At 41.4% G+C, this 144,179-nt stretch overlaps 3 protein-coding genes across 5 annotated transcripts; 2 read left to right on the forward strand and 1 right to left on the reverse strand.

The window, feature by feature from the left end:
• Positions 1-13,017: 13,017 nt before the first annotated feature.
• FBXO9 (F-box protein 9) lies at positions 13,018-50,014 on the reverse strand. 2 transcript variants are annotated; one of them, XM_039222947.1, is made up of 13 exons: positions 49,810-50,014; positions 45,836-45,919; positions 35,113-35,268; positions 32,631-32,688; positions 31,151-31,250; positions 28,711-28,841; positions 27,823-27,937; positions 26,352-26,470; positions 26,046-26,136; positions 24,895-24,990; positions 24,474-24,567; positions 22,677-22,828; positions 13,018-13,625 (listed from the first exon to the last, which is right to left on the reverse strand). In XM_039222947.1, the coding sequence occupies exons 1-13, from the start codon at positions 49,810-49,812 to the stop codon at positions 13,517-13,519; spliced, it is 1,308 nt and encodes a 435-aa protein (XP_039078878.1). In that variant the 5' UTR covers positions 49,813-50,014; the 3' UTR covers positions 13,018-13,516. The 2 variants fall into 2 exon arrangements, with proteins under 2 accessions (XP_039078878.1, XP_039078879.1); XM_039222948.1 differs by lacking the exon at positions 45,836-45,919.
• A 3,519-nt stretch (positions 50,015-53,533) lies between these two features.
• On the forward strand, positions 53,534-110,512 carry CILK1 (ciliogenesis associated kinase 1). 2 transcript variants are annotated; one of them, XM_039222955.1, is made up of 14 exons: positions 53,534-53,744; positions 74,941-75,213; positions 78,597-78,651; positions 83,789-83,910; positions 84,911-84,990; positions 94,384-94,516; positions 96,107-96,278; positions 98,297-98,464; positions 100,640-100,957; positions 102,653-102,843; positions 102,959-103,107; positions 105,057-105,185; positions 107,385-107,507; positions 108,710-110,512. In XM_039222955.1, exons 2-14 carry the CDS (start codon positions 75,113-75,115, stop codon positions 108,862-108,864), a joined length of 1,896 nt encoding a protein of 631 aa, XP_039078886.1. In that variant the 5' UTR covers positions 53,534-53,744; positions 74,941-75,112; the 3' UTR covers positions 108,865-110,512. The 2 variants fall into 2 exon arrangements, with proteins under 2 accessions (XP_039078886.1, XP_039078887.1); XM_039222956.1 differs by lacking the exons at positions 53,534-53,744; positions 78,597-78,651 and having other exon boundaries at positions 75,135-75,213.
• A 10,630-nt stretch (positions 110,513-121,142) lies between these two features.
• Positions 121,143-136,606, forward strand: GSTA4 (glutathione S-transferase alpha 4). The gene is made up of 7 exons (XM_039222954.1): positions 121,143-121,224; positions 122,175-122,284; positions 126,535-126,586; positions 128,169-128,301; positions 129,148-129,289; positions 132,041-132,172; positions 135,997-136,606. Exons 2-7 carry the CDS (start codon positions 122,198-122,200, stop codon positions 136,117-136,119), a joined length of 669 nt encoding a protein of 222 aa, XP_039078885.1. The 5' UTR covers positions 121,143-121,224; positions 122,175-122,197; the 3' UTR covers positions 136,120-136,606.
• The last annotated feature ends 7,573 nt before the right edge of the window (positions 136,607-144,179 follow it).

A 144,179-nucleotide genomic window follows, 5' to 3' on the forward strand; every position in this document is an offset into this window, starting at 1 on the left:
AATGTTTTCTCAGGCAGATCCTCTGCCCATTGTCTAATTGGATTATTTGGTTTTTCTGGTTTTGAGTTGTAGAAGTTCTTATATATTGGATATGAATCCCTTATCAGATATATCATTTCCAAATCTCTTCTCACATCCTGTAGGCTGCCTTTTTGTTTTGTTGATGGATCCCTTTGCTGTGCAAAAGCTTTTTAGTTTGATATAGTTCCATCAGTTTATTTTTGCTTTTCATCCCCTTCCTGAGAAGACATATTTAGAAAAATGTTGGTAAGGCTGATGTCAAAAAAATTATTGCCTGTTTCTTCTAGGATTTTTATGGTTTCATGTCTCACATTTACATCTTTAATTCAGGTTGAGTTTATCTGTGTGTGTGGTGTGAGAAAGTTGTCCACTTTCATTCTTTTGCATGTGGCTGTCCAGCTGTCCCAGCACCATTTATTGAAAAGACTATCTTTTCCCCCATTGTGTATTCTTGCCTCCTTCGTCAGAGACTGATTGAATATAAAAGCATGGGTTTATTTCTGGGCTCTTTATTCTGGCGCACTAGTCTATGTGTCTGCTTTTGTGCCAATACAATATTGGTTTGATTATTACAGCTTTATAGTAGATCTTGAAATCCGGGGTTGTGATACATCTTTGTTCTTCTTTTCAAGATTGCCTTGGCTCTTTGGAGTCTTTTGTGGTTCCATACAAATTTTACGGTTATTGGGGCACGTGGTGGCTCAGTCGGTTAAGCGTCCGATTTTGGCTCAGGTCATGATCACATGGTTCATGGGTTCGAGCCCCACGTCGGACTCTGTGCTGACAGCTCAGAGCCTGGAGCCTGTTTCAGATTCTGTATCTCCCTCTCTCTCTGACCCTCCCCTGCTCACACTGTCTCTCTTTCTTTCTCTGTCTCTCAGAAATAAATAAAATGTTTTAAAATTTTTTTTAAAAATTAGGGTTATTTGCTCCAGTTCTGTGAAAAATGCTGTTGGTATTTTTATAGGAATTGCATTGAATCTATAGATTGCTTTGGGTAGTATGAACATTTTGACAATATTCTTCTAATCCATGAGGATGGGATATCTTTCCATTTGTGTCATCTTCAATTTCTTTCATCAGTGCTTTAGCTTTACAGTTTTCAGAGGACAGGTCTTTACCTGTAATTTTTACCAACATTTATTATGTTGAGATGTGTTGCCTCTAAACCCACTTGGTTGAAAGTTTTTATTGTAAACAGATGTTGAATTTTGTCAAGTGCTTTTTCTGCATCCATTGAGCTGATCATATGGTTTTCATCTATGGTTTTATTGATGAAATATATCACATTGATTTGTGAATATTGAACCATCTTTGCATCCCCGAAATAAATCCCACTTGATCATGGTGAAAGATCCTTTTAATGTATTATTGAATGTGGTTTGCTAATATTTTGCTGAGGATTTTTGCATCTATGTTCATCGGGGATATTGGTTTGTAATTTTCTATTTTTTTAGTGTCTTTGGTTTTGGTTCTAGGGTAATGCTGGCCTCGTAGAATGCATTTGGAAGCTTTCCTTTCTTCTGTTTTTAAAATTTTGAGGGGACTAGATGTTAACTCTTCCTTAAATGTTTGGTAGAATTCACTTGTGGATCCGTTTGTTTGGATCCTGGACAAAAATCCTGGACTTTGGTTTGTTTGGAGCTTTTTGATAACCAATTCAATTTCATTACTGGTAACCAGCCTGTTTAGTTTTTCTGTTTCTTCCTGATTCAGTTTTGAAAGATTGTATGTTTCTAGGAATTTATCCATTTCTTCTAGGTTGTCCAATTTGTTGGCATACAATTTTTCATAGTAGTGTCATAATCCTTTGTATTTCTGTGGTGTCAGTTTTACCTTCCCTCTTTTGTTTCTGAATTTCTTTTTTTGTGTCCTCTCCTTTTTTTTTCCCTTGATGAATCTGGCTAAAGGGTTTTCAATTTTGTTTCTTTTGAAAGAGCCAGCTCTTGGTTTCATTGATATTTTCTATTGTTTGTTTGTTCGTTTTTTAATTTTTTTTTTAATTTTTAATGCTTTATTTATTTCTGAGAGAGAGAGAGACAGCGTGAGCAGGGGAGGCTCAGAGAGAGAGGGAGACACAGAATCTGAAACAGGCTCCCGGCTCTGAGCTAGCTGTCAGCACAGAGCCCCATGCAGGGCTCGAACCCACAAATCGTGGGATCATGATGACCTGAGCCAAAGTCGGACGACTAACCGACTGAGCCACCCAGGTGCCCCATTTGTTTTTTAATTTTAAAGAGAGGGCACACGTAAGCAGGGAAGAGGGGCAGAGAGGGAAAGAGAGAGAATCTTAAGTAGACTCCCCACACAGCACCAAGTCCAATGCAGGGCTCAATCCCATGACCCTGGGATCATGACCTGAGCCGAAATCAAGAGTCAGAGGTTCAACCAACTGAGCCACCCACGTGCCCCTCTGTTATTTGGGGTTTGTTTTTTTTTCTGTTTTTTGTGTTTTTTTTTCTGCTCTCTATTTATGTACTTCTGCTCTTCCTTCCACTAAACTTGAGTTTTGCTTGTTCTCCCTTTTCTAGTTCCTTTGGGTATGAGGTTAGATTATTTGAGATTTTTCTTGTTTCTTTTTGTTTAAAAAATTTTTTAATGTTTATTTTTGAGAGAGAGAGTGCAAGTGGGGGAGGGGAGCAGAGAGAGGGGGAGACATAGAATCTCTGTTAGCTGTTAGCTCAGAGCCTGATGCAGGGCTTGAAACCACAAACTGTGAGATCATACCTGAGCCAAAGTCAGATACTTAACCAACTTCACCACCCAGGAGCCCCAGATTTTTCTTGTTTCTTGAGGTAAGCCTGTATCACTATAAATTTTCCCCTTATAACTGCTTTAACAAAGATTTTAAACAGTTGTGTTTTCATTTTTCACTGGGTATTTTTTAAATTTCCTCTTTGATCTTTTCATTGACTATTGACTATTTAGCAGCATGTTGTTTAGTCTCCATGTATTTGCGCCTTTTTTTAAAAAAAGTGTTTTAAAGACAGTCTCTTTAGCAAATGGTGCTGGAAAAACTGGACAGCAACATGCAGAAGAATGAAACTGGACCACTTTCTTACACCATAAACAAAAATAAACTCAAAATGGATGAAGGACCTAAATGTGAGACAGGAAACTATCAAAACCCTAGAGGAGAAAGCAGGCAACAATCTCTTTGACCTCACCCGCAGCAATTTCTTACTTGACACATCTCAAAAGGCAAAGGAATTAAAAGCAAAAATGAACTATTGGGACCTCATCTAGATAAAAAGCTTCTGCACGGCAAAGGGAACAATTAACAAAACCAAAAGGCAACTGAAAGAATGGAAAAGATTTTTGCAAATGACTTATCAGATAAAGGACTAGTGTCCAACATCTATAAAGAACTTACCAAACTCCACACCCAAAAAACAAACAATCCAGTAAAAAAATGGACAGAAGACATGAAAAGATACATTTCTAAAGAAGACATCCAGATGGCTAACAGACACATGAAAAGATGGTCAACATCATGCATCATCAGGTAAATATAAATCAAAACCACACTGAGATACTACTTCACACCAGTCACACTGGCTAAAATGAGCAAATCAGGAAACAACAGATGCTGGCGAGGATGTGGAGAAATGGGAACCCTCTTGCACTGTTGGTGGGAATGCAAACTGGTGCAGTCACTCTGGAAAAAGTGTGGAGATTCCTCAAAAAATTAAAAATAGAACTACCCTATGACCCAGAAATAGCACTACTAGGAATTTACCCAAGGATAGAGGAGCGCTGATTCATAGGGGCACATGTACCCTAAAGTTTATAGCAGCACTTTCAACAATAGCCGAAATGAGGAAAGAGCCTGAATGCGTATCAACGGACGAATGGATCAAGAAGATGTGGTTTATCTATACAATGGAATACTACTTGGCAATGAGAAAGAATGAAATCTAGCCATTTGCATCAAAGTGGGTGGAACTGGAAGGTATTATGCTGAGTGAAATAAGTCAGAAAAGGACAGATAATCATATGTTTTGAGAAACTTAATAGAAGACCATGGGGGAAGAGAAGGGGGAAAAATAGTTACAAACAGAGAGGAAGGGAAGCAAACCACAAGAAACTTAAATACAGAGAACAAACTGACAGTGGATGGGGGGTTGGGGGAGAGGGGAAAATGGGTGATGGGCATTGAGGAGGGCACTTGTTGGGATGAGCCCTGGCTGTTGTATGTAAGCCAATTTGACAATAAATTATATTAAAAAATAAAAAATAAAGATTATTTAAAAAATTTTAAACGTTTATTTTTGAGACAGAGACAGAGCATGAGCGGGGGAGGGGCACAGAGAGAGGGATACAGAATCTGAAGCAGGCTCTGAGCTGACAGCACAGAGCCCAACATGGGGCTCAAACCCACAAACCATGATATCATGACCTGAGCCAAAGTTGGACTCTTAACCAATTGAGACACCCAGGCACCCCTCTGCTTGTGCTTTTTAATTTTTTTTCTTGTGATTCATTTCTTGTAATTCATTATGCTATATGAAAAGATGTATATGAGGGGCTGTGTCTGCTGTCAGCATGAAGCCTGCTTCAGAGCCTCTGTCCTCTCTCTGCCCCTCCCCCACTTGTGTGCACATATCCCTCTCAAACATAAATATTAAACAAATTTTTAAAGATGCATACAATTTCAATCTTTTTAAACTTATTTAATTAAAAAAATTTATTTTAGAGAGCACATGAGTGTGGAAGAGGGGCTGGGGGAGGGGGTGGTGAGGAGAGAGAGAGAGACAGAGAGACAGAATGAATCCTAAGCAGAGTCCACACTCAGCACAGAGGTTAACACAGCTTAACTCTATTCACTACCCTGGGTTCATGACCTGAGCCAAAATCAAGATCCAGATGTTCAACAGTCTTAGCCACCCAAGCACTTCAGTATACTGAAATTTAGTAAAACTTGTTTTGTGACCCAATATAGGACCTTTCCTGGAGAATGGTCCATGTGCACTTGAAAAGAACGTGTATTCTATTGGTATTGGATGGAATGTTCTGTGTACATCTCTGTTAAGGCCTTTGGGTCTAATGTGTCATTCAAAGACCTGTTTCCTTTTTGATTTTCTGCTGGATGATCTATCCATTGAAGTAAGTGGAGTGTTAAAGCCCCCTACTTTTATTGTAGTACTGTCAGTTTCTCCCTTTATTTCTGTTAATATTTCCATTATGTATTTAGGTGCTCTAATGTGGGGTGCACAATTTTTATATCTTCTTGTTGGAAGATCCCTTTATCATTATGTAATAATGCCCTTCTTTGTCTCTTGTTACATACAAAGTAAATTTGTCTCATCTAAGTATTGCTACATTAATTCCTGCCTCCCCATCCACTTCTATTTATATATTACATCCTTTTCCATGCTTTCACTTTCAGTCTATATGTGTCTTTAGATCTGAAGTGAATCTTTTGCAGGCAACATATAGATCAGTCTTTTTTTTTTTTTTCAATGTTTTATTTCTGAGAGAGAGAGAGAGACAGCATTAGCAGGGAGGGTGAGAGAGAGAGGGAGGCACAGAATCTGAAACAGGCTCCAGGCTCTGAGCTAGCTGTCAGCACAGAGCCCGATGCGGGGCTCGAACCCACGAACAGCGAGATCGTGACCCGAGCTGAAGTCAGACGCTCAACCCACTGAGCCACTCAGGTGCCCCTCTTTTTTTTTTTTTTTTAGCCATTTAGTCGCCCTGTTTCTTTTGACTGGAGCATTTAATCCTTTTACATGTAATTTTTGATAAGTATGAACTTACTGCCATTTTGTTCATTATTATTATATTTTTTTCAGGTACTTTCTTTTCCTTTCTTCTCTTGCTCTTTCCTTGTGATTTGATGGCTTTCTTTAGTGTTATGCTTGGAGACCTTTCTCTTTTTGTATCTATGATATGGTTTGATTCATGGTTACCATTTCATTCATATATAATGTCTCACGTGTACATCAATTTATATTGTTAATGGTCACTTAAATTCAAGCACATTCTAAATTTTTATTTGTGTACCCCTTAACTGAATTTTGCATAAATAACTGATTTTACTACTTTTTGTTTTAAACTCCATACTGACTTTATAAGTGATTTTATCTATTACTTTTACTGTATGCTTTATTTAATTTATTTTTTTTATAATGTTTTATTTATTTCTAGGAGAGAGAGAGAGACAGCGTGAGCAGGGGAGGGTCAGAGAGAGAGGGAGTCGCAGACTGAAACAGGCTCCAGGCTCTGAGCTGGCAGTCAGCACAGAGCCCGACGCGGGGCTCGAACCCACGAACCGCGAGATCATGACCTAAGCGAAAGTCGGACGCTTAACCGACTAAGCCACCCAGGCGCCCCTACTTTTACTGTATGCTTTAACAGTGATTTTTTTTTCTTTCATCATTTTTTTTTTTCTAGTTATAGCCTTTTCTTTCCAGTCAAAGGATTCCCTTGAATGTTTCTTGTCAGGATGTTTTAGTGATGATGTATTCTTTTAACTTTTGTTTGAGAAGTTCTTTCTTTCCCCTTTTATTCTAAGTGATGACCTGCTAGACAAGAGTATTCTCAGTTACAGGTTTTGGGGTTTTTTCCCCCCACACTTTTTCTTTCAGCACTTTGAATATATCCTTCTATTCCCTTCTGACCTGCAAAGTTTCTGCTGAAAACGAGCTGATAGCCTTATGGGGTTTCTCTTGTATGTAATTTATTTTTCTTGCTGCTTTTGAAATTCTCTATCATTACTTTTTGCCATTTTAATTATTATGTGTCTTGGTGTGGACCTCCTGGGTTCATCTTTTTTTTTTTTTTTTTTATTGTTTATTTTTGACAGAGCAGAGCACAAGCAAGGGAGGGGCAGAGAGATGGGGAGACAGAGGATCAGAAGTGGTGCACTGGGAGCACAGAGCCTGATGTGAGCCCATGAGCCGCGGAATCATGACCTGAGCCAAAGCTGGACATTGAACTGACTGGCCCACCCAGGCACCCCTCCCGGGTTCATCTTGTAAGGGGCTCTCTGTGTTTCCTGGACCTGGAGGTCTGTTTCCTGATCCAGATTAGGTAAGTTTTCAGTAATTACTTTTTCAAGTAAATTTTCTGTCACCTTCTCTCTTCTACTTCTGGGATCCCTATAATGCAAATGTTACTAAATTTGATGATGATGTTGAATTCCCTTAATCTATTCTCATTTTCAATTTAAGTAAAAAAATTTTTTTTTCTGTTTAGCTTGGTTGCTCTCCTTTACCATCTTCCAGTTGGTATCCAGAACTGATATGTTCTTCTGCACTCTCTAATCTGCTGTCAGTTCCCTCTGGTGTAATTTTTATGTTGGTTATTGAATTCTTCATCTCTGGTTCTTTTTTTATGCTTTTCATCTTTTTGTTTTAGTTCTTACTGAGCTTATCTGCTTTTTTTCTCAAGTCTAGTGAGTATCTTCATGACTTTTACTTTGAATTTTTTTATCAGGCATATTGCTTATGTTTCATTTAGCTCTTTTGCTGTGATTTTCTACTCTTCTTTCAGACATTCCTCTGTCTCCCCATTTTATCTTCGTCTCTGTGTCCATGGATTAGGAAGGTCAGCTGTGTCACCTGGTCTTCAAAGTAGTGGCCTTGGGTAGAAGATGTCGTGTGGGTCCTGGAGCACAGTGTCCCCAGTCACCAGAACCAGGTGCTCCAGGGTGTGCCTTGTGGGGGCTGCGTGCCCTGTGCTGTGGCGGCTGAGCGGTGTCTGCCTTCTCCTAGTCAGCAAAATGATCCACTTTGCTGTGGGCACGCGGCACAGGTTTGGTTCTTGCACTGCTGAGGGGCCTAATACCAGTTTGGGACTCACAGGTGATGGGATCAGCAGTCAGACTAGGCGTCCGCATTCAGCCTTTCTGCTGGAGCTGCGGACCCTCAGAAAGCGGGTCTTTCTCCCTGTGGTCCAGAGGCGCTCATTCATGGGCAGGGCCAGACTAAATGTCTGCAGTTGATCTTTCTGCTGCAGTGATGGGTGCCCCAAGCAGCAGGGCTTTTGCCTTGCACAGCCAGCTAAAAGGCTCTGCTTCCGGAACTGTGCGCACACCGGCGTAGGGGGTTCTCTCTCCCTCTCCCCGTGGCGAGAGTCGCCTTGGAGTGCTGCCAGTCCCTGCCAGAGCTGTTTCAGGGGGCACCTGCTGAGGCAAGAGGGTTCGGTAATGCAAGGTTTGCAGGGAAACTCAGGGGAGGCACACAGGGGTCTAGCAAGGTAGGTGGAGAGTTAGTGCTGGTTCCCACCAGTGTCTGACTATCTAGTCGAGGGGAGGGAGAACCCCCAACAGCCCCAAGCTTGTCCTGCACTAAGGTGTGAGATGGGAGGTGTGGAGGACATGCAAGAGGGAGAGGAGCTGTCTCCACAGTTAGTTCTTAAGCCAGGTTCCCTAGAAGGACATCTGAGGAGTTCAAGCAGGCTATAAAATGGAATTCCTACAAAATGTTTTTTTTTTTAATAGTTTATTGTCAAGTTGGTTTCCATATAACACCCAGTGCTCATCCCCACAAGTGCCCTCCTCCATGCCCATCTCCCCCCGCCCCCCCCGACCATGTGTCCTCAGGTTGTTCTCAGCATTCAAGAGTCTCTCATGGTTTGCCTCTCTCCCTCTCCCCCACTACTTCCCCACTTCTTCTCCCTGATAGTCCTCTGTTAAGTTCCTCCTAATCCTCCTATACGTGCAAACATTTGGTATCTGTCCTTCTCTGCCTGACTTACTTCGTTCACCATAACACCTTCAATTTCCATCCATGTTGCTACACATGGACAGATGTCATTCTTTCTCATTGCCATGTAGTATTCCATGGTATAGATAAACCACATCTTCTTGATCCATTCATCCGTTGATGGACACTTAGGCTCTTTCCATGATTTGGCTATTGTTAAGAGTGCTGCTATGAACATTGGGGTACATGGGCCCCTAAGCATCAGCACTCCTGTATCCCTCGGGTAAATTCCTAGCAGTGCTATTGCTGGGTCACAGGGGAGTTCTATTGTTAAACTTTTGAGCAATCTCCACACTGTATTCCAGAGGGGCTGCACCAGTTTGCATTCCCACCAACAGTGTAGGAGGGTGCCCGTTTCTCCACATCCTCGCCAGCATCAAGTCCTCTGATTTGCTTATTTTGGCCACTCTGACTGGTGTGAGGTGATATCTCAGTGTGGTTTTGATTTGTATTTCCCTGATGAGGAGGGATGCTGAGCATCATTTCATGTGTCTGTTGGCCATCTGGATGTCCTCTTTGGAGAAGTGTCTGTTCAGATCTTCTACCAATTTCTTCACTGGATTATTTGTTTTTCGGGTGTGGAGTTTAGTGAGTTCCTTGTAGATTTTGGATACTAGCCCTTTATCTGATATGTCATTTGCAACTATCTTTTCCCATTCCGTTGGCTGCCTATTAGTTTTATGGATTGTTTTCTTTGCCGTGCAGAAGCTTTCTATCTTGATGAGATCCCAGTAGTTCCTTTTGGCTCTTGATTCCCTTGCCTTTGGGGATGTGTCAAGTAAGAAATTGCTGCGGTTGAGGTCAAGGAGGTTGTTTCCTGCTTTCTCCTCTAGGGTTTTGATGGTTTCCTGTCTCATATTCAGGTCCATTATCCATTTTGAGTTTATTTTTGTGTATGGTGTGAGACAGTGATCTAGTTTCATTCTTCTGCATGTTGCTATCCAGTTCTCCCAGCACCATCTGTTAAAGAGGCTGTCTTTTTTTTCCATTGGATACTTTTTCCTGCTTTGTCAAAGATTAGTTGACTGTACATTTTTGGGTCCAATTCTGAGTTCTCTATTCTATTCCATTGGTCTATGTGTCTGTTTTTGTGCCAATACCATACTGTCTTGATGATGACAGCTTTGTAGTAGAGGCTAAAGTCTGGGATGGTGATGCCTCCCATTTTGGTTTTCTTCTTCAATATGACTTTGGCTATTCGGGGTCTTTTGTGGTTCCATACAAATTTGAGGATAGTTTGCTCTAGGTTTGAGAAGAATGCTGCTGCAATTTTGATTGGGATTGCATTGAATGTGTAGATTGCTTTGGGTAGTAATGACATTTTAGCTGTATTTATTCTTCCAATATCCATGAACATGGAATGTTTTTCCATTTGTGTCTTGTTCAATTTCCTTCATAAGTTTTCTATAGTTTTCATCATACAGATCTCATATCTTCGGTTAGGTTTATTCCTAGGTATTTTATGGTTTTTTGTGCAATTGTGAATGGGATCAGTTTCTTGATTTCTCTTTCTGTTGCTTCATTGTTGGCGTATAAAAATGCAGCTGATTTCTGTACATTGATTTTGTATCCTGTAACTGCTGAATTCATGGATCAGTTCTAGTAGGCTTCTGGTGGACTCTGTCAGGTTTTCTATGTAGAGTATCATATCGTCTGCGAAAAGCGAAAGTTTGACTTCTTCTTTGCCAATTCTGATGCCTTTTATTTCCTTTTGTTATCTGATGGCTGATGCTAGGACTTCCAGCACCATAGTGAAACAACAGTGGTGAAAGTGGACATCCCTGTCATATTCCTGATCTCAGGGGGAAAGCTCTCAGTTTTTCCCCATTGAGGATGATGTTAGCTGAGGGCTTCTCATAGATGGCTTTTATGATGTTTCAGTAAGTTCCTTCTATCCCGACTTTCTCGAGGGACTTTATTAAGAAGAGATGCTGTATTTTGTCACATGCTTTTTCTGCATCTATCGACAGGATCATATGGTTTTTATCTTTTCTTTTGTTGATGTGATGGATCACATTGATTGATTTGCTAATACTGAACCAGCCCTGTAACCCAGGAATCAATCCCACTTGATCTTGGTGGATACTCTTTTTATGTGCTGTTGCATTGAACTTGCAAGTATCTTGTTGAGAATTTTTGCATCCGTATTCATCAAGGATATTGGCCTCTAGTTCTCTTTTTTTGCTGATCTCTGTCTGGCTTGGGAATCAGAGTGATGCTGGCTTCATAAAATGAGTCTGGAAGTTTTCCTTCGATTTCTTTTTTTGCAATAGCTTGAGAAGAATGGGTATTAATTCTGTTTTAAATGTCTGGTAGAATTCCCCAGGGAAGCCATCTGGCCCAGGGCTCTCATTTGTTGGGAGATTTTTGATAACTGATTTGATTTCTTCACTAGTTATGGGTCTATTCAGATTTTCTATCTCTTCCCGTGTGAATTTTGGTAATGAGTGTGTGTTTAAGAATTTGACCATTTCTTATAAGTTGTCCAATTTGTTGGCATATAATTTTTCATATATTCCCTGATAATTGCTTGTATTTCTGAGGGGTTGGTTGTAATCAGTCCATTTTCATTCATGATTTTGTGTATTTGGGTGCTCTCTCTTTTCTTTTTGAAAAGCCTGACTACAGATTTGTCAATTTTATTTTTTCAAGAAACCAACTCTTGGTTTCATTGATCTGTTCAACTGTTTCTTTGGTTTCTAATATTGTTTATTTCTGCCCCTATTTTTATTATTTCTCCTCTCCTACTGAGTTTGGGGTGCTCTTGTTGCTCTCCCTCTAGTTCCTTTAGGTGCACTGTTAGATTTTGCACTTGCGCTTTTTCTAATTTCTTGTCTGTAAAATGTTTTGATTGTTTAGGAATTAGTGTACCTGATGCTTTGTCAGCTTTCCATAGTAGCTATTGGTCTGTCAAAATAGAGCAAAGGAAGGACATTCCTGAAGTTAAAAGGATCTGTGGCAGGATTTGCAGAGAATAGGGGAGAAAAAGGTTACACAGCAAAAATTCCTCCTGGTTAGCTTTCTTTGGGTGTTAAGATTGCTTTTTGATTCTCTGTATATATGTATTTTTTAGAGAGAGCGAGCACAGGAGCAGGGGGGAGGGGCAGAGGGAGATAATCATAAGCAGGCTCCAAACTCAGTACAGAGCCTGACATGGGGCTGATTCCTACAACCTGGAGATTGTGACCTGACCCCAAATCACGAGTTGAACGCTCAGCTGAGTCACCCAGGCACCCCATTATTTGTATATTCTAATATTCTCACAATTTTATTGTATATTGTTTTTGTATTAAAAACCTGTACAGAAAATTTAAAAAAATACTATTTTCTGGTTCAAGGTAAATATGTAAAATTGCTTAAGTGGTCAACACAGGGAGGCTTTGAACTTGGTATCCACTGGCTACATGCAGCAGGCCTTCTAATCCAGGCATGGGTGGCAAAACAGAATCTTCGATTCCCACTCTCCTTAGGAATCGATTTTTCTAGCTCTATTTGACTACATCCCAATCAGATGTCCTTTTAACCTGCATGTCAAAACCACTAGTCACATCATAAAGAGCTGCCTTCTCTTCGGCATTTTGCTGCTTTTTCTCTTTTCTACCTTGAGAAAAACATCATTTCTCAGATTATTAGAAAAAGCCAACTTAAGCAGCAGTCTCTTTGCACACACACATTGGATGCTTCGTTTTCATCTTTAACATTTTTAACATAACATTTCCACGCCAAATTGCAGGAACTTGAGGAGCACCTCTTACCGTCAACGTGAACTTGCAAGCAACCGTGGCTGCAGATGCTGATTTCTGAAAAGACGGGAGATTTCACCCCTAGCTGTGCTTGAATGGCCAACAAGAAAGCTTTATCTTCCTGTTTACTGTGGGCGGCCTAACAGGAATTGTACTGGACTCGAGGCAAGCTGCATCACACACAAACTGAGACCACACAGCAATGGCACTGTCACCAGGGAGGTAACACAGCACACTCAGTGGCTGGCTCTCTTCTCGCTTTAATTCGGGATGAAGTTGCGCCTGGGTTGACATGACCATCTGCTGTTCTTTTAGGAACAGAGATGCCCGGTTGAGTTTGTTGAAGGGATCCAGGCCAGAGTTCAGTCTTTCTCACTTACTGTCACTCATCTGTAAGATGCCTGGATGAGGCTGGAGTATAGAAAGTGACAGTCTGTGGCCACAGACGAGAGCACAGATTAAGGAGGCAGATTTCTAGACCTTGCTGGCTACCCTGGGGCTATTTGTTATTCTGACATTTAAAAAAAGGCAATCCAAATACATTTTCTTCAAAGAAAGGTTTATTATGTTTATTGGTCAAACAGTTTCAAACAAATCCAGAACAAGTTTTCACATTTTGAGGCTTTAGTGCAAAGAGACTATGTCATGCGTGAAAGAGATGCTGGTCCAGTGGAACCCTCCCCTGATGCACTTAGTACTGGGATGATCAGGCGGAAGGAGACTTCTGAGCCAGAGTTCTGCTCAGAAATCCTCTTGACAAAGGACAGGATTTAAAGCTCATTTTAAGGTTTTGTACAACATAAATGTGTTTAAACAACTTGTAATCTCAACTTCTTAATTTCAAAACAAAATACCCCAAGTATCAACTATCCCTTTAAATAAAAAAAATAATCAATTTATACTCTTCTTAAAAGAACTCTAACAATGTAAAATAAGTTCCAATTCCATATATATACACATATGTACATTTATAACTTAGGTGCTCTTTTGCTTTATAGACTTTGATTCATGCAACAGTGACGGAGGACTGGACGCGAGGCCCTACAGAGGCCTCTCCGAGAAAGCAGTGTAGCTCCTCACTCTGGCGAAGAACAAGGGGGTGTACATCTTGTCAATCTCAAAAGCAGTGACTGCGGTCTCACCAGTTGATCTGCAAGAAAGCACAAAATGACCAGTTACAAGGAAGTTTCAACTATTTACTTACATTTTAGTCTTTTTTTTTTTTGGTAACTTTTTTTAATTTTTTTTTACAAATAGTTTATTGTCAAATTAGTTTCCACATATTTTTAGTCGTTTTTTTTAGTTCATCTCAGTAAATTCTAAATGTTAGAGTCACGATAAGAGAGAACCACAGGCCCAAAATGGTGTCACTTAGACCGAGTTCCCAAATGAGGGCCTAATACATGAGTGAGATGCAATTTCATCAGTCAGGAATTTTCTGACGGGCACCCATGCGTCTGCCGCACGGGCCCTCTCCGTCCCAGAGGAAGAGGAGGTAATCTGCATGGGAAGACCCCTGCTCTGTCCCTCGAATGCCGGGAACAATCCTTCTCCTTTGCTGTAACCGGCTTGTTCCTACCCTCCTATAAAAACCTCCCATTTTGTGCAACTCCTCCAGCCTTCCCTCTACTTGTTAGATGGAATGCTGCGCAACTCGTAACTTATTTAATAAAGCCAATTAAATATTTAAAATTTACTTGGTTGAATTTTTGTCATTTAACACATTTGGTGGCAGCAACAGGATCCCAAGTGAATTTCCGGCAGCATTTGGAGACCATGAGAAACAGGTGTTGTACCTGTGACCCTTTGCTTTCACTGCCTTTCTCACCATTTTCAGGGCTGTGGGTAAGTTCCTCTTGGTTCTGAGTTTTTTCCTGTTGACATTTAAGCGCCCCATCTAGCTGGTTTTCCTTTATAAGGCAGGTCAGCTTGAGGTGGCAGAAGGGTCTGCCTAGCCTTGCAGATCACAGTTCCCTGGTAGAAAAGCAAGGTTCCTCAGGAACTGGTGGTGGTGTGCACAGGGCCTTCTTACAGGCCAGAACACTGAGGTGCATGTTTGTCAGGGCTGTACTGTGCAGAAAGGCTATCACCAGTGGGGGTCTTGGAGGCCAAAAAGCCCCAAGAACTGGTGGCTATGAGTGGAGCACTTAAAGGCCGTTAGAGTGCTGACCACCTCAAGACGACTCCTGGGATAGAAGCTGGTCATGGAACAGCTTAGATAGGCACTATGCGACCTGCCAACCTCAAGAAACCTTCCAGGCACTGACGTACACTGTAAAACACACAATTCCCAACCCCGTGGTGCATCCATTTTAGGTGTTAGTTCAACTTGGGAGAAACCCAAAGTCTTATTAGCTACTGGGATCCTTAAGTTCTAATGAGTCAGGCTCACCATGTTCCAGAATACCTGCTTATTCGATGTCTCAGAACTCTAGTCCCAGAAGTTTTAGATGTCTAGCAAGAAAGACAAAATCCTCCTAAGCTTGTTTTGTGTCTGAGGAGCTTGGCTTAGTAACCATCAGGTCGGGTGCCCCAAAAGGCAGTTGAACAGAAATGTGGGTTAACTCTGGGGCTAGGGTCCTACCAAACGGCTGCCAGCCCTCTAGAGGAACCACAACCTAGAAACACTATGGCCAGTATGGGGAACATTCCAAATAGATAAGATCATTTAAGGAGTACACTTGGAAGCAAGGGTTTCCAAATTAAACAGGATGGGAGACCCGTTTAATCTGGCATGCAGAGGCTTTCAAAGGGTTTCAAAATTCCAAAATAGTTTCATTGTAAGATTTTATCACAATAAGTTAATGAAAAATTAAACACAGAAAAAGGTAGCTATCTAAAACAAGACTTAGAAGACCGACATGACTTCTACTATTTCCCCTCTATCCTCCTTGGGGGACTCATTCTAGTCTGAATTTTTTTTTTTTCCCCACTGTGAAAAGACTAATAAAACCATAAACAAAATTCTGCCAAGTTAATGGCCCTACAGGCTCCCTGTTATCTCTCTTCAACATCTACCTTCAAAGGAGGGCCCTCATATGAGCCCCTCCCAGAGTCGATGAAGCTGAGGGATTTTTCTGATAAGCTGCTGTCATTCCTTACAGTCAAGGGGAAAATGGCAGATACAGATCTTGCCAAAGGGATTCTGGAAAAACTGGCAGAAGCCAGCAAAAGGGGAAAATTCTTACTGGAATCTGCTCTTCCAAATCTGTCTGCCCAATTAAATAGGAAGTAAAATCCCATTGTCCCTTCCCTTCTAGATCCAGACCCACTGGTTATTGATCCCTTCTCTCCCACAGACAACTACTGCCCCCTTGCTACTCTTGTTTTGTGTAACTGGGCTTGGTTTTCTGCCTGCCTGGAGCATACAGGTTGTTGGTTCTCTCTTTTGGCCGTGACTGTGAGTGGTTCTAGATTTGGCAAAGCTGATATTCCGACTCCTTTTGGTGATCCATCTTATACCCAAGGGGGGCTATTCAATACTGACAAATATACTTAGAATTTTGTACCCTGTAACTTTGTACAGGCGCCCCTCCTCGTATCTTTTAAATCTAAATGTTCAATGTTCTACCTGGTGTTCTCCAGAACTCTTTGGTCCATCTCATTAAAATGCCAATTTAACAGAGATCATTCTTACCAAGAAAAAAATAAAACAGGTCATTTGGAATTTGACTTACCAAGAACAAATACAAAACTTAAGTGTCTTATCCAAAGATGGATATTAAAAAACAAACAATACCAAACTAGCCAGGTGACCTTAACGTATTCATCATCTACCAGAAAAAAAAACTCACATTCAACTTTCAATAACTAATAAGTTCTCTACTGATTTCATGGCAGAAATTTCAAAACCAGCTATACGTCTGAGTCTGTCTGTCCACGTGTATCTACACATGTATTACGTTACTTTCTACCTCTGCATGGTGTTGCTAAAATGAATTTGTAAAAGAACTCTATGTAGTTGGTTTGAAGGCAAGTGCCTGTAAAAATAGGTAGTCTGAAACTCAGGAAAAAACCCAAATGTTTAAATTCACATGTGCTGGGAAAATATTTGATATAAAATCTAGACTATGGTTGATGGCTTAATTAAACATGTTTTTAGTTATCAACGTTAAATATAAAACTTATTCTACCGGAGTTTACTAGCCATCTAAGTTCACGTTCTTTCTTATAAGATGTGGCCACACAAAATAGGATAGTGGGTGACTTTGTCTAATGTTTAATAAAGTTCTTGTAGGTAATCTAAACATAATTCAGGATATTTCAAAAATAAAGGTAAGGAAGACAAACTTATAAATGAGCTCTTCAGCAATATTTTCCCTATGTTTTTTTTTTTTTTTTGGATACTCTAAAGCCTTAAAGATTTACGAAGGTTAAAATGACTTACAATCATTAAATATGTAGATCATTTCTAAATAAGAGAAAATTCTAAAACATTAGTAAATGTAGGTTTATCTACTTTTGGCTTCTTATTGCAGAGAAGCTAAAAGATATTTAAACATGCTAATCTTACACTGAAAAATTTAAGAAAGGGGCGCCTGGGTGGCTCAGTCAGTTGAGTGTCTGACTTGGGCTCAGGTCATAATCTCATGGTTCATGGGTTCAAGCCCCACATTTGGCTCTGTGCTTACAGCTCAGAGCCTGGAGCCTGCTTTGGATTTTGTGTCTCCTCTCTCTGCCCCTGCTATGTCTCTCTCTCTCTCTCAAAAATAAAAACATTAAAAAAAAGAGGTTGTAAAAGGTCTGTGGAAAGAATTTTTGAAAGGGAATTTTAATATGTGGTCAAGCTGGTTAAGATTAAAACTTATTTTAAAAAATGAATTTTAGGGGCACCTGGGTGGCACAGTTGGTTGAGCATGTAACTCCTGATTTCGGCTCAGGTCATGATCCCAGAGTCGTGGGATCAAGCCCCCTGTCGGGCTCCACTCTGAGTGTGAAACCTGCATGGGACACTCTCCCCCTCACTGCCCCTCTCCTCTGTGTGCATGCTCTCTCCCTTAAATAAATAATAAGTTTTAATATCAAAGTAAGATGGTATAAAATCAGAATTTGGCTTTTTGTTAAAAAAGTTTTCTTGGAGTTTGGTCTACTTTTGATAATATTAAAAAGGTAAAGACATTTTTGCAATTTAAGTCTCATAATGATTTATAATTCTATTTAGGCAAGTGCTTTAAAACCCTTTTTAAAATTTTTTGAAAAACTTCCAAAGGACCTGTTAAACTATTGAGGCTTACTCAATATGTAAATTACATGGAAAGCATTGTCAAATGCATTAACACTAAGCCTTCTCTTATGTTTGTAAAATTGTGGCACATGTGGATAAAAGTCCACTCTGCTTCCATAAAAATGGCCCCTCATCACCAGACTCCTGCAATCCTGATGTCCTTGTGATATGGCAGCAGCCTGCTTCTAAACTGGAGAAACAGATGAGTAAGCGATGACTGCAAATGAAACAAATGCTTGTGGTTATGCGAAACCCAAGACGGCCTGACTCTTCCTGGCAAATACCCCCCCCCTCCTTTTCTAAGTTTACTTATTTATTTTGAGAGAGAGAGAGAGAGAGAGCACAAGCAGGAGAGGAGCAGAGAGGAGGAGAGACAGAATCCCAAGCAGGCTCTGTGCTGTCAGCACAGAATCTGATGCAGGGCTCAAACCCTGCATCATGACGTGAGCCAAGATCAAAATCGGACACTTAACTGATTGTACCACCCAGGCACTCTGCAAATCCCATTTTTTAGTTGTTGCATTCCTTTACCCACCACAGTACATTTAAAAAGACTCAAATTATAAACAGACAGTGATAGACTGTTTCTGTAACTTTATAAAGGTTTACCAGCAATGTCTGGCCTGACTGGTCACCACCACTCCCCTTCTAAAAACTATTTTTGTTCCCAGAGGCCTTTAACCTCCACCCTCTGGACTCTTTGAATACTAGCAGCTGGACTTCATTTACCTGCCACTTAATATGGGTTATCAATATGTTCTTGTTATTATATGTGTGTGCTTTCTAGATGGGTCATGTGTGCTGTAAGACAGATGCCCTCACAGGAAGAAAAAAAAAAAACCTTAAAAAAAAATGTGTTTCCCATTTGGGGTATACCTTCTACTTCAAGTTCAGTGATCAAAGCAGCCATTTCACTGGACTAATCGTATAAGCCTTAATGGAAAACTTACAAACTTCTTGGAATTCTATCAGCACACAACCTTCTGAGCCCTTGTCGTCTCATGCTCATATGACCAGCTACTCTAAGTCTCTAATGTCTTATGCTCAAGTCTATCATCAAAATGCTCCAGAAGCTTCTGGATCCCAATTCAGAGAGACCTGTTGATCTACAGTTTAGAGCCCGATGACTATATAAACACCGGAGGAAAACCACCTTTGAGCCCCACTGGAAGAGGACCTTAGCAGGTGCTTCTGACCCTACTACAAAACTAACAAGTATTAAGCCTTGGGTACAGTTCAGGCAGTCAGAGAAGTCTCCACCTGACATCTGGTCCCATACAGATGCTAGAGACCTCTGTATCAAATTGATGAGGAAGAGAAGTAGCTGACATCAAGGTAGTCTCCTTCCTTCCCAGATGATAGATCAATACCTCATATGCTAATTAAACATAAACCTTTTTCTCCTCTTTGCCCTTCTTTCACTCTGGCATTGGCCTGGAAAGATAACACCCTTATCTGCATCTCCCAGGCCAATGCTAAGAAGATGGGGTATACAACCTCTCAAATTTATCTAAATTTACATTGTTGAATTAAATAAGACCTCTGAGGAGACATTCATGATTGAGATTCACTCCTTTTCACAGATCTCTATTTCCTTGATTAGGGATAAATATAAATAAGGCTGTGATCAAGAACTCCGCAATTGTCAAAAGTATTGCAAAATCTGCTGCTAAAGCAATAGCACAATGGAGATCCTTAGACTCTCTAGCCCAAGTTGTCCTTGATTATCTTTTAGCTGAACACCTTGTGTTGTGGCCAACACCACCTGCTGTGCCTGGATTAAAAACACTTATGGCGAAGTTAAAACTCAATTATATAAGATCGCTGAGCAAGCCACTGGGCTTAAAAAGATGACTCCTTCAGCAGGGTCTTTGACTTACTTGATTGGTTTGGGTCTTGGGGCCCATGGCTCTAAAGTATACTCCCATTATTGGGCATTATCCTTATAGTAATAATCCCTGTGGTGCATTATCTTCTCTCAAAACCTTTGAATCTATTATGTTCACAACTGCTAAACACCAAGCAAATGATCTCCTAAGACTGAAATGTGAACCTCAATCTGTGACCAATAACCACCACAGAGATTAAGGAAAAGCATCAGGAGCTATAGGTACCACACAAAAAAAACCTACAAAGGCTGCAAGAAGTACAAAATGGTAATTGTTAGTGCTAATGCCTTAAATTTTGATCACATCTCTCAGTAAAGTGGAGAGTCTGATCAAAAGGGGGAACTGTTGGGGCACCTGGGTGGCTCAGTCGGTTAAAGCCTCTGACTTCGGCTCAGGCCATGATCTCACAGTTTGTGGTTCAAGCCCGTCGGGCTCTGTGCTGACAGCTAGCTCAGAGCCTGGAGCCAGCTTCAGATTCTGTATCTCCCTTTCTCTCTCTGACCCTCCTCTGCTCACGTTGTCTCTCTCTCAGAAATAAATAAAACATTAAAAATTTTTTTTTTTAAAAAGAGCGGGGGAACTGTTAAGAAAACCACAGATTCAAAGTGGCATCATCAGAATGAGCTCCCAAATTGGGACTTAATACATAATTTAACTGCAGTTTCAACCTCCCCCAGAAATGTAGTCTTAACTGGTCAGTCAGGAATTATCTGATGGCACCCACGAGTCTGCCACATGGGCCCTCTGCAACCCCCAGAGGAAGATGAGGTAGTCTGCATAAGACTCCTGCTTTTCCCTTTAAGGGAGAGCGTCTTTGCCTGAAACAATCCTTTTCTTAACAATCTTCTTGCTCGGCTCTTCTATAAAACCTTCCATTTTGTACAACTCCTCAGAGTTCCCCATTCACGAATCTTTTAATAAAGCCAATTAAATCTTTAAAATGTACTTGGTTGAATTTTGTTATTTAATAGGCATATTATAAAGAATTGACAAATTTAGAAAAGTACAAAGAAAAATCATTCATAGTTCTATCACCTAGACATAGCTTATGAATTACAGTTGACCCTTAAACAATGCAGGGTTAAGGGCACCTACCTCCCACACAGTCCAAAGTCTGCATTTGAGTGTCCCAAAACAGAACTAATAATGACCTACTATTGACTGGAAACCTTACCAGTTACAGTCGATTAATACATATTATGTATGTTACATGTACTATATATTGTAATCTTACAATAAAGCAAGCTAGAAAAAAGGCCAAGTTATTAAGAAAATTGTAAGAAAAATACATTTATAGTACTCTATCAAAAAAAATCCACATAAGTGGATTCATGCAGCTCAAACCCGTGCTGTTTGAGGGTCAACTGTACTTCCTTCCAAGTACCTTAACCTGTCTATTGAGCTTTTCTATTGAGATCATACTGTTAGTAATCCTGTTACGTGTGGACATACGGATTTCCTCACATCAAAAAATACTCTTCAGAAGCCATTTTTAGTTCCTGCGTAGTATTTCACTGTCTGTCTATATCACAATTTACTTAATCCCTTTTTGTTGGAGATTTAGGTTTCTACTGTTTGTTAATTAAAAAATAATACGATATTTTTGATTGTCCTTTGAACAGACTCCTAAGAATAGAAATTCTAAGTTAAAGACTGTAGACATTTCAAGGATCTTGTTAAAAAGTAATTTAGAAAGAATTATAACCCTATAACAGAATTTAATCACTTAATATTTGCATGATCAACAGCATGATCACAGTTGGGAGGGAGGCAAAGCAGATGATAAGTTAAACTACCAGAGCCTTTTATTTGTCCCCAAAAAGGGAGAAATAAACAAAGGCAGAGAATTCAAATGACTTTGTAAGGAAATCAATGTTATCATTAGCAGTTACAAATGACACCTATTATAATGTCTTTTTTTCTCCTAAAACGTGATGCTATTTGTTTGGTTTTATTCTGAGTTTGGTATCTTTCTTTGAAAAGAAAAAAAAAATTCCACCGCACAATTTACTCAGAGAAGCAAAAGAGGAGTTATAGGACTGGTAGGTAAGAATGAAAAGAAAGAAAAATGCTTTCTCAGTTCTCAGGACTCTTCAAATGAGAGGGGGGAAAGTTCCTTGTAAGGTGGAAACAGGACGCAGAAAGTTTTCAACCCTGTGGTCAAGGCTATGAGGTAGGTTAATAGGAGGTGACCTCAAAATTAGTCTCTGAGAATTTTGGATTCAATTTTGCAATGGAGAGCCCTCGATCACACACCAATATTCTTTCAAACCTAGCAACAGTGAGCCTCAACATCTACACAAATTCTGTTTCTCTTATTTCTGCTCATGAACTATTTCACACAGGTAATCCTAATATGAGGAGGTTTAAATTAGGAACCACCTGCTAGACCTGGCTTTGGAATAGGATCTTCTTAGAAGACTTACTCTTCTACCTACAATTTTATTAAAATGAGTGTATAATCCCTGAGAATAAACAAACTGGAAATAAGTAAAAATTTGGTAAGACTGAAACCCAGGGGAAGAAAACAGATCTGGTGTTTTCAAAGTGCCTTGAGTAAGTCAACAAACAAGTAATGCACGGACAACTTTGTGGTGACTGAGTACCATTCTGCTCGCAGAGCGCGGCTTTCACTTTCAAAGTGGTGGCACCCATTCCCACTCCCAGGGGCACTGGGAAGTGCTCTGCCCCCTGGTCCACTCTCAGTTCATCTCACTTTGGCCATTTTCTTGGTCTGCGGTTGTTTTTGTTTGTTTGTTTGTTTTTTGAGTGCCTGACAGAATAACACTGACATAGAAAAGACTGTCATTGGCCTGGACTCTCTCCCTGGGCAGGTGACCCCCACCCAGAAAACAAGAGAACATGACCAACTTGAACCTCGCAGCACTGACTACCGCACCGAGAGCTCTCTAAGTAAGCACAGCAGACTTGGGCGGCATCTACAGTAGCACAGAACACTCTGTACTGTAATGCCGTTTTAGAATATAATGTCCACTCTGGAGGAAGTTAAAAGCTATGTGAGGGTTTTCTAAGCCTGACATAAGTACACATTTATTGTAACTGTAGTATTTGTATCACATTCACCTACTTGTAGGTAATGTGACAAGAATGATGTATCCAGATGAGTTTGTTGAACCTCTGCTGGCCACTGGAACACAGCTGTAGTCCCACATGAAAACTCTGATCGGCTTCTTGTACGGGGACACGACGGAAGTATCTGTATTTATAGTCAAGTGGTTTCTGTAAAAGAAAAAGTGTGTGAGCCATAATGAACCCTCACTTCACTGATACACAGAAACATCCTAGGAATCCTTATGCAAGAGTGATGCTAAAAGTCACATGGTCTCTGCACACAGCAGAGGTGTCCTGGGTATCAAGTAAGAACATGTATGAGTGCTCTGACAAACATTAAAGCACTCTAAAATAGGGTTTTCTCCCCATCATCGTCTCTGTTAATCGTCACAGTAACCACAGGTCTTAAATATGATTGTACATTGTTAGTTAATGGCTACAAGAATGAAGACCTAGGGAGACCAAACAAGTTAATCAAAATTACACAGCAATTGCAGAGTTGGAAATGAAAACTGTTATCTTCTACATGTAAGCCCAGTACTTCCTTCTACTGAAAACACAGCAATGTTTAAGGAGGCAAAGTGATGAGCTCGTGAAAGATATAGAAAAAGCATGGAGTAGAACTTAACTTTTGTGGTTATAGTTAAGAGAGTCAATGAATAGATGTGGACAAGGTTCACTAGAATCACACTTTAGCAAATACCATTGCTAATGACACAAGAATGCCAACACTATATATGGTTTCACTATATTATATTCTGAAGAGAAAACTGGAACTCAATGTAGGACTTCCTAAACTCTTTAATTCGGTAAAACCTAAATAACAAGGGCCTCACATTCTGACCTCAGGAAGCTCACAGCCAACATCACAGCCAGCACAGCCACCTCTGCCCCTCAGACTGTCCCAGATTTCTGGAGGCTCTGAGGCAGGCAGAGAAGCCAGCAACAGATGGCCACAGGGTGAAAGGACTCTGATGAAACCCTGCCCTAACTATCTCAACACATGATGCCAAGGAAGAGAGGAGGATCTGATGGGAGGAAAACATTCAAAAACTACACTAATTATAAAAGCATTAGGGAAGTCTTTATTCCAACAACATCACAACTGACTACTCAGGTGTACGGGTATACATTTTTAAAACCAGAACTGAAAAACACATATGGAGAAAAGTTGTGAAAAAAATTAGTTCCTCAATGTATTAGAGTTAATAGTAACCTGGAATGTAAAAATGCAATAATCACATTTGTTTGGCATTTTTTTCCTTATGTAAACACAGGAAGAAGGCTCAGGTCATCTTACAATTCAGGAGTTTGAGCACCGCATCAGGTTGACAGTGAGGAGCCTGCTTGGGATGCTCCTCTCCTTCTCTCTCTGTTCCTCCCCTGCTCACATGGTCTCCCAAATAAATAAACTTAAAAAATTGAAATTCTCTGTACGAGTATCCTTGAGAAAGAATTACCTGTGTGAAGTAACTTAGGAGGAAATCCCTTATGATTCAAAATGAGAACACAGCTAAAAACATATTCAGGTATGATTTTACTATTTATTTCATAGGATATTTTGGCTTTACATTTTCATATGTAAAAAACCTGGACCCGGAAAGGAAATTTAGAGAATAAGTGGATTCACAATTCAAACTACCCCACATTTTAGACCTTCCAGCTCTCTTCAGAAGGATGCTATAAGTCAACATACTTTTTGTGAAATGTATAAATTATACGACACTATTTTCTTATCCTTTCTAATCAAGAATGCTTGAATAAGTAGGGTACTGAATGGAAAAGAACTGCCAATTCCACCCTGCATACTCACTTCTTCTTTTTTCTTAGTTATCACAGCAAATACTTTGGTCTGATTGTCTGTATCTTGTGACAAGCGATAATGACCCAGTAGAATTGCATCAGTTCTAAAAATGAAAAAATATAATTTAAATCCATTAATCAGTTATTATATGTATTTAAATAACCTAGGAGGTAATAGGTTACAATAGAAGTTACTCAACTTGCCCAAGAAGAATTAGCCAGGATGTGAGTAAACCAAATCTGGTAAGGCTCCAGAGACCTACTGAAGTGTCCTCTCTAGAGACAGGCCCAGGAATTGGTATTGTTCACAAAGGCTTTGCAGAGTGCTGTTTTAATCATCCAGTACTAACTTAAGGAAGCACTGGATAACATTAACCCGCAGGTATCTATAGAAAATGTGGGCTGCATAGAGAACTACAGAAAAATACTACCTGGTATTCCTAGTTTTTAAACGAGGAACAATGGACTGAGGCTCCTCAGGGGTTGTCAACATCATCATGTGGCCATCAGGGAAGAACCTTATGTACCTGTGTAAAAAGAAAAAGAACACCAAAAAACACCACACACACACAAAGTATAAAACACGTCCTTGTTTTCTAACACCTAAACCTGTTCCCTGCTGTGAAATCAAAACAGAAATACCATGGGCCAAAAAACTGGCAAAACATTATTAAAACAAACATGACTGACAACCTGTGAGGCCAGCACAATAGATGTGAAGGCATTTTATTATCTTTCTTAGAGGGAACTGCTGAACTTAAATTTACTCCTGAATAAAAATAAATACTCTTCTATTAAAGCACGGTTCCTAAAGCATACTAATTAATGTCAAAAGTGAGCTCTAATGTCTACTTTTTTTTTTTTTTAATTTGTTTATTTTTAAGAAAGTGTGAGCAGGACAGGGGCAAAGAGAGGGGAGAAGAGGATCAAAAGCAGGCTCTGCACTCCCAGCACAGAGCCGGGTATGGGGCTTAAACTCATGAACCATGAGATCATGACCTGAGCTGAAGTCGGATGCAACTGACTGAGCCACTCCCCATGTCTACTTATTTCTCAATGACAGTTAACATGTGATGGATAGTAAGGCTGAATAATAGCACAAGCTATCTGAAAAGGCAAATAAGTGAGTACATCAAAAGCAAAAAAACAAGGAAGAGCTCTAAAACATAAAACGATTCTGGGGTACCTGGGTGGCTTAGTCAGTTAAGTGTCTGACTCAGTTTCAGCTCAGGTCATGATGGCGTGGTTTCAGGTGCAGAGGCTGCTTGGGATTCTCTCTCTCCCTCTCTCTTCCTCCCTCCCTTACTCATAGTCTCTGTCTCTCTCAAAATAAATAAATAAACTCAAAAAAAATGAAAAACTCCCAACATAAAACGATTCTTAGATTTAGAGGCTAGGGGGAATTAAATCATTTGTATTAACCTATTAGTTGAGTGCAGGTCCTGTTATAATACTGGATAAAAATGCTGAAGGTCATTCTTTAGATAAATACAAAAGCCACAGAGAACATCTGCCCAATAACTCATGAACTGATACTTGGAGAGAGAGAATTTTTCACTCACTCAGTTTACTACAGTTGTACCTGTAATATTCCACTTGGTGCCAGGCTCTATAGAAACCATCAAGAGACTGCTCCCCTTGACGAATATATGTTGTTTTACTGATATACACTCCTATAAAAAACAAAGTTGTTTTTTTTTTAAGTAGGAATGTAAAAAAATTTTTACAGTTATAAGCATGTAACATGTTTCTAGTTTTGATTTTATTGTGGTTTCCTTTAAATATGATCAGAGTATTTACGGCTGTTACAGAAAAGGAAAACTATGTATTTATCAAAATCAGCATGACAGACCACTATTTCTTTTGCATTCTAAAGAGTTCAACTTACCATCAAATCGGACACGGGGCCTTTCTAAAAACATCTCTCTCCAGGATGTGTATGGAACAAGTTTAACACAGCTTCTGCCCCAAACTTTCAAGCAGGCCAAACGCCATATTTCAGGGTCTCTAGGTAATAAAACATAACATCAATTTATAAAAAAGACTAAGTCCCCCTAGGTAGATACAAGAAATATCTCTGCTACTAGCAATCATCTTCTATTCAGCAAGAATTTGTTGAGCTCCTACAAGGCACTGTCCAGGTTCGGGAGATAGACTGACAGACAAGGCAAATGTCTTGCTCTTTTAATGATAGAAAGCAAACAAAACTAAGAAAATAGAAACGTTTCAGGTAGTGTGCCCAGTTTAAGAACAAACTAAACAGGGTAAACAGACAAGTACTGTGGTGGGGAAACAGAGACCATTTCAAATATAGTGTCCGGGAAAGCACCCTGGGCAGAAGCCATAGCAAGTTCAAGGCCCTGAGGTGGGAGGGTGACTGGTGCACTCAACGAGGACCACAAAGTTGCAGCAAACTAAGCATGGTTAACAGATTACATGATTAGAGAGGCAGTTAGGGCCAAGGGAGGTAGTGGCTTGCAGGCTGCTTAGGTGAGATGGATGCCACTGAAGAATTCTGAGTATGACTTAATACTTTTATAGTTTTGTTTATTTTTTCAATTTATTTTAAGAGAGAGAAAGCACAGGCAGGGGGCAGAGAGAGGGGGGAGAGAATCCCAAGCAGGCTCCACACTGTCAACGCAGAGCCTGATGTGTTGAAATCACAAACCATGAGACAGAGCCCCACATTCATTGTAGAGTGAAGCCTGCTTGGGATTCTCTCTCTCCCTGTCTGCCACTCCCCTGCCTCAAAATTAATAAGCATTAAAAAAAAAAAAAAGTATAGAATAACATTTAATGGGCCAAAAGAAAGTTCTAGCGCAATCTAAGTTTAAATCATTACTTTAAAAAAATTTTTTTAATGTTTTTATTTTTGAGAGAGAGAGAATCCAAAGCCAGCTCCAGACTCTGAGGTGTGAGCACAGAGCCTGACACAGAGCTCGAACCTGTGAACTACAAGATCATGACCTGAGCCAATGTCAGATGCTCAACCAACTGAGCCACCCAGGCGCCCCTAAATCATTACTACTTAATGGGCTTACATTATTGTGAAAATGACTTGAGTTTATTTTTCTAGCACAGTTTTTTTCCCCAAATCAGTGAGGTTAGCATGGAAACTGCCCTGTGGAAGTGATGTGTGGGACGACATCTGTTCTATGTAATATTCTATACCCTGGAAACCTAGTGCCTTCTACCTTTAAATGCTAAGTGGTTTGAGAAAATCACATGAATACAACTTAGGCAAAACTGTTCATTCTAAGTTTTCACCCAGAATATCTATCAAGTCTTTTATCAAAACTGGCAAAGACCACAATTTTTTTTTCACCACCACCCGAGTTGTTTTAAAACAGGTGAAGTACCTGGCACAGATATAGAATCCTCTGCACACCTGCGACAACTGCTCTAATGATCTGAGGTCCAAGTCACTAGACACCACCCATCGGAAGATGTACATCAGGACCTCCATTGGCAGCACTGCAAAAGAAAACCATCCGATCAGCAATTCTCCTGGGTTATTTTACCATCTCATTCTCGGTGCAGGTAGCTTCCTGTACTCCCACACACTTGTGACTCACACTCTGAGTATTGCTGAGAGCTGTGCACATGTGTATTTATCTAAAAGTAATAATTGTTTCTAACATCAAGACACAAATCTTTGTTTTTTTTCAGTACAGGGCAGATCAGAAGCCACTTTTATCAAGCACCTTTTACGTCAAAGGATGATTTTACCACCAAAATATATTACGATAAATGTGTTAGAAAAATAGTCTGAGATGTGTGTGTGTGTGTGTGTGTGTGTGTGTGTGTGTGTGTAAAATCCATATTCCATTTGCTAACACTAAAAACTTATTTTCATCTCCTTGAATGTTTTCAAGTGTCCTCCTCTGGAAAATCCCACAACTAACTTTTAATGTATGAAAAGAAAAACATTCATTTTTGAACATGCGCATATCTCAGGCTAATATGCCTGGTGACACCAGTATTCCTCATTTTCTTGGGCTGCTTCAACACCCTCTTAGATCTTCACTGAATTGAGGAGTGCCTCCTTGAACTGCACTAGAAACTGCTTTCTTCTTCAGATTTTGCAGAGCTTATTAGTACATGCAAACAGTAATCGTAACTAGCTCTCCCAACATACCCTGACCTAAAGCAATTACCTGGCAAGTTATCTGACCTTGTAAGTTTGGAAACCTTCAATCTCCCGTGAAAGTGTGTCTCGCCGAGTTCTAACAACCGTGAACTCATACCTGATATGTGAGTCTGATTGCTCTCCAGCTCAGGCTGGCACAGTTTGAGCACAGACTCCTGAAACATGAGCTGCTGCTGGAAGCAGGACAAGAGGTCTGCCATCTTGCTGTCGTCATCATTATCTTCCATGCTGAAAACGGAGGGAGGTGAATAAACTAAGTGCCTCAGGCCAGAACACAGAGCTCAGAAACTGATTTTTCATAGTACTTTTAAAATCTGCTTCAGAAAAACTCTTCTAAAAGCAAGCTATCTTAACTACTTTTTTGATTTAAGTTTATTCTGCCTTGCAAAGGAGTACCATACCAAGTCTTTTGAAGAAAAAAGTTTCAGTAATTTTCATTCTCACCCAAGAAGAACTAGAATTTGGAGGGGGGTGTTGCGCGAGGGTGGCTAAGTCAGTTAAGCATCTGACTCGGTTTCGGCTCAGGTCATGATCTCACAGTTTTGCGAGTTTGAGCCCCACATCAGGCTCCTTGCTGACAGTGCAAAGCCTGCCTGGGATTCTCTGTCTCCCTCTCTATCTCTCTGTCCCTCCCCAACTCGCACTATCTCGATCTCTCAAAATAAATAAATAAGCTTAAAAAAAAAAAAAAGAACTAGAATTTTGGATACAATTACTGACATTTAATTAGTCCATTTTATTGTAGAGATTTCTTGAATTAGTGAAAAAGATCATTTCAAATGATTAAAAAAACTTGTGTAAATATATCCACACTAATATGACTATAATCCATTCTAACTGGGTAAAAATCAAATATACAGATGTCATCTGTGGTACTTACTTACCGAGGGTTTTCTAACAGATGTGCCTTATCACCCTACCTTAAGAGAGGAAAATATGTAATTTAAAAAATCTTAGCAGGGTCCACAAATCATCTACCAATATAAAAAAATGTGCATTTTAGAGTTCTAAAAACAAACAAAAAAACCTCTAGCTTTCCATTTTTGCTGAAATGAACCTTAAAAGTGATCAGACTTAAAAAAAAGGCCTAGAGGAAGGTGAAGTCAGAAGACCAGGAAGGGTTTATTATAACACAACAAAGGCACCTGCGGCTGACGGCTGACGCTAGACGGACTCAAGGGCTGCTCTACTGACATTTCAGGGAAGGCAAGAAACCAAAACAAAGCCTGGAAAGAGACTTTCAGGGATTACTAGATCTGATAAGAAAGAAAAAAGAAAAAGAAAAAGAAAAAGAAAAAGAAAACTATCTTTAAAGAAACTTCACTGCATATGGGCATGCAGAAAAGGATGGGAGAAAAAAGAAATGCTTTCATGTTTTAAGGCAACCTTTCTTAACAGCACCTGCATCTATTCATAAAACTGGCTAACAGCTGGGTCTAAATGACCACCTGAGTTTAAAGAAGGTTTAAAAAAATCCAAAGGATTCTTTTTGAATATAAACTACCTTGTACGGTTAAATCTCACTTTGTGAACAATACTATTGGCCTCAAAGTTCAAACACACAATTAAGACCAACTTCATTTGGATGTTTTTAATATCCAAAGCTTGTGTGTTAATACTATAAGCAGTTAAAAAAACAGAGTCAATAAGTATGATATCCATAAGGGGAACTTATTTCATGACAGAATATCATAATAATAATCATAACCCAAACACTATTTTCCTATGTATTGCTCATCTTAAACCTGACATTCTCTTGTGGGTTCAGACTGTCCCCCTTCTCATTTCAGCAAATTAAGCTTTTAGAGATGGATTAAGTCAAAAACAATTTTATAGAACCGCTTGCAAATAGCTTCAAAAGTACTGCTTTAAAAATATATTCTTTTCATCTCTTTATGTTCATAAAACTATCAATGCTAGTTTATGACTTTCCTGCAAGTGACATCTGTCCAAAGAAACAGTTTCTTTCCTGTACCTGTGCTTTTAAACAAATGTTAATTTGTAGTCTTAATGTCCTCCTAGACACCTTGAAAGAATAATAAAGTCCTGTTATAATTCAGCGTTTTCTTAATAAAATGAAAAACCTTTTTTAAAAAAATGTGTAGCTTCAAGCATATAAAAAGGAGAAAGACTAGTTTGATGAAAGCCCATGTACCCATCACCCAATTTCAACCATTATTAACATTTTGTCAACTTTGGCCTAATTACCTTTTAATAGGTTTGGCTTTTTAAAAGAGGTTTCAGAAAGTTGAAATGTGTCTTTTAATTTACTTTCAATAATCACTGCTTGTATTAAAAAAAAAACTCATTACCTTCTCTTTGTTATATCTGTTTAAAATGTGCATTTCTATATTTTAATTTTAATATTTCCCTAGCTAAAAAAAACTTCTACAACTGTATGAACCAGTCTTTATACTAAAGACAACATAATTTAACAGAATTACCACCACCTTCTTATCATGTTAAGAGTCAACAGGGCAAAGACGCTTAACTTTAACAAACTCTATGTATTACTGTCTATCGAATTATATACGCACTAGCTGTTTCCAACGCCATCACCATCTGGAGACCGGGTATAAGTAATCTTGAACTCTATATCAGGTACAAGTTGCATAGCCCTACGATAAAACTTGATGGCTAAAAGAAGAAATAAAGCTAAATTAGCTATGACCGCACATTTTTGTCATTTCCTTTGATTACCTGTAACTGTGGTTTAATTGGGTAACTTTCTTTACAAACAGCCAAATAAATTCCTTTTTTCTGTATGCAATAGCAGTTCAGTGAACAAACTTATTTCCAAACCTCACTACTCAGAAATAACCTTTCCTTTTCTAAAACTAACACATTACAGACGCTTAAGGACACTGTATTTCACTCTTTGCTTTTAGCCCTTCCCACCTTTTCCCCTTAGCCTCTTATGTATTGTTAGAAGTGATCTTAAGTGGCTGTCTTCCCTCGAGCTTCTAAAAAGCAACTGCTGTAGCCCCAAGAAAAACACTTTTAAGCAACCTTTTCTAAGATGCAGAGTTGAGGATAATCAAATGCTTCCTACTAGGTAGAATAAAGAGGGATTTTTGAATTGAACCTTCAAATCCAACTTCCTTTAATCCAGCTGCCTTTTATTTAGCTAAATAACCTTTAAAACCTATTTTCTTATGAAGTTTCCAGCCAGGCAGTTTAGAGCTATAATATTTAGTAATCTCTCCCACAAAGCTACACCAACAGAACTTGAGACTGCAAAAGCCAACCAGCTCTTTTCCCCTTAGATGGAGTCTATTCAATTCAATGTATTCTGCTGTGTTCTATCATTCTGGGTGAATTACTATACACTAAGTGGATATGGGACTCTCACAAACTAATGAAGCCTGTAGAGGGCTTTCACCATTTTGGCTCTTTTACTATCTCAGTAAAAATATCGCTAGAAGAAATGTGCAAATAAGATGCAGTAATCCTGAGAATGCTATTTTTGGGGCATTTTCAAATGATTCAAGCACAACCATTTTTCCCACACGCCAATTATCAGCTTTACTATCACAAAATGGGAGCCTTACACGCCTAATATGGTAAAATGCATCACTTTGTTTATTTATGCAATTCTAATGCGTTAATAAAAGAGACAATAAAAGCTGAAAGGTATTCTTTTGTGTAAATGTAAATTAGCAGATATGTGTATGTTCCTGAAACTATCCTTTATATTCCCCTCCTCTGAAGTCCTTTTCACCCATGAAATACCTTGTTTTTAAATGAGAAACAATTATTTTAAGACTTTAATAATGAAGAATTAATAAAGACTAAAACCTAAATATAGACCAATATGATGATGTTTCACAGTAATACTTTCTGGAAACAAGTTACACAGAAATACAATTTTTAGTTTTGATTTGTTAAAAAATAATTTCAAATATAAGGAGATTGATGTTTATATGCCAAATATATTCTAGATAAAAAAGGAACTGGTCAATAAGAGCTGTTATTCAGAAATGTCATGACCACATGATCCTGGGCCCTGAGTTTTACCTTCATAGAGAGCTCCGTTCTGTTCTTCTTCTACTGCCTTAAGGAAGAGTTCTCGAGCCTATAAAAACAGTGAAATGCAATTTTTGAAAGTCTGTATTAAAAATGAGTATGTATGGCAGAAGTGCAGTCTTTCCAAGAAACAGTGCCAGAACAATTGGACATCCACAAAGTACTAAATTGTGACTTAAACCTCACATCTTACATAAGAACTCAAAAATGAATTCATTGTAGACTTAAATGTAAAATACAAAACTTTTAACTTTTATGAAAAAAAAATCTTGGAGACTTATAGCTGGGCAGAGAGTTATCTTATACTCAATTCTCAAAGCACAATCCATGAAAGGAAAGGCTGATCTCATCAAAATTAAAGACTTTTGCTTTGTGACATACCCTGAGAATGAAAATACAAGCTACAAGCTGAGAGAAAGTATTTAAAAGCCACTTATTAAAAAAGGACTATATTTAGAATGCATAAAGAACTCTCAGAACTCAACAGTCAAAACATAAGCAATCCAATTAGAAAAGACAACATATTGTACAGAGAGGATATAAATGTGGCAAACAGCATATGAAAAGGTATTCAACATCATTAGCCATCAGGGAAATACAAATTAAGATCACAGTGAGGTATCCCTACACATCTATCAGCATAGGTAGAACTAAAAAGTAATGACAACACCAAGGGCCGACAAGGATGTGGAGACACTGGGCCACTTGTACATTGCTGGAGGGAACATAAAATGGAGCATACACCCTGGAAAACAACTGGGCAGTTTCTTTTAACCAAACAGGCACTTACCATACAACCCAGCAATTGCACTGTTAGGCCAGAGAAATGAAAACGTACATTCATGCAGAAACCTGAATATGAATATTCATAGCTGCTCTGTTAACAGCCCAAAACTATAAACAACCCAAATGTCCTTCAACCGATAAAAAAACAAACTGGGGTATGCCCATACCATGCAATACTACGGAGCAAAAGAAGGGAACTACTGTTACACACAAAATTGGATAGATCTCAGGGGAATTATGCTGGGCGAAATAAGTCCATCTTAGAAGGTTATACTAGATGATTCCACTTATATAATATTTTTTGAGTATCAAAATGATAGAAATGGAGAGGAGTGATTGCCAGGGGTTCCGAATGGTCAGGGGGTGGGGGACGGGAGGGTAGAACTATAAAGGTGTTAAAAGAGAGCTCTGCGGTGCCAACAAAGTTTTTTTTGTTTTTGTTTTTGTTTTTTTTTTAATGTTTTATTTCTAGGAGAGAGAGAGAGAGAGAGAGAGACAGCGTGAGCAGGAGAGAGGCAGAGAGAGAGGGAGGCACAGACTGAAACAGGCTCCAGGCTCTGAGCTGGCAGTCAGCACAGAGCCCGACGCAGGGCTTGAACCCACGAACCGCGAGATCATGACCTAAGCGNAGACTGAAACAGGCTCCAGGCTCTGAGCTGGCAGTCAGCACAGAGCCCGACGCAGGGCTTGAACCCACGAACCGCGAGATCATGACCTAAGCGAAGTCGGACGCTTAACTGACTAAGCCACCCAGGCGCCCCACAGAGCCAACAGTTTTTTATCTTGACCATGGTGGTGGTTACAGGAAGCTACACATGTAATAAAACTGCACAGAACTATTTATATACATACACACAAGAAAGTGCTTATAAATCTGGGAGGTCTGAATAAGCTCTGTGCATTGTACCTACGTCTATTTCCTAGTTTTTGATACTATGCTGTAGCTATGTAAGATGTTACTACGGAAGTGGAAAGGGTGAAGGGTACACAGGATTTCCCTATACCTATGTTTTTGTAATTATTTCAAAAGAAAAATTAAAACAAAATGAATACAGAAGTTTTTAATTATCATGGTAATTCCAATTATTTAATGACACATTGCTTGTTAAAAAAAATTGGGGGAAAGATGGCTCTATGGAATAGGAAAAATGGTAAGTGTGCTGTGCCTAGTTCACATTAGTACTAAAAAGCGGTGAACAATTAGACAGCATTAGAAATTTTTTCAGTGTGAGCACTTTCAAAATTTTCCAGAGTAAGGAAACAATTAATGAATCATTATAAATTTGTTCAACTCAAATTGTAACAAAATACTGCATTAAGACCTTTGCAAAGGTATTAATGTCTGAACAAGTTTTTTCTTCCTTAGTGCTTCTGCTAATAAATTCAGAGGCATCAATCTTTTAGAGACTAATGGATCTCAGGGATCTAAATTGCCAAGAAGGTCCATGAAGAAGAGTACCTCCAGGAAGAAGCCCATGAGTGGTGGTATCATTCAAAGTACGTAGAAGCAGAAGTGAAGGATAGACATGCTGGTACACTTTCACACATGAGGAAAAACTGTTTTATAAGTTATGTGCTTATTTCACCAGAACACAACTATAACGATCACTTACTACTCAAGACCACGAAAATTCTCATGTGCAACTGGAAAAAAAAGTTACTTTGTCACAATGTCCATAATACTTAACTTTTCTTCCTTTGCCAGTTCTTGCTTTCCTTTGGTGTCTGCTTTCAGTAAAGAGCCTTTTGCCGCTGTTCTACAAGGCCGAGTTTCTAAACTGCTAGAGCCGACACCTGGAGCAAGTTCAAACATCCACTGAGCTCGAAACATCTGGAGTTGTGCCTAAGGAAGAAAAGGACTTTAGGGTTCATCAAGAAGAGCAGCTCAGCTCTGAATAATTCATCAACAGGTCCAACATCAATTTCCATATAAGTAATAAAAGACTAGAAAGCAGGGTCTTTTAAATTACTAATATCCATTCAACACATTATCTTCTAAAATAATGTTCTGCTTAAATCTTTAAAGAAATTAGGAAGAGTCGCCTAAGTTTGTCTATGTAGGAAAAATCTAATGGTGTTGGAAAACCAAATTCTGTTTTGAGCTGAAAATAGAGACCATCACCAAGGGCTTAACTTATAAGCTTTCAAACATTTGCTTACCTGGAATACATCATCTACTAGAAGAAGTGCTGTTAAAAATTCTATAGTTGTGCCCCAAACCTTCCTTTTAATAGCCATTTTTTTAAAGAGAAACCATTTTCTCTTATCTATGTAATGGCAATTTTTACATACAGCAAAGAGTAAAGTTGGGGGGCCTGGGTGGCTCAGTTGGTTAAGGATCTGACTGGCTCAGGTCATGATCTCGCAGTCGGTGGGTTCGAACCCGCAACGGGCTCTGTGCTGACAGCTGGCTCAGAGCCTGGAGCCTGTTTCAAATTCTGTATGTCCCTCTCTCTCTGACCCTCCCTTGCTCATGCTCTCTCTCTCTCTCTCTCAGAAATAAAAATAAAAAAAAAAAAGAGTGAAGTTCCCATGTGTGGTGGACTGTGCTGTGCTCAGTCCAGATCCCTTCAGGAATCAAGGCACCGATAACCCCAACTGCTGGGACCAATACAGAAACAGTCCCCAACTGTCGGCCCTTTCAGGTACTGCCTCAGCAAGATCACGCCCCTTCCTAGGCAATCCCCACCCAATAACTATCAGCGGCTGCTGAAAGGCTCTGGTCCTCCACACTGAGAACTCCTGCAGAACTGGCTAAGGCCAATTCTTTCCTCCCTCTCTCCCTTTGGTAGGTGTTGATCCTAAAAGCACTCCCTAGCAAACCTCCCTCCCTCATTGTATTCTCCACCTTAAAGTCTGCTCTCTGGGAACCCAAAGGGAAATGTTCCTCCTCCCAAAGAAGGCCATTATCAATAGGACTGTGTATATTATTCCTAGATTTTTGTTGAAGAGGCATATAAAAAAATACATGTTTTAAAAAGAATTTTTCTTGCCATTCTGTACAGTGGTTTGGTTCCCACCCTCCTAGCTCTAACACAAAACACATCTGTAGTAGCACTGAACATCTGTTAGAGGGTACATTTCAAATAAGGTATTACAAAGGTTATAAATTCAGTAAGATACATTTATCTAATTATAATGAGCATTTTTCTATTTCAATGCACAGGATTTACCCCCATCAAGTGACTGTATTTCACTGTATGAACTCACCTTTACTTAACACAAGTGATGGATATTTAGGGCTGTATTCCTTTTCTTCATGTGACTGCTATAAAATACATTTTGTATAAAAAACATTTTGTACACATTCTGTACATGTGTATTTACTCAGATTCCTCATTATTTCCTTAAGATTAATTTTCTGGAGTGTTTTTCATTTTGTTCCATCTTGCTAGTCTGCCCCCCCAAATCTGTAGCAGTTTATACATCATGTGCACTGGTTAAGTGTTCTCCAAGACTGAACAATGGGCATTGTTCACCAATCTGATTATTTTAAGAAAAAAAACAGTGTAGATCCAATTTGTATTTTAAAAACAGTGAGATCAATAATCTCAAGTATTTGATAACCATTTATATTATTTTTCCATTAGCTGTCCATTCAGATCTATCTTGTGTCCCTCTTACTAATTTATAACGATATTCCATATACTGAGAGTGGGTATCAATCATCTGCCTATATGTGGTAAACAGTTTTTCTAGCTGATCATTTCTCTTGATTTATGATGTCTCTTCTACATACAGGTTTTAACTTTTAGGTGGTCAAATCTGTCAATCTTTTTAAGGTAACAGGTTGAGTTATGCCTTTTATTTTGTTCTGTTTGTATTTTTAAGTAGGACATGGACCCCAACGCAGCGCTTGAACTCACAACCTTGAGATCAAAACCTGAGCTGAGATCAAGAATCAGACACTTAACTGAGCCACCCAGGTGCTCTAAGTTATACCTTGTCTTGAACATTTTAAACTCATAAATCAAACTACATAACAGCAAGACTGTCATTTTCAATGTGAGCACTCAGAATTTTCAAGAAGGAAAAAATGCATTATGTATTTATATTATACATTTTGTTCAATGCAAAATATTATAAAATGCTGCATTAAGATCTTTGAAAAGGTGTTAACATTTGAACAAGTTTTCCTCTTTTGGGTTTCTGTTAATAAACTGAGAGGCCAAGTGAATCTTGGCCAGGGTCCATAATTTACCATAAATTACCAACAAGAGTTCCATGAAGATAGTGTACTTGTAGGAAAGAAGCCCATGACAAGTGGGGGTATCATCCAAAGTACCTAGAAGCAGTACTGAGGGATGGATAAACTGGCTCTGCTGTTTGTGGAGGATGGTGAGAGGGAGGATCCCGAGCTCCGCTCCTCCAATGGACATAACGAGAGAAGTATATCTACTACAATTAATTCTGACAATGACCTGAAGACGCAGATCTTCCATAGCTAGTTGTAGAGAGACAGCCACATTGAAAAGGGTAGGAAGAACAGAGACACAGTTGGAAACCACATCCCCAGGGTAATTAACCTCTAACGGGAGGGATATCACAAGCACAGAGGAGCAAGGGGATCACCCCACAGGAGGCACTCCCAGCCCTGGGAAAGTAAGTCCTCATAACATCTGGCTTTAAAATTCCTGAGGCCTAACTCCAGGAGAACTAGAGAGGTACTAGAGGAGTCTCCACCCTTAAAGGGCCAGCACACTAAAAACCCCACTGACAAACAGCACAGAAGCAGCACATTGAAAGCGCATGGGGTATACACGAAGGTATTTATTTATTTATTTATTAAATATTTTTTATTTATTTCTAGGAGAGAGAGAGAGACAGCGTGAGCAGGGGAGGGTCAGAGAGAGAGGGAGACACAGACTCTGAAACAGGCTCCAGGCTCTGAGCTGGCAGTCAGCACAGAGCCCGACGCGGGGCTTGAACCCACGAACCGTGAGATCATGACCTAAGCGAAAGTCGGACGCTTAACCGACTAAGCCACCCAGGTGCCCCTACACGAAGGTATTTATTAATTACTTCTAGGACATGGCCAAAAGGGCAGGTACCTGCAGGAAAGTTCTGGAACAAAAGTGCTACTGGGTGCCATTTTTACACTTGACCTTAGCCAAAAGGCAGAGAAGCAATAGTGGGTGCCATTTTTCAAAAATTTTTTTCATGTTTTATTTATTTTTGAGAGAGAGATAGCAAGTGGGAGAAGGGCAGAGAGAGAGGAGAGACAGGGAGACACAGAATTGGAAGGAGGCTCCAGGCTCCGAGCTGTCAGCACAGAGCCCGATGCAGGGTTCAAACTCACAAGCTGTGAGATCACGACCTGAGCCAAAGTCAGACACTTAACCAACTGAGCCACCCAGGCATTCCGGGTGCCATTTTTCTTCCCTCCCCCAGCCTGGATAGCCTGAGGCACGCAGGAGCAAATTCTAACACTATTCATCTCCCTTTCTAACACTTGTGCATGCAGCTGCATTTCCCTATAGACTTTCCACCTTGTAGGCGCCCATCCAAAACAGCACCTTCCCTGCTAAGCCAGCAGGCAGCCCTGGGCAGGACCAGCACCCCTCCAAAGTGACTCCTATTGTGGGGATGTAGGGGGATAACCCCATACAACGACACATCAGTTCCTGCAGCCAGCCTCTTAGCTGGCTGTGCAGGGAGAAGCCCTGCCCTTTGGTGTGCCTGCAGCCATTGGTTAACTGCAGACAGCCAATGTGACGACTGACTACACCAACCATAAAGTTTATGGCAGCTACAGCTGAGCATCTAACAGCACCAAAAGCAAAACCTGCCCAGTGTACGTGCAGCAAGCTGCAGCAGCAGATTACTGAAACCAGCTGGACCAGGAACAGTCCAAACTACCAGCATGCCCTTATCAATCACAGCTCAGCCACAACAGGAGGGCACACACAGCCCACAGAGGACACTCATGGACTGCCTGGTTCTGGTGACCAGGGGATTGAGCTACAAGGGCATCTCAGGACCTCTTCCACATAAGGCTACTACTTTTTGTTTTTTTAATATTTATTTTTGAGAGAGAGCTCACGCACAAGCAGGGGAGGGGCAGAGAGACAAGAGAGTCAGAAGCAGCCTCTGAGCGGTCAAAGCAGAGCCCGACACAGGGTTTGAACCCACGAGTTGTGAGATCATGACCTCAGTCAAAGTCTGACGCTCAACCAACTGAGCCACTTAGGTGCCCAAGGCCACTAATTTCAAGAGTAGGACACGTAGCCGACCTAATACAGAGAAACACAGAGGCAAAATGAGGAGACAGGAAAAATGTTCCAAATGAAAGAACAAGACAAAAATCACCAAAAAGAGAGCTAAATGAAACCAGGATAAGCAATATGCCTAGGAAAGAGTTCAAAGTAATGGTCATAAAGATACTCAACAGGGGCACAGGGTGGCTCAGTCAATTAAGTGTCAGACTTCAACTCAGGTCATGATCTCATGGTTTGTGAGTTCAAGCCTGGAGTCAGACTCTGTGCTGACAGTGGAGCCTAGAGCTTGGTTCAGATTTGGACTCTCTCTCTCTCTCTGCCCCTCCCCCATTCATGCACTGTCTGTCTCTTTTTCTAATATAAATACTTAGAAACTAAATAAAGATATTCAACAGACTTATGAGTGGATGAACTCAGGGAGAACTTCAACCAAGAGATAGAAAATATAAAAAAGAATGAATCAGGGGTGCCTGGATGGCTCAGCTGGTTAACCGTCCAACTTCAGCTCAGAACATGATCTCTTGGTTCATGGATTTGAGCCCAACATTGGACTCTCTGCGGTTAGTGCAGAACCTATTACAGATCCTCTGTCCTCCTCCCTCTCTGCCCCTCCCCTGCTTGCCTTCTGTCTCTCAAAAATAAATATTAAAAAAAAAAAGAACCAATCAGAGCTGAAGAACTCTAACTGAAATGCAAAATACATTAGAGGAATCAACAGCAGATCAGAGGACACAGAAAAATGGGTCAATGATGTAAAAGACAGGATAATGGAAAGCAACCAAGTTGAACAGGAAAAAAGAAAAAAATAATAAAAAATGAGAATAGGTTAAGGGATCTTTGCAACATCATAAAGTGTTAACAGTATTTGCATTACTGGGATCCCAGACAGAAGAGAGAGAGAGAGAGAGAGAGAGAGGAACAGAAAACTTACTTGAAGAATAATAGCTGAAAACTTCCCAAATCTGGAATGGGAAACAGCCATCTAGGTGCAGGAAACACATAGAACCCCAAAAAGATGAACCCAAGGAGGTCCACAAAAAGACACATATTAACAATGGCAAAAAGTAACGACAGAGAATCTTAAAAATATCTAAAGAAAACAATTACATACAAGAGAAACTCCCATAAGGTTATCAGCTGATTTTTCAACAGAAACTTTGCAGGCTAGAAGGGAGTGGCAGGCTATATTCAAAGTGCTGAAAGCAGGCAGGGGCGCGTGGGTGGCTCAGTCAATTAAGCCTCCAGCTCTTGATTTTGGCTCAGGTCATGATCTTGTGATCGTGAGACTGAGTCCCACATCAGGCTCTGCACTGGGTGCATCCCTCTGAATTAGTATTTTGTATTCTTTCGTTAAAATGCAATTACTGGATCATAGGATAGTTCTATTCCTAATTTTTTGAGGAACCTCCATACTGTTTTCCACATTGGCTATACCAGTTTGCATTTCCACCAAAAGTGCAGGAGGATTCCTGTTTCTTCACAAGTTAATGGCCATTTGATTTTGAACCCATTTCTCTGGAGCATGGAATGCTGGGGTTTGGTATAAGCAAGTTAAGTAGTAGGTGTCCACTCAGTGCTCTTCCCTGTTTGTTAGTCTGCCTCACTCTTCTTCACAACTGGGGCTCCTTCCCCACTGCAGCAGCTGCCATCTGTTTATCTCCCAAGCTGTGTCTCTAACATTTCCTACTTTCTTTCATGTAGCTTCTTCTTTACTTTTAGTTGTGGAGTTTGTTCTGCCAAACTTTGGCTCAATTTCTGGAATATTTAGGATGATTTGATAGTTATCTAGTTGTATTTGTGGGATGAAGTGATCCTAGCTAGGGCCCTCCCACTGCCATCTTCCAGACTGTGAAGTGAGTCTTTCAAAGGCAGCAAATAGGTGGGTCTTCTATCCATTCAGCACCCTGTCTTTAATGAGAGCATTTCATACATTTACATTTAAAGTCCTTGTTAGGTATATTCTTATTGCCATTTTGTTCATTGTTTTGGAATTTTTGTACTTTTTCTTTTTCCTTGCTCTCTTTTGTGATTGATGGCTTTCTTTAATGTTATGTTTGGATTCCTTCCTATTCACCCAATACAGGAGAACTTAAATACATGAAGCAAATATTAACAAAGAAAAAATGAATAGTAACACAATAGTAGGGGACAAGAACATCTCATTTACATCAATGGACAAATCATCCAGACAGAAAATCAATAAGGAAACCAATAAAAATCAATCAACACACTAGACCAGACAGACGTAACAGATATATACAGAACATTCAACCAAAATCAACTGAATACCCATTTTCAAGTGTAAATGAAACATTCTCCAAGACAGATCACATGTTAGGCCACAAAACAAGTCTCAATTTTAAAAGCTTTAGATGGTTACCAGAGGGGCAGTGGGTGAGAGGATGGGTCAAACAGGTGATGGGGATTAAGGAATGCACTTGCTGTAATGAGCACTGGGTAATGTATAGCATTGAATCGCTACTGCACACCTGAAAACTATTACTGTATATTAGAATTAAAATAAAAAAAATAGTAAGTTTGAAATCATGTCAAACACCTTCTCTGACCACAACACTATGAAACTAGAAATCCATTAAAAGAAAAACACTGGGGGGGGGCGCCTGGGTGGCTTAGTCGGTTAAGCGTCCGACTTTCGCTTAGGTCATGATCTCACGGTTCGTGGGTTCGAGCCCCGCGTCGGGCTCTGTGCTGACTGCCAGCTCAGAGCCTGGAGCCTGTTTCAGAGTCTGTGACTCCCTCTCTCTCTGACCCTCCCCCTGCTCATGCTGTCTCTCTCTCTCTCCTAGAAATAAATAAAACATTTAAAAAAAAAAAAAGAAAAACACTGGGCAAACTACAAACACACAAAGGGGCTAAATAACACCCTACTAAATAATCAATAAATCAACCAAGAAATCAAAGAGGAAATAAAAAAATACATGAAGACATATGAAAATGGAAAATACAATGGTCCAAATTCTTTGGGATGCAGTGAAAGTAGTTCTAAGAAGAAAATTCACAGTGATACAAGCTTACCTCATGAAACAAGAAAAATCTCAAATAAACAATCTAACCTTACACGTAAAGGAACCAGAAGAACAACATAGCCCAAAGCTAATACAAAGGAGGATATAATAAAGAGCAGACATAAATGAAATACAGACTTAAAAAACAACAGAAATGATCAAAGAAACCAAGAGCTGGTCCTTTGGAGGGGGGGGGAGACAGTGCGCGTGAAAGGGACAAATATTTAGCCAGGCCCAACAAGACAAAAAGAGGAGTCAAGTAAGTAAATTCAGAGATGAAGGAGATATAACTGACACCATAGAAATACAAAGAATTCCAAGACAATATTTGAAAAGGTATATGCCAACAAATGGACAGCCTAAAAAAATGGATAAATTCCTAGAAACGTATAATCCTCCAAAACTGAATTAAGAAGAAATAGAAAATTTGAACAGATCAAATATCTTAACCAAACTGATGTGGTAATAAAAAAATTCCCAACAAACAAAAGTCCAGGATTAGATGGCTTCACAGGTGAGTTCTATCAAACATTTAAAGAAGAGTTAATACCTTAATATTAACTTTGAGTCTTCTCAAACCATTTCAGAAAACAAAAAGAAGGAAAACTTCCAAATTTATTCTACAAGGCCAGCATTATCCTGATACCAAAACCAGACAAAGACACTATCTCTGATGACCACAGATGTACAAATCCTTAACAAAATATTAGCAAACTGAATTCAGCAATACATTAAAAGGCTCATTCACTACAATCAAGTGAAATTTAGTCCAGGGATGCAAGGGTGGTTCAATATTTGCCGATTAATCAATGTGAAACTTTACCCTAACAAGAGGAAGTATAAAAACCCTATGATCATCTCAACAGATGCAGAAAAACTATTTGACTAAATTCAACATCCATTCATGATAAAAACTCAACAAAGTGGCTTTAGAAGGAACATACTTCAACATAATAAAGGTCATATATGACAAACCACAGCTAATATCATACTCAATGGTGAAAAACTGAAAGATTTTCCTTTAAGATCAGGAACAGCACAAGGACACCCACTCACCACTTTTACTCAACATAGTACTGGAAGTACTAGCGGCAGCAATGAGACAAGAAATAAAAGGCATCCAGACTAGTAAGGCAGTAAAACTGTCACTATTTCCAGAGATATATAGAAAATCCTAAAGACTCCACAAAAAACTTTTTTGAATAAATGAATTCAGTAAAATTTCAGAACACAAAATGATTATACAGAAATCTGCCACATATCTGTACACTGAGAACAAAGTAGCAGAAAGTGAAATTAAGAAAATATTCCCATTTACAATTGGGAAATCTGGCCATGTGTAGCAACATGGATGGAACTTGAGGGAGTTCTGCTGAGCGAAATAAGTCAGGCAGAGAAGGACAAATACCATATGTTTGCACGTATAGGAGGATTAGGAGGAACTTAACGGAGGACCATGGGGGTGAAGAAGGGGGTAAATAGTGGGGGAGAGGGAGAGAGGCAAACCATGAGAGACTCTTGAATGCTGAGAACAAACTGAGGACTGATGGATGCGGGGTGGAGGGGGGAGATGGGCATGGAGGAGGGCACTTATGGGGATGAGCACTGGGTGTTATATGGAAACTAACTTGACAATAAACTATTTGTAAAAAGAAAAAGAAGTTATCATAACTCTGAATTTCAAGATATACTACAAAGTTACAGTAATCAAAACAGTATGGTACTGGGACAAAAATAGACACTCACATCAATAGAACAGAGAGCCCAGAAATGAACCCACACTTATATGGTCAATTATCTACAAGAAAGGAGGCAAGAATACACAATGGGGAAAAGACAGTCTCTGTAATAAATGGTACCAGGAAAACTGGACAGCTACATGCAAAAGAATGAAAGTGGACCACTTTCCTACACCACACACTAAAATAAACATGGATTAAAGACCTAAATGTAAGACCTGAAACCATAACACTCCCAGAAGAAAACATAGAGAGTAATCTCTTGGACACTGGTCTTATGGATATGTCTCCTCAGGCAAGGGCAACAAAAGCAAAAATAAACTACTGGACTACATCAAAATAAAAACCTTTGTGCAAAAAAGGAAATCATCAACAAACCAAAAAGGCAATCTGCTGAATGGGAGAAGACATTTGCAAATGATAATCCAAAATATATAAAGAATTTCTACAATACTAGTAATAATCCTATGAAAAAATGGTCAGAGGACCTGAATAGACATTTTTCTTAGACAACAGCCAAGAGACTCATGAAAAGATGTTTGACCTCACTGATCATCAGGGAAATGCAAATCAAAAACACAATGAGATACTGCCTTCCCCTTGTCAAAATGGGTAGAATCAAAAAGTCAAAAAATAGATAAGATATATATATATGTCTATGTTTACTGCAGCATTATTTGCAATAGCCAAGAAAGGGAAGTAATCTAAGTGTCTATTGATAGATAAATGGATAAAGAAGATGTAGGGTAGGGGTGTGTCTACATACATACACAATGGAATATTACTCAAAAGTAAAAAAGAATGAGATCTTGCTATTTTTGACAACATGAATGGACCTAGGGAGTATACTGCTAAAAGAAATCAGAGAAAGACAAACACCATATGGTTTCACTTATATGTAGGCTCTAAAAACAAAACAAAGACAAGCAAACAAAAAACAGAAACAGATTCATAAATACAGGAAAGAAACTGGTGGTTGGCAGAGGGGACATGGGACAATGGGTGAAATGGGGATTTAATCCAAACTTCCAGGGGTGCCTGGCTGGCTTTGTTGGTAGAGCATGAGACTCTTGATCTCGGGGTTGTACGTTCGAGCCCCACACTGGGTATGGGGATTACTTAAAAACAAAATCTTAAAAAAAGAAAAATTAGAAGTACAAACTTCCCGTTAAAAAATAAATGAGATACAGAGATGAAAAGTACAGCATAGGGAATATAGCCAATAATACTGTAACAACATATGGTGACAAATGATTAAAAAAAAATCTGTAACACAGCTTTAATTTGCATATTCTGTAAACCAGTATGAAGGTACAGTTAAATTCAATGCAAATAAAAACCGATATATCTTCATAAATACGATCAATTTTTGTTCTTATATAGAAAGTAATGGAATAAGAATTAAATATACACTTGAAGAAACATGCCTGCAGATCTGTTTCAGCAGGGCTTTCATTTTCATCTTCTCCTGCTCTGACAGTGTCAGAATGACAATCTTCCTCAGCTTCTGCCTGAGGGGGAAAAATACAAAATAATCATCAGGAATATGCAAACATCAGTTTCCTTTTGTAATCCACATCTCCTTGAGCTACATTGCCCAGTGAAATATTTAGTTGCTTCTCTCTAATCTCCTTCACAGTTAAGTTTAATGATTCCAGTTGAATAAATTCCATACTTTCTTAACAATGCAGAATAAACAATTTTAATGGACTAATTTATTAAAATTAGTTAAAAGGTTTTGGTAGGTGGTTTAAAATGGCTCTGTTTAAAATGGCTCTGCTTCAGAAAGTAACATTTAGTTGTAGCACAGAGTTCAGCAAATAGTTTTCATTTCATCCATCACTTACAAGCCCATTTTTAGGGGCACCTGGGTGGCTCAGTTGGTTAAGCATCTGACTTCAACTCAAGTCATGATCTCGTGAATTCGAGTCCTGCATCCGGCTCTGTGCTAACAGCTCAGAGCTTGGTGCCTGCTTCGGATTCTATGTCTCCCTCTCTCTCTGCCCACTCACACTCTTGGTCTGTCTCTGCCTCTCTCTCTCTCTCTCAAAAACAAATAAATGTTTAAAAAAATTTTTTTTAAAAAGACCATTTTTAGTCCACATGTAGATGCCCTTCCTTTTACACCACTGCCATGTTAATTGATGAATATGACTTTTGTCTATTATTTTAAATGTCCTGGGAAAGTTCATTAATCAAAGACATATAATAGCAAATGTTTCTGTAAAGAAGCCTGTTTTGTCTCATAAACCCAGATTTATATATACTGGATTGATTTACAGTGGAATAAAAGTGGGCTGGAATTACTGTGCAATGGTTTGGGGTTTATTAGAGGTCTCAGGTCAGTTTCCTTGCATTTTATCCTTTTATTCTCAATATACGTTTGCTAAATTAAACTGAATCCTACTTTCCAGTGAAAATGAAATGCTAGCTCAGTTCAGTCTGTTAGCTAACAGACTTAATAGCAAATGGGGCTTGCTCAACACTTCTTGCGTTCAGTCCTACAATGTGGTAATAGGGGAAATGACCTGAGGGTTAGAAATTAGAATAACACCTCCTTGATTTCACTTGTTTCAAAGATGTAAGCTTTATAATTATAAATTTTTACTGTAATTTGTTTCTAGGACAAAAACACTTATATTAACATAAATTTTTGAACTTGGCAACCAAACAGACTTATACTACTTTACAGCATTAACATAAATAAGCCTCATTTCATATCTTATCTCTGGCAACCAGACTCAGAGCAGAGGTAACTTTAAGACTTGAACTAGGTAGTATATGGTAAGGTGCTAGACATATTGCAAAGGATAAATTAATGAAGAAATCAATGAAAGAGGCCAAGATTCTTAAGTAATTTCCAGGAAACTGAAAAACGGAAGCATTAATGTATTATCAAAGTTATTTTTTGGTCTCTTTAAGCTGGGTGTTTTCCTATTAACAGGAAAACACATAATGAAGGACTCTGAAAATTTTTTTGAATGTTTAAAATTTATTTTTACTTATTTTTAAAATTTGAGAGACACAGAGACCGTGTGAGTGGGGGAGAGACAGAGAGGGAGAGAGAAAGGATCCTAAGCAGGCTCTGTGCTGTCAGCACAGAGTCCAATGTAGGGCTCGAACTCCAGAAACTGTGAGATCATGATCTGAGCCAAACTTAGAGTCAGACACTTAACCGACTGAGCTACCCAGGCACCCCAGGACTTTGAATTTATAGATCCCATTGAGGAGGGTCTTTCTATCCTTAAATTAGAGGCTGCTTTATTATTGTAAACACTCCGTGCAGCTAATGGGAGGGGACCTAAGCTCCCTACAACATCCTCTTAGTAACTCAGCCTTTTAACTCTGGCCTAGCAGTCATACTGAAGTGACTTCATTCAAGAGCTCCCCCTGCTCTCTCCAGCTCCATGGTCTTGTACATGCTGCTTGCTCTCTTCATCTGGCATGACCTCTTCCTCACTCGGCTACTTCTCATCCTTCAAGGTTCAGTTCAGGGATCATTCCAGTAAGTCTGATCCTTTGAATTGCCTTTGTTTCCCTACAACACTTGTGCTTGTATCACAGCACTTAACATTTCTATTGATATTATTTTTGTCTCTTTGCTAGAGTCGGTACATTTGGAACAAGGATCGGTCATATTTGTAACTTCAGAAGGCCAAATACACTGCTTAAGTCATAGTAAAGCAGGTCCAGGCTTCACCTTTCACATCTGTAAAGACAGGGTGTTTGATTTGATAACTTCTGAGGTCCTTTTTCATATGTGACATTTTATGATTAAAAGTTTACAATAGGGGCGCCTAGGTGGCTCAGTCGGTTAGGCGTCGGACTTCAGCTCAGGTCATGATCTCACGGTTGGTGAGTTTCAGCCCTGAGTCAGGCTCTGTGCTGATAGTGCAGAGCCTGGAGCCTGCTTCAGATTGTGTCTCCCTCTCTTTCTGCCCTTACCCCACTCATGCTCTGTTTCTCTCTCTCTCCCACAAAAAGTAAATAAACATTAAAAAAAATTTTTTTTAAAGTTTACCATAAATCACCTTATAGGTTTGGTTATACTGGAGATCTAATATTGTGCTGGGGTCTAGCACCAATAGGTGCTAAAAAATTTGCTTGAATTAACAGATAAAAAATGTCAGGTGGGGACATATGGAGAATATCTCAAAAATGAGGAAAATAAATGGGAAATCTGTAATACAGAAAACATCTTCTCCTCTGAGTTCCTGTGTTGTTCTTGAATTCAAGTCCTTTATTACTTTGATTTTGGCAGTATGAGGACTATGAAATTTGGGGTTTTACTACATTTCGGCAACTCAAATACCACTTGAAATAAGTAGGTCCCCAGCTGTCACCCAGAGATTTTCGCTTTAATTTTCCTAATTGAGTCTGCCCTAAACATCACCCTTCACTTGAGCAGTTTATGTCTTCATCTTTTTACTCCCGTTTTACACGTGAGATTAATGAAATATAAAAGGTTAAGTGCATACTCCTGGTCGGTCAGAGAACTACTTCTGAAAGCTTAAGGACATAATCAATTACTGCTTTTTTATCCTCCTGGTTAATAAAATAAAGTCAGCCATCCATTTATTTAATAAAATATCTGAGTGTCAGCTCATTGGCTTGGGATCACCGCACACTTGATTCATTCCATCTTAGCCAGAGTTTCTCAGATGGAAAATGTACTCAAAGCCAAAGAAAGGCAGCGCAGGGCAGAAACTACACCATCCAGCATGCAACAGTCCCATGGAATTTGCGTCGTCAATTTCTGGAGCTTAAGTCACTCGCTCCATTTGGACCACACTGACGCTGCTCAGGCCCTCACCGCTACGAAGTGAGACAATCTCTGTGATCCCGACACCGCCAGGACAGCCTGCCAACATCCTACCCCTTGGCACTTGATGCGTCACGGGGCAGGTGCGTCCTAAACCCAGGACTCCTTAAAGGACCCGAACGGCTTCTCCGTGGGTACTGCTTTCCCGAGGGGGTAATAACAATCAACAAGTGTCTCCATTTGCCAAGGTTCCCCCAACTCAATTACAGATGCTGCAACGGCTCACCCCAACCTATCCTCACTGCTTTTGATAAAATCCCTTGAGGGAGGCAAGACGGGCTCAATATCCACAGGGAACCAACAGGAGGCATTCTTTTCTGCTGTCCTGCAAACCCGCTCTTTCTCACACCGGATCCCGGCTGCCGGGGTTCAAGCAGGAAGGAACCCCAGGGAGCGGTCAGGGCTGGCACCCACTCCACTCTCTCTCAGGCCAAAGGCCCTACAGCGGGTGGCGGCCGAGCAGCTCCCAGTCCCCCCGGTCTCCACTTCCCGCTCTCTCGGGGCTCCTCCCAGGCCTCGCCCCTCCTTCATTCCGCACTCCCACCTCGCAGCGTCCCTCTGAGCCCCCTCCCGGGTTACCATGCTGGCGGGGCGGCCGGCCGCGCTAGGGGCTCTCCGCGCCCCCTCTGCACCGCTCCCCCGAGGAGGTGTGCTGGGTGTCCGGGTGTCTACTCCTGCCCTTCTGCTGCAGCGGGGCTTAGCAGAGTTCTCGGTCGGAGAAGCGCACCAGGCAGCGGCAGTAACTGCGGGCCCGGCGTACGGCAGCCATCTTCGCGGGGCAGGGGGCCAGATCCGGGCGCGCTAGAGCGACGGCCGGGAACTCGCGGAGCGGAGGGACGCCCGCTGCCAGCGGAGGCCGAGGACAGAGCGAGCACCAGCGCGTCGACGCCGCTGGAAACCCCGGACGCCGCGACGGGGCTGCCCACTCTACTGCGGAAACCTGTGGGGACGCACCGGGCATGCGCAGTGTCGCTGCTGCTTGCGTGCGTCTCACGGCTGCCCGGCCTCGAGAGCGCTCCCTAGTGGGGGGGTCGGAGGTGTGGGCCTACTGTGTGTGTGAGGTCACGTTGGTAGTGAGATCACCAGTTTGCCAACCCCAAATTCAACCTACGTATTCGTCTCAGTGACCACTTATGCAAACTTGAACAAGCATTACCTCAAAAATGTTTACAACTCTAATTTAGGAGACCCTAAGGTAAACATCACTTCAGGAGCATCGAAGTGGGTGCTCATAAAAGTCGCTATGCGCTTTTCGGGGCCTCTGGTTAGAGTCCGGTGCCAGGATTGCAGGGAAACGGTGAAACCTCACTACAGTCACAGGCTTTTACTAAACTTTTTGAAAGCACGTACCTGGAAGTTCAGGAAAAGATCAGCTTAGTGTAGAAGCAGGGCGAAAGAAAGCCACGGCAAGGCATGTCTTACTACAGATCCCATCATGCAAGAGGGGGAAAGACGACGAACCTCCTAAAGCCCTGAAAACCGAGTCCTGCCTCTACAGAGCCCGGGATGTACTCTGGGATTTGTAGTCCGCTGTTCCGCGTAGAGCGCCGGAACTTACCGGCAGTACTAGCCCCACCTCTTAAAGCCCAAACACCTGACTTTGTTTCCTCACAAGACACTCATTTATCTGGAGATTTATTATTTTGCCGCACTTTACATTGTTTTAAATACGGAAGTTTGCATGCTGTGTAGAAACCTGCAGTCTTACAGTCTCTTAGCTTCATTTGGGAAATAGCTGCAGTTTCTACCAGTTAGATAACTAACAGTTACCAGGTTTCCAAGACGCTAGTTCGATGAACCCAGAGTTTAAAGCTCTTACCCATTATTTTATTCTGAAGATCTTAGACATACAGTACATCTTTGGCAGAAAAATAGAGGCAATAAAAGGGGATGGTGGTGGCAGAATGGTGAGCTACAATAAGGAAGCCCAACTGCTATCTTTTAATATTAGGATTCCCCATCCTTTGGACGGGAATATTTTTATTTCCACTCTAAGCTACCTAGAAAAAGTACCTTCATGTTTAACAAAGGCCAAAAATTTTAATAGTTTTTCATTTTTAAAGGAAACTTAAGTCTTTCAACAATGACTTTCTTCCCAATGACTTCTTTAAAATTGATTTTGCAATTTAAATAGGAGGGAAGGGGGATCAGATGTAAGGATTTATAATAGAAGAAAGTGATATATGTGACTCATGAATGCAAAAGATTAGTTTCTATGGAAACCAACTTAACAATAAACTATTAAAAAATAAACATTAAAAAATTTTTAAAAAGATTAGTTTCACAAATGAAGAATGAGGTACTGAATGAAATGTTTTCAGAACTAGTCTATTTCATGAAACATGTTAAACGCTAATTAAGATCGCTTGTCATTTTTTTTTTAATGTTTTATTTATTTCTAGGGGAGAGAGAGAGAGAGAGAGAGACAGCGTGAGCAGGGGAGGGTCAGAAAGAGAGGGAGATACAGATTCTGAAATAGGCTCCAGGCTCTGAGCTGGCTGTCAGCACAGAGCCCGACGCGGGGCTCGAACCCACGAACCGTGAGATCATGACCCAAGCGAAAGTCAGACGCTTAACCGACTAAGCCACCCAGGCGCCCCAGATCGCTTGTCATTTAATTCAGATGATTTCTATTCTAGCTAATAAACAATAAAGCTTAATAAAATATAGTATTTGTAATGATAAATTAAGCATCTATTTTGTTAATATGCTGTTGTTTGTTACAAAATTTTCTATTTTAGATTAGTATCCACTGTATCCATTAGATCTCAGATTAATATTATCTCATCATATTATACTTACAGGGTTGTAATTTTCCTGACCTAAACCATTTACTAGCTCAGTGGGTCCTTGTTAGAGGTAGACCAAGACCATCCCTCTGTTCGATGGGTAGACTTGCTTGGACAACTGAGTTTGACTAAAACTGGTAATTTCAGATATTTTAAGAACCATTTGTCATGGGAGCAGTATGTAATTTGTTAGACTACCCCTCTTGTCTCCCTATCTTTTCATTGATAAGGACTTTCAATTTTCATTTGCCATATGGTTTGGTGTTATATAGGTAAACACAAAGATAGATAAATGTTACACATTTTCCAAGTGGCCAGATGATCCTTTCCCATTTGGGATAGGAAGTCTTATATCCTGTGGGTTTCTTCAATAGGAGGAAGAAGCGTAAGGGATTCAGGTCTTTGTTATAGATTCTATTAGGAAATAAAAATAATGCTTTGAGTTCTTAGAATTCAAACTTAAAAGAGAAAATTGATATGGTGATGAGTTGGAGAATTTAAACTGAAAGATCCACAATGTGTAAATGGGTTATTGTTTTATTGATTAAAATTGTGTTCTTAGGGCAGTATTGTTCCCTGGACCAGCAGCATCAGCAGCAGGATTCGGGGGATGAGGCACAGCAATCTGTTTACACAAGCCTGCCAGGTGATTCTGATGCCTCCAACTAACGTTGTTCCCTCCAGCATTCAACTAGTTCTGAAAAAATGTGAAGCTTGGGGCAATTATGTAACTTTAAATTGGGGAGGGGGAGGGGAAGGCTTGAAGCTGTTTCTGTTTTCAAGTCTCTTCAGAGCCAGCCTTTATATGGATGATTTAAGGTCTACAATATAATTTGACACAAGTGACTGTGCTTAACACACAAGTGTGTTAGATTACATACAGCTAGTTACACGCAGAGGACAATTGTTGTAAAGATCTTATCCAGTCTGTTTCCCACCTGGATAACAATCCAGTCTTTCAAAGTAAAGTTGCTAACAATATAAAAACTCTTCGAGTTCAAATGAATGCTAACAAGCAATCCGTTGCGTTTTCATTTTAAAAGATCTTTTATTGCAGTAAAGTATAACACAATCTGCCATCTTAACCATTTTGAAGCGTATATTTCAGTGGCATTGATTTCATTGACAATGTTGTGCATCTCCGGTTACGTTTTTTAAAACCGGGCAAACGTTTTCATCACGATTACCTGTAATGAAGTCTTCTCAGAACCATTGAGATGGTGTCCACGGCCTCCATTTCTAAATCTTGATACCTGATGCACAGACGTGCAACAAAGACGTGCGTGTGGAGCTGGAGGGCGCACGGGTGGTCAGCGGGCCTCAGGGATCCCTGGGCTCGGTCAGCCCTGGCGGGGAGCTCGGCGCCGCACCTCGGCGCCCCCGGGCTGCCTGGACGCGACGGTGCAGGGACGCGCAGGGCCACCAAGGGGAGCTGCAGGGTAACTTTTCCCAGGGAAAGCGGCCGGTCGTCCCCGCTAGAAGCCTCCCTGCCTTTTGTTTGTTTTCCAGCCGGAGGCTGGTGAGAGGCCGGGTTCCTGCAGCTCCACCATGCGCCGCGCGGCCCGTGCGACTCGCCGGACCTCTCGGGCGTCCCTGTACGGACCGCTCGGCCTGTCCTAGCAGGGATCGCCCCCACCCCCAGTTCCCGAGCGGGCTGCTGCGCCCCGGTCGCCGAGAAGCTGCGCTCACCGCAGGGGCGGGCCCCCGCCTGTGTTCGCGGCGCCAGTAAGTGGGGCCAGGGATTTAGGGGCTTCTGCTGGGCGACCTGTCACTGGGGATGAAGGACTGGAGCTGCGGAGGGACCCCTGCGGCGGGGCCTCCGCGAGGGGCTGGAAGGAAAGGGAGAGGCTAATGGGCTGTAGTTTCTTTCCGCGGTCATGTGCTTCTCTCCCTCTTGGCTTGGGAACTCCGGGTTGCTCGAGTCTGGAAGATGTTGATGGGTGTTTACATTTCGGTGTTAAAGAGGGGAAAGACCCTTGCCCGATTTTAAGCCTCTGTAGTAGGATGTGGGGGACTTGCTCTTGGAATTTTCCTGACTAGGCCTGTGGCTGTCCCACAAGGAGGTCTGAGCAGGAATCTTCGCACATTTATGTGCAACCATTTTTCACTGGGTTTCTTTCTGCTCTGATTTCTTCTTACTAACCTGAGTAGATGTTAGGAGAAGGATGTTGAAGGGTTTTCGAGAGCAACCGTTTCTTTGGTAATGTACCTTTGAGAGTCTGACTTTGACACTAACATTGAGGGCTTTTGCTTTTACATATAAAAGTAGTTGAAGGCATCATTCTGCAAAGAAGAGTATTCATTTCTACTTATAAAGTAGAGATCTGCTTTTGCTAAAGCCGGGCCAGGCTGAGAGAATACTACCTTGAATTTTGCATGCAAGTCTGTGTTCTCCAAGGTATTGGGACTTGTGTTTTTTGTCTTGAGGTTTTTTTTTTTTTTCTTTTTTTGGCTTAGAGCAAGCACTCTTTGTAGCGGTAGAAGTTTGATAGCTACAGTTTGCATTTTGCATTTTGCATTTTCCAGTGAGTAGGCTTTCAGGATGTGCCCCAATAGTGAATTGTACTATTGCTGAATGTAAAATTAAAATGAGCTTGAAATTTGTGTAGTCAACATGTAAATTATTAAGAAGAATTTGTGTCTCAACCATATGCAATCTGTACTAGGAGTTAATATATGAGTAAATATGCATATCTGAAATAGTTTCTGGACAAAGCGCTGTGATTTGGTAAAGAATCTTTAAGGCCTTCCTATCTGTTTGAGGGCCAGTAATTGTAAAATACTAGGAAGTGAGTATAGAAATGAAAGCATTGCTGGGATCCTCTATTTAAAATGATATCCTGGGGGTCATTGGTGGCTCAGTCGGTTAAGCTTCTGACTTTGGCTCAGGTCATGATCTCACAGTTCGTGAGTTGGAGCCAGGCGTCGGACTCTGTGCTGACAGCAAGCTCAGAGCCTGGAGCCTGTTTCTGTATCTCCCTCTCTCTCTGACCCTCTCCTGCTCACACTGTCTCTGTCTCAGAAATAAATAAAATACTAAAAAATATTTAAAAATAAAATAAAATGATATCCTGTACCACTGCCCCCTCCCTAAGATATAGCTCCCTACAGTGACCCTGCCCACTTTCTGTTTCCCCCTGTCCACTTTGCCTTGCCCCTTCTCCGGAGTCAGGTGTGGGCAGCCACATTTCTTAATAAGATCAGTTTCATTTTAGATGATGAGGGGATGTGTTGGAGGGTTGATGGAGCCTGTCTGAGGAGGCAGAGGTCTGTGCTCCTTGCCAAGGGAACTCGGCATTTAGTCACAGAAAAGCCTGTTTTTGTCACTGAAGTTTCTTACCTACAGATGGGTCTTTGGGGGTCTTGTTGACCGTTCAACATCATCAAAGCTCTTCTTATACTTTCATGGTTTGCTTTATTCTTAGCGCTTTTTGAGGTTCCCTGTAAAGGTGGAAATTATGTCAATCCTGAACCTTTGGAATTATCCTTAACTATCTTTTCCTTCATTTCCTTCAACCTCTGTATTAATGAGTCACCAAGACCTTTGAAATGTGAATTATTCAGATCCCTCCCTCCATATTCTTATCCAGAACCTCACCCTTCCTGTCCTGCAGACTGGAGCAGCCTCTTAGCTGGCCATCCAAGCCTGGCTCTTAATAAGTCCTCAGTAAATGTTTGCGGAATAAACCGATGACTGAATGAATGAGATGCTCCCCTTTCTGGTCTCTTCAGCATTTGCTCTCTGTTTAATTTTTTTCAACTATCACTTCGACCCTCTCCTTGCCTTGCAACCTGCAGGTACTCTCCATTCGCTATCTCAAATAATTGCCTGATTTTTCAAGGCCTTCATAATCAGGCCTCACCCCTCCTATCTAAATCCTATTTTCAGTTCAGTGTAGATCCTTGTGCTTTATACAGTTTGGTCATGCTGTCCTGCTAAGGGGGTCGGGCTCATTCCCACTGCAGTGTCCGGTTCACACTGCTGTCCTAGAAACTCCCGCCCTCCTCCCCATTCTCCTGTGCCAATCCTCTGAGAAGGAGCTCAAGCCCTCCTTCTTCCCTAATGTCTTCTCTAGCTTCCCATTCCTCTTCTCTTTCTTTAAAGTCTTAAGATTCTCATTTGTTAATTCTTTATTATATCGGCTGTATTGGTCTCTAATTGGTTTAGGTTATTTTAAGCCTCTTTAGGGCAGAAGCCGTAGTTTATGCATGGTGACGTGGTGTCCCGGGCTTTGGAGTCAGGCAGAATTGAGGTCAGGGCCTGACTCCACTTATTACTCACGTGGCCTTGTGGGATACTCCTAGCATTGGAGAGGGGAAATGCCTTCCCCAGCATGGGGTGGTGCGAAAATGCCCTACCGGGCCTCTCCAGTGCCTGCCAGACACCTTACTAAAGTCTGACCATCCCTCGCAGTGACTCAAAGGGACCTGAACATGTAGCACATGTTTGGTAGGTATTTGTTGAGTGGCTTGTAGTAGACTGCAAGTCATGGTTCAGCCTGGAGGCCCAGAGGACGGGGCGACCATTCAGTGATTCCTCTGTGAGTGTTATCCTGCCCTTACTTAACATGGCTTGAGCTGAGGTTATTCCTGGCTGCAGCTCTGCTTCTGGGATCTGTTGCTGTTTTTCCATCTGAACCTTGCCAGGAACACTACTGCCTTCTCATTTGTTTTTTTTTTTTTTTTTCTCATGGCGTCTCTTGCAGAAAGCGCCTCCATTTCATTTTGCAGGACCTTGCGGAGTTGGAGTGTACCTAGCCCTTCTTTTTTTTCCTGCATGTGGGGTATGTGTGAGTGTCTGTATTTACGGCAGGACTCTTTGCCTGGTGCTTTCTTGGCAGAATTCTGGGTACAGTGACCCTTCTGTGGATGTTGACCCATTAGCCTGTGAGTAGAGTCTCACTGAACTGTAAATTCTCTCATTGGCAGTCTTTGCCAACCACGGCATCCTGAGAGGAGCCCTACGAGTAGAGAATTAGAAGGAGCTCCGATGTGGTTGATGTGGTTGGCTGAGAGTGTGCGCAGAGGTGTGCGCGGGATGACTTAACACACACATGTTGTTTGGGGGTTACAGTGCAGCCGTATCCTAGGTTGTGACTGTGCTCACCCTGAAACAGTTCTTTCTTATCAATACACAGGTGTTCTAGAAAGTTACCTTATAAAAACAGTTTGATAAAGCAAAGCATTTTGTGGGGTAGATGGCATTCAAATGCTGCGTCTTAATGGCAGCAAGAAATCAGAAATGTAGTTACTTGCAGCCAGAGAAATAAAAGAAGAAACACAGGTCCTCTCAAGATGGTAAGGAAAGTTGATGTGGGCATTCACTCTCAATCCCTCTGCTCCTGGTGAGGTGATGCGTAATGCAGGGAAAATACTGCTATTCAACTGATCCTAGGGAAGTACTCAATCCAAGCAGAAAGCTTCCATTCCTGATTTCCTTGCAAGGAAACTGAAGTGTCCTTGCACAGTGAGTAAGTGCCTGGCTCGCTTTGAAAGTCCGAAGCTTCATAGAAAGAGTGCTTGTGGTCGGGCTCGCCTGTGCAGGTGGAATCAAACCCTATGTGTGTTAACTCATGAAGTTGTCTCAGAGTTTGAGGAAAGCACATCTTTGGGGGAGCCTGCCTCGTTTTTTTTTTAGAATAAGTGGTTCAGGATTAACAATACATTTATATGCTTTCTACAAAAGAGGAAATGGGGCGTATTTGATATATATGCTTAATGGACTCTTAAAACACTTCTTATATTCACACATGAAGAAGTGTGCTAGTCTGGGCCACCTGTGTGGCTCAGTCAGCTGAGCATCTGACTCGATTTTGGCTCGGGTCATGGTCCCCATGGTTGTAGGATCAAGCCCTGTATCGGACTCTGTGCTGAGCATGGAGCCTGCTTTAGATTCTCTCTCTTTCCTTTTGCCCTGTCCCCTGCTCTCTCTCTCTCTCTCTAAAATAGAGGTGAAAAAAAAGTTAAAAAAAAAAGTATGCTACTCTAAAGATAACAAAGATTCTGTTCGTAGTAATTGGGTCTCTAGATCTCATCAGTAAAGTGAGAGTATTACATGATCATTAAGGTCCCTTATAGGAGAAAGTAATTCTGTAGTCGAAAGTTTCCTCAATCTTAAACTGTGTCCATGTTGAACTTAGGTCCTATTGATCTTAGCATTCAATCTATACTAATTAGTATTGGGCTATGTATTACCTTACTTGAAATTTTTCCTGAATTTTAAGTTTGTCGTCTTAGCTCAATTTTTTAAAGTGGAAGGACCAGGACAGGACCTCATATTTCCTTGGGTATATTTTCCCCCATGCCTGGGGCTTTGAGTAGCCACTTGATAAATGTGCAGTATAGCCAAGCACTTGTGAGAGCCCCATATATCTGAGAAAAGAGCAATGTGAGTCATATTTTACCTTGCTGTGGGTGTAATATGACCTGTGAGGAAGTGCTGATAACATGTGACTGCCCTCAGGGTTACTATGAAAGATAATGGCCCAGAGCCAAAAGATAAGTAGTATGGTGTAATGTCCAACTACTATTTGACAATATTGTGAAAGTTACTCTCTACATGAAATTATAGTTCCCAGAAGGTAATAATTAGTGATTTGGGCCTCTTGGACACTACCTTTACTCTGAAAGTCAATTTATTAAAGATTGATATAACGCAGGCAAAACTGAGAAAATAAAGATACATATTTCTATGTGTTAGCTGTTAAAAAGCAAACGTTTTCTTAAATTTGTGTAAAAATTTTTAGGAAGATTCATAATTTCTGTGCCCTGGCCCCCATGTAATTGTCCAATTTGGCAAAGAAGGGGGCCACGAGGGGATGGGACAGCCATGGACATGGGGTTGGTGATACAGGAAAATCACCAATAGTCACAATTACCCTTTATAGACCCATAATGTGCTCATTCGTTAATTTATTCATTCAACAAATGTTTTTTGTGAGCAGCTATTTGTGCCAGCTGTCTGCCAGGTACACGTCTGGGTGCTGGGCATGGAGTTATGAACATAATAAAACTTCTGCCCTCAAAGCGCAGGATGAACACAATTTGTGTGCTACGCTGTAACCCAAGGGTACACAAGGCTTATGGAGAGGGTGTTTAAAATGTTTGTTTAGGGGCGCCTGGGTGGCTTAGTCGGTTAAGAGTCTGACTTTCGCTTAGGTCATGATCTCGCAGTTCGTGGGTTCGGGCCCCGCGTCGGGCTCTGTTCTGACTGCCAGCTTAGAGCCTGGAGCCTGTTTCAGTCTGTGACTCCCTCTCTCTCTGACCCTCCCCTGCTCACGCTGTCTCTCTCTCTCTCTCCTAGAAATAAATAAAACATTAAAAAAAATAAAATAAAATGTTTGTTTACGCACAGACTTCCTCTGTTTTGGGGGTAGACAAGCTGTGCCTTGCAGGCATATTCTGCCTGCTGCCTGTTTTTTTTTAAAATAAACTTTGCTGGAACACAGCCCATTCATCTACGTATTGTCTGTGACCGCTTTGGTGCTTCCTCAGCAGAGTTGAGTAGTTGTGACAGCGACATAGCCCTCAATGCCTGTATGTTCACCAGCGCTTCACAGAAAATGTTTGCTGACCCCTGCTCTATTTTATTTTTATATTAAGCCTCTACCTCTTCATCTGTGTTATTGATTGGTTTGTTGTGGATGACAGCATAGTCTCTTCCATTGAGTGAGATCAGCTCCTGAGTTAAAGATGCTGTCATATCTGCACAATACATGAGATACATGACTTTTCTCGTTCACTCCCCCCCTCTACTCCTCGCTTATACTTCAGTCCTGAGGTGGCAATCAGGCAGGCAGCTGGGGCCCGACTGTCACCACCCTCAACGGTCTTCTTGATTAAGTTTGGGGGACCATCCCCCAGCTCATCCACAGTTTCACACGAGTCAGGGCAAAGTGATTCTTCCTTCAGCTCTTCAACGTTTCCCTCTTCCTGCAGTTCTTCACAGTCCGCATGAGCCACACATGATGACGCGTCCCAATTTGGAAATAATCTACAAGTGACTGAAGGCTTTTTTTCAGTTCAGGGCAGGGGCGCCCTTTGGAACCGTAGGAGGAGCAGTGGGAAGCCGTGGATCCTTCTCATGGTTTTAAGGACCCTGGTGCATGAGGAGTTTTTGGCTCAGAAGTGGGGTTAGGGGGAGAGGGAGAGGCATGGAGCAGTTTCTGGGGAATAGCAGAGACACACCAGGTATCTGATTTCCGTCTCCCCTCACTCCAGTTGGTGCAGTAGCCGAAAGCATCCTTAATGCACTCCTTTGTCCAGGTAAAGGCAAGGCAGATCCCACGTGGGTAAAGAAGTTTCTTTTGGCCTTCTGGCCGCTATCCCCAAATGCAGGAAAAAGCACTACTCCAAGAGGCAAAGTACTTAGAAGACATTTTTGCTAATATGAATATGAGCGGAAAGATTAGGCCCCAGAAAGAAAAATATAAACACAAATGTACTATTTTTAGTACCCTTTTCAAGTTAAGTTAACAACATTAACTCTTGTAAAGTTATGACACGTTTGAATATGAATATGATGTGTAATTACCTGCGGGATGAGGTAAAATGGAATTCTGAAGTGCCATGAAAAGGGCCATTTAGTGATTTTGCACATAATTCAGTTTTCCTACGAGGATAGATAAGTTTCAGCATAAAACGGTTAAGGCTGAGGGAGAAAAGCTGCTCAGAGGGTCTGAATTTAACATGGCTGGTAAACCGCAACTGCCAGGCAAGGCCGAGTTTGCGTACAGTTTTCTGTCTTCTTTCTTAAAAAATAATAATAATAGTAAGTGTGACCTCAATTCAGTGACTTTCAAAGTTTAGGAATAGAGAATGGACTACCATCGTCCCTGCACCTACCCCGTTTTCCAGGCTGTGAATGAGCAGGGTACGTGGTATGAGCTGCTGGCCACAAGCAGATGTTGCTTGCCTCCGCTGAGGATTGAAGCCGGAGGGAGGGAGTTGGGGCGGATCACAGGAAGGTTTTCCCCAATGTCACCTAACCAGAGAAACCGTAACATTTGTCTCAGAGATTTGCTGGAACTCTGAAAGCAAAATAAGGCTGCATTTCTGTGTTAGTGGAGCACAGCGTTTCCCAAAGGCCAAAGGCCTGATCTGACAACACTGAGGGGGACTTTCTGTGAGTCTCTGAGAAACAGTAATTCCAGTATTGTGGTGGGAAGGCCCTGCCTTAGCCTTTCCGTGGTATTTACAATTCTTCCATTTCAGAATTTCACATTTCTGGTCAGGTCAGTTTGATTATCATTACTTTGCCCATGAAGAAATAGCACTATGTGTGGAGCTACTTACCAAGGGTGGTACAGGAAATAAGTGGCAAAACTAAAATTAAATTTTTGACCATTCAGACAATGAGTACCTACTGTGTGCAAGTGGACTGTGAGGTGTGAGGCCACAGAGATGAAGGAGGCGTGGTGAGTGTCCCTGCTGATGCAGCGGTCAGGCTTGCATGTCATGGACCCCCGAGAGACGCTAGCAGTGAGGTGGGGACAGGATGCTGTGGTAGCTGGGAGAGAGCTTTTAACTGTGTCTATTGTTACAGGCTGGGACAGGAGGCTCTTGAGGTGATGTTTGAGCTGGACTGAGAGGGAAGGAAAGGAGTAGATTCTGATTTGGGGGACCTGGCTGAGTCCGTAGCGCACTGTCCTCTAAAAGAGATGTCTGTCATGTAGCATACAGAGTCCCTCTGGTCTACTACCTTCCCTTTGCCAGCTTTTCTGCAGGTGACTTTTAAAAATTTATTTATTTCTGAGAGAGAGAGAGAGAAAGACCATGAGTGGGGTAGAGGTAAGGAGAGCAGGGGAGACAGAGGATCTGAAGCAGGCTCTGTGCTGATTGATAGCAGAGAGCCTGATGCAGGCTCTCCCAAAGCAGGGCTTAAACTCATGAGTGGTGAGATCAGAACTTAAGCCAATGTTGGACCTTCAACCGACTGAGCCACCCAGGTGCCCCGTTCCATTTTTCTTCTTAGACAAAAACTAACGTGACAAAGAGAGTCACAGAGTCACCGATCATTAGAGTGGGAAATCACCCCACTTCCTCATGAGTCCAACATACCGATTTCAAAGAAAGTAGACCCAAGGACCAAGGGCTCCTCCAAGTCACAGGGGTTGGTACCTGTGACCCTACCCATGTGATCTGGATGACGTGGAGCAAACCCTAACGGAGAGCAGTAAGTGATCAAACTGCTGTCTTACAAATGATGTGTATTTTATACACCATTCTCTCTGTATCCTCTTTTCCTTTACTATGTATTCTGTAAAGGAAAACCAAGAAATTGGACTTAGAAAATATTGGGCCTGCATCAAACAGCATTATAGGAAAAAGACTTCTGTTTAGTGTTCATTAAAAAAAATGGGTGTGTCAAGGGCATCTCAGCATTAGCCAGAATAATGGTTTGGGACAGTGTACAATATGTGACATAGTCACAGAAAAATCATTGTTTGAATTAGAAAGAGCATTTGGTTGGAAACAAATGATCCCAACAACAGTGACTTCGACCAAGTCGAAGCCTGGGTGGGTGGTCGGAGTTTCCTATCCCAGGTGGGACCCATGATAAAGGCAAAGTCTGACTCCTGATACCCAGGTTTAAAAACCCAGGGAGGGACTGCCTGGCTGGCTTAGTGGAGCATCTGACTGTTGATCTTGGGGTCCTGAGTTCAAGTCCCATGTTTGCTGTAAAGGTTGTATACATATATATACATCAAAAAATAATAATAAATAAAAACCTTTTCTTAAAAAAAAAACAAAAAAACGCAGACCTCAAGGAGAAGGTGATTATTCTGCAGGACCGGTGAAGACATTCAAACATCACTACATCATTTGCTATTTAAAAAGAGTCAACAAGGGGCGCCTGGGTGGCTTAGTCGGTTAAGCGTCCGACTTTCGCTTGGGTCATGATCTCACGGTTCGTGGGTTCAAGCCCCGCATCGGGCTCTGTGCTGACTGCCAGCTCAGAGCCTGGAGCCTGTTTCAGTCTGTGACTCCCTCTCTCTCTGACCCTCCCCTGCTCACGCTGTCTCTCTCTCCTAGAAATAAATAAAAAATGTTAAAAAAAATTAAAAAAAAATGTTTTAAAAAGAGTCAACAAGCCTGTGAGCTCAGAGTGTACTTGACGATGCATTTGAGTTGAAGCTGGGACCCAGTCCCTCTTTGTCTGCATTCGCTTTGCCTCCATTGTAGAAAGTTGGTGCTGGGGAGGCCCCTGCTGGGTTCGCTGATGTTTGATTGCAGAATGAGGCCACCAAGAGCATGACTACATCACTGGTTTCCATATTTGGACTTTGAGCCACAAAGTACTTCTAATTTCTCCCATTCTCAGATCCTCAAAAGATTTCATGACCTTTGGATCTTTTGCAACCTTTCTTTTGAGTTTGGTACAGTCAGCCTGGGTTCCTATCTTAGTTCTATCACTTACTTGTTACATAACCTTGGACAAGTCACTTATGTCTCAGTTTCCTGATGTAGAAAATTGGGAGGAGAGAGGATGACGGTAACAGTACTATGGACAAGTTGCTTGTGCCCCAGTTTCCTTATCTGTAAAATAGGGATAATAATAATAGTGTCTCTGGACAGAGTTGTGAGATTTGAATGGATTAATATATACAAAGCACTTATAATAGTACTATACACATGTTAAGTATTTAAATTATTATTGTTACTACCCTTTTGGCTTAATTGATATAGTAAGAGGCTAACTGTGGCTTAGTTATAGTGAGTGTTTTATCCAAGTTAATTTTTGGAGTGCGGACAGTATTTAGAGCACTGCTCATCAGCAGGTTAGCGGATTCCCAAGTTGAAGGATGGGCAGCTGCATACCTTTCACTACTCGGGCAGTCTACCAGGAGCTGTGAATTCAAATACTGTCAGAGGCAGAGGAAGAAATGTAGAAGACTCAGGAAAGCTGGGTATGTGCTTGTTAAACAGGAAAGGAATTGCTCTTCTCTATTGCTCTTCTCTTATTTAAAAAAAAAAAAAAACACATTTTTTTCTTCTCCAGTTTTTTTTCAAACATGTGAGGGGGTTCTTAGGCTGTCTCTTTTGATAGAGGTACAGGAACAGAGAAATGGTTTTCTTCCAGCAACCGAGTGGTATGAAGGTACAAAAATAAATGACAACTAAAAATACTGGCAACCTATGTGGCATCCATTTTAGGGACAACAGGCAGGATGGGGACTGTGATGAGCATGGGGACCCTTGTCCAGTCTAAAAGGATGGTGACATTTCTCTAGCTTCTTATTACCATGGAAGGCTAAGGATCCCGTGTTATTGGCTCTTCAGTTTTTCCAGAAAAGCCCCAAATCTCATTTTTATATTAGATTCCTATTTTTATTTTTATTTTTTTAATGTTTATTTATTTTGAGAGAGAGAGAAGGAGTGCTTGCATGTGAGTGGGGGAAGGGCAGAGAGTGAGGGAGAGAGAATCCCAAGCAGGCTCCAACCACAGCATGGAACTCCACGTGGGGCTCAATGTCAGGACCCTGGGATCCAAGACCTGAGCCAAAATCAAGGGTCAGACGCTTAACCAAGTGAGCCACCCAGGTTCCCAAAGAGTTCCTATTTTTATCTTTATTTTTAACATTTATTTATTTATTTTGAGAGAGACAGAGAGAAGCACAGGATAGGGGCAGAGAGAGGGGGAGAGAGAATCCCAAGCAGGGTCTTCACCGTCAGCACTGGGCCTGACTCAGAGCTCAAACCCGAGCTCAAGATCATGTCCTGAGCCAAAATCAAGAATCGGAAGCTTAACCAACTGAGTGACCCAGGGGCCCCCCATTTTTAAATGTAGACTCAAAGCATACCTCTGAATTAGCTCTCAGGCTGCTAGTTTGCAACCGCTCATCCACACTTTTTAATCTCCATATACTAATGTCATATATTCAGGGATTTCAGTCAGAATTGTCAAGTCCTGTCCACCATGCACAATTAAAGAGAAATCCTCTCTATATTTCAAAAATGAACTTATTGTGTAAGTAAGCACCGACTTCTTATTCCATTCCTAAAACACTCAACTTTGAATGGAATGAAAAACACTGCTCCATAATTCAGATGACTGTCTGAAAGGCTTGGAGACTTCTGTTTGAGAGTAGTAGGCTAATTAAGATCCCCCAAAGATACCAGGTCTGTGAATGTTACCTTCTATGGCAAAATAGACTATTTAAATAGATTAAATTAAGGAATTTGAGGTGAGGTGGGTACCCTCAATGATCTGGGTAGGCCTAAATGCAAATACAAGTTCTTAGAGAAGCAGAGGGATCCAGATGAGAAGGCAGTGTGACCACAGGGGTAGAGACTGAAGTGATGCAGCCACAGTCAGGGAAGGCCAGCGACCACCGGAAGCTGGAAGAGACCAGGAAGGAATTTCCCCTAGAGCTTCTGCAGGAAGTGTCTATTCCTTGATCTTATCCTACTGAGAAGCCCAGTACTGGTTTCAGACTCTGACCTCCAGAACCGTAAGAGAATAAATTTCTGTTGCTTTAAGCCACCAGGGTACTATTATAGTAGTTTGTTACTGCAGTCGTGGGAAACTAACATGGTTAATAAAGAAGAGGTTTTATATTTTTTAAAGATTATTTTTTGTCAGCATATGGGTAAAGGGCATGTCCTCAACAAGAGAAACTGGCCATTATTTAGAGATCAGTCACCCAAAGCCTTAAGATTCCCTCTCTGTGGTTCACAAAGTGACTTCTTACTTGTGCGTCCTTACCTACAGCATCCTGTTGTCTCTATTCCTTTTGGGAGCCTACCCTAACTGCCGTGTTTCCTGCTCACTGTGTATGCTCCACCTCCCTAGTTAGATGGGAAGGCCTACATGCAAGATCCTCCTCCCAGAGCTCTTTGGATCTTATGTCTCAGAACTGAGCATAGTGCCTTTGCATAATTTTTCACATGTGTGGTATTTTGTTGATACTTTAACTTTTTGAGCATATTTCAGATATTCCTGTAATCCTGAAAGAAACATTTGTATACTTTTTCTTAAGTGTATTTATTTATTTTGAGGTGGAGACAGAGAGAGAATCCTAAGCAGGCACCATGCTGCCAGCACAGATCCCAGTGCGGGGCTTGATCCACAAACTGTGAGATCATGACCTGAGCTAAAATCAGGAGTTGTCCAGACACTTAACCAACTGAGCCACCCAGAGGCCCCAATATGGGTATACTTATAGAAAATACATATTTCACATATTTCTATATTGTGCAACATAAATGTGCATAAACCTTACAACCATGGAAAAGACGATACTTTGCCTTTTTACCAAGTTGTAAAAAATTGTAAAATTTTTACCAATTGTAAAGAGCTCAAAAGGAGAAACTTCTTCTGTACTGAGGTCTCAATGGAATGACTTACAGACACAGTGTTGTGGAGAGGAGCAGACATGATGGGCTTGAGAGGAACCAGAATGCTACGACCATGATTTGTTTTTATACTGAGCTGAGTCAACTTTAGTTAGCTACAGCTAAAAACATAAGAGTAGTGCGTAGTGACTTTTGTTCTAAATGAGCATTCCAAAACACTCAGTTAATAAAATACACTAAAGTACCAAACTTTTTATTTCACATATGCATTTTACACATTTGATATCTGTCTTCTATTTGTCACTTAATTTTTGTCAAGGACTGACTCTGTAGATGTAGCTGTCTCTCAAGCATCAATGAGGAGTGTACAGTACAAATCGTCATTAGGGTGCTGAAATTTCCTTCCTGGTAAGACTCAGACTGAGAGTTCTAGGATTTCCTTGGTTGCCTTTCACTTAAGCTCTTGTTCTATGCGGTAAGTTTCACTATTGGTAACATCCAGAGTGGATCCCACGTGGGCGTCAGAACAGTCTTGTCTGTTGGGCCCTGATCAGAGGATTTACAGAATCTAGGTTTAGGTGCCACCTATAGAGAATATTTATCTGGGGACACTATCTGCCTAACGTGGAGGGACCTTCAAGGTCCAAGAGAAGTTGGGTTTGGATAAATCCTGGGGAGAAGAATCCCAGTCCCAGCTGGCTAGTTGTCCAGGCAACCCTGAGTGACACCCAGACCATTTTTGGACACTCATGCTTGTTTCACCACAAGCTTTGTAGTTATTTGTTCTTTGATAATGGAAGCAGATCATGGTCGATGGAAAATGAACCTTAGGCTAGCAGAGAAGCCTGCTTCTAACTTGTCTCCAGCTATATTCCTCTTTTGGTCTTCAAAACCATGCTAGCTACAGAAGTTCGAACTGTTGATTGATTGATCTACCACCTTCTGTATAGATAGAATTTTGTATTTGGTCCCTTAAGTCAGAGTAGCCTTAGTCTGCTATATCCAGAATGCTTCTGCCTGTACTCGATAGACTATCTAACATTGGCTTCAGCGACAAAGACCTTTAATTAGGTCATATAACAAGAACTCTAAAGCTCATATTTTCAGAGATCATATCATCATGGACTCAGCCTCCTCTTTTTATCCATTCTCAGCAGATAGGATTCACATCTTTAGAGCTGATTTCTCATAGTCACTAGAAGGCTGTCTCAGCCCTAAATATTACAGTTTTATGCAGCCATGTTCAAGGCAGAAACATAGGCCAACCTCTTTGTCAATTGTCTTTATCTATCCTTCTCAGAAGCCTTTCTCTTTCCCTTACCAGCTCACTTTCCTTTCCATCTTCTAAGTGGGAGCCATAGTTCCATTCCTAAACATATTTTGGTGGGAAGTGGAATGGCTTGGCTTGGCTTAGACTGATCGGAGTTCATGCCCTGGGGCTGTGGTAGGTGGCTGCCATCCCTGATTATGTTGGATCCTGAATAAAATCAGGGTTTTGTAAATGAAGCATGAAGGGGAACATTGCTATTGGGTAGATCAGCAATGGCATCTGCTGCCTCTCCCTTGTTTTTTCTACTGCATTGTCCATTGCCCTGTTGTTTTTCCAGAACAGCACTGGGGTTTTGTTCGGTTTCAGATTATGACATGAGTCATCATATTTGGGCCACCACAAAAATAGTGAACAACTGAAAATACTGATCTCAAATATATTTAACCACTTCCTGCTGGGGTGTGCTCAGAATTAACTTTGGGTTGACTGATGCTTCTTGTGTAATGCTAATTTGAATAATACCACTGGCTTTTTTTAGTATGGGAAATAATCCACTAGAGTAGGGACTAGAAGGCCAAGAGAGTGGTCATTGTTCTGTTCTGTGGATTCAGATATAGTGTAACTAATCCTTCTCTCTCATAACCCTTTGTACACTTGAAACAATGATAATGGCTTCCTAACTCTCTTTCACTTCAAGTATTCTTTCTTCACCTACTCTTCTTGTGTGCTTATTTAGGCCTTTTATTGTGTTCTTCAATATCTCTCGAAGTTTGTCATCCAAAGTTGAAATGGCCAGAGTTCTGCAATGCACCAACCTTGTCTGAATGTTGTGCTCCTAATAAGATCTCCAATAATGCATTGTCTTTGGAAAAAATAAAATAAGCACCCTTAGGACTACTTGTAGCTATCTATGGAGGATCTCCAGTGAGAGGTTTTGTACTTACGTCAAATTCAACACCTTAGAAAATAGGCCCATTATTTCTGCACCTTGTCTAAGTAACACATAAACACACATTCCCTATTCCAAACCTGTGTCTCCTGTATCTGAGATTCATCCAGGCCAGGAGCTTCATTCAGGCCTTCAACAGGTATCACCTGGACTATTGCAGCCCCTCCAAACTAGTCTACCTCTAGTGTCTCTATCCTAACATCTGTTTGTTCTCCAGGGGGATCTTCCTCTAATCATTTCTCTGCTTAAAAGCCCTGGAGAGCTCCCCCCTGCAGGGTAAAGACCAAATTCCTGCCTGACAAATATACCCCATCTCCCCTGGGCACTATCCTGAGTTTCTAGGCATTTCCCGCCATTTCCTTTACTGCCCTCTGTGGTCTTAATGTACTAGCCTTGTACTTCACAGCCTAGCTGCACATTAGAATCACCTGGAGAGCTTTCCTAACTACTGAAACTCATTCCCCACTCTTGACCTCATTCCTTAGAGGTGGGGCCTGGGCATCAGTATTTGTTAAAAGGTGATCCTAATGTTCAGCCAGGAATGGAACGAACCACTAGGCATTGGCCCTCTTGTGAGCACACCAAGGTCCTGTACCACCAACATTTCACACAGTTTCTTCCATTGTTCTCTCCCTTTTCTGTATAACAAAACATTGCTCATTCTTCAATACCTCAATACTATCTCTTCCCTGAAGGGTCATCAGATCTCTCCCTCCACCCAGGAGTTGGTTGCTGTCTCTACCATATTCTCGTAGTACTTTCTACATTTTCTTGATCGTGTCTGTTGTTATTTCAGGAAGAACCCTTATCTTATTCATAATGTGCCCCTAAAGCCTTGCATAATGCTTAGCATCTTAGTAAAGGTTCAGTAAAATTGTACACTGTCAACCTGACGTGAGTGCCTGAAGAGACACTAGTTTGATCCATTGTACAGTCATTTATGTAATTACCTGAAATAGTGTAGGATTAAAAAGTAGCTATCATGGCATGGTGAGAGTCAAATTTTGCTACAGTGATTGAATTTTGTTCTGTGATAATATGACAAACTGTAACAAAGAGAAGTTGTTAGGGTGACTGTGTTAAATGAGTGACTCTGTCTTGACTTCACTAAAGTTCTTAATTCTTTCACAAACAGCTTTCTCAATGATAATCTAGGAAGCACTACCCCAATCATATGATTTAATTGGATAGGAAATAGTAGGACATTAACTATCAAAGAAAGGCTTCTGTGATTAATAATTTATAGATATGAATCAGTAGCATAATGCCATTGCAAAAAAAAAAAAAGTGGGGGAGAGCCCACGTGGTTCTGGAACATACATCATTATTAAGATTGGTCACCACAACTCATCAGGGGGATGGAGAAATGTGTGAGGATTCAGAGATGAATGCCAAAGATAATTAAAGGAGTGGAAAAAGGTCCTATGAGGAAAGGTTGCATAATTAAAGCACGAGAAGGCTGAGACACACATTGGATTACTAATTTCATGTCCATACACATTTTTGTGAGATAGTTTCTTTATATCTGCAAAAAAACAAAGCATGAAGAAATTAGCTTAAATTAGAACAGGCAAGTTTTAGTTGGACATTAAGAAAAAAATTCTATTTAATGGAATTACAAAATACAAATCTCAAACTCAAGTTATTCTCAAGCTTAAAAAAAAGTAATTAACTTCCCACTGCCTCTAACACAAAGTCTCTTTTTTCTTTCTTTCTTTTTTTTAATAGAACATATGATTTATTAGCTGATATGTGACAAATCAAGGCACCAGTGATTTTTAGGAAGATGACATACAACAATGGTTTAGGAATTTTTATTTGTTGGAAGTGAAATTATGAATGATATAGAAATCATATATGTCATCAAAAATAGATGGAGATAAATATGAAAAAGGGTAAATATGAAAAAGATAATATGAAAAGATATGAAAAAATATGAAAAGATAATATGAAAAATATGAAAAGATAATATGAAAAAGATAAATATGAAAAATAAATGCAAAGTCAAAAATTGCCTATGTTGTGGTTTAAGTACAGAAAGATATGTGTTATGTTGAGACACAGCATGGTGTATGATAGTGTTCTACTAGTAGATTTTATTGAATAAATCTACATTTGTATGTTTTAAGCTGAAATAAAATGATTCCCTTCCTCTACCATTTTGAAGAGCACTTTTAAACTCCTAACGTAGAATAATTTCAAACATACAGGAGGAAACTTGCAAGAATTGTACAAAGAATACCCATATGCCTTTATCCAGATTTACCTATTATTCACATTTTGCCCCATTTGTTCCCTCTCTCTACACTCACAGTCTTCCCCCCTCACACAAACAATACATTTGTTCTACCCAGTTGAGAAGAAGTGGCCTACATCGTGGTCCTTTACTTATAAATCCTTCAGGGTGTACTTTCTCTAACTAACACTATGTTCTTCTAGAGCCACAGGACAGGCATCAAGTTCAGGAAATGTAATACAGATGCAATACTTTTACCTGCTCTGTCATCTATATTCCAATCTTTTCCATGGTCTAATGACGTCCTTTGTAGTGCTTCCTCCTCCTTTAGTACAGGATCCAGTCGAAGCCTATGTTTTTCAAAAGGGCATCTGAGACCCTCCACAAATAAAACTCTGGGGTTCTCTCTCTCTAGTTCCAAGCTCCCCACTGTCCACTCCCTCCCAGGTTGAAGCCCATGTACCTTTGTTTCTGCTCCTTGGACTGCTAGAATGTAGTACCTAACAAAACACCTACTTTTCTTGTTTTTTTTTCAAGCTCCATCTTTTATGAAGACTTTGCTTATGCCCTCCTTAGCCCCGACTGAATTGACCTAGCTGGAAACCAAGGGCAGGCTTTCTCTTTAAACTCTCCCATGTCCTGTACCTCAAACCTAAGTGTTTTCAAAATACCTTAGTGCATATTCATGAGTACATATCTGGGCCCACCCACCACCCTCATCCCCTGCCATGAGACTAGGATCTTTGAAAAAAGGAATGATATTGTATATTCTTTGTAAGCCAGGCTTTAACATAGGGTCTGTCATACAGGAGGTGCTTTATAAATATTTATCAATCAGCAGTGGAATACATCACTGTAAAGAGCTGCTGCAGGAAGTTGCAGGGAGTTTGATCCTTCAGCGCTTCAAGATGAAGGAAAATGCCCCTTTAACCAGCAGCCTTAAAATGGCTTTAAGGGGAAGGGGAATGAGTGTGCGGTGGGGGAAGCTTAATCTCAGAAAGCTCTCCAGTTATATGAGAGAGTGTGGTGAAATCAGACATAACCTTTACATTTAAAGCTTCCTGATGTCTCGCACAACCTTCACAAGACCATAGACTGGTTTTTTTTTCACCCATCCCTTCATCCACCTCCCCTCTGGCAACCACAGATTGTTCTCTATATTTAAGGGTCTGTTTTTTGTTTGTCTCTTTTTGTTTTGTTTTGTTTCTTAAACTCCACATATGATTGAAATCATATGATACTTGTCTTTCCCTAACTTACTTATTTCAGTTAACATGCTCTCTAGGTCCATCTATGTTGTTGCCAATGGCAAGATTCATTCTTTTTTGTGGCTGAGTACTATTCCTGTGTGTGTGTGTGTGTGTGTGTGTGTGTGTGTGTGTGTGTCTATCCATCACTCTATCAATGGACATTTGAGTTGCTTCCATATCTTGGCTATTCTAAACAATGCTGCAGTAAACATAGGGGTGCGTGTATGTTTTTGAATTAGTGTTTTCATTTTCTTTGGGTAAATACCCGGTAGTGCAGTTACTGGATCAATGGTAATTCTAGTTTTAATTTTTTGAGGAACTCCACGCCACAGTGACGGCACCAGTTTGTATCCTCACTAATAATGCACAGGGGTTCCTTTTCCTCCACATCCTCACTAACACTTGTTGTTTCTTTAGTTTAGCCATTCTGACAGGTGTGAGGTGATATCTTGTTGTGGTTTTGATTTATAGTTCCCTGATGAGTGATATTAAGGATCTTTTCATATGTCTGTTGGCCATCTGTAGGTCTTCTTTGGAAAAATGCCTATTCAGGTCCTTTGCCCAATTTTAATTGGATTATTTGTTTCTTTGGTGTTAAGTTGTATCAGTTCTTTACGTATTTTACAGATACATCATTTGCAAATATCTCCTCCCATTCAGTAGGTTATTACTGGATTTATTTAAGATTTTATTTTATTTTAAAAAAATATTAAGGTAATCTCTACTCCCAATGTAGGGCTCAAACTCAATCCTGAGATCAAGTGTCACATGCTCTACCAGCTGAGTCACCCAGATGCCCCTGGATTTATTTTTTAATTCTGAACTAATTTTAGATTTTCAGAAGAGTTGCAAAAAATAGTACAGAGAATTCCTAGAAATCCTTCAGCTAGCTTCCCCTAATATTAACATCTTCTATAAGCATAGAACAATTATCAAAACTAGGAAATTAGCATTGGCACTATGCTATTAACTAAACTATAGACCTTGTTCAAATTTCACCAACTTTTCCACTAATATCTTCTTTCTCTTCCAGAATCCATTTCAGGATCCCATATTGCATTTAGGTGTCATGTCTTTTTAGTTGCCTCCAGTCTGTGAGAGTTCCTCAGCCTATCTTTTCCTTTTACGATCTTGACACTTTCGAAGACTATTAGTCATTTGTTTGTAGAATGTCCCTCATTTTGGGTTTGTCTGGAGTTTTCCTATGACTAGATTGAAGTTCCGCATTTTTTATAAGAATGCCACGGAAGGGATATGCCCTTCTCAAAGCATCATATCTACAGTTCATGATGTCATAAGTGTTATTAATGGTGACATTGAATTTGATCACTTGGGTAAGGAAGTTTTTGCTGGATTTTTCCCTATGGAGTTACCATCTTTCCCTTTAAAGTCAGTACGTATCTTAGAGATACTTTGAAACCATGCTAATACTCAGTTTCCCCTCAACTTTTCATTCACTAAGAGTTGCATCCATCAGTGAATGTTGTCTGTAACAAATCTTAGTGGGTAACTTACCCAGTAGTGAATTTTTTATTTTCCTCTTTCCATCAACATTTATTGATTGGAAATCTTCTGGAAGGAGAAGCTGCATAGACTGGATTTAGGTGCAGAATGTCACATACTTCTAATCAGTGTTCTCAGATCTTTTGATTTTTCATTAATTAGTTTGATGGCTATTGGTGTTTTTTTTTTTTTTTTCTTTTAATACCTTTATTTTCAAGGTGCCTGGCTGGCTCAGTTGGTAGCGCATGTGACTCTTGATCTCAGGGTCATTAAGTTCAGTCCCCATGTTGGGCATAGAGCTTACATTAAAAAAAAACAACTTTTATTTTAGCATTTACATTTTATTAATGTTTACATAAAAGCATTGCAGTCACTTAAGTTATTACTATATATTCTTTATTACAGGTAGACTGAATGACTCAATTTTATAAACTGAAAAATCAGTGATTTATTATTAAAGAAAACACAACTGAATGACTTTATTTTTTTAAGTTCATTTATTTAGAGAGAGAGAGAGAGAGCAAGCGAGTGAGCCTGAGCAGGGCAGGGACGAGAGAGAGGGAGGGAGAGAATCCCAAGCAAGCTCCATGCTCTAAGCACAGAGCCCTATGTGAGGCTCTGCCTCACAAACTGAGATCATGACCTGAGCTGAGATCAAGAGTTGGATGGCTAGCTGACTGAGCCACCCAGGTGCCCCACAACTGAATGACTTCAAAAGGGCATACCCTACATATAGATCTTAAGAAATTAGTTATTCTTTGTTTAGCTTCTGTATGTCTAGTAGTAAAAATAATACTGTTGATGCCTAGCCACAAATAGTTCATGGAGCACATGTAAGTTATGTATTGGGAGAACTTTAATTTTAGCATTTCTTGGCTTTGTTACATTGGAATTCGTAGCAGAATTACACAGAACACAGTATTTTTAGTACTAATTCTGGACTAAATATACAAATTCTTGTAGCTCGGCAATTTTTGTCGACCATAGTTTTCATGCAGTGTTTGCCCACAGTGGCTGGTCAGCAGAAAAGCATTGAATTGGAACTGATTCATTTCTGAGTCAGTGACGAATTCACTTTCCAAGAATGGTCTCTCTCATTTTGTAAAAATTGGAAAAGAGCATTATTTAGGCCAGAGGTTGGCAAACTTTTTCTGTAAAGGCCAGATGATAAATATTTTAGGTTTTGTAGGCCATCTAGTCTTTGTCACAACCACTCACCTCTGTTCTTGTAGTGTGAACGGAGTTGTCAATAATATGCAAGTGAGTGGCAATAACTGTGTTCCAATAAAATTTTATTTATAACAACAAGCAGTGGCCTGGGGGATTATAGTTTGCACTCCTGATTTAGATGATAAAAATACCCAAATTTAAAATGTACCTTAGCATTTACCCTTGTCTCTCATTTTTCTCTCCAGGCAGAAGACTGATCTTTGAAAATATGTATTTGGGAGATAGTCACGTTCTATTGAATACCTTGTGCTGGTGCTGCCACCGAAAAATCTGGTTACACTCCGGGGAGGCCTGCTGCCTCTGCAGGACTGCACCGCCTCGGCCCTGAGATGAGTGTCCGGCCTGAGCGGGCACACCATGAATAGATACACAACGATCAAGCAACTTGGGGATGGAACCTATGGTTCCGTCCTACTGGGACGAAGCATTGAGTCCGGAGAGCTGATTGCTATTAAAAAGTACGTTTTATTCTTCCCTCGCATCAGTTCATCCTCAGCTATACATTGTCAACATCGTTTTAACTCCACCCTCTGCATTTCTCATCATTGCAAAATTTCTAAAGGGGCGTGGATGGGAGGCAGGAGGAAAGTCTTAGACCTTGATTCTGCTGGCTTGGGAATGGTCTTGTCAGAGGTCTTAAACACATTCCTGCTTTAGATTTGCATATGGTGTGAGTACTTTTCCAGAGTGTCTTATATTGTGGCATAGTAACGAGCAGGTTAAGAAACATTTTATCGGAAAGGAAACTGAAAGTCTAAGCTGGATTGAATTTGAACCATTTACACAGGTGGTGATCTGGGAACCACTGTCTTCATCTCCCCACCCCACTTGCCTTTTGCAATCTAAGTCCAGTCTCACTGTCTTAGTTATCTATTGCTGCATAACGATTTACCCCAAGGATTCATGGTTTAAGACTACACACATTTATGAGCTCAGAGTTTCTGTGAGTCAGGAGCCTGGGCATGGTTTAGGTGAGTTCTTTAGAGTCTCATGGGGCTGCACTCAAGGTGTTGGCCAGTGCTGGGATCTTATCTGAAGGCTAGGCTGGGAATGGATCCACTTTGGCGCTCACTCATGTGATTATGGGCAGCATTCAATACCTCCTGGGAGTTTGCACCGAGGGCCTCAGTTCCCTGCTGGCTGTTGGCTAGAGGCTGCTCTCTGTCCTTTGGCATGTGGCCTCCCCAGAGAGCAGCTTATAACATGGCACCCTGCTTCAAGACATGGGGGCCACAAAGGCAATGAGCAATACTTCTCCCAAAATGGAAGTCATGTCTTTTTGCTTTTGTAAACTAATCACAGAAGTGACATCCTCTCAGATTGCTGTATTCCACTGGTTAGAAGCAAGTCATTAAAGGAGAGGCATTATTCAAGGCTCTCAATACCCGGAGGTGGGAGTCTTCAGGGACCATTTTAAAACCTTCCTGCTATACCCATCTATCTATATCCAGTCACTTTCTCAACATCTCCATCTGGATGCCCTTCAGACACTTCAGACTCATTATATCCCAAACTGAGCTTATATCCAGTGTTCTCCCTCTCTTGCCCCAAACCTGTTTCTCCTGAAGTGTTCCCTATCTTGATAAATGACACTACCATCCCTCAAAACCTGCATATCCTCCTGACCTCCTTCCATATGCCCAGCACTGGCCATCTAGACCCATAGATTCCAACTACCAAATATTTATTTGATCCATCTACTTCTCTGTGTTCTCCCTTCTAACCTCCCATTCAACCCATTATCATTTACCACCTCTACCACTAGAATAATTTCCCCTGTAGGGTTCCTGGCTTCCATTCTACCCCCCTCCATTCCAGTCTGAAGGGATTACTTTAAATACATGAATCTAATTGTCTAAAACCATTTGCACCAAACGCTGTGTCCCCTCTGCCCTGTCAAGTTGCCTTGTCCTACCTGAATTCAGCAAGCTGTGTGTACAGTTCTGTGCCTGCCACCAGTAACCCCTCCCCAAGTGCACCTGAGAGACCCTCAACCAGGGCACCGTCGGTCTTTAGAATTTCCCCACCAGGACTGAGCTCCAGTTGCCCAGCTCGGTATCAGCTCAGTATCGCACCCTTTAGTGGCTTTCCCACCTCTCCATTCCCAATTTCTCTGTTCCTTGCCCTGGCTTTCTGGAATCACCTCCCAAATAAACTACCTGCACCCAAGTACTTTCCTCAGACTCTGCTTTCAGAGGAGCCCAACCTATAGCAGTTTACAATATCTTCCTATCAATTTTAGGATCAAGCTCCTAGTTTTTAATGTGACCTCCAACTTGCTGTCTCACTTGGCCACTGCCTGCTTCCTTCTCTCCTGTCACGACCCCACTGTCGATTTTGTTCCAGCCACTCTGGCCTTTTGGCTTCTTGAATTCACCAAATACCCTTCTGCCCCAGTCTTCACATGGTATTCCCTGCCTCCCACATTCATAGGCCAACTGATCTTTTGGGTCTTGATTAAAACATCATCTCATTCCAGGAGTGCTTCCTGATACCCCAGGCTAAATTAGGTCACTTTGTAGTCCACTCTCACCTTGTCCTGTACCTTTGTTTCCTAGTGCTCAGCACAGAAAGTGATTACCTGCCTTCCCGCTGCAATGTCAGTTCCATGAGGGATGCCCCTTTCATCACTGTATCTCCAGTGCAGACAAAACCCCTGCCATGCAGTGGGGGGCTAAATAATATTTGGGGCACGAACAAAGGAACTGGTTATGGTTACTCTGCTAGCGTACCGTATGACATTGGGGACAGAGTGTGTGAGTGAGGTCGAGAGATGGAAGTTGGTCTCTTATTGGCCAACACTGAGGCCAAGGGAAAAATGATGGGACTTTTCTGTTTCTTCATTTCCTCACTTGCCCCATCTATTTCCTGGAGCTGCTGGAAGAGTCAAAGGAGACCATGTGATTGCAGTGCAATGAAAGATATAACCTTGAAACTTGGATTTCTGGTTGGCCCATAGAGTTCTCTCTCTCTCCCCTCAGGCTGTAGGCCAAGGTTGGCAAACTTTTTCTGTACATGGCCATGCAGTAAATGTTTCAGGCTTTGCAGGCCATATGGTCTCTATCACAACTCAGTTCTGTTATTGTGTAAAAGCAGCCATAGGCTATGTATAAATGAAAGAGCGTGGTTGTATTCCAATAAAACTCTTTATGGAAGCTGAAATTTGAATTTCATAAAATTATTACCTATCATGAGATCTTATTTTTCTTTGATTTATTTTCCCCGCCTATTTAAAAATATGATAAATCATTTTTAGCTCATAGGCTGCACAAAAACAGATGGCGGGGTGCAGTTGGCTCATGGACCATTGTTTGCCAACCGCTGTACTGGAGGGTCTAGAACTGTGTTATCCAACAGGGTGGCAAGTAACCAAATGGCATTTAAATTCAAATTTTATGAGAAATGAAGTTCCTATGTTGTGCTAGCCATATTCCAAGGACGCGGTACCCATATGTGTCTAGTCCAGTGGCAACCATACTGGACAGCACAGAGCATTACCATCAGTACAGAAAGTTCTGTTGGGGAGCTCTAGTGTAGATCAAATAAGCCTGAGGGATTCGCCTCCAGGGCAAGGTTAGCCAATTAGTGATAGAACAAGACAGCAGGCAAAGCCTCCTTGGACTGCACTGTACCACCTCTGCTGGGAAGCTTTGTGATGTAGCATCGATTGCACTGCCAGACTGTCACATGAATGCTGTTTTTGGATGGTGTAATATTTGGTAGAAATTGAAACCAATTCTAATCACTATTCACCAGATTCAGAATGGAAACATTTTTGAACCAGAAAGTTTAGCCTGTTACTGGGAATAAGCACGCTATTTGTTTCTTTGTTCTCTTTTAGAATGAAAAGAAAGTTTTATTCCTGGGAGGAATGCATGAACCTTCGGGAGGTTAAGGTATTTATTAATACACCAGGGGATAATTTATGTATGGTTGATTAAAAATAGCTTTATATATGCTTAGATCTGTGGTTGATTGGAGTTACTCCTGTTTGAATTGTTTCACCGATGTCAACAAAAGGGGCAAATGACAACATTATACAGCTAATAGCTCAAGGGAGAAGGTTGCCATGCTATCGTATTGGTGAATATACTTTTTTAAACTTTGTTAAGTACTATCAGATAAACCACAGATTTATGTTTATCTCACTAGTTTCCCACTAATGTCTTTTTCCTTTCAAATTGTGATGAAATACACATATGTAAAATGTACCGTATTACCAGTTTGTAAGTGTACAGTTCACTGGTATCACAGACGTTCATATTGCTATGCAGACATCACCTCCATGCACCTCTAGAACTCCCTTCATCTTGTAAATCTGAAACTCTGTACCCACCAAACAGCAACTCCTTGTGACACACATACATACACACAGACACACAACCCTTGGCAACTGCTGTTCTACTCTCTGTCTCTATGACTTTGACCACTCTGGATACCTCATATAAGTGGAATCATACAGTATTTGTCTTTTTGTGACGGGCTTATTTCACTTACCATAGTGTCTTCAAGCTTGTTCAAGGTTCATGTCTCAGTGTATGTCAGGATTTCCTTCCTTTTTAAGGTGGAATAATATTTCTTTGTAGATCTATAGATCCCATTTTGTTTATCCATTCATCCGTTGGTGGGCAATTGGGTTGCTTCCACCTTTTGGCTGTTGTGAACCATCCTTTTATTTTCTTTGCTTTTCGTTTTTTTAAGTTTGTGTATTTTGAGAGAGGGGGAGACAGAAAGAGAGACAATCTCAAGTAGGCTTCCCACTGAGCACGGATCCTGACATTGGGTTCAATCCCACAACCATAAGAAAATGAGCTGAAATCAAGAGGCTGTTGCTTAACTAACTGCACAATCCAAGCACCTGAACCTTCCCTTTTCTTTAGCTCTTCTTTTCCACTGGCTCCTTCTTGTCAGGCTATAAATAAATATATGTGCCTACCATTCTCACTGATCAGCCTCAGCCTTCTCTCCCTGGGAGCTTCCATCACTTTCCTTTCCTTGCCTAACCTTCCAGACTTCTCTTGCCATCATTTCCCCACCTGCCATTGACTTTCCATGTAATTGAATCAGGCATCTGCCCCTGCAACCCTACTGAAGTTGCTGTCCTAAACATCACCTGTTGCCAAATCCAGTTCGTTTTCTCAGACGTTTTCGTGCCTGCGGTGTTGGGTGCTGCCCTCTCCCAGGGCTGTGTGGCTCTGCTTTTGCACAGCTGTCCTATCTCTTTCTTGCCTCACTGAGTGCTCTGTGGTTCACCCTTTAAATAGCGATGATTTCTTACATTCTGTCCTTAGCGATTTTCTTCTTTGCTCTGAACATCCTTCTGAGTCATTTCATTTCTTTCCCTCACTTCAGTACTCTCACCAAATCTCTTATCCTTCGTATGCATTAGACCAGGGGTTGACAAGAGGCCATGTCCTGTTTCTGTAAATATAATTTTATTGGAACACAGCCATGCCCACTTGTTTTGGTAGTGTCTATGACTGATTTCATGCTTTGATGGCAAGGTCAAGTAGTTGTGGCAGGGACTATAAAGCCTAGAAAACCTAAAATATTTATTCTCTGTCCCTTAAATAAAAGCTTGCTGACACCTGCTTCAGGCCCATATATCCAGCTGCTTAAGTTTTCTGGAATGTCTGCTTCCCCCAGTGCTCCTATTTTCCCCCTCTTCTGTAATTATCATTTACCTCTTCACCCAGAAACGGCAACTCATTGTAGATGGCCTGTATGACCTCACTTCCTCCACGTCTCACCCATCCTGTGTGCTGCTCCCAGAAAGATCTCCGTGACATTCAGCTGTTCATACACTACGTACCCCTTATTGAGAAGCTATTATGAGCCAGGCAGCACCTTAGGCACTTTACATGCACTGTCTTATTTTATCCCCACAACTACTCTATGAGGAAAATGTTAATATCTTGAGTTTGCTGCTGAGAACAGCTCAGGCCCAGAGACTCAGTAACTTGGCTTGAGGTAAATACAACTCTAAGCCACGCTTGTTAGGCTTCAGTGGGTGTACACCTGGCATCCAGACAGTGCTTTCCCTGCCCACTTCCCCAGTTAAAGTCTTCTGGGTGAGCTTCCTTCGGAACCTAACTGGGGCAGTTCTCATCCCGCAGGCATAGCCAACTGCCCCTCAACTCCCACACCCATACCTACGAAGGGCTTCCCTCTGGACACACTCTTTCCCTTCCACTGACTTTATCTAGATGTGACTCTTCCTACAAGTCACATTTTAGAGGACATACTCACTGACCACTCAGGGTTTGCTGATTACTCCTTCTTGAAATGTCTCTGATGTTCCTTGTCTCCTTCATTCTCCTGACCCTAAGAAGATCTCCCTTATTCTGTTCTCTAGATTTTGTATTCATGTCCTCTCTTCCATATTAGGCTGTTTGCCTCTTATAGGCAAAGACTGTGTCTTCTGCCCCAGGGTATCCTTGGGGAGCAGTACACAGTAGTTTTGTTAATAGTTAAGAACCTTCACCCAAATGGGGATAAATAATCCCTAGTAGGACTGCTGACCTGGGTTTAATTTGGTATTTCTGCTCCTCTGCTCTAATTGTCCTGTCTTTTCTTCTCCTTGTAAACCCTTACTGTGCCAAAATAAGACGCCTTCCATCTCTAAAATGAGTCACATGAAATTCCCTACACACAATTAATCCCTTTTATATTAAACTAATGTAGATTTTATTTTTTTAATGTTTATTTATTTTTGAGAGACAGAGTATGAGCAGGAGAGGAGCAGAGAGAGAGGGAAACACAGAATCCGAAGCAGGCTCCAGGCTCTGAGGCATCAGCACAGAGCCCGATACGGGGCTCAAACCCACAAACTGTGAGATCATGACCTGAGCCAAAGTCAGACGCTTAACTGACTGAGCCACCCAGGCGCCCCTAAACTAATGTAGACTTTAACTTGCCCATGAGTCATGCTCAGAAAAAAGAACTGCGAGGGGCACGTGAGTGGCTCGGTCAGTTAAACATCTGAATCTTGGTTTCGGCTCAGGTCATGATCTCATAGTTCGTGGGATTGAGCCCTGCATTGGGCTCAGGACTGACAGCATAGAGCCTGCTCAGGATTCTCTCTCCCTCTCTCTGCCCCTCCCGCCTCAACCTCTCAAGCTTTCTCTCTCTCTCCCCCCAAAATAAACAAACATTTAAAGAAAGAAACAAGCAAACAAGAACTGCTAGCCCTTCTTAGACTTGAGCCAGCAAGTCATGCTCAAAACGTGTATCAAGCCAAGCATGTAAGGTACCCTACTCCTTGCCTAGAATCCTCTTCTCAAAAAAGCTTAAAAACCTACTTCATTTTCCCCTGGATGAATTTGCCCTGTTCATTCTGCTTATCCACCGGACATCTCAGCTATTGTGGTGATGCATTTTAAGGTAGAAAAGATGACCACAGGGTAAGTACTTACAAGTCAAGCAATGTTTATGCTTGTTACTCATGGAGAACCTGGAAGCCAACTTAACTGAAACAAGTAATCAGCCTTGTTGGGTCATTTTAGAAGGATCTGGCCTTTGGTTCAGGATTTCCTGCCAGAGAGGCTCCTTGGCAGGAGCTTGTCTTTCAGGGAAGAACCTCCTGAAGAGTTTTATTTTGTTCTCATTCACTGGCCATATTTCCTCTCTCCTCCCAGCTGCTTGATGTTACTCCATCATATTATAGCACTCCCAAGCTCTGATTCTTTGGGTGCATTATTCCTGACTGTCCTTCTAGATTTGGATATTCACAAAGGCACCTGGATGGCTCAGTTAGTTGAGCATTCCACTTGAGCTCAGGTCATGATCTCGTGGTTTGTGAGTTGAAGCCCCGCGTTGGGCTCTGTGCTGACAGCTCAGAGCCCGGAGCCTGTTTTGGATTCTGTATCTCCCTCTCCTTGCCCCTGCTATGCTCATAGTCACACTCGGTCCCTCTCTCTCTTTCTTTCAAAAATACATGTTAAAAAAATTTTAGATTTGGATATCCATGTGACCCTTTTTGTATCCAGACTTTGTGTTTATTTTACAAAAGGAGTGTTCTTTTTAAGGGAATTCAAACATAAGGAGGGCTTTACATATATTACTATTAGAGTCACTTCTTTGTGAGGAAAAGGCTTGGCAATTAAAGGGCTCATCTCACTGTCCAGTGGCCCTTTGAGGCTCCCTTGAAGGAGCTGTCAATCAAGTTCTGACCATCTGGTGAGCAAACCAGCAGTTTCTCTAGCTGTCGTACACGAACAGGATCACTGCTCACAAATACAAGTGTACTCATTCCCTGGCAATAGAACTAATGATGCAAACAGAAAACAGTTTGCACGTGGCTGTACTCACACAGATGTGCCGGGAACAAGAGAACTGCATGTGCGCCAAGATGAAGAATCAGGTCACGCCCTGTTTTCTGAGCCACCCTCTTGTTTCTTACCCCCTGCCTGATGTTTTCGCCTTTGCTCTTCTTAGAAGCAGAGCTATTTCTCCCATCTCACTTCAGAGTCTTTGCAATGAGAGGTCTCCTCCTCCTTTCTCCATTAAAACTCACATTGTAATGAGTGCTGTGTGCCTCATGGACACATGAGTCAGATGGAAGTTGACAGCCTCAGGCTATAAGCCTGTCTATTTGAACAATTTCCTGTTCAAAGGGTCTGCAGACTGTTGCCTGGTCATCTCAGCCCACCGCAGCTGCCTTCTCTAATTCGAACAATCAAAGCTTCAGCTTCCAGTTGGTTCCCTTCTGGACATTTTCATGGCATGAATTCCATCATCTGGAGTGACTGCACCTAAAATAGTTCTGGCCCCTTGCCTAGCGCAGGATGCAGCCGGAAATACCAGTGATGATCAAGTGCTTACTTTCTAGTTAGCTAATCGAAACAGTTTTTCTACATAAAGGTGTTATTGACTTCAGAGAAATACCATTTGTTAAATTGTCAATAAATTAGGAATTGTGGCATTTCTGTGGTTCTGGAATTAGATGTTTCTTCCTAAGTATATGTGGCATTACTTTTCGTTTTCAACAACAGATTTTCTCCAATGTTTTGTGTTTTCTCCCTTGTCTTTTAGTCTTTAAAGAAGCTCAACCATGCCAATGTCGTAAAGTTAAAAGAAGTTATCAGGGAAAATGATCATCTTTATTTTATCTTCGAGTACATGAAGGAAAATCTATACCAGCTCATTAAAGAAAGGTACAGTTTGGTCATCATGACCTTAGAAGTAAATATTGCAAAGAGGATGGGTTTTCTTTTTGCTTTTGTTTGTTGCAACCATGCTACTTAGGCTTCACTGTTTAAAGCTGCCTGTTAGATGAGGGACCCAACCCACATTCCTACTTTGGAGGCCTTGTGATAGCTTCATAGAAGCTACTTTGAACACAGCCATTTTCATGTTTCAAAGGGTTATTCACCCAGAGAAGCTCAGGGATTGAACAGATCTCTGCAGCCCTCATTCCCACAAGGACACATGGGCAGAGTAGTTGCAGGTCAGGGTGTGACAGCTGTGTTTATTTTGAGACCTCCCTGGAAAACTTGTAGGCTGGCTGCACTTCCTTTCTTGCCATAGTGTGCAGGGGCGTGTGTGTTGGCAAGAGGACACTAATAAAAACTCACCTGCTATGGTAATTTTGAACTCTGAAAGTGAACCATGTAGAAGCCCTTGGGTATATTTTCTTAGTGGCAAGTGAGTGCTGTTCACAGCTTCTCTGAGTGGATTCAATGAACAAATACAGTCGTCATTGTCACTGGCAACAATGAAGCTGTATGGTTTGCCCAACCAAGGGAATATGGCACTATCCACTATATTTCATAAGGAATTCATCTGGAAGACCTCAAATTTTCCCCATTAAAAATTTTTAAGGTTTTGTTTTATATTATGGAGAGAGAAGATTTTTATATGATAGATTGGAGGGATTTGTTGGGGGGTAGTTACTATAAAATTTTTGATCTTTGTAACATAACTGAATATACTAATTACAATATGCCAATACACCAGTGTTTCCAAGGTAGCTGTCTTGTCTGGACAAATGGTTGTTTCTCTCTGGTCTTTATTATCAAAGGATCTAGTCAAATTAGTGTGTGAGCAAATGTTTTCTTAAATTCTTACCATATAACCAAAAGAACATGAACACAGGGTATTTGGATTCATATGTAAGTCTGGATTTATGACTTTTTTCTCCTCTGCCCCATACAGAAATAAGTTGTTTCCTGAATCTGCTATAAGGAATATCATGTATCAGATATTACAAGGACTTGCATTTATTCACAAACACGGTAGGTGATTTGGAGTACTGTGCTTTTTAGTAGCAGTGAAATGTTGTCATCAGGTAGAAGATACAGGAAGCATCAGGGCCTTTTGTAATTGGCTCCCAAAAGAGGCTGAAAGAGTTGAGAGGCTGAGACTGGGTTTTGGAATACATTATCTTTCATAACTTGATTTCTGAATTTCTCTCACTATTTATCATGTCTGCATGTTCTTATTTTTTAGGCATTAACAGTAAGCTTGTCATAGATCTAAAATTTATTCCTGCCCATTATCTGGTGTATTAATGAGAAACCTAAGATTATAATTCAGAGTTTAATCTACTACTGCTGCTTTGCTGTGGCTTCTCATTTTCTTAATATATTCCATTTGCTCAAAAGCATTAAAAATGGTCTACCAAAATTTATTCAACATAGGAAAATAAAGTCAATTAAAAATGAGCAAAGAAAGACAAAGACAAAACAAGGTATAGCTGGGAGGGGGGGGATTAATCAGAAAAATGCATGTCAGCAAGTTCTAATTAAGTAAAAGAAGCAGGCTACAGATTTAATTCTGAGCATTCTGACAATGCAAAATGGGAAACATGACCAACTGCATCCAGCATAGTTACCCACCCACCTGGTAAAACAGTCCAGTTGCCCAAAAGAAACAGAACTATTCTTAGAACTAAGACCAGAGAGATTTCTCTCATGGATCCTTATAGAGGTGACAGTATGTACTGTGACTTCATGGCAAACATGAAGTGACAGGTTACATAGGGCAGTTTCATGTCATATCCCTCTTTTGAGGCCAGTTACATCACCTGATCTGAGAAAACAGTTCTAATAGGGTCCAGTATGATTCACTCTAGGGATGGTCTGGATAGTTCAAGGAGAGATTTAGAATAACTAGAGGAATGGATGGCCACATACCCTTCAGGAGATCCTCCAATACTGTTGTTCTTAGTTGAGCTTCTGAAAGGTATTGAGTAGCAGTGACTTTGAGGCTATATTTTCTAGCAAATATCTGGGATGTTACTACATCTCTGCCACTAACTGGATGCAGACCCGCCTTCTTGTAAACACAGAACCATGGGACGGACGTGTCCATTGGTGTAGCCAAGAGTTCTGTAGGGGGTCATCTAAAGTCACTTTATAGACAGATGTGCTAAGCAGTTGATCTTGCACAGGCAGAAAGCCATTCCCCCCTCTCCCCATCCTAAGGATGTTGTTGCCATTGCAAATACTGCAGCAACAGATGAGTTTGCGTTACCCAATAAGGAACCTGGGTGGAAGCCCTCTGATAATACAGTCGGTACAGATTTGACACAAATTGGCAGTGAGTAGAAAAGACACTGTGTCACAGCCGGTGGCATGGGTCCACTGGGATCCTTCCCAGCCTCCCTCTTCCCCCTAAGTAGTCCTTTGGTTAGACACCAAATGAAGTACACAGAGAAGCTATCTGTGCAAATCCCTGTCAGCCTCAAGCACATATTGAATAATCAATGAGTAATATGCAAGACTGAGTCCACTTGTGAACCAATTCCAGTAAAAAGTTTTTTTTCGTAAAAGGTCAGCCTCCACTGCTCACTAAAAGACTGAGACCTAATCACAGGACCACAGAGCTTCTTCATTCCCCTCAAACCTCACCAACACATTAATGAAGGCCCATTTAGATCACTTCCATCTACCCAGCACATCATGTCTGACTCTGAAGAAAAAAATAGAAGGCATACTAAAAGGCAAAAAATTAAGGTCGAAGAGACAGGCAAGCATCGGAACCAGTCTCAGTATGGCAGTGTTGTTGGAACCGTCAGACCCGGAATTTAAAACAGCTATGATTAAAATACTCAGCGCTCTAATGGATAGAGTAGACAGCACGCAAGAACACACAGACAATTTGAGCAGAGAGACAGAAATTCTAAGAAAGGATAAAAAAAATGGCTAGAGATCTAACACATTGTACCAGAAGTGAAGAATGTCATTGATGGGCTTATTGGTAGACTGGATACAGCTGAGGAAAGAATCTCTGAGCTTGAGGCTAACTCAGTAACTATACTGAAATAACTCAGTAAATATACTGAAAATCAAAGAGAAAAATATGGGGGAGAAAAACCCAAACAGAACAGAATACTCAAGACCTGTGGGACAGCTACACAGGTGAAATATACATCTAATGGGAATACCAGAAGGAGAAGACAGAAAAGAACAGAACAAATATTTAAAACAATAATGACTGATAATTTTTCACACAGTGTTATAGGTCAATTATAATTGATAATACTTGGATGGACCCCAAGGACATCATGCTCAAGTGAAACAAGTCAGAGAAAGACAAATATAGCATGATATCACTTATGTGTGAAATCTTTTAAGCCAAATTTGCAGTGACAGAGAATAGAATGATAGTTAACAGGGGCTGGGGGGTAGGGGAGTGGGGAGATGTTGGTCAAAAAGTACAAATTTTCAGTTAGAAGATGAATAAGGATATAATGTACAGTGTTGTGATTATAATTAATAATACTGTGGTTATATACTTGAAAGTTGCTAAGAGAATAAACCTGAAATATTCTTACCACAATAGAGAAATAATTATTTGGCGTGTGTTGGGGGGGAGGTCAGCCTGATCTGCTGGCATTGACAGAAACTTCAATCACCAGGATTCATGAGGGATGGCATGAATTTGCGCAACACGAAAAACTTCTGGTATGGTGTCTGAGGGACAAATAGGAGAAGGCTACCTTACTAGGTTTAAGAGCCCGGGAAAAGATGGGATGAGAAATCAAAGATCTTACTTTGGTTCTTTCTATAAATAGATTGTCAAAAGAGAAAGGTCAACCAGAATGTTTTCACACAGGGACAGTCATAGTGTCTCAGTTACTCAGGCTGTTTGCTCAGTGCTGGAAACTGAGTAGTGGACTGAAAAGAAAGTTAATACTCCATTGGCTTTCTCTTCTTTTCCTTTTGGTTGCTTTTCCTGAGACTCAGGTATTTGTTGCCAGAAAGAACCTGTAGCCTTCTACCTGGGTCTCTACCTAATCCCATCGAATGAACACACACACTCACACATGTACCTCATGCATGTGCATACATATCTACATGGACATATGCCCACATACTGTGTATACAGTGCTCCCCCTAACACGTGCGCACACACACACCCACAAATGCACATGAGTGTGCACACGCCATACATATTTAGCATCCAGATACTATTGTGACATAACACTGCACTCTCAGTTTCTCTCACATGCCTTGGACGCTCGGATTGCATATGAAGACAGTGCAAGGGCAGGCTCAGTGCATGGAGAAAGTCAGAATACCTTTGCTTTTAGCACCATTGCCATTACCAAATACTCATTCTTGTGGACACTTCTCCCCAGCTATTAAGTGGCCAGTTCTAGTTTGAGCTGAATAACATTTCACCTATCACCTTACTTATTTCTTTGCCAATTTTTTAGTTAGAAAGGACAGATGGTAGCTATTCCTTCCAAAGAAGAAGAAACTGAGGTTCAGAGAGGTTTAAAGACCTCTGCAACAAAGAAGTAGAGAGGACATTAGCTCAGGTATCCGTGCCCATTTGCCATGCTCCATTAGAAAAACCCATCTTTTCTCAAGGAAAAGAGAATAAGAGGTGAAAAAAATAGCAATAATAATTGTAGGCGGGATGGATATTAATTTATAGGTCCTATCTCATTTTTATTGATACGTGATTTTTGGAAACTTTATAATGGTTTTTATGTGGTATTGACTTGACTCTGGTTAAGTGCACATGTAACTCTGAACTGTCTATCCCTTTCCTCCAGTAATGGAAAAAAGAATCATCTAAAGCACTTCACAGATGTGTCTTGTTAGCCTCTTCTCACTGTGAGAAGGTGCATTCTGCCCCTAGGGAGTAGACTCCTTTGAGAGGGGAGAACAGTGCTGCAGGTAGTTGCTATGGCCATAGTTCATGTCACTGAGTACTTGCCCCCCGCAGGGAATGAAAACATGACTCCACTTGGTACTGATTGAGCAATGCCAAAGCATATGTACTTTGCCAGAATTAAATAATTAATGCAAGCCTTGCTTCATCCTTGACCTGCCCTTACAAATATCCAGCTTACCTATGCAGGCAATCAAGAATGCCTTAGCTGGCTTGGACAACAGTGTTTTGCCCTAGGAAATGATTCTCTGCTTCTGTGTTTCACTGCTGCCTTGCAGTGCATGACCTTGAGTCAGCCCTTGGCCTTTCTGTGTGTTGCTACCCTAATGGCCTTCTTGAGGAAACACTGTAGGTTTAAATTCAGTAATGTCTGTGAGGTTACAACTTCCACAGCAGGAAGGCATGCTGCACTAATTCAGAGTACTTAGGTATTCACTGGTTATTTCCATATATTCATATCAGGTTCATCATTAACAGAATGTAGCGGAGGAGAGAAAGCCTTCTTTGTGGCTGGATGCTTTCCCTTGCCCAAGGGTTGTTAATGAAAAGTAAGCACAACACTGTTTCTGCCAGGATGAAAGAGAAAAACCCCCATTTTATTCGACTGGCATGGGGGACCCTGAAATTAAATTGAAGGTCTGTACCTGTCTTCTGGAAACCAAACAGTTTTGAACAGGAAGATTCTTATCTTACTAGAACTTGGCTGTTGCGTGATGTCAGAATGAGCCAGCTGTAAGGGTTTCCATTGTGAAGCAGAAGCCCAGAGGAGGAAACGGGCTTACTGTTACAAGTCCCAGTGCACAAATCAGCAGAACATGTACCTGGCTAAGAACTGGATCAGAGCTTAGCACCACCTCCTCACAGGTGAAATGCATGACTGGCTTCAGAAGCCTTCATTCTTCCATGCAAAAATTGGAGCTGTGTCTGCCCACACCCCTGCTGGGAGGATAAAATGAAAGGATTCATACTATGAATAATGACAGGGTCTTGCCAGATGCCAGTGTGCCAAGCATAGCTCTAAGACCTTTATAGAATTAACATATTCAGTCCTGCAAAACAAGCCCTCAAGGTAGATGCTATTTTTTTCTCCTATTTTACAGATTAGGAAAGTGAGGCACAGAGAGCTTAAGTGATTTTTCAGACAGTGAACAGAGCTGGGATTTGAAATTGGGCAACCTGATTGGTCTCCACACTTAACCAGTATGCTGTATTGGCTCTCATATGGAAATTACAATGTTTTGTCAACCTAGAGATGAAAAATAAATGTACATGACATGAGGATCCTACCGTTTTAATCACGAAGGAATAGAACTCATCGGTATAAGGCTAATAATAGCTAATTTAGTAATGACAAGAATAGGGGGCTAGGTCTTCTACAGATATATTCATGAATGCTTTCTAGTTTTAAAGGCTTATGCTCAAATACAGTCTAACAGCATATGTCAGCTGACAAACAATTTCCATTAGTCATTTTTAAGAGTCTGTTTGCACTTAATTTTCTCCCTAGCCATTGTTCCTCTGATTGCTTTGGGCCCAAGTATGATCTAAAGAACGTGAAGCTGCTTAGACAGATACATGGGGGACCAGGGTCTTCATGTTCCTCATTTTATTGGTGCACCTGTTCTAGTAGGATTAAAGAGGAGTCAGCAGTGAGGGACAGGATACAGCTTGACTAATGGGAGGAGGCAGTCAGTGCTCACAGGAGTATGGCCTATAGTGGAAGCAAGCTACAAGGTCCGGAGTACAAGAGTAGGTATATCCCAGTACAAGTCGATGTGATAGGATGAACTGAGCAAGGTAAGTTGCAAGTTTACTGAAGTGGGTGTCACACATGGTTGCAGAGGGAGCTTGCCATGGGCTTGGAGGCTGGAGGACAAATGACTCATTATAAGGGAAATGCCACATAAGTTTGGAAATAATAATTTCGCCCAACTAGAGGAGAAACAGGGAGTCATAAGAGGAGAAACCACATCCATCTGGACTTGAAAGGACTAGAACCACAAATTAAGACTTAGCTCTATGGGGCATGGAGGAGGGCACTTTGGGGATGAGCACTGAGTGTTATGTGGAAACTAATTTGATAATAAACTATTTGTAAAAAAATAAATAAATAAATAAATTAAAAAAAAAAAGACTTAGCTCTATGGATTAAGAGGGACAGAGTAAAGCAGAGTGGTACTTCCGCTCTAGCACATTCTTACAGGTGTGTGAATAATTAACCACTGCCCCACCTTCACCAGCTCTGGTGACTCACTCTTCCCATCTGTTCAATAAGAAAACGATGTTTGTCATTTCTTTTTTTCACTGGTGTGTTCTTAATGCTCTGAGTTTTAGGAAGAGAGTACCCATAGATGCTATATTTTCACCGTCATGGGGGTCTTCCTGCGTGCACTGTCAAAAGGTCGCTCTCTGGTAACTGGTTGTGCCTTTGCACATTCTTAAGGCAGTTCCAAGATGGAAGCACACAGTCAGGCCTTCTGGGACCTAGGGGGTGCTCTGAAGAACAGAGGGTCTGAACACGATGACTCAGTTATACTGAGTCTTAGAAACTGCCCACTCTGGTGTGTGTTGACAATCTTTATTTTAATTAGTCTGATAATAAGCCATCCAAACTTGTCCACATCAGAAATTTCTTCCATTTTAAAGGGTATCCTTGACAAATACTGCATTACCCTTTGAATATGCTGACAGCCTCAAGTTTGGTTCTTACTATAAATTAGGTTTAATTTACTATTAATTTGGTTAGGATACTTAAGGAATTGGTGTGAAGAAGGCCATAAGGCATACATTGGTATGACAGCGGGATAAAGAATGAAGCAATGGAATATATACATGTATTTTTTTTTCTTCCCATACAAACAAGACACATATGTATGTGCATACATATATCCATGTGTACAAACAGCAAACTCCCTTTGCCTGTCCCTGGGTTAACCCAGGTAGGACTCCTTTGATTTTCTCTATGCCTTGGATAATGGAAAACAGAAGCAGCCTTTTGGTGCAAAGGAAGTACTTCCTCTTCTCACTTGTGGCCCTCTTGAATATATACAATCCCTTCTGCACTTTCAGCCCTTTCTATGTGCTCTGTCATTATATTTATTTTGTGCCTCTTAGTCAGCCATTTGCCTGCAGATGCATCATTATGTCATAATACTCTCCATTTGGAGTGTGACCTGATACCAATCTCTGGTGTCTTCACCAGATGAACAGAGAGGAGTGTCTTTTTATTAAAACACTTGCCTTCCATGGCAAGTCCATGTCCAAGTCCATGTGGCATGACATCTAGTGCATGTTCAAGTATGACCACTTCACAGTTACCCTCCCCTTCCTCCAGAGGAAAGACGGTTTGGAGGAAATAACCTTGACTCGTAGATTTAGTCCTGCTGGAACTTCCCCTGTGCTGAGGACTTCCTGCTCTGAGCCTTCAATGTCTCCCACACCACTTCAGGTCAATGCTCTTCTCAGTTCTCAGTTGCTGTCTTGTGAGCCTTCCTGCCTCCTGGTCTTCCATCTGTTGTCCCAGTCTACTTGGCCAAGATAGATTTGTCACCATTAAGCTCCTTCATGTTCCCTACAAACCTATTCAAGTCTTTAGTTCTGTTAATAAGATGATGTTATGAGACCACCATGCTCCTGCCACGGTGCTAGGCATTAAGAAATAGAACTGTGGCCTCTACCCTTAAAGTCCTCCACCTAATTAGAGAGAGATGATCAGTGTACCTGAAAATGGTAGAGTTCTGCTCAAGTTCAGAAGGGAGAGCCTATCATGTCCACCAGGGCAAGAACTATGCCCATTTAAGTTGCTTCTGAATCCACAGAGCCTCACCCAGTGCCTGGCCTGGAGGGTGCCCTCAGTGAATATTTACTGGTAGGATGAATCAGTGAAGAAGGCTAGCATAGTTTGAATGGCTTCATCAAAGAAGGGAAACTCAAAATAGGCCTCAAAGGAATGCAAACATTGGGACTGACACAGATAAAAAGGAACAAAGATACAACACTGTTAATGGGAATAGACGCAATGAACCTGAAGGAAATGAGGGATTTTATGTGATTGGAACACACTTTATACATATTGGTGATAAGTATTAGAAAATAAGTCCTTCTCTGTAGGCAGACTGAAAGGAGTTCAAGCTTATTGAATACCATAAGGAGCCATGGAAGGTTGTGTATGTGTGTGTGAGAAAGAAAGAGAGACAGTGACAAGGGAAAACAGTGTTTAAATTCAGGGAGTGTAGGAATCTGGAGAAGCTGAAGTGAAGAAGGCCTGCCAGAAAGTGGCAGTGTAGGGATCGATGAGGTGAGCAATGATTTGGGAGGAAGGAGTGAAAGCAGGCAGGAAGGGTCATATGGAGATACTTGGGTGAGAAAGAGAACATATTTCCATGACTGTTTGGGAAGGACCCAATATAACTACAAGGAACTGGGATATCTTATCAAAGGTTTGGGAAGGAGAGATGATTTGTGAGAGGAGAAAAGTGTGGGACAGGTTGATGGGGGAGACAGTGATATACCCTGTTGGAGATGAAGGCCCAGAGAAGGGTGGGAAAGGCATGTCAGAGATGTGATCTGAGCATTTTCAGCATAGAGGTTGTCAGGGAATAGTGTGGCTCCTCCGTGCTGGCTGGTAATTGCTCCCATAATGTGCTAGTTGGGATCCATCTTTCACAACATTGATAATCACAGCACAGGACAAATAACACCATCAGCAGCATTCATGGAGTTGTATTTCCAGTTTTCATGTTCCAGTGAGACTTAGAGTCGCATAGAATGATGTCTCTGTCAGTGATGCTCTGTACAAGTGGAAGGTTTTAAGTTTTCTGAGGCAATTATCACCAATCAGTGGGTGTCAGAGCACACCTGGAAGGTTCGAGTGTTGAATGTCCTACACGCACCCCTAAAACTGCTGCAGCTGAGAGACAGGCTTCCCATTTGATGAGCTGTCTTTGCCTTTCATGATATATGCTGCAGGTACACCTCTTCTCCTTCATTAGGCAAGTAATAAGCATTTAACACTTAAACGTTTGTTGCAACTCACCAGAATCTCAGATAGGAGTAGGTCATATTCTCAAATTCCTTGTTCCCTAAGCAAAAATTACAGTTGTGGTTTTCTTGTGACATAAACTCTCAGAACTCGTAAGACTCTTGTCTTTTGAAATGGTTTTAATCTCAAATTCTTTCTGGCTGACTTGACCAGGGTAGGCGTGATGTTTTCTTCCCCCAAGTGACAATTTCTTTTCGCAAAGTTCTCTCAGCCCATAACTGGGTTTTAATCATTGAAAAGCTGTTTTCTCTCTTGGAAAAAAAAATTATGAAGATCAGCTTTTGAACTGTTTTGCATTTTTAATTCATCAGTGGGAAATGAAGGAAGTCCGTGCATAGAGCCTTCAGTGTCATTCCAGGCTACTTTTCAAGTTAGAACTATTACAAAAGGAGAAATACAGCTCCAAAGAGCAATATGGAAATAAACGTGCTTTTGGATTCCTTCTCCACCGTCTCAACAGGCTTCTTCCATCGGGACTTAAAGCCTGAGAACCTCCTCTGCATGGGCCCAGAACTTGTGAAAATTGCAGACTTCGGGTTGGCCCGAGAGATCCGATCGAGACCCCCATACACAGACTATGTATCCACCAGATGGTAAATACTCTTTCCTCAAAATTATTTAATTGCACTTCTTTAAAAATATACCATTATGGGGCACCTGGGTGGCTCAGTCAGTTAAGCTTTGGACTTCAGCTCAGGTCATGATCTTATAGTTTGTGAGTTCAAGTCCCGTGTCAGGCTTTGTGCTGACAGCTCAGAGCCTGGAGCCTGCCTCAGATTCTGTGTGTGTCTCTCTCTGTCCCTCTCCTGCTCATTCTCTACCTTTCTCTCTCTCAAAAATAAAAAATAAATTATTTTTTAAAAATTTTAAAAATATATACTGGGGCACCTGGGTGGCTCAGTTGGTTAAGCATCTGACTTTGGGTCAGGTCGTGATCTTGCGGTTCGTGGATTCGAGCCACACATTGGCTCTGTGCTGAAAGCTCAGAATCTGGAGCCTGCTTCAGATCCTGTGTCTCCCTCTCTCTCTGCGCCTACCCTGCTTGCGCTTTATCTTTCTCTCTCTCAAAAATAAACATTAACAAATTTTTAAAATATATATATGTATATACATATACCATTATACTGAGAATAATATGAATGTCACAAATATTAACTCTTCACTAACAGAAACAGTAGTTTGAAACACATATTTGTAGGTATATTGGTGTTGTACCAGGTTTAAAAGCTTGTGCTGTAAATAATTCCCCTGATATAAATAGTATTTTATATATAACCCTCCCTAAAGACCATTTCCTAGAAAGTTGTGTAGAAGATTCTCCAAAGACCTGTCTGAAAAACCAGCTAATTGCTATTAAAACTTTCAGACCCCAAGAATTTAAGCAGTTGGCCACAGCAAAGAAGTAGACTCCAAACAACAAGCTTTTATGTTTTCTCTCTCTCTCTCTCCTCCTGTTCTCTCTTCTCTCTTTTTCCTCACTCTTACTCTCTCTGTTTCTCAAGGATGCTGTACAGAAGAATCTTGGAGAGGGGGCGCCTGGGTGGTTCAGTTGGTCAATCAGCTGACCAGCTCAGGTCATGATCTCACGGCTCAAAGGCTCGTGAGTTCAAACCCCCGTGTCGGTCTCTGTGGTGACAGCTCAGAGCCTGAAGCCTGCTTCCGATTCTGTGTCTCCCTCTCTCTCTATCCCTCCCCCCATCTCAAAAAGAAATAAACATTAAAAAAGAGAGAGAGATGCCAAACATCTTTTAACAAAGAAGAAAAGAAGAGTCTTGGAGAGAAATGCTCAGTGAAAATACCATGAAATAGAGAGGCACTATGACGGGAGCCACAGCCGCCAAGTCTTCCTGAGTCCACATACCACACTGAGCTAGGTAGAAATTAGAAATAGAGAAGGTCGACGTGCCTGGGTAGTCTGTTCAGTCTGTTAAGTGTCTGACTTCAGGTCATGATCTCACAGTTTCTGAGTTCAAGCCCGGGCTCTGCACTGAGAATATGGAGCCTGCTTGGAAGTCTCACTGTTTCCTCTTTCCCTTCCCTCCCCTGCTTGCACTCTCTCTCAAAATAAATAAATAAAAACTTAAAGAAATATAGAAGGCCTCTCTCTGAGAATGGATTGCAGTGTGTCACTAAACTTCTGACCTGTAGATGCAGTAACCAGCAGTGCCTCTTTTTCCCCCCAGGTACAGGGCTCCAGAAGTGCTCCTGAGGTCCACCAACTACAGCTCCCCCATTGACATCTGGGCGGTGGGCTGCATCATGGCCGAAGTGTACACGCTCAGGCCACTCTTCCCTGGAGCCAGTGAAATTGACACCATCTTCAAAATTTGCCAACTGTTGGGGACACCTAAAAAGGTAATGTTAGGGAACAAAGGCCAGTTAGCTAAAGCCAGCAGCTTCCCGTGCTCCCTTCTCCTGCACCCCGGAGAGCTCTGGCCTCATGGATCACCTGCTCCTCTGGCAGTCTTTCCCTCCACCTCGGTGATCTTTCCCTGCCCTTGTTCGGAGAAGTAGCTGCCTCCGTCCCTCCTGCTCTTCAGTATATGTGCTATGGTTCCCTCTGCTCTTCCCTCCGCCGTCTCCCCTCCCTTGCCAGCCGTCTCTATTGTTCTGGCTACGACTCGGGCATCCATTCTGAAGTCTTCTGAGTGAAATCCCTCCTTTTAACTGCATTCATGTATTTACACTACCTGTGAGATTTTTCTCCCGCCCTCACCATCACCTTGGACTCAAGACATTGGACGCAGATTGTGTTTTGCCTACCCCAGGCCATCTTCCTTCTGAAGCGATTGCCCATTTGTGCCTTCAGACCCACGTAATCCCAGCGCCCCGGCCTTCTGCCTCTGTCTGTCTCTCACTGTCTCTCTTATTCTCTCTCTCTCTCTCTCTCTCTCTCTCGCACCCCCTTCCCCTCATGCAAGCAGCCGCCGCATCGCGCCCGGCTCTCGCCTGGGAGCCCCACTACCGCCAGCGCAGGCCAGCCATGATTGCCCCACCGCCTGTGTCTGCGGCATCTTTGCCCCAAGCCCTGCCCCCAGTTTATCTTGCAGCTATATTCCCCCAGCTAAATGTCGGCCCAGGTACGGTCCCCCCTGCTAAAAATATCTGTTGAGTCCCCACCTCCCAGCCTTCTTTACTCTCACGGTTCATCTCCCACATGGTACCTGCATCCTCAGGGTTTTGCTCTGGCGGCGCCCATTTCCGAGCTCTGCGCATGCGCGCTCTGCACACGTGCGTGAATGTCTCACGTGACCTCATTCCACTCTTTTTCCCAGGCTCCTCAGTAACTCGCATCCTGCTGTAGTCTCGTCTCCGTTTCAGCTGTTTTCTGTGTTGTAATATCTGTGTACATGTCCGTGCCCTGGACCATAGGCTTACCCAGGGCTAAAATTTGTCTTGTATTTATTTTCCCAGGTCTTATCACCGTTGCTGGTACAAACCAGATCCTCAAAAAATTTTTGATCGTTTGAATAAATCAATAGTACCACGTCTTCAAGATTTTTAGAGTCTCCTGCTGGAATCTCTCCCTTTTCTGGATACCTGTACCTCGCCTGTTACCATGATCACTTTTTTCTCTGTTTTATTGTGTTTTTAAATACATGTTTCATTTTCTCTTTTTGGACAGTAACATCCTTAAGGGCAGGGTTTATATTGGATTGTTTTTGGATGCCCAACAATGGCTAGGCGTGTAGTAAGCACTCAGTAACTATCTTAGTGAATAAACATATAAGCTAGACTTAGTGCTAATTTACCTTACAAAAAATAATAGCAATTATACCAGAATGTGTTTTCTAAAATAGTAGAGTGTTCAAACTAGAAGGGACCTTAAAGATTATTTGTTCATCACTTTCCGTCATATCCTCCAGATTTAGTGTCCCGTACGAATGATGCATGAGGCAGTGGGAGAGCTTTAGACTTAGTGAAACAGCTTTCTTTACTATTGGACTTCTTCGCATATTTATTTTGAATCATCAAGATGGGAATATTGTAACATGTAGGGTATCACAAATACATTTAACCGGAGACAAGGTGTTTTGTTGTATTATTTCCGTTCCCTCCCTCCCCAATTTCTCATTAGCAGTTTCTAAAACCTCTGTCTCATGGAACACAATTAGGAGAATACTAATTGAACTATCTCATGTAAGTTTATAAAATAAGTTGGTGGCAGTTCATTGTCTTTTCCACTGTTGCCCAGACTTCATGTTCTTTGTAGTCTCTCCGTTAGCATCCCCCTGGGTTTCATCACACGCAATGCCACACTGTATGAACATGATAATGACATGATTGCTTTTCCATTATGGCTACATGTACCAGAATGTAAACTATCACAACATATCAGCTAAGCACGGTTTTCTGTCTTTTCCTCCTTTCAGACCGACTGGCCTGAAGGCTACCAACTTTCAAGTGCAATGAACTTCCGCTGGCCCCAGTGTGTACCCAATAACTTAAAGACCCTGATTCCAAATGCTAGCAGTGAAGCCATTCAACTCCTGAGAGACATGCTTCAGTGGGATCCCAAGAAACGGCCAACAGCCAGTCAGGTTTTCTTCCATTTCCTTGTTTGATGCATTTCTTAGGAAGTTCATCTCTGACTCTGAATAATTCCTATCAATCTCATAGGAAGTATTTTATTTAGTAGTATGGTTGAAAAATAATATTGAATGCCACTAATGGTATACAACATATAAAAACATAAAATAGTTTGAAATTCACTATGCATAGTTAATCGTTTAAACAATATAGTTGCTTTGAAAATTGGCATATAGCTCCCATTACCACATACATGGAAATGAAAATAAACAGATATATCTGCCTTTCTTTGGAGAATGTTTTCAAATAAATTCTCTCTGAGTTAAGAAGCACTTTGCTTCTAAGGCAGTACTGGTCATTGAAAAGGAATTTGAAAATACCTTATAAAATCCAACTTGCTCATTTTACAGATGACACAGAGCAACAGATGAGACAGAGCTGGGATGATAACCATCGTTAGCATTTTATAGCACTTTACAGTTTGTAGATGTAGTTTTTATGTGATTCTAATGCCATGAAGATTCCATGAAATAAGTGTTCCTGTTTTCACTCTGTAAGTGAGAAAACTGAGTCTCAGAAATGTAAGCGATTTGCCCTAGTCACTCATCCAGTAACTAGTACAGATAGTACACCAAATGCATTTCCATCGTGCAGATGGTAGTCTTTGCCTCATACTTCCTATTTTCTCAATCCACTGTAGATTGTATAATGCATCCAGAGAGGCACGGTAGTGCTGTGGCTTCAACCATTCCTGTGCCTCTTGCAAGCCTCAAGTTTGCTCATTGTCTCATTGGAGGTTACTTTGGTCGGAATAACAAACGTGACCATGTCTAATCAGAGAGGATGATTTGGCTAAATAAAAGTAACAGGGACATTTGAAGATAGGGTTAATGAGACAGTAGACTCGAACCAGAGGCATGATTGTTGGGGGTTAAAGAATTATAGAAAAGCATCTTTCCAAAGGCCCAGAGAAGAAAGAGCCATAATTTGGCACCATAAGGCTTTGGGTGGCTGGGCTCTCAGAAGTTCACTTCAGGAGATAAAATTCAACAAATATTCTGAGGGCAGGAGAAAAGCTTTCTGGTGAACCCAGTTTTTTAATGGTTGTACCCAAGAGATGAAAAGAAAAAATTCTGGGGCACCTGGATGGCTCAGTCAGTTAAGTGTCTGACTCTTGATTTAAGCTGAAGTCATGACCTCATGGTTCATGAGATCCAGCCCCATGTTGGGCTCTCTGCACCAACAGCTAGGAGCCTGCATGAGATTCTCTCTCTCTCCCTCTTTCTCTGCCCCTTCCAGCTCACTGCTCTCTATCTCTCAAAATAAATAAACTTAAAAGGAAAAAGAAAAGAAGAAATTCTGTCACAAGGAACCAAAAGAGCAATGTGTACTTTTAAGAATAGTGTCAGGCATCTGGGTAGCTTAGTTGGTTGAGCTGTTTTTCAAGTTACATACCAGGGTTTAAGATCAGAGTATCCACATTATTAGCCTCTGTATTTACACTTACGTATAATCATTACAGATGTTTATAACTATGTCCCAGAGTCATCGAGAAGCGTTATATTATGTTCAGTTATTTCCATTCAAAAAGCCTAGGGCATGCAGAGAATATTTCAGAAAGAATTATAAACCCCAGCACTTTAAGATTTATCCCCTATCTAGAAAACTGGATTGTTCAGAAGAACAAGGTTTGTCAGTGGTCTGGAGAGGCAAGTTTTAACTATATCCTGTATTACATTCTTGGCATTCCTGGGGTAATGTACCTGCTTATTTTATACTTGATTCTTCAGCCTTCCAGGATTATTGGCTCCCTCTGTTTTATATTATTTTTTTTTATTTTTATAAGCTGAGGAAATTGCCTTAGAAAGGTGAAACATTATATTTAAGGCACATAGCAGATAAGTTACCAAGCCAGCATCTGTGTTGAGCCAGAATACTTTTCAGAAGTAGCAAAGGTAATGGCAGTATAACTGATCGCTTATCCAAATAATTTTTTGTGTATACATTTTATATTTTAGATAAAGAAAATCATAAAGAGTGTCACACATTCGAGATGCTGTTTTCTAGTTGGGTTAGGATAAGAAACCGTAGTAAACTGATCCCATGAAATGTAGTTCAGTGAGCCTGATGGTGTTAGGCTTCCTGGGTAGACTTTTCTCCTAAAGCAGCCCTATGTGTTATTCCAGGCGCTTCGATATCCTTACTTCCAGATTGGGCATCCCCTGGGCAGCACCACACAGAGCCTTCAGGATTCAGGAAAACCACAGAAGGATGTCCTGGAAAAGGCAGGCCCACCTCACATTAAACCAGTCCCACCTGCCCAGCCCCCAACCAAGCCACACGCACGGATTTCTTCGAGACAGCATCAGGCCAGCCAGCCCCCTCAGCATCTCATGTACCCCTACAAAGCAGAGGCTTCCAGGACAGATCACCTGAACCATCTTCCGGACAACAAGCCAAGCCCGTTGCTCTTCCCGTCCCTCCAGACCAAGAATCCTCAGTCGGTGAGCAATTTGCTAGTGAGCCTTGTCTGTCACATCCCTCTTCTGACCCCATTTATTGTGTTGAAGGTTTTCTTTTTCAGCATATAAAGTCTAATTATAATAAGCGCATCTTTGTAATACCATGGGGTAGTGAAAAGAGCTTTGGCCTTGGAGTTGAAGCCCTAAATTCAGGTTCTGGCTATGCCTGTTAATAGCAGTGCTCGTGGCTGGTGGCTGTGATGTGGTGCTTACAGCCCCACAGGGCACTCCCATTGCCAGGGACCCCAGGCTCAGCTCTGCTATTTCCTAGCTCCGTGACCCTGTGCAGGTTCCTTGGCCTCCCTGCTCCTCAGGTCCTCTCCTGTGAAACAGGGATAATAATTGCCATCTACCTGATAACAATTCTTTTGGGGACTAAACGAGTTAATACTTGAAAGAATTTAAAATCATAGTTAGCACTTTGTTAGAACTTGATAAATGTTAGTCACTGTTATTATTAATCCCCGAGGACTCAGTTTCATCATCTGTGAAAGGAAGATCATAATGCCTATCTTGCCCACCAGACGGGGCATGAGAATCAAAGGTCCTGCTGCTTATGAAGATGTTTTGAAAAATCACAAAGTGCTGTAATAAAGTTTGTATACTATCATTCTTCTTAATGCTATCAAGTAATGCTATTAGTGCTGGACTGTTAATTGAACCCAGATCTTCCTTCTCCTCTTGGGCTGGTGCTCGAAAGAAAACCATGAGGGTTAGATTCAGTAATAACCTGACCAGGGCATCTAGTGACTGGTAGTTTTATAATACTGTCTGCCACTCTGATTTTTTTCTTTTTTTTTTTTTTAATGTTTATTTATTTTTGAGAACGAGAGACAGAGCTTGAGCGGGGGAGGGGCAGAGGGAGAGGGAGTCACAGACTGAAGCAGGCTCCAGGCTCTGAGCTGTCAGCACAGAGCCTGACGCGGAGCTCAAACCCATGAATCGTGAGATCATGACCTGAGCCAAAGTCGGACGCTTAATTGATTGCGCTCCCCAGCCACCCCTGCGAGTCTGATTTTCTAACCGTTTATGCAAAAGTAGTATTTTTTTATGTTAACTAGTTTCATTCACTGAGTGCTGGCTCCCAACCAATGCTGTGAGGTACTGTGTGAGGTTACAAGAGTGGTGTCTTTAGACCATTCGCTTTACCCCAGCCCACAACTTTGGAAGCAGCATATATTTAGAAATTTCTTGTTGTAGGTCATTCTGTAATTAAATAGTATTCAAAGAAGGCACATTTCAGTGTTTTCTGTAAAAGATCAGGATGACTGACATCTGAGCTATAATTCTCTTGCATCTCTAGGACAGAATAATGCATGTTAATGTTTTCAGGGATGAGGCCCAGACCACAACCCAGCCATCTTCCCCATATGTGAGAAGCATCTTAAATTTCCTTTCTAAAATCCTTATCTTGTACAACAGTTGTCCCCATAGGATGCAAACTGATGGAATCTGCGCAGGATATGTAAAAGATAGAGGTCTGGGAACGTGCTTTCTATGGTTGCCCTTTCAGATAAGCAGTGCATGTTGGGAATGACAGCCCCCCCCCCCCCACCCCGGATCCTCATTTTCATAACCGGGGAAGTTTGGAATGGGTATTACTTATGTGTGAGCTCCATTAACACCAAGTATTGCTTTGTCCCCCCCCACCCCACCCCCCTATCCTTGGATACAAAGAAAATGCTGACTGGCCTGGAACACAAAAATGGGGAGATCAAGCCAAAGAGTAGGAGAAGGTGGGGTCTTGTGTCCCGGTCAACAAAGGATTCTGATGACTGGGCTGACTTGGATGACTTGGATTTCAGCCCATCCCTCAGCAGGATAGACCTGAAAAACAAGAAGAGACAGAGCGAAGAGACCCTGTGCAGGCAAGTGTGCACATTACCTCTGTAAACAGATCGGATCTGGGACTTGTGAAGTGATCTGTACCTTTCTGATGATGTTTTCGATCATGCTGACCTACGTCACCTTCCCTTGATTCAGATTTGAGAGTGTTTTGGACCTGAAGCCCTCTGAGCCCGTCGGCACAGGAAATAGTGCCCCCACCCAGACCTCCTATCAGAGGCGAGATACCCCGACCCTGAGGTCCGCAGCCAAGCAACACTACTTGAAGCACTCCCGATACTTGCCTGGTAATAGAAATATTTGCCCTTGCTTGCATCATTGATAAGAAACCATTTCCCATTTTCACAAAGACTCTGTTTTGGAAGGCAAGAGCTTAGGGGTTTCTAGAACCCAGAGCTGGTGGGAACATCATAAAAATACGTGCTGAAGCCCAGGCCTCACATTTTTATGTTCTAGAGTTACCTAAGATAAAAAAAAAATGTTGTAGTAGAAACAGGGTCCAGCCTCTGGGAGGGAGAAACTAGCGAGAGCCAGGCGGCATGCCTGAGGCCCCAGCACCAGACCAGGTTTAGGAAAAACTAGCAGTCCTTTGTGCTCTCAGGAGACCAGGGGAGAAGCTTAGTCACACTCTCTGGCGGTATTATGGGGGTGAGTATAAATGCTATAGTTTGATGGGTGCCCGAGCCTCTCTCCAGATTCTCCACATTCCAAGCTTACAGCATCAGCCTACCATTCATTCATAAGTTCATTCTGTCTGTAAATACGTGCCGATCATCTGATGTGCTCCAGCACTCGGGAAATTACAGGGACCACACAGTCTGCGGTGGTATCACAGTCCATACAGTGACTTTCGACAGCAGCCCCACAGACAATACTCTCATCCCCACGTAGTTTACATTCTAGTCGGGGGGAGACAGACCCTAAACAAATAGACAACCAGTAGTTCAGGTGGTGATAAGTCACGTGAAGGATGATATAAGGCAGGGAGGAGGCAGAACTGTAGATGGAGTGCTCAGAAAGGACCTCTCTGAGCAAGTGAGTCCAGTCTGGGCCCCAAATAATAGGGAAGAACAAACGAGCAGAACAATCCAGGCAGAGGAAGCAGCAAGTGCAAAGGCCCAGGAGGCAAGAAAGGGCGTGGCTTGTGAGGGGAAGGGCAGAGAGGCCAGCGTGGCCAGAACATGGTAAGGGGGTGATATATGTAGCATGAGGCATCTTTGGGAGTCTTGTAAGACATTTGGAATTTATTTCACAAGCAGCAGGAAGCCGTCGAAAGGTTTTAGTTCGGGAGCGTGCTGGGTTTATGTCTGTCTGTGTGCTGAGTGGATGAGGGCAGGCCATAGCTCTCGTGCAGGAGGTGGGGAGGGGTTCGGGGGCAGGAGCTGCGGGTCTCAGGGGACAGGAGGTGGGACCAGCAGACCCTGCTGGTGTGTTGACTCCTCGCCCTTGGTTGGCCTCCCAGGATAACCTGGACGAAGAGAGAGCAGGTGATGAGGTACAGCAGCGGTCCAGGGGGCAGGGGCAGAGACTTGAACTACAGCTACCATGGGCCCAAGGGAGCAGGGAGGGAATTAGAGAGTTATTTCTTTTTGGTTCCAGGAGAGGAAGGAGGATAAAAGATGAATTCAGTCTTTCAGTTCTGAAAAATAGCTGCAGTGCTTGACATAAATGGGAACGTGGGCCGTCTAGTGGGTGGTTTGGCTTAAAGTTGAGGTGATTGATTAAGGTCAGGTCAGCCTTGGACACGAGGACCTGAGTCACCAGCACCTGATGGCACTAATGGTCCGGGTCAGGGGAGAAGGAGGGTCTGGGGGACTGAATGCAGAGAGAGGAGAGCAGGGGGCTGCATAGCTGGCCGGGCAGAAGGGGGGTGGAAAAAAAACTTGGGAAGGTGACAGAAAGGCAGTGGCCCTTGAAGGGGTCCAGGTAGGATGTCCAGGGGCAGCGACGCTCAGGATAGCACCAGAGGGGCCAGGACATGGGACATGAGACACATCTGTTGCGAGAAGCTTAGGAGACCTCTCTCAGGGCGCCCACCAGTGAGACCACGTGCTAAACCCAAGGACAGCGTCTTTCCTCTGCCATCCATCAGCAAACAGCCCGGTGGGTTCTTGCTCCGATTGTTGAAACATAGGAAGTTTGGACAAACTGGGTTCTGCGAGAACTTCACCGTGAAATCTGGTGCAAGATTTAAGATGTGTGTTTTTGTATTTGAAAACAATTTCTTCCCCACTAGGAATAAATATAAGAAATGGCGTACTTCCAAATCCAGGCAAGGATTTCATTCCGTCTAACCCGTGGTCTAGTTCTGGTTTGTCTGGAAAATCTTCAGGGACGGTATCAGTAATCAGCAAAATAAATTCAGGTGAGTAGTGCTTATTAACTCCTTGATGACAAGAGGCAAATTCTCTGAATATGGCAGAGACAAGCTATGGAAACCCAGGGCCCCTTTTCCAGGCCTGGGCTGCTGTCTCTTTCTTGGCAGCAGGCTCTGGGGACTCAGCCAGCCACCTGGGGGGCTGTCATCAGGAATAGTCAGGGGGTCGGGCTCGTCTGACTTCCCGAGACCCTGCCCTGCGGGCTGTCCACCTCAGCCCCATCCACCTTGCTCCCGCTCGTCCCCTCCCTCTGCTGACCCAGCCTCAGCCCAGAGCACCACAACCCCTTGTGGTTGGAAGGTGGACAGCTCCAAAGGCCATCGTCACTTTTTTTTTACGTGAGTAAATGAATTTCATAAGCCTCCCAGGCTGGCTCATTCCGCCGCTCCCAGCAGACCCATCTGCCATGTCATTTCCCCTCACACCGGCAGCTGCTTCCCCCTCCACATTGTCAGGTGAACATACGGGTGTCACTTCTTCCTGCTTTATGTGCTTATTTATTTTGAGAAACCCAAAAAAGAACAAATGTGCATCGACCTCCACCTACTCCCTTCCACCTCAAGGAATCAAAGTTTGCAAATACATGAAGCCCACCCTCTAGGCTTTTTTACCCTTTCTCTCTTCTCCTCTCTTCATTTGTGCATTTATTGTTTCTATGCATTTTTAAAAGATACATGAAATACATAGTGTGTTTTTGCATGTCTGAAAATTAATGTGAACATAATTCTGGATCTCTGCTCATTTTAGTCATTATATTATGATAGGGCGATCACATATTTGTAAGACACATCACACTATGTATTGTATAACATATCTAATATATATAACTATACCACACCCTGATTTGATTACTTTTACTGGGTCGTAATTTATTTATTCTTTTCTTCTTGATGAGCGTGTAAGCTGCAAACAGTCTTTGCTATTAGAAAGAGCGCCGAGTGAACCTTGTTGGACCCCATTGGTGTGCACCTGTGTGAAGGTTCCACTGTGTGTAAATGTAAACATGCTCGTTTGGTTAAAGGGTGTGCTCATCTTTGACTTTACAGATGTTGCCAAATTACTCTCCAGCAGGGTCTGGGAGTTGTGCTGCATCCTTGATGCCGCTCGGTACTGTCAAGATTGCAAAATGTGTGCTGATGTGATGGGCGTGAAATGGCATCTTATTGTGGCGTAACCTTGCATGTCCTGTGTACTAACGAGGTTGAGCATCTTTTCTTGTATTTATTGACTGTACTCTTTTCCCTTTGGGGACTTACCTGTTCAAATTCTCTCCCCGTTTTTTTTTTCTATATCTATTCACCAAAAATGCAAAATGTGCTCTAGCACAATACAACTCCTCACACCTGCATTGCCACTCTGCCTCAATTAAGCAGTTGCCGGGACCACTACATTGTGAAGACACGCGGCAACTCTACCACAAATTCCCTCTTTTCCTACCAGCTATCCCCCCCATTTGTACAATGGCCCATAATAACATTTGTCATCTTTCTGTGTGTTCCTCAAGTCTTAGTGATAAGGCTTCCAGATATCCATTCATCCATCCAATACGTATTGATTACTGGCTACATAAAAGGCATCCTGTTGAGCTCCTAGAATAACTAAAATGAGTAGCATACAGTTCCAGCCCTTCAAGCACTCTCAGTAGAAAAGTGTCATGAGAAGTGAATATATTTAATATAATTTAATAATCATTAACCTTTCTGATCACGGACAAGAATGTTTAGTGTAGAACTACTCGTAATCGCTAGATAATTAAGATAATCTGTGTGCCGCTCAGTAAGAGGATGGCTAAAGTAATTATGGCTTAGCTGTATTCCAGAATTTGTACATACTGAGGAAGGAGAACTGTTCTGTATTACGGAGTGAAGAAAAACCCCCACAGATCTCGGAACATGCTAAACCTATTATTCCAAAAAAGAAAGAAAACTGCACATTGCCCTTTTCTTAACCAACCCCCCAACCCCCCGGGCTCGGCATGGGTGCAGGCTACAGGAGCAGTGCTGTCTTTGCTGTCTCCATCCCCAGCCTTTCCAATAGTGTGGTGTGGAGAAGTGCTCTGCTCGGAATTCAGTCTTCTTTTCATATTTGCCCCATAAAAGTAAAGTTATCGTTCCACACCTGTTTAACCCCGTTGGTGTTACGTGCACGTGTGTTTGTAGTAATGAGCTTTTGCTTTTGCACCTCAGTTGGTTCTGGCTCTACAAGTTCTAGTGGACTGACTGGAAACTATATCCCTTCCTTTCTGAAAAAAGAAGTTGGTTCTGCTATGCAGAGGGTACACTTGGCACCTATTCCAGACCCTTCCCCTGGTAAGTTCTGTTTCAGATCATTCGTGAGTCAGTGCAGCAGATGGTTATGGAGCAACTGCTTTGTGCCAGGCATGGTGTCTGCTGCCCTGGTGCCAGGATCCACCAGTGAAGAAGACAGACAAGATGCCCTGTCCCACGAACTTGCACTCGACAGACAATCAAATCAGATGGTCACCAATGCTAGGGAGAAAAATAAAGTTGGCAGGATATAGGGAATGTGTAGGTTAGAATGTGCATTTTTTTTTTTTTTGAGAGAGAGAGAACATGAATGAGGGAGAGGGACAGAAGAAGAGAGAGAGAGAGACAGAGAGAGAGACTATGTTAAGCAGACTCCATGCCCAGGGGCTCAATCCCACGAACCTGGGATGATGACCTGAGCCAAAATCAAGAGTTGGATGCTCAACCAACTGAGCCACCCAGGCACCTCTGGAGTGTGCATTTTTAAAGAGCGTAGCCCAGAGAAGACCTCGCCGCAAAGGAGATGCTGAGTGAAGGTGTGAAGGAAGCAAGTGAGCCACCCATGCAGTGAGGGTGAGACTGTCCCCAGCCTGGGGTTCCTAGTGCACAGGTCTGGAGGCAGGAGAGCCCAGGCATGTTCAAGCAAGAGCAAGGATGCAGAGGGCAGGGGTGGCATGAGTGATGGAGGGGAGCGGGCACGGGAGAGAGGTGACGGGAGACCAGGTGGTATGAGGCCCTGCAGGCCACCGTAAATGTGCTGTCATTCACCGTGAATGACATGAGAGAGCCAGGCGAGGGTCTGGAGCAGAGGCGTGGAGTGATCTGACTTCCGTCTTCCAGCCTCACTCCGGTGCTGGCCGTCACTAGACAGAAAGTGGGGAACAAAGTTGGAAGCAGGGAAGCCACCTGGCTGCAGCGGTGGTCCAGGCAGGGAATGGTGGGCCGGGGTGCTAGGAGTTGAGCTGGGACAGCTGCAAGTGCATCTGGAAGGTAGAGCCAGGAGCATTTGCTGACCAGTGACAAGGGGGATGTGAAAAAAAGGGAGGGGTCAGGATTCACACCAGTATCTTGGGACAGACAACTAGAGTGGAGTTGTCCTTAACTGAGAGAGGGAAGACTAAGTAGGAGGTGAGACCTTCTCTTGAACTCTTATTTTTCTGATATGTTCATTGCCACGATGATTTATTTGCTTTGTTTGCATGAGTCCCCACATCAGTCTGACTTGCCTTCCTCTCTAATTGCAGGCTATTCTTCCCTGAAGGCCGTGAGACCTCATCCTGGGCGACCTTTTTTCCACACCCAGCCTAGAAGCACTCCCGGGTTGATGCCCCGGCCGCCGGCTGCCCAGCCAGTGCATGGCCGGACGGACTGGGCTTCTAAGTACGCGTCTCGGCGGTGACTCTCCCGAAACTTCTGGGGGTGCGGGAAAGCAGGACACACAGCCTCCGCCAACTGGTGTTCTGCCAGCAAGAAGCTTGCAGATGGCGTAAAAGCAAACCAACACTTTATAGTTGTTCTTCTGAACGAAGACATTTCAATATTCTTTAAAAAAAAATTTTTTTTAAATATTGATTTGAACGCAGTACCCTTTTTTTGTACAAAATTATTTTATTCTAAAACTGGGTCCCATTATTTTCTTAAACAGCGGCATTTTGTATATATGGATTATGTTTTAGCATTTTCTACAGTCAACTTTGTAATGAACTTTTTAAAAATTAATTGACTTTCCTTTGGGGTTCCAGATAATATTTTATACAGATTTTTAAAAATTTAATAATATTGATGCAGTATTGCAGCAGGGGTGCAATTTAAGGCTACACGATAGAGGGTTATTTACTCCATGTGTGCAGATATTTGTGAAGTGGTTAAATTTTAAATGTGGCACTTCGGCCCTCCATGCCCTCTTAGACTAGGATCAGCACTACAGAAATGATCTGCTTTTCTCAATATCCCGTTATTCGTTTGATTTTTTTTTTATACCACCATACTGTTCTGAAAGTACTATTATACAGTTCATTTTATGTTGTTTCCCAAATGAAAGAACTCTTAAGTAATTATTTTTTATGTTTACAACAACGCTTTATGGTGGTCGGAGATACGTGAAATGAAAGGAAGCTTCACCACGCTAGGCCATCATACTCTATTTCTCTTCCATTTTCGAAATCAAATTGTATAAGGTCCCACAGAAGGAAAGCTTTCAGGCCAACAGGTTTTTAACATAAAGGTTAAAACACAGTCAGTTAGACTTAGGTCCCTGCCAGGATGCGTGACCAGAAAGCTAAGTGTCAAAGAGCAGAAGGGTTTTTTATTATAAGAACTAATCCAAGTTGTGTGTTCAACTCAGTTCTCCAGGCCTGGCTAGGGACAGACAATGAGTAATCTTCTGTTCTAGCCAAAGTCTCAGGGCACACTGGGGAGCAGGCGCTTACCTGGGAAGTCACAGTTACCGTGAGGCTGGTGTCCACAGCGTGCCACATTTGAACTCTTAACCTTGTGTAGTTTCTTCACATAGTGGGAACACTATTTGTTGGGCAGAGGCTGTTCCGTTGAGAGGAATGTTTACAGCAATTTTCAAAACAACAAAGCTAGTTTGGGGACAGAAAAAGACAAAAGGTCCACTTGTCCATCTCTGTAGGGTGCGGTGCCTCCCCCCGTGGCTACCTGAAAGGCCAGAGGGAAGGTCTCCGCCAGTGAACAAGATACAAACTCAATAGTGCATTGACTTACATTCTCCCAAGCTGCTCTTACTTGGTTCCAGATTCCAAGGTATAGCAAATTGAGCCATACGAAATTGTCATTTCTGTAGGTTAAAATGATAGATTACAGCAAATATTGGCACTTTGATTTGGTTCAACCTCGTAAGTTGGTAAATTACTGCTTTGATGTATTAGTAATATGTTGCAGCCCTAACAAATTGCCATGGCTGCCAAAGAGCCCTCATCTACATCAGGGAGTAATTTCTGCTTTGGAGAATCTGGCTCAAAAATGTACTTGACAAAAAAAAAAAAAAATGTATCTGACCAAGCACTCTCATTCCTACGGACATGAGAAAAGCACATGATGGACGTGGATTTGGTAGGTAATATTTTCTGTGAACAAACTGGCAGCAAAGCTTCAGAAAACAAATATGTATATGTAAGCACAACTTGAAGCTGAATTCACTTCTGTATTATATGCTCAGCTTATTATCTAAAGCAACAGAAAATGTGTTTTCAGAGATGAGTCCTTTACTGCGATTAATATTTATTTTCCCTTTCTGTATTATGTATAAAAAGTAAGTGAATCTGTAACCTTACCTGGCTTGCTGGAAAGCTGGTTTTAAATTGTACATACCTCTTAGAGAAGCTAATGGATTGTGAATACCATATTCGTGGCCCTCTAGCTTATGTTAAGGTCATTATGTTTTTTTTAATTCAAAAGCCTAGTCACCCGGTTGTTACACATTATAAACTTGTTTTCCTAATACTTTTTGTGGGCCCAAACTCAGAAAATATTTCCATTTTTGTCCTCTTATGTTTTCCTTTATTTCTAAGTAAACAAGTTCCCTTAGGTAGCCAAACACATTTATCCATGTGAAAGTCAAGCAACTGATGTGCGGTTTAGGAAAACAGAAGACTGAAAAAGCGATGTGAATTCTAGAGAACTAGCAAAATCCTAGGAAGTTCTCTTTTTTCCCCCCGAAGTTGGTAAAGGGCAGATGTGTATACAAGCTGTTTACTATAAAAGGGAATAGTGACCATTTTTTGGTAAGTGAAAATCACATGCTACCTGGTGCATATATTTCTTTCACTGTACCTATCCATGACTATACCTCATTTCCAGTCAAAAAGCTTTTTGGGGTGTCAGGAAATGGTGCAGGGACAACTCTCACTCCAAGCCCAAAGGTCCAGTGATGGTGGTATGCCGAGGGGGATGTGTGTAAACCTCAAGCTTCCTGGGCGTAAAAACTACTCTTGGTGTGATTGTTCATCTGACAATAAAATTCCATTAATTACTAAGCACTCACCCAGCTTATGTAGGATAGGGTTTAAGTAGGAAGAAAATTGATTTTCAGACAGTTTTTTAGACACATCTCTTATATGTATAGCCTAAAGGACTATATACTTATGACAAATTGATACTGTGTCATCTTCTGACGTTCTCAAAAATTGAATAAAATCAAGGTAATGCCTAAGTACGAATACCAGTACCACTGGAGATCATGGGCACCACCTTTTCTCATGAAGTAGCGTTTCCCTACCATCAAGCCATTGTTTTGTGCCATTTAAGAGAGAAAAAGAATGCAGCCTGTATGTTCTAGCTCAGTGTATGACCAAAAGCAATATGTTTATAAGAAAATGTTTGACATGCTAATTATTTTATGTCATTTAAAGCATACTGTAGCAAATTGTTTAATATATGTGGTTAATTTTTAGAATGATTTTTACAATATCCAACCAAAGTACTGTATTTTATATAACTTATTGTGAGGACCTTCTCATGGAAGCCATTCAGAAGACAAACTGGAGGCAAGCATCACATTAATCTGTATTATCAGTTTCTTATAGACGCTGTGCTAATGTGAATTTGAAATGACCCGAACAGTCTTCTGATCTCAGATATCTTAGTACTGATAGCAGTTTAGTCACCTGATTTGATTACAAGGGAGTCACTTGAGAATATATTTATTTATAAAGCAAATATTCATAATGATGAGAAGATAGAAGGACAGAAAACCACTGAAACAAGCCCCTTCTGAAATAAAATGTTGCTTTTTGAATAGTTTGTCCTGAGGTGTTTAAAAATGTTAACTTTATGTAAGGAAAATTCTGCTCCAAATAAAGATACAGTTTAAGAAAAAAAAATGATTTGAGTGTTCTGTTTTTATTTTCATTATTCTTCCATCAAAGGATAACATTAGGGGGAGCCTGAGTGGCTCAGGCAGTTGAGCATCCCACTCTTGATTTTGGCTCCGGTCATGAACCCAGGGTCAGGAGATTGAGCCCCAAATCAGGCTCTGCACTGAACATGGATCCTGCTTGGGATTCTCTCTCTTCCTCTCTCTCTACCCCTCCTTCCCTTCTAAAATTGAAAAAATAAAATAAAATAACAGTATTTCCTAGTGTGGAAATTTGACATTTTATAACTTCTCCTTAATGCTTAGCACAGTGTTCCTGCCATGAAATTGAAAGCATATGCTTAGAGCAGCAGTGTGCAGAGTCGTCCTGAAGTCTGGAGACTTGCATTTTTGTATTTATTTTTTTGGAGACTTTTTTTCAATTTAGCCTTTAGCAAGTTAGGTGAGTAGGAATATTTATTAAAAAAAAAAAAAAGTAGGTGGAAACAATTTCTCGCTGCCGATTTCTTCATTCATCATGATTAACACTTCCTTGTATGTTTTCAGCTTTTCACAGCACACTCCTATGTACAATATACGCCTTCAAAAGAAACGCATCACTTTGTGAATTACATACCAGACTCCACTGGGAATTCATTTCCTAGAAATTCTTTGAATCCTTGAAAGAATTTTTTAAGAACATGGTTTACAAAACACAAATTGCTGAATCCCAGAGCGTGCCCCTCCCTTCAGAACACTGCTGACCTGTGGAGCTCAGACTGACACTGAGCTCAGTCTGTCCATGCCCAGGCAAGGAGCTGAATCATAGCCCTATCTGCTGTGGAACGTCTCCCAGCCCCATCTGCTCAGAAGGGCTGGCAACAACTCTTGGCATCTGTATGGCCCAGCAGCACCCAAGCTAAGAAGTGGCTGAGTAGAGCTGATCACCCTCAGAGCAAAGCCAGGTGCAGTGTTCTCATGCTATGCACAGGCAGGGGGATTGAAACACAGCCAAGGGTGAGGGTAGCTCCTGGCTCCTCCCAACCTGAGAGCCTGTTGGGGAACTTGACAGTAGCCTGGAGCAGCCCCTCCCCCGCCCACCCAAGCAAGGGAGCTGACACATGGCCCTACTAGCTGTAGAGGCTATCTTCTGGATCCATCTGACCATAAGGGCTGGCAAAAATGCCTGGAAACTATGTAGGCCAGCAGTACTCAAGCCTAGAAGCAGATAGAGTTTACAGTTTGCAAAGCCAAGCCAGTGGCCCTGTTTGGTCAGGGAACTGGAGTGTGGGTGGGCTTGAACTAAGACCACAAAGAGCTTTAGACTTGATTCTCCTGCTGCATCCAGGCAGGGAATCTGATTTGTAGTCCTGCTCATCACTGAATACAGGCTTCAGGGTATCCAATGAGGGAACCTAACCAGAACACAGCTGTGTATCCTGCTCAACGGTCCCATGTATGGTGACACTTGAACAGAGAGCACAGTCCATGGCTTTCTGCATCTGCAAAGCAAAACCAATAGCCTCACTTCCCACAAAATTCAGTGCATGCTCTGGCCTGATTTGGGTCCCCAGACATTGAGCTATATAGGCCCCGGATCTGTCTTGCTACCCTACTAAGGCAAGGAAGTTAATTCATAGACTCATCTATTACTGAACATAGTCCCTAGTCCTGACCATCTAGCAAGCCTTCCCAGAAAAGTCAGGCAACGGCAAGAGCCATCCTACAGCCTCTCTTGGGGAGGGAACCAAGCCAGCAGTCCTATCCAACTGTTCTCAGGCAGTGACACACTCTTTCATCCCCATCACCAGAACTTGAACAGTTGCCTTGCCCAAAAATAGACCATAATATTAGGCCTCTTCTGTCCAAAGACATTACCAGCAGACACACCCAGAAACCCAAACTCTGCTGACTGGTGAAGAACTGTCTCTCCCAAGGAAAATCTGTAAAGTCTGGAAGAGGCATCCCATTACTCAAATACATAGATACCAATGTAAGGAATCCAGGGTCACCAAAAAAAAAATCAAGTAAATATGGAACCACCAAAGGAAACTAATAAAACTTCAAGTACTGACCCTAAGGAAATGGAAATCGATGAACTGGCAGATGAAGAATTCAGAATAATACTTTAAAAATTTTTTTTAATGTTTTATTTATTTCTGAGAGAGAGAGAGAGAGAGCGTGAACAGGGGAGGTTCAGAGGGAGAGAGGGAGATACAGAATCCAAAACAGGTTCTAGGCTCTGAGCTAGCTGTCAGCACATAGCCCGATGCGGGGCTCGAACCCACGAACCGTGAGATCATGACCTGAGCCGAAGTCCAATGCTCAACCGACTGAGCCACCCAGGCACCCCATAATTCAGAATAATACTCTTAATAAAATTTAGCGAACCAAAAGAAAACACAGACAACTACATGAAATTAGGAAAACAACACATGAAAAATAATGAGAATTTCAACAAGAAAATAGCAACCATCAAAAAACAAAACAAAACAAAAACAAAAAACAGCAAACTTACAAAAAAAAAAAAAACTCCACCAAACCCCAGGAATCCTAGAGTTGAAAAATACAATAACTGAACTGAAAAATTCAACAGAGAGTTTCGAAAGTAGTCTTGGCCATGCAGAAGAATCAGTGACCTAGAGGATGAGACACTGGAAATTACCCAGAGGAGCAAATGGAAAAAAAAAAAAAAAAGAAAAATGAAGAAAGCTTATGGAAATTATGGGACACACTATGAAACAGTATTCATATTATGGGAATTGTAGAAGAAGAGAAAGAGAAAGGGACAGAAAGTATATTTAAAGCAATAATGCTAGAAATTTCCCAAACCTGGGGAGAGAAGTGGACATCCAGATCCTTTAGGACCAAAAGACTCTAAATAGGTTAAACCCAAAAAGAGTTGCACCAAGACACATTATAATTAAATTGTCTAAAGTCAAAGACAAAGGAAGAATAAAAGAGAGAAGTTACATATAAGAGAATCTCTATAAGACTATTGGTGAATTTCTCAATAGAAATTCTTAGGGCTAGGAGAGGATGAGATGACATATCCAAAAAATTGGAAGAAAATAACTGTCAGCCCCAAATTCTCTACCTAGCAAAGCTGTCCTTTGGAAATGAAGGAGGGATAAAGACTTCGCTGAACAAACTAAAGCGGAGGGATTCATTATCATCAGACCTGCCTTATGAAGGAAGCTAAGATTTCTTTGGGTGAAAATAAAAGAACTCTAATTAACATCATAAAAACATGAAAAGATAGCATAAATCTCACTGGTAATGATAAATATATACTCATTGTTAGATCCTGCCATATAATCATAGTGATGCATAATTCACACAAACCTCTAGTTAAAAGTTAAGAACAAAAAAAACAAACATCAAAATAACTGTAACTACAATAATCTGTTATTAGTTGCACAATATTAAAAACATGTAAATTGTAACAACAATAACCTGAAAGTGAGAGTGGAAGAAAAGAACAAGTGTAAAGTTTAAAGATTCTATTGGTTATGGGGCGCCTGAATGGCTCAGTCAGTTAAGCATCTGACTCTTGATTTCAGCTCAGGTTATGATCTCACAGTTTGAATTGTTGAAATTGAGCTCTGTGTCAGGCTCTGGGCTGACCTTGCAGATTTGGCTTGAGATTTTCTCTCTCTCTTTCTTTGGCTTTCTCCCCAAATAAATAAATAAACTTAGGGAAAAAAAGAATTCTATTGGTTGAGTTGTTATCAGTTTAAGATATGTAAGTTCCCAGTTTATGTAAGCTTCCTGGTAATCACAAGGGAAAATTCTGTTGTCATTCCACAAAAGGAAAAGATAAAGAAGTCAAAACATACTGATACCAAAGACATCAAAGCACAAAAACAGACAGTAGGATAAGAAACAAGGAATAATGAATCTATAAAACAACCTGAAAACAATGAACAAAATGGCAATTATTAAGTCCTTACCTATCAATAGTTACTTTAACATAGAGGGGATAAATTTTCCAGTTAAAGGAGACATAGCATGACTGAATGGGTAAACACACACACACACACACACACACACACACACAATTCAATAATATGCTGCTGCAATAGACTCACTTCAGCCTTAAATACACACATAGGCTGAGAGCGAAGGGATGGAAAAAGACATTTCAAATGAATGGTAACAACAATAACGACAAAAATCAGGGGTAGCTACACTTATATCAGACACAATGAACCTTGAACTAAAAATGGTAAAAAGAGAAAGAAAGTCATTATATAGTAATAAAGGGGTCGATACATCAAGAAGATAAACAGATGTAAATATTTATGTACCTAGTATAGGAACACCTAAATATATAAGGCAAAAACTAATGTTGCAGGATTCTTTACCACAAGAGCCAGAATTCATTGTCTCTCCACTTTGAAGAATGAAGAGATGGACACAAAATGAGCAGCAGGCAAAAGTTTAGCACAGTGTAAGAACAGAAAGTAAGATTAGGAAAGCTCTCTTTACAGAGAGGGGACACTAGAAAGTGAATGCTTGCTGACAATAAGCAAAGGTCTTTGTTTTATAGGGTTCTGATTGAGCCCCACCCCTATTTTTTCCAGTTTTTCCTTCTTGGGTTCTACCCTTATTGGCTGGATAGTTCTAGGTGCTGTTTGGCTCATTTTCAAGTATGAGGGGTGGTCTATGGCCATACTTAGGTCTTTTGTCAAACTCCGGAGGGAAACCTGAGGGGAAGTAGGTGAGGTCTTTACATTCTTAAGAGGAACCTTAACTCCGAAGGGGTTTGCTGTGGTCGGACATTCCCACCATTGTTCCAAAATATGTGTTTTTCCCCACCCAGGGACCTCAGGTCCTATCCTTTCCCTCTTTGCCTATTTTATCCTATCTTTTCCTATCACTAACAGAGGTAAAAAGAGAAATAAACAATAATATAATAATAGTTGGGGACTTTAATATACCACTTTCAACAATGAGTAGATAACCCAATAAAGGAACAGTGGATTTGAACACTGCTATATACCAAATAGTCACATACAGAATGTTCTATCCAGCAACAGAATACACAGTCTTGTCATGTGCACATGGAACATTTTCTAGGATAGACCGTATGTGAGGCCACCAAACAAGAAGTCTTAGCAAATTTAAGAAGACAGAAATTACACCAAAAGTATCTTCTCTGACCACAATGGCATGAAACTAGAAATCAATAACAAGAGCAAAACTGGAAAATAAACTGGACAACTAATGGATCAAAGAAAAAAATTAAAGGAGAAATAAAGAAGTTTCTTGAGACAAATGCAACTGTAAATGCAGCATACTAGAACTTGTGGGATGTAGTATTAACATTTCTAAGAGGGGAGTTCACAGCAATTAACACCCATATTAAGATGCAAAAAGATCCCTAACGAACAACTTAACTTTACACCACCAAGAACTAGAAAAAGAAGAGCAAACTGAGCCCAAAGTTAGCAGAAAAAAGGAAATAACAAAGAGTAGAGCAGAAATAAATGAAATAAAAAACAGAAAAACAATAGAAAATATTAACCAAACTAGGTTGGTTGTTTGAAAAGATGAGCAAAATTGACAAACTGCCTTACTGTCAGGATAGGGTTTGATACCAGTCATTTATACCTAAGGTAGAATGTAAGCTAATTGTTTCCTCTTCCCAGAATGTTTTATGTATAAACCTTCTCTCAAACTGAGCTTTAAAGCTCTGTTATTTTAAAGCTCAGTGATTTTTGTTAATGTACTTTTTTTTTTTTTAACCTGCAACTGAGTGAGTGGGCAAAGGTTTGAAGGCTGAGGATTCCTCTGGGCATTGAAAACATATCAGGTAGGTGGATTCTACTATCTACTATCATACTATCTACTATGTTTAAGACTATCCCAGAATGAGAGTAACTCCAAGGGTCTCTAAGAATAGAACATTTTCAGAAGCTTCCAACTAATAAAATGACTTGAAGGCACTTGTCATAAAATGACAGAATTACTATAACACGATTTTTATTTCTCCACAAGCCTGTGTCATCATAGAGTCTTATGATACTGCTTTAGTTTCTCATTTAGGTAAATAAGACTGTTAGGATACTGTTATCCCTGTTGTATTAGGCTGGGCTTTATGAAGTTGCCATTTTGGTAGGTTAGAAAAAAAAGCTAGTAAATTATCAGCACTTTGAGATGTTTCAACTCATTAGAAATAAGGAAACGGAGATAAATGTTTGGTTTATCAGAAAAGTATTGAATAATACTTGTCTAGTTCGATTAAAGTGAATTCTTACAGAAAGATGGGTTAGAAAAAATGAATAAAGAATGATTATTTTCAGCAGGGCTGGAAAACATGACTTCCTACCTATGGTAAACTGAGTCGCGTCTGTGTTAAGTCAGAATTAGAAAGGTGAAATTGAACATAGACTGTTAGTCTTATTTGTGAGTGACTATTCTGACTTCTGGTGCCTAGCTGTTCTTGATCTGCTTATCTTCTTTACATACTTTCTCTGGATAAGCTCATCCTTTTGCTGCCAGTTGGATCCATCTCAGTTCTCTTGTCTGAGTCTTTGCTGGCTGATTCAAGTGTCTAGTGGACATTTCCAACTGAATGGCTTAGAGAAATGAAAGACAAATCTGCTCATTATTTTCTCAAGTCTTGTCCTCCTCCACCCTTTATGGAGCAGAAACTAATGCATTATTCATTCATTTATTCATTCACTCATTTTCCCAACACAGATTCTCTGAACACTTACTCTGGACTAAGCATTATTCTAGCAGCAGGATATCCAAAAGTGTATTCTTTTAAAACTATGAAAATCCTTAACCTCACAGAATTTGCATTTTATTAAATCGACAGATAACAAAATATGTAAACAAAATCCATGGTATGTTAGATGACAATAAGTTATGAAAAATAGAGGAGGATGGAAAAGGAAATGTGTGTGTTTGGGCAGAGAAGGGGATGCATCATTCTAGACTATTTCTCTTCCTTCCCGTTATGATAGGGAAAAAAATAGGATAAAATAGGCAGAGAAGGAAAGGATTAGGACCTGAGATCCCTGGGTGGGGAAAGACACATTTTCGAACAATGCTGGAAGTCTCAGACCACAGCAAACCCCTTCGGGCTTAAGGTTCCTCTTAAGGATGTAACACACCCCACCTACTTCTCAGGTTTCCCTTGGGAATTTGACAAAAGATCTAAGTCTGCAATGAAAAGGTTCCAATCAGGAACCAGCACCTAGGACTATCCAGCTAATAAGGGTAGATCCAGAGAAGGAACCAGGGGGAAGGACTGAGGGGGAGGGGCACGACCAGAACCTTATAAAACAAGGACCCTTGGCTGTAGTTGGTGGACGTTCACTTTTTAGTGTTCCCTCTCTGTAAAGGGAGCTTTCCTACTTTATTGCTTTCTGATTCTATACCCTAGTAAACTTTTGCTTGCTGCTCATTTTGTGTCTCTTCATTCTTCCAAGTGGAGAGACTACAAATTCCGGGTTTTAAGGTAAAAATAAAAATCCTGCAACACTGTGACTTGATTAGTAAATCTTTTATCTTCTACCTCAATATCGCAGCTTTTCTTAACCATAGTCTTCAAATACATGGTGGTGCTTTAATACACTCAGATATTTAATAGATTTCTCTCTACTTTGCACTGTCCCAATTCATTCTCCACGCTCCTACCAGAGAAATCTATGGAAAATAAAGTCTGTATTATTTGCTGTAGTAGTTCAGCTCCACAGGCCTCTCAAGGCAGGTACTCTCGAGAGCCCCTCTTGCGGAAAACGATAAATTAACATCTATAGTCGGAGAAATAGCTGAAATAGTTTTGAAGTCCTTTTGAAGGCATATATTTTAAACTGAGATCCATGTGAATTCTGTATTCCATTCTAATAGCCTTGATGGCTTTACTATGTGTTTTCGTTTTAACTGATTTTTACTATTTTAGCACACTGACGCCTCCACCCCAGTGCTCTCCTTCCTCCCATTCAGGAAGGTGCTCTGTTTACCCTATGACTTAGCTTCTGAAATGAATGGTAAAGCTCAAGGTGATCAAGAAAGAAAGGGGTGAAAGCATAGATACTAATATATGTACGAAATGAGAGAACAAGTTCTGTTTAATAATAGTACTTTTATGTAATGTCTTTCGTCCTCTCATAGGTACTTTGCTTACTTAACCGCCTTCAAATATTAGCTATACCTATTTTATGAATTTTTAAGGCGTTGTCTTTAAAAGTTTAAAAACTTTATCACGATTAGAGTCTTAAAAGAAAGGCAGACTGCCACGTGCAGCGCCTCATTTGGATGTGTCTGGAGTCTTGGAAGCTTGACTACCCTACGTTCTCCTACAAATGGACCTTGAGAGCTTGTTTGGAGGTTCTAGCAGGGGAGCGCAGCTACTCGTATACCCTTGACCGAGGAACGGTCCTCCTCTAGCGGGGAAGGTCGTCCTCTTCGACCGAGCGCGCAGCTTCGGGAGGGACGCACATGGAGCGGTGAGGGAGGAAGGGGACACCCGCCTAGCCAGCCAGATCAGCCGAATCAACCCTGGCGATCAATGGGGTGACAGATGTCGCAGCCAGATCGCCCTCACATCCGAAGCACTAGGGGCGCGCATGAGCTATATAAACCTAAACAGATTTTTCATTTTATGGCTAGGTTGACTTATCCTAACTGTACAGGATCTCTAAAAGGGCTTTTTCACTAAACTCTTAATCTAAGCAACATTTCGAAGGCCATTTCATTCCTCAAGAATGCCAAAATTGGCCGAAGCTGGTTTGAATGTGGGCTACTCTCGTATTATCCAGAATGCCTTGCAGATGGGTGGGGCATGCTAAACACTGCCGTCTCGATTGGCGACTCTTCCCAGAGCCTCGCCCCCGGAGCGCCTGCTGGCGGCCAGCTCGTCCCGCCTCGCTGCAGACCGCTGGCCGGGCGCTTTGTGAGGCTTCGGGTGCTCCTAGCGGACTCCAGGTCTGTCTCCCTCCTGCGGCTCCCACCCGCCCACTCCCCTCGCCTGGTTTCTTCGCCCCTCCACTCCCCGGCCCCGAGCCTCTTCCTCCACCGTGCGTCCCAGCTCTCTCCCAACCCCCACTCATCCTTCTCGTCTCCCTCCATCTCGTCCTTGGGCGCCTCCGCCTCCTTCTGGGCAGACGTGGGCTCCTTGGCTGGGGCTGGGGTCATTCCTGGCTCCGTGTGCGGATTTTTATTAACCCGCTCTGCGGAATCCGAACCCGCTGGGTTCCGTGGAGGGCTAGCTCGGATCTTCCCGAACCCCGGCCCGGCGTGAAGTAGCCCCGGAGTCTGATCTCGGGTGGTCGAGGCCGTGGCCTGGGCGCGTTCCGGAGTCGCGAGGCTCACCTCCCAGCTGTGGCGGGGGACGTGCGGGACCCTGGGGAAGCTACCGCTGGCGGGACGACGGACGCACATTTTGCAGACAATAGTAGCGCTCGGCTGGTCCGTCCCTCAGTAGCTGTGATAATCACATATGATGATGCATGTGAAAGCATGAATTCTTGCAAGGGTTCCAAAGAGTGCATAATTTATTCTCCGCGGCCCTCCGCGTCTTGCCTCACCAGACCCAATTTGAAAAATTTAAGATTTTCAAGGTCAAAGTCTATGATGTTCTGAATAGGTGAAGTACCGTACTTTACCGATGTCTTTACAGCTAATGGCCCCAGCTTTCCAAGTTCCAGAATAAGAAATCATAAATAGAAACGGTATGGAAGCCAAGGTGGTTGTTTCTTTTAATATTTGAAAATGGTGGTATGTTTGAGTGAGCGAAAACGCAGTCATCAAAAACAAAAAACAAAACCGATTTCCGGCGCCAAAATCCTGAATATTCATTTAGCCCGCGAGCACCAGGTTGACGACACGAAATAAGACTGCTGGTGTGCGAGGAGCTACGTATTTGTTTTTTTCAGAAAGCCTTTTCTGAAAGGCCATCATGGCAGCAAAGCCCAAGCTACACTATCCCAACGGAAGAGGCCGGATGGAGTCCGTAAGATGGGTTTTAGCTGCCGCTGGAGTCGAGGTACCCTATATGCTGTTTTTTTACAGATAGGTCGGACAGCTTTGAGACTTTTGAGGAAAACCTAAATGGCGGAGTCCTGTTCTAGTGCTCTCCCCCACCCAAGCATGTCAATCAGACATGCTTGGTTGAGTCAGAAGATTCCTTCCTTGCAAGGGTTTTTTCTTTATAAATGGAATGGGGTTAATGGAATTCTATTTAACTTTCCACTTTTATTTAATCATTGGCTTCTGATCTATCACCATGAAGTATTAATAAGGAGAAAAGGAATGAACCTGAAATTTGCCAGTTACAACTTTTCTTAATTATACAAGCTGTAGGTAAATTTCCTCTCCACTTCAATGGCTTCTACCTGGCAGCCAGCCTTCCTCTGCGTATGTGTAGGTTTTGACCCATTGTGGCTTTGTCTTTCCTTTTGTTGTTTTTTTAACTTCTTATTTATGGAAATGTTCTAGTGGGTTAGGAAGGTTGGGAAGCCATTGACATAAATTTCCCTTACCCATTTTTCAATAGTCATTTGCTTTGTGCTAATCTCGTTTCATCTGTCTCCTCCATTTGTTTTGTGGGAGTATTGTAGTTTTTATCTCTAAAAGGTAAGGATTTTAAAACATAACCACAATACCATAATCTCATCCAACAAAATTAGCAGCTCCTTCCCAATATCTTAATAGTCTGATTACCTCAAACAGGTCTTTTTATAGTAAGTTTATTCTAGTCTGGATCTATATCATGCCCACACATCACATTTGCTTAGGTTTCTTTCAGGATTTTTATAATCTTTAACAGTTCCCTCTGCATTAAAAAAAAAAATAAACTGTATACTTGAAAATAATTTTAAATGTATAACGAAGTTATAAAGATAATGTAGAGTGTTCTTTAACAGCCACTCAGTCTCCCCTGATGATATCATCTTATATAATCATGTCAAAACTAAGAAACTAACACAGGAAGCTACAGACTATTTGAATTTAATTAGTTTTGCCAATAATGTCCTTTACTCTTCCAGGATCCCACATTATACTTAGTCACTATGTTCCCTTAGTCTTTCTCAATCTGTGAGTTTCTCAGTCTTTTATTTCACGACCTTTACAGTTTTAAAAAGTAGTTATCATATTTTTGTAGAATTCTCCATAGTTTGGGTTTGTTTGATGTTTTCTCATGATTGGACTAGGGTTTGGGATTTGGAAGAGAATAGCACAGAGGTCAAGTGCCCTTCTCATTGCATCATATTAGGATTAATAGTAACATGAGTTATCACTGGTGCCATTAACCTTGATCACTTGGCTAAGGCAGTGTCTGCCAGGTTTCTTCATTGTAAAAAGGTTATTATTCCTTTTATTTTTTGGAAATAAAACCGTTAAGTTCAGCCCACGCTCAAAAGGGTGGGAATTAAACTCTGCCTCCTGGAGGGGGCGGCATCTGTTTAGATTTCTTATATAAGGGAAATTTGGCTTTTTTCTTGTCCATTTATCTATTCAATCACTTATTTATATCAGTATGGACTTAAGTATATAGTATTTATTTTATGCTTTGGGTTATAATCCAGTAATGCTCTCTTGCTCTGATTGTCCCATTTTGGCCATTAGCTCTTTCGGGTTGGCTTCTGCGTCACACCTGTGCACATGTCTCCATCCTCCCTTTTCTTTTTTTCCCTTCAGCTCTTTCTTACTTTCTGGCACTACAAGATGCTCCAGGCTCATCTTGCATTTTCCTTGCCCTGGCCTTAGAATCTGGTATTTTTCCAAGGAGCCCTGGTCCCTTTTATTAGCAAGTGGTATTAGCAACCAACAGCTGAGTGCTAAGTGTCTGCATCTGTTTTTAGTGCCATTTATATGTGGAAGAAACTGGGTAGAATTTCCCCCGTTCTGGATTTGACTGACTTACCCTCATTTTAACATATTCTTTTATTATCTATATTTCCTGTAAGCTGCTAGTTGGATCCAGAGATATGATCAAATCCAGCCTGCTTTTTTTTCTATCTCTAAATCTTTTTTTTTTTTTTCCTGTCAGACTCCATCACAGGGACACTGGGTACATAATATTTTTATTATACAACATCAAGGGATGCATGATGTTTGATTGTCGCCTTTTCAGCAACACTGGGCTTGATCGGTGTGCTCTGGTGACGTCAGCCTGGATCCATGCATAAAGTTTCCTCCATCACCTTCTCAACTAGTGGATTTGGCAGCTATTTTCGTCATTATTGCTAGGGATTACAAAATGGTGCTTTTTCTATTTCTGTCTGTCATTTTATCTGAGTTTAACAACTGTGTTTCTCTTCTGAAGAGTAATTTTGCACTTAACTATTTAATTACCTTGAACTACAGCCCCTATGAGAAGGGTAAGGTAAATGCATGATATAGCCTCTTTATCGATTTTCAGAATAATTATAGACGTTACCCTAGCAACCTCCAAAGATGGCAAATGAGGGTTGTCGGGTTTGCGGTTTTGTGTTGTTTGGTTGGTTTTAGTTTTGGTTTCTTTGCATATCATTAAACTCACCACACAATGTTTTACAGTTTTCTAAGCGAGTTGATAATAATTTTTATATACAAATTCTGACTTCTGACTTCTCTTGAGAAATTTGAAGATCTGATAATACTGGGCCCTCATTTCCAGAGGGCAGTAATTACTCAATCTGACTAAGGAAGGACTTCTACTATAGATGGACCTTTCTAGTTCATCACAGTCCCCATGATTCCCCCATTGTCTCAGGATGTATTTTCTAACTGTGTTAAGAAGACAGTGAAAAAAATTCTTGGTCCCATGACCTGAATGAACCTGGTTGGGTTATTGATGTTACCTATCTTTTCTCTGCATGCTTCTGAGTTTGCAGTTCTGGCTTATTGAATAGATTTGCAATGGATATCTTATTTGTGCATTTAATACAATCCTTTCTCAAATCTTCTCTCTTTCCAATCCTCATTCTATCTCATGCCTCCTACTCTCCTATATAGAAGTCAAGATTCTCGGTGATAGCAGTAGAAAACCAACCTTAAGTAAGTGTGACACAAAAAAAAGAACGTGGGTCATGGGACCCACCTCCCCTAGACCAGTCAAAGTAGGCAGGCAGGTGACGTAGAGAAATTAGCCCAGTGGAACCCACTCTTCCAACCAGTGTGGAGGGAAACCACAAAGAAATGGGTAAAGCAGAAACTAACTTAGTGAACTCCCACACGACTTGGAAACCAAATTCCATATAGAAGGATTATCAGAGGAGGGCTACCTGGCTAAAGTCCAATCTCTTTTAAATGAAGATTTGTCCTTGGAGAATGGAGCTCACACTTGCAGTTGGGAAGTGATTGGAAGTCTAGAAAAGGAGAGCCCGATAAGCAGTAAAGACCGCAGAGTGGGAATGGCTGAGGTGAATCCCTCAAACCTGTTGTTCTCAGACCTTGCATGCCCTGGAGAAGCTTAAACACAAGTAAAACAAAAGGAAACAAGTTTTGTATAGGTTTGAAAGAGTCTCAGCCATTTTTGTTACAGAGTATCCCATGGCCTGGATTTGCCTGATTTTCACCTTGTAGGTAGGTCTGGCAGTGTTTTTACAGTGTTACTGTGCCCTTCTCACTGTGTCACAGCAGGAAGCACACAATGTCTCAGTGTCCCCCAATGGAGAGCTAAGTTTGACCACTTGGTTAGATAGATGGTGTGATCTCCAAATCTTTCCACCACCAAGATGCATTTTTCCTTTGTCATAATTAACTTGGGGGCCGATACTTTAAGGTTGTTTGAATATTCTGTGTCCTGTAACTCCATGATTTCAGCATTCATTTTGATCCTTATCAGAATCAGTTGTTACATTGAAGGTTATAAATTGATGATTTTCTAATTTTATCATTAGCACTAATTCTTCTGTAAAACAAAAGAGGTTTTCCTTCTGCCTTGTGAATATCATCACATAAGGACAGAGGGATTTTTTTGTTTGGAGTGTGTGATGATCCCTAATTAACATTACTCTTCTGATGCTTCAATTGTTCCTCCTTTGACTAAGGACTTGCCTTCAGGTAGGGTCCTGCTTGCTTTTGCTGTATCACCGTATCTCATTGGTCTTTGAGCTCTTCCTTCCTTTCTGATCACCAGCATCACCCTTTTCTCCCAGGAGTCCCGGTTTCTTTTAGTGATACAGGGAAACCAAGATGTGGGTGCTAAGTGTGCTCTTTCTGCTTCTGAGACCGTTTAACTTGGTATTTTCAGTCCTAATCCTGTAATGTTATGTGCCTTCATGGGAGGTATCTTTTTTTTTAATTTAGTTTGATGAAGAATTCTTAGAAACAAAAGAACAATTACAGAAGTTGCAGGATGGTGAGTATGAAAATGAAACAACTGTTCGGTAGTGGTGATTTTTCTTTTAAGAACCAATATTTATGGGGAAGGTCAAAGATGCTGCTGACACAGAAGTCTCAGAACAGTATCCTAACACCAAGGGGGAGAAGTAGCTGAAATTGCTATTCTCTGTGAGCTAAAGAGAGTGAACCGTTAGGTGAACAGCCCTTCTCCATCCCTTTCTTCTCTGCCTGCCCTCCCCTAACCACCTCTCCCCTTTTCTTCCCTCTTTTCATCCCTTCCCTCTTCATCTTCCCCACCCCACTCCCTCCAAATTGTCTGAGCCATCAATGCCTGCTTGAGTATGCAGACAGAAGTCCCCATTTATACTGGGCTGCGTATTTGCAGTGAATACTAGACAGAAATGAATTCAGTGAAAGGCTCCCCCCACCCTTTAACTCCTGATCAGCCCCACTCCCTCCATACTAAGCTCCATAAGGAATACCTAGTGACTGTAAGTAGCCTCCCTCCTAGCCATCAGCAGGGTCTCCAGACCCAACTGAAGGCCCCCTGGAGAGGTACCAACTGTAATGTCACCCTTCCTGTGTGCCACTGGCCTCATGTCACTAGGCATGTGTTGAGTACTCATTTCCCCCACTCATGTACCTCCAGTTCTTGAGCCCCTTGAGGGCTAGGCTGTATCTTATATTTGCATCTCTCCTCAGGGCTTAGTATGTGGAAAGTGTTTGACACAGGTTTGTTGAAAAAAGCAGTGGGTTGGTTTTTGATTCATGACAGCAGACTTCGTGGTACGTGGTCTGTGGCTGTGGAAGAGAAAGCCCAGTGAGTACACATGAGTGTCAGTCGGTGCTTAGGTTTTATGATCAGATTGTCTGAAGCAGTGCAATCAGTAGATCATTCTATAGTGATGGCAATGTTCTTTTTTTATTCTTTTTTTTTTTTTTTTAATGTTTTATTTATTTTTGAGAGAGAGAGATAGTCCAGGCAGGGGAGGGGCAGAGAGAGACAGAATCGGAAGCAGGCTCCAGGCTCTGGGCCGTTAGCCCAAAGCCCAACTCGGGGCTCAAGCCCACAGACTGCGAAATCATGACCTGAGCCAAAGTCGGATGCTCAACCAACTGAGCCACCCAGGTGTGCCAGAAATGTTCTGTTCCCAGTCCAATGTCATAGCTGCTAGCCATACATGCCCACTAAGCACTTGAAATGTGTCTAGCGTGCTTAAGGAATGGAATTCTAAATTTGTCAAAATTTTGATTAATTTAAATGTAGGTTTAACTAGACACATGCAGCTCCTGGCTACTGACTGGGTTGGCCAGCGCGGCTCTGAAGAAATATCTTCACCACATTCTTCCTTGCCCCTTGTCACGGTGGGTGGATATTTTTCCTGATGTGAGCATGAAAAAGGAAGGTTTTGAACAGGGGCTTGTTTTCAGTCTTCTTTGATGGTTAAATCTACCCTGAATGAAGTTGAGTCTGTCATCAGGGAGCTTTACACTGTTCCCAAAGCTCTGGCCCCTCCGTCCTTTTTCATTCAGTAGGGCATGTTCAGGGGTTGGGGGCAGGGAAGAGATCAGTTCTCATTCTGGGCTTCCATTCTCAGGTAACCACCTGCTGTTCCAGCAAGTGCCAATGGTTGAAATTGACGGGATGAAGTTGGTGCAGACCCGCAGCATCCTCCACTACATAGCAGAGAAGCACCACATGTTCGGCAAGGACCTCAAGGAGAGAACCCTGTACTGTGGCCCTCTCAAGTGTTCTTGCTTGTCACTCACTGACACCTTAGCCGATTAGCAGTCTCTACAGCACACTCCATCTCCTCTATGTCTTGTATCATTAGACTAAACCAGGAACAAAAACCAGGTGGAAAATCAGTACAGAGAGTGTGGGTAAAACAATAGCTAAGAATTGAGTTCAGATACTGGATCCTCTATTTGGGGTGTGATTGTTTCAGGTTTCAACATCTTGAAATGCTTTTTACCTTTCTTACAGATTTATTATCACTGAGTATTAAGAACAGGAAGCTGCTGTGACATTCAAGGCCAGGGATACTGTGCCTTGATTATAATTTGGATTATATTTTGAACTCAAAGCCTGGTCCGGGTTGTACCTACTAAGATGCGTGATCCAGGGCAAAGTGATGAGTTCCACAGTCCTGCTGTGTGTCCTATACAACATATTAATAGCATATACTTGATAATTTCATTGGAGTCAATGAAATATTGGGTAGAGGGTGTTTCGCACCATGTCTGGTACACACCCAGCATTCCATAAATGGTAGCCACTATTTTTATAAATGTGAAATTCTACCCAAACTAAGCGTGGGTCCTGGAGTAAGGGTAGATGATCAGGGGCCCTGGAGAGGGGCATGTCATGACTATTTGCTTTCTGATCTGTGACACATTTCTCCAAATTACAACTAAGATTGACTTTGTATCTTTGCTCTTGAGCCAGGTATAGATACATGCTCCTGGGTCCTTAAGTCACCAGAGCCTTAAGGGAAAAGCACTCTGAATTCTTAGTTGTGGAAGCCGATGAGTTCAAACAAGGGGAAACTGAGAAAACTTTGTTGTTGTTTTAAGGATTGACATGTACGTGGAGGGGACGCTCGATCTGCTGGAGCTGATTATCATGCATCCTTTCCTAAAACCAGATGATCAACAAAAGGAAGTGGTTAACATGGCCCAGAAGGCTATAATTAGATACTTTCCTGTGTTTGAAAAGGTAGGTGGCAGAGCAGCCCATGAACACGGCACGGCCAGACTACAAGGGTGCTGTCACTGACGCCCCGTGCTGTTCTGGGCAGTGGAAAGCTGCTGCACTAACCTCGTGGATTCCCAAGAGCTGCATTAGGTGTCAGAGCAAAGCCAGGGTGCTTTGAAGCCACTCAGGCTCCAATTGGACCATGTTATTCAGAAGTCTGGGAAAAACATGGCTTCACCACACATGCGCATTATTGTTCACCAGTGCCCACCCTGTGTAAGATGAAGAAAAGCAGAAACTACCTAATTCCGGCCTTCTTTTCATCCCACAAACATTTGGGGAAGGGCCATTGTGTATCAACATCCCACCTGATGGCTTGGTATGATGAGAAGACCATTGCTGTTTTATTCTCTCCCCTGTGCTCTCTGCTTTTTGTTTTGTTATTTTCCTCATCTTATTAACATATCTGTTTTTCTGAGCTTCAGACTCCTCTTTTTCTCAACAAAAACAATTGCTTATTTTTTTGTAATTAAAAACATTTTTTTAAAATGTTTTATTTACTTCTAAGAGAGAGAGACAGCATGAGCAGGGGAAGGTCAGAGAGAGAGGGAGATACAGAATCTAAAGCAGGCTCCAGGCTCTGAGCTGGCTGTCAGCACAGAGCCTGACATGGGGCTCAAACCCACGAACCGTGAGATCATGACCTGAGTTGAAGTCAGATGCTTAACCAACTGAGCCACCCAGGCTCCCCAGGAGCAATTGTTTAAAAAAATTTTTTAATGCTTATTTATTTTTGAGAGAGACAGACCGTGAGCTGGGGAGGGGCAGAGAGAGAGGAAGACACAGAATCCAAAACAGGCTCCAGGCTCTGAGCTGTCAGCACAGAGCCCGATGCAGGGCTTGAACCCACAACCCGTGAGATCATAACCTGAGCCAAAGTCGGAAGCCCAACTGACTGAGCCACCCAGGTGCCCTAAGAGCAATTGTTTTAAATGTTTCAGTTAAAAAGAGAAGAGAGTGGAATTAGATTTAAGAAGGAGAGGTATTCTGTGGGTTTTTCAGTTGCTTGGTTTCATGGTCTCTCTCCCACAGGCACTTTGCACATGTACAAGATGATAATGTAGAAATGTGGTGTGACAAGGGAGGAAGGGGTGCCTTGGTGAAAGGTCACTGCTGGTTCTTATATTTCTATCCCCACACTGAGTCAGGGCCCCTCCCAAAACATAAGCTAAAATTTTAGCTTTATTTTTTTTTAACTTTTACTGTTTTTTACACATAATGGAACAGAAGTACAGAGAGATTGAGGGACATGCCTAATATAGGGAGCTGGGATTGGGAGCCCTGGCATCTGAGTGCAACTCTGGATTCCCTGTGCTCTCCTGCTCTGGCTCCAGGAGCTATATTTGATTTGGAGTTGTTTGTAGAGCCCGTCAGACACCACACACACACACACACACACACACACACACACACACACACACCTCACACACATTCATACTCACTTGTGGGCATCCACAAGGAGGTTCCCCACCCCCTTTTCTACCACTGCTCCTTGCTTCTTCCTGGTCATCATCTATCCCTATGAATCTCTGAAGCAACATGCTGTTCTCACAACAGGAGTCAGGATGAGCCCTGTGTTTTTAGTTTTCTCTGTCTTGGAAGATGTGAAAGGAAGCTTGCTTTTAAAAAATTTTTTTTTCAATGTTTATTTTATTTTATTAAATTTTTATAGTTTATTTTTTTTTGAGACAGAGACAGAGCATGAGTGGGGGAAGGGCAGAGAGAGGGGGAGACACAGAATCCGAAACAGTCTCCAGGGTCTGAGCTGTCAGCACAGAGCCTGATGTGGGGCTTGAACCCACCAACCGTGAGATCTGACCTGAGCCAAAGTCAGATGCTTAACCGACTGAGCCACCCAGGCGCCCCTCAATTGTTTATTTTTCAGAGACAGAGTGCAAGTGGGGAACAGGCAAAGAGAGAGAGACAGAATCCGAAGTAGGCACCAGGCTCGGAGCTGTCAGCACAGAGCCTGACGTGAGGCTCAAACTCAAACTGTGAGATCATGACCTGAGCTGAAGTTGGACACTTAACCAACTAATCCACCCAGGTGCCCCTGCCTTTTTTATGGTCATGTCTAGTTGATGACTGCGGGTCCTGATGTTTGTAGAAACAGAGCCAGCAAGTGAGATTAGAGCCCTTGGAGGGGACCTGTTGGTAACTTACATGATGTCCTACAGCCTCTTGAAACGGTCACCTCTAATCATTTCTGTAGATACATTTATGGAATAGGTGTATCCTTTTATTTTTTTTAAATTTTTTTTTAACTTTTTTTTTTTTTTTTTATTTCTAGGAGAGAGAGAGAGAGAGAGAGAGAGAGAGACAGCGTGAGCAGGGAAGGGTCAGAGAGAGAGGGAGTCACAGACTGAAACAGGCTCCAGGCTCTGAGCTGGCAGTCAGCACAGAGCCCGACGCGGGGCTCGAACCCACGAACCGCGAGATCATGACCTAAGCAAAAGTCGGACGCTTAACCGACTAAGCCACCCAGGCGCCCCTAGGTGTATCCTTTTAAAGCACTGGATGCTAAATCTAGAATTCAGATTTTCTCTTCCTTTTCAGTGTTCTACACCCTATGTATGTTTTCTCTCTCTGGTATAAGGAGCCTTCTCTTGATATTGCGTATAAGATATGCAGAGATACTGCACTGACTCAATAGTTCCATCAGTTTCTCAGTGTAGAGTATTGTCAACGATGCAAAACATTTATATTCTGCAGGTTTTAAGGGATCATGGGCAAAGGTTTCTCGTTGGTAACCAGCTGAGCCTTGCGGACGTGATTCTACTCCAAACCATCTTGGCTCTAGAAGAGAAAATCCCCAATATCCTGTCTGCATTTCCTCACCTCCAGGTAAATGAAACCACGTTTTAAACAGGAGATTGGTCCGGAACTCTTAGGTCTTTCTTCCTTCAGTGTCTGGCAGTTGGATGGCTAGTGGTGCGTGTGTCCTTTTTTAGATTCTAGTTAGTAAAATGAAAGTAGAGACTTGAAATGGATTTTCTGGTCCCCAGGTCTTCCCAGTACCTGTGAAAGCAGTTTTAGCTTAATTTTGTCCCATAACTACGCTCTTGAAACAAACTTGCGTTAGGGGTAATCGCAGGGATGAGGCGTTCCTCATCTGTCCATAACATATTTATACTGAGGAGGGCTTTGGAGTCAACACCAAAAACAGTCTCCTCATCAGGATGTGGCTCCCATTCTCAGCAACATGTGCTCTCAAATTGGAAATGTCCCAGCGTGAGTACCGAGAGCAAATAAGAGGCTCCCTGAACATCACCCCAGAGAGTTCCCACCATTCATTCTCCTTCTCGGAAATTCCAAGGAGAGACTTGTGTGCGGCTTTGCGTATTCCTTAGTATTATTCTGCTAAGATTGATCATGGAACTTCAAAGCAGAAAAGGGCTTTAAACAACTAATCTCATCCAGTGCTTTCGGTGTAGATATGAGGAAACAGAGACCCAGTGTCAAAAAGTCAGCAGCCGAGATGGCCTGCTCAGTGGGTGCCTCAGTTCTGTCTAGAACCTTAGCCTTTTATCTCCAGATCCATTGGGCTTTCCTCTATATGGTGGGGTTGGCAAACTGCAGCCTCCGGGTCAAATGAAGCAGCCACCTGTTTGTGTATAGTTCCTGAGCTAAGAATGGTTTTTACATTTTTTTTAAAGTTTTATTTATTTTTTAAAAATCTCTACACCCTTTTGGGGCTCGAACGCATGACCCCGAGATCAAGAGTCACACACTGCTCCAACTGAACCAGCTAGACACCCCAATTTTTACATATTAAGTGGTTGAAAAAAATCAAAAGAATAACATTTCATGACACATGAAATTATATAAAGTTTCAATTTCACAAAGCCGTGCTTGTTCACGCATGTGTTGTCTACAGCTGCTTTTGTGTTACCACAGCAGAGTAGAGTAGTTCTGATAGAGACCGTACAGCTTGCAAAATCTAAAATATTTACTAACTGGTCCTTTATAGGAAAAGGTTGTCAATCCCTTACATACCCAAATGGTCACATGTTTGACTTAAGTTACCAAAAGCCAAGAGAAATACATTAGATCTCCAAAATCTCCAATGCTTCTTAAAAAAATAATAATTTTTCCAAGTCTAGCAAATACAGTTTGATATACTAGTAAGGACAATAACCACTAGTTAAACACATACACCTAGAATATAAGAACTGAAGTCTTCAACAAGGCAATAGCCATTATATTGTTTAGCTATCTGTTCATTTCCTCTTGTAGACATAGGGGCGAACATTTCTTTAACTTGACTTTAATACCAGTAGGTCCCTGAAATAACTCGGGGACCTATTGGCATTTTCCATCCATGACACTAACAACTTATTTTTAAACCCCAGGCACACTGTGTTAGATGTAATTTTTTGAAACATGGGTCTAGTGTTTTGGGTTTTTTTGCCATATTGAAGTATAGTTGACACACAACGCCATGCTAGTTTCAGCACTGTGATGCAGCAGCTCCACACATCATGCTGTGCTCATGACAGGTGTAGCTACCATTTGTCCCCATATAACACTATTACAATGTCATGGACTATATTGCCTGTGTTGTAACTTCCATTTCCATGATTTATTCATTCTATAACTAGAAGCCTTTATCTCCCACTCCACCCCTCAGCCCCCTGCCACCTTCCTTCTGGCATCTGCCTGTTTGTTCTCCATATTTATGTGTCTATTTCTGTTCATTTGTTTTGTTTTTTAGATCCCATCTATAGGTAAAATCATATACTTGTCTTTTTCTGACTTATTTCACTGAGGATAATACCTTCTAGATCCATTCATGTTGTCACAAATGGCAAAACTTCATTTTTTTATGGCCAAGTCGTGTTCCATTGTATATATAAACACATATATATATCCACGTCTTCCTTATCCTTTCAACTGTGGATGGGCACTTAGGTTGCTTCCATAATTTGGCTATTGTAAATAATACCACAGTAAACATAGGGGTGCTTATTATCTTTTCAAATTAGTAAAAGGCGAAAGATTTATACGATCTGAAGAGAAACCAGAGTATATATCTTTTCAAATTAGTGTTTTCATTTTCTTTGGGTAAATACCCAGTAGTGAAATTACTGGATTGTATGGTATTTCTATTTTTAATTTTTTGAGGAACCTCTATACTGTTTTCCATAGCGGCTACACCTAAATATAATTTTAATCTCTGATGACATCAAGCATCAATATTAAAGGGCTTTAATATTTTTTTAATGTGTATTTTATTTTTTTTGAGAGAGAGACTGAGAGACCGAGCATGAGTAGGGGAAGGACAGAGAGAAAGGGAGACACAGAATCTGAAGCAGGCTGCAGACCTGAGCTGAAGTCGGACACTTAACCGACTGAGACACCCAAGTGTCCCTTGATATTAAAGGACTTTAGAATAAACACCAGATCTAAGTTGAAATGAGAGTATTCCTGTATTGATTAAAGGGTATAAAAGAAAAAGTCAGATGTCACAAAAGTTTTATTGTATGTGACAAATATGAACTTCAGGTAAATCTTTAAATGATGAATCCTATAGAACAAGCTTCTAAATGTAGTATAGTACTTGAAATTAGATGATATAAAGAGTTAAAATAAGTAATAAAAAAAGAGAAAATTGTCATTTACATAGCTTTAATTGATGTAATTATTAGCTTTTGTTAATAGTAGTGAAATATGTATATATGTTTAGGTATCTCTACATGCTTAAGGCTGTGCTTTGTATACTATAGACTTTTAATAAATAGTAGTTTTTGTTTTTTTTTTAATTTTTTTTTTTAATGTTTTTTTATTTATTTCTAGGAGAGAGCGACAGCGTGAGCAGGGGAGGGTCAGAGAGAGAGGGAGTCACAGACTGAAACAGGCTCCAGGCTCCGAGCTGGCAGTCAGCACAGGGCCCGACGCGGGGCTCGAACCCACGAACCGCGAGATCATGACCTAAGCGAAAGTCGGACGCTTAACCGACTAAGCCACCCAGACGCCCCTAAATAGTAGTTTTTTGAATAAATGACCTCTCTGAAAAATTTTTTTAGAATAATTATGTATGATGGATATACACTTCTTCATATGGTTCAAAATTTTTACTAGATTGAATAGACTTTTCAATTACTGAGAATTGGTAAGATTTGACTAAATGAATGGAAGGTATGATTTCCTTAAATATCTGGTATGTGGTGTCTGAGCCGTAGGCCATTAAAAAATGCCACTGGCCATCTCTCAGTCATAGCCAGAAAGAGGATTCATTTGCTAATAGAAGTTAAAAAGTCCAAAGAAGCTAAATTTCACTTGTGTCATATGATGACCGTTTAAAATACTTTTATTCAAATAACTCATGCATTTTCTCTGAGTATATTAGCATATTTAAGGTACTGAATTTCCCTTTTTTCTCTTTAAGCAAGCATTATAGTCGTAATCTAAGTATCTTTTTTATTTTTCTGTATCTGAAAAGAAGGCACATCTTGGTCTTAACTGTGAGGTTTGCCCGGATAAAGCTCAGGGTAGATCCCAGCCATTGTGGGCATAGATTGTAAATAGCCACACCAACATTTCTGCTCGGGTTCCTGTAACAAATACATATTGCAAAAATGTTCATGGACCATTTTGCACAACCGTATTTTTACTGTAACTTACTACCTTTGCTGTTAACCTAGAACCATTGTGTTTTCTTTTTTCAGGAGTTCTCAGTGAAAATCAGTAATATCCCTACAATTAAGAAATTCCTTGAACCTGGCAGCAAGAAGAAGCCTCCTCCAGATGACATCTACGTGAGAACCGTCTACAACATCTTTATGCCATAAGACGTCCCGTCCACCTGTGAGTGTGAGCTAGCCCCTAGAGATTGCTGTCTCCGCAGTAGCATCTTCACTGATGCCGGGCTGCTGTGATCCCAGCTCTGTCATGGTGCTATGTATAATTGTTCTTCAGTTGGGTCTTTCATGTCAAGATCCTCTTTTAGAACATTGACTTTTTTTTTTTTTTTTTGTCCAGTGAATAATTGTTATGTGACCTTTTTCTGAACACCTTTTTGGAGAGGCTGATATATAAGTTAGATCTGATGTGGTTACTCATTTCCTGATAACCAAGGATGGACAGGACTTCAAGTTCCCCCTTGAGCTTCTTTTCTCCTCTCCTTATTCCATTCTAAATGCCCTCCAATCTTCTGCTAATGTTTAGTGTTTAATAACAACAGAACATCTAGTTAATAATGCCTCTCTGCTATAAGAAGTCTGTGGTAGTAATGAAGGCAGTCAATATTAGCCAAAATAAAGAATTTACAAATCATCACCCTGTTGCCAGAATTTTTTTTTTTATTTAATTGTTTGGAATATATAATGCATTCCCACAGTTCAAAACTCAAAAGACTATAAGAAGGCATAGAGTTGAAGTGTTCTTTTCAGCCTTGCCCCTGAGCTACCCATTTCTATTCCCCCTAGGCAAACACAGTTATCATTTGTATATCCCTCCGGTTGTATTTGATGCATGTGTAAAAAAATATAAATTACTTTCATCTTCTTACTACCCAAATGGTTATTTGTAGGCTGCTAACTTTTTGCACTTCAGAACTAAAATTACTATTTATTAATACTCCTTTATTTTTTAATTTTTAAGTAAACTTATTTATTTATTTTGAGAGAGAGAGAGAGAGAGAGAGCAGGGGAGGGGCAGAGAGAGAGAGGGAGAGAGAGAATTCCAAGCAGGCCCTGTGCTGACAGCACAGAGCCTGATGAGGGGCTCAAACTCATGAACTGTGAGATCATGACCTGTGCTGAAACTAAGAGTTGGACGCTTCACTGACTGAGTCACCCAGGTGCCTCTATTTTTAAGTAAAAGTATAACACACACATACTAAGGTAGGCATATCATAATTTTATAGTGTAATGAATTGCCACAAAGTGAACACTCTGATGTAACCACCACTCATATCAAGAAATAAAACATCATCAGCACCTCAGAGGCCCCCCCAAATGTTTCTTCTCAATAGTTTTTTAATACATAAGTACAATCATGTGATACACATTTTTCTATTTATTTTTTCTACTTAACAATAATTTTTATGCCAAGAACATACACCCTTATTATACTACTGTATTAATACTGCTGAGATACTAATTGAGTACTGATTATATACCAGGGAGGGTGTCAGGAGGCCGAACCCTAAAATAGAGCCCCTTCTCTGGAGAAATTCACCACACAGTAAGGGAGATAGATTTGTAAACAGCTGAAGTAATTTTGGAAAAGAAAGAGTTTCTGCCTTTAGAGTATCTGATATTTCAGGAATTAAAAAACCAAGGAAAAGCAAGTTTTTGATGAGAGTCTTAGAGAGGACACACTCATTTCTTACTACAGGGCGGGCTGTTGCCCAGATGTAAAAAGCAAACGACAGCCATGAGATGATCATTAATGCCTATCTTAATCAATGCAAGTACCTCAGTGTTTTATTAGAGGAAAATCAAGCACAGGCATCGAGGTGGTTATTTGTGTTCCCATGTCCACACTATGGGCCTCTGTCATTACTATGATAGAATTGCTGAAGAGCAATAGCTTAGTGGCAGGTGTAGTGCCAGACAAGCCTGAGGAGTAATGATCGGCCAGGCTGATGCTTCTGAGGGAGAGGCCCAGGCTCCCGGCAGTCTCCGGAGAGCAAAAGCCAATAAGAGGAAAATGGGGGAGTGTATAGTACATATCACCTCACCCAAAGACAGGTCTGCCCTGTGCTTCTGGGGATTGATCTCTAAGCCCTTGAAATATCATGCCTGATGGAAACACCTGTTTCCCTGGAGGAATTGGGCCAGCCAGATAATAACTACATGATTTAGGGTAAGGCCTTTGAGCCACACCAACAATATAGTATAGGGTGGGGGCTTTGGGTCACATATCTGCTCAACTCCGGAGAGCCTGGAGATAGATCAGCCATATGGACAGTAAATCATGTTCATATAATGGAGCGTTCTCCCCTCACCCCCGCCCCCCCATCCCCATATTCTGGACTCAAGGCTCCAGTGAGCTTTCCCGGTTAACAGTACTCAACACATGGTTGTCAGGAGTTAACGCTCTCTACCACTACACAGAAAGAGGACATTCGGAAGCTCAGTGTTTGGAACCCTCCTGGATTCTGCCCTGTGCATGTCTTCCCCTGGCTGATATTCATCTGTATCCTGTCCCTGTAATAAACCACAGCTGTGAGTATAATCACTCTCAATGAGTTCTTTGAGTTCTTCTGGCAGCTTATAGAACTTAGGCTGCTTTGGGGGCACCCTTCAACTTGTAGCTGGTGTCAGAATGTGAGGGTGGTCTTTTGGACTACTCCTTCTAACCTCTTCAGGGAAGAGAAACATGTTATACTCCTGTGTAGATTAATTTATGCATAGGAAGCAGACATTGACTTGATAACACCCAGGGGTCTGTGTGATTGAGTTTTGTGGGATGGCAGCAAATTTGCATTATTTTGTACTATTACTTTGGTGTGATTTTACTGTGCAGTGCCATTGCCTGGCAGTATGTAGACATTAAGCCTTTTTGTAATTGTTGGGTTTTAATTCTTCAACACCAGGGGGCCCTCAAGGCTGGCTCTAAGAAAACCAGAAAGAAAGGTTGGCTTCTGAATGAGAGGAATTAAATATAAGAGGCCATGCTGTGTCAAATGAAGGCAGGTTCCCGTGTCTTTCCTGCTCAGGGCTACGTGACCTTAAATTGTGTGGTTCTTTTCCTATATTGAAAACAGATTTCCCAGCTTGCCTAGGTGGCTCAGTTGGTGAAGTGTCCGACTTCCGCTCAGGTCATGATCTCACAGTTCATGGGTTTAAGCCCTGCGTCGGGCTCTGTGCTGACAGCTAGCTCAGAGCCTGTCTTTGGATTCTGTGTCTCCCTCTATCTCTGACCCTCCCCTGCTCATGCTGTCTCTATCTCTCTCTCAAAAATAAATAAAACATTTTTTGAAAATTAAAAAAAAAAAGAAAAAGAAAACAGGTTTCCCCCTCCCCTATCCTGCCTCAGGTGGCATTACCCATTTTGTCACAGTCCCTTTTTGGTCCAGGCTCCTACCTTTTGGTCTCAGCCCACAGCACTCCACCCCCATTTTCATGAGCCACCAGACTCTGGTAACTGAGTAAGAGAACAGGCATAAGAAATCATTTATTCTCAAAAACAGCAGCATGGTAGAGGGTTCAGGGCCGACCCCAAGCTCATGGAAAAGGAGGCTCACCGACTAAATCCACAGCAGGTGAACCAACAGGTAAAAGTACCTAGCCCTAAATGGGCCAGTTGCAGAGGCTCTGGTGTCTGGACAGAGGAGAAGGTACAGCACTTAATGAGTTTGGGACCCAGCACAAGCCACTCAGAAATCTGTTTGCAATACAGATTTACAACTGTGCAAAGACCACTTTCAGATTACACTATACTGCCTGATAAGATAGTGCAGGTATTTTAGAGTATTCCCAATTCCTTCCTCTGGTCCCTTATAACATCTCTGTCATAGATGTCACTTATCCATAAGCTATAATCATCTGATATATTCTTGCTACTATTATTTTTAACACACTACATTTACTTGTTCATATATTTATACTGCCTGTCTTTTCCAACTAGAACGTAAGCATCATGAGTGCAGGAATTGGGGTTATCATTCCCGCCATTGTAGACCCAGGGCCTAAAATCTGACTGGCACAGAGTGGTACTCAGTAAATATGTGTTCAGTGCACCAGTGGAATCTTACATTCTTCTTACTTGGGCAACTTGATGCGCTCTCAAATACACAAACAATGGATGTAAAGTGAAACCCCTAACCCCTTGAGTTGGGTGGAGCATTCAATGGGAAAGGAAAGGGTCATCAACCCTCACCTGATCTCCCTGCAACACTCCAAGACAAGAGCCAGGAAGAGATAAGGTTAGTGGTGAATTTCTTATATGCTGTTATTGGGTTTGGCTGGATAGTGCTATTTTAGGGCCAAATTTGCAGTTTATAGTCAGCAATTGTTTTAACTTCGTTGTTAATTTAATGCCTAGGATTTTAAACTTGCCTATATCAAATAAAAGGAACGTATTTTTTATGCAAAGTAGATCTGTACATGGAAAAGAGATAGCAAATTTACATTTAGACAAGGCCTTTTGGAGACTTTCATTGCCAGTGTATGACATACATGTCACACATTAAAATGCCGCCCCCAAGCCCATACTGCACATTAAATGTAATTTAAAAAAATAAGTATATAAGAGTCAAATGGTGTCTCAGTTAATTGGCGGAAATAAAACACTTAAGTAGAATTGAAGCATTTATCAGTGTTTGAACCTTTGCTTTTTTTCCCCTCAGGCAAATCTACTTTTGTACACAGTACAAAAGAACACAGGTGCCCCCCACTCTGTGCCATGGTATCTAACAGAGTAAATCTCCTCCATCTAGGGTCTACTCTCCCTAGGCTTGGAAGATATAATCGACTTCCTCCAAGGTCCTGCATCCCTGGGGGTCTGTGCTAAGTTGAAAAACAGGCATCTCTCTCTGGTCAAGCCCTGACCGTTTTCTCTAGGACGTGCCCTCATCTTTAAATAGCAATAGGCCAGGTTGTGGCCTACTTTGTTCATTCCCCCGGCAGCCTCAATCACCTGGGCAGCTGAATGTCTCTTCCTTGGTTCAAGTATATACTTCATCGAAATAAGTTTATAAGCCTTGGGGTGTAAGTTGACCTCTTGTTAGTTTTGGCAACATGAATCAATCCATTAGACCCATTAAACCCTAGTGGAAAGGAAGTATAATTTCTGAAATATTTAGGAAATATATATTTCTGAAATATAGGGCTCTTTGGAGAAATTGCTTAGCACGTGAGTTTGGAATAGAGCTGCCTCCTTAACCACCCTATTACAGAAGTAACTCCCACCCCCACCCCACCCAGGGATATTGTTTGGCTTAAAAATGTTAAGATAAATGCTTGAGCTGTTTTTTGGAGGGGTTAATTCCATGTAAGAGGCTTACCTTTTGATAACATGTCAAATTCAAGTAACCAACATGTCAAATCAACGAATTAAATATTTTCTAATCTGTCATGTTAGGAAAATAACATAAGAAATGTTATTTCTTATAACATTTCTAATAAGAATTCCTAGTCAATTACAAATGGACTATAACTTTGCGCCTATATTTAGCTATACTTTAAAGCTATACTGAAAGTCTTGGTTATGCTGTTAATATTGTTATTTTCTAACTTTAACATATTCTTTGTCTGAAACATTGTGAACTTAAGGCTAAATTGATGTTCCATCTTTCCAGTCTAGCAAATTTAAGTTCTGTGGGGGAAATACAGGGTTATGTGGTAGAGGTTTGGGGTTTTTTTTGTTTGTTTTGTTTTGTTTTTGTCTCAGTGATACATTTTGATCTCCTGGATGTAATGAAGATAGGCCATTCTGATCCACTGGAGAAGCCAAAGTAAATGTTATAGATATTTCTATGAATAACAGATTTAGAATTGACATCTTGAATTCTGGCCCAAAACATCTGCTAAAACTGGCAGCTTCTTAAATTAACTCCTTAAAATTTTCATTATCCTAAAAATTCAATAAAAGCCTGCCTTTTGTCTAACTATTCAAATAACTGAGAAAACTGTATGCTGTTCTGTCCCAATTATCCAGAATGGCTGTTAACATTGTCAGTAGAATTTCACCTCAAAAAGATTGCCTGGTTTTTCAAGGCGTGTGTTTGGCAGTTGGGAGCATAGGGCGAAGACAAGGGAAGAGAAATAAGATCAGAAAGACTGTTAAAACTGGAAGAAATGAAGGAGATTATCAGATTCTGAGCCAACTCCCCGTTTGATAGTTCAGGCAAGTGACATTTCTTCCAGACCTACCCCAGGACTGGAAGAAAGCTATACATCTGATACTTGGTTACACTTGAGGATTGAAGAAGCACTATCTCTCTTCAAAGGGGGTCAGTAAAAATGTATTTAGTATGGGAAATTCACTTACAATTATCTCACACTCCCTCTGCCCTTCTTTTTCTCTATTCTTTAGCCACCCGTAACTCCAGCACTTCACCATTTGCTCACCCTACTTTTAAAGTATCATTTTCTGTAATTTATGTCTGCGCAACAGTTCCTGAGAGGAATGAGCTAGGGCCACACACTGAGCCGCAGATGCAGTTGTGTTGGGTTTTCACTCCAGACCTGGCTTCTCAAAGTTCATTTTAATATATAAGTGAATTGTCTGGGGCTCTTATGAAAAACATAGACTCTGATTCAGTAGCTCTGACCCAGGGACTTAGTCTGCATTTCTAACAAGCTCCCAGGTGAAGCTGATGCTGCTAGTCTAAAAATCACACTTCTGGAGAATGCCTTCTCCTTTCAGAAGCAAATTTCACTTCTTTTCTCCCATGTGAATGTTACTGCAGTCTGGAGATAGGGAATCTGTGTGTGCCTTTGTGTGTGTGTGCATGCATGTGTGTGTGCCTCTCATTTTTTGAGTCTTTACTATGTTCAGCAATTTGCACACAGCTCATTTCCCCCTCATAACAACCCACCTGAAGTAGGAACTATTATACAAATGAGGAAAACTTGAGACTCAGAGAGGTTAAAAAACTTGCTCAAGTGAGAAACAGAGCGAAAATTTGAACTTAGGTCTTTGCTTTTACTGGTACCCAGGGCATAACTCAGTTAGGAGTTCTTCCACATTTTCTAAAAGGTTTGGGGCATATTTTTTACCCAGGTCCACACTTTTAACTATGCAAAGGTTGTGATGCTGTTGTCACTGCTTTGTGCTGACTCTGTCTTAGGCATGGGCCCCTGGGGCTCTGAGTGGGGAGGGCATCCAAAGGCTCATCTCAGTGATGCTGTACGCAGGTCAAGTTTGCGAGCCCCAAGAGGTGGCTCTCAGTTTCCAATGCAATGTAATAAGCCCTGCGTGGGAAGCCTACCTGGTGAACCAGGTTAGTTTAATTTAGGACGTACATGTTGGTCAATATTAGCAGCAGAAAAAGCAGAGTGAGTGGAGTGTGAGTTTATGGTGAGTTCAATACCTCAGATTCTGGATCTCCCAGCGGCTGTATTTGCAGAATGTCTGCATTTTGGGTGAAATCCAGGACACACTGCTCCTTTGTTCCCTTTATTTCACATGAAAGGAACAAATATTTGCTTTGTACCTGTTCCTTTCAGATTTGACAATGTACTTTTTTTTTTTTTTAACAATGAGAATAATTGAGTTTACATTTTGAAGCATGAACAAACTTGGTCTTCTATATTACCAAGCTGTGGCTTATTCTGATCTTTGTCAAAATTCATTAGAGGTCAAGGAAGAAGGATTAAAGACCTGGTTTATGCCCTTAACCTATAACGTGGGGCTGGGAGTGGCAAGGCTCAGAAAAATTTAATTTATATGCTCATTCTGTATGGCTCTGTCCAATTCTTATAATACCATATTGTATTTCGTTATAAAACACTATTTAATTCTTACAACTTCGTAGACTAGATGTTTCCATCACTAGGTATATTTGTAAGGGTTTCTTTTTTTTTAAGTTTATTTATTTATTTTGAGAGATAGAGTGCAAGCAGGGGAGGCACAGAGAGAGGGGGGGAGAGAGAATCCCAAGCAGACTCTGCACTGTCACCGTGGAGCCCAATGTGGGGCTTGCCTGTGAAGGCTGGGAATAGTTGGGGCACCTAGGTCGCTCAGTTGGTTGAGTGTCGGACTTCAGCTCAGGTCATGATCTCACTGTTCATGAGTTCAAGCCCCATGTTGGGCTCTGTGCTGACAGCTCAGAGCCTGATGTCCACTTCAGATTCTGTGTTTCCCTCTCTGTCTGCCCCTCCCCTGCTCATACTCTGTGTATCTCTCTCTCTCAAAAATAAATAAATATTAAAAAAAAGAAGAAGAAAGAAAGATG

This window comes from Hyaena hyaena, unplaced genomic scaffold (genome assembly GCF_003009895.1).
Source record: "Hyaena hyaena isolate Hyena2069 unplaced genomic scaffold, ASM300989v1 scaffold_1223, whole genome shotgun sequence".
In the NCBI taxonomy this organism is placed as follows: domain Eukaryota; kingdom Metazoa; phylum Chordata; class Mammalia; order Carnivora; family Hyaenidae; genus Hyaena; species Hyaena hyaena.

Bases quoted from the DNA above. Each gene is read 5' to 3' on its own strand.
- FBXO9 (XM_039222947.1), bottom strand. The intron at 27,938-28,710 runs GTATGAGTTCAC...TTTCTTTTGCAG, and splicing joins CAATCAGACTCACATATCAG to TGCTGCCAATGGAGGTCCTG. The intron at 22,829-24,473 runs GTGAGTATGCAG...TTTCTTTTACAG, and splicing joins TAACTAAGAAAAAAGAAGAA to AAACCACTTGACTATAAATA.
- CILK1 (XM_039222955.1), top strand. From the start codon at position 75,113: ATGAATAGATACACAACGATCAAGCAACTTGGGGATGGAACCTATGGT. The intron at 98,465-100,639 runs GTTTTCTTCCAT...GTGTTATTCCAG, and splicing joins AACGGCCAACAGCCAGTCAG to GCGCTTCGATATCCTTACTT. The intron at 102,844-102,958 runs GCAAGTGTGCAC...CCCTTGATTCAG, and splicing joins AGCGAAGAGACCCTGTGCAG to ATTTGAGAGTGTTTTGGACC.
- GSTA4 (XM_039222954.1), top strand. From the start codon at position 122,198: ATGGCAGCAAAGCCCAAGCTACACTATCCCAACGGAAGAGGCCGGATG. The intron at 122,285-126,534 runs GTACCCTATATG...TTTTTAATTTAG, and splicing joins TAGCTGCCGCTGGAGTCGAG to TTTGATGAAGAATTCTTAGA. The intron at 128,302-129,147 runs GTACTGTGGCCC...TGTTGTTTTAAG, and splicing joins GACCTCAAGGAGAGAACCCT to GATTGACATGTACGTGGAGG.